Consider the following 144,179-nt stretch of genomic DNA (forward strand, 5'->3'; position numbering starts at 1 on the left):
CCCTAACTAAGTGAAGGGTGTCCCCATAACTATGAGGCACCACATACCCATAGCATTATTCCCTTTGCAGCCTCAGCATTAACTCCTCTGGCAACCATCAACCCCACTTGTAGCCTTTGCAAGGGTGGTATCTTGGCTGCCCCCCTTGCAATCTTGTCTCCGTCTCTGCAGTGTTAGCGGGCCACCCGCGGCCACGATTGGAGCTGCTGCACATGTGCATTAGCTTCTCAGGCAGAGGGCTCTGATCAGAAAAGCTCTCTGCACTAGATACAGACAGCCGAGGGAGCTGATGCGCATGCAACTGTTATGAGACCCTAGCTGCGGCAGTGAGCCTCCTCCTCCTCAGCCCTTTGGGTACTATATGCTATGTGTGTATGCTCTGTGTGTCTCTACGCACGTACGTACGTACCTAGGCTATGTGTGTGTATGCTAAGTGTGTATGCTGTGTGTGTATACTGTATATATGTATAATGTGTGTGTGTGTGTGTGTGTGTACGCTGTGTGTGTATGCATGCTTGTGTGTGTCTATGTTGTGTTTTTGTGTGCGTATATGTATTGTGACAAGATCACTGGCATAGTGGTGGAAGGCCAGTACATTTTGCCTAGGTTCCTAACCTATATATTTTAAAAAACAGGAAAATGTATTTGTTAACAGCTTTGTGGGCTTTTGACAAAGCTGAAAAAGGGTTCCTGGGGTTAATGAATGAAAAGAGAAGGCAGGCTCCATTCATTAGGCCCAGATCGTGATTTTGGGCTTTTGGCCTCACAGGAGGCTAGTTAGGGCTTTCAGCTGTGTGGCTGTGTTTTACTTTTAACCACTTAACTGATAATTTGCTTTTTGAAAGAAAAAAAAAAAAATGTAAATAAGAGCAATTTAAACATGATTCAATATAATTTTTACGTATACTACCAAATATTACTCTGTATAGCAGGGGGCACTCTTATCAATTGAATGTAATGAAATTAATATAAAACATAACATTTATCAAATATGAACTTAAAAGTAAGACGAAAAATACTTTTACACACATAAAACTCAGACAAAATATAAACTGCGGTATTTATCAATGTTACCACAGAAAAACTGATATTTTGCTATAAATAAGAATTCAATATATATAAGATATTGCGTTAATTTCCCTTATTCATGTTTAATGGGAAAGAGGAGAAATATTAGATATGCTTGTTCAGATAGTAAATCACTTAATAATTCTTATAGCAAAAATTGCTCTCTATAGGTATTGCAGCCATATCTTAAACCGGCATCTGGCGGAGTAACCCTTTAATCATATGCTTATCCACAGAAATGGGTAAACCCTTAATCATGTAATTATGCACACTAATACCATTTATTAGTGTTAATTAGGGGTGTATAACATCCATGAGGTACATCAAATCACATTTTCCATTTGTATGTAGAAATTATCCATTCTAATGATGTATACTCTTATCCTCCTTTCAAAATGATCCCAACTGGCTCATAGATAATAATTATTGTGCCAGCAATGTTATTTTTGAGAACAGTCCCAACTTAACATATGCATATATCATTTGGTTGTAACATGGAAACAGCCTAGTATAGCGTGTATATGTGTTCCATAATGTCTACAAGCATACACATATTGTTAAATGCCTACAAGCATACACGTCTGGATCATCAAAAAACGTACAGTCCCCGATGTGAAAATAAAAAGTTGCACAAAAGGATGCTCGGCACTACTGAGTCACGCAGCTCTCATTCGTTGTGTAATGCGACTTGTAGCACACAGAGGATAGATGTATATAGACACATCTATAGAATACAAAGAGAAAGCCAGCCACTCTGTGTATGGGGTGGTGGAGGCTACAGCATACTTGCCTACATCCTTGGAATGTCTGGGAGACTCCTGAATTTGTAGAGTACTTCCAGGCTCCCAGGAGAGTAGACCAGCCTCCTGAATCCCAGGTACTTCCACAGTGAGGTTGGCATGAATGGCGATTTGCTTTGCCTCAACATCTCCCATAGGATATTCTGGAAGGGGCAATTAAAAAATATGAGTTACAGGTCCAAAGCTGAAAAACGCTCAGTCTCGTCTCAATGCATCTAGATTGTGGGGGCAGGCAATCTATAAGATTGGGACCCCTTAAGTGGCAACTTTTTCACCCCAGTGGTCCTAGTAAGATGGACAGGAGTGAAACACTACATTCTGGGCCCAATAACATATTTTAAGGGTGGCTCTAGCTCTGGTCTACTGAGTGTCACACTCCGGACCTTAAAAACCACTTTCTTCCCTCTCCAGTGTCTGTCCAGGCTAGTGTTGAGGTCTGCTCACGCTGTGCATCACTCCCAGATAGCACAGAAGTCCACTCATGCTGCACATTGCTCCCGGCTGGCGTTGAGGTCTGTCTGTGCTGCTCCTGCCACGTCCACTCAGTGTCCTGTCATTGATGACAATGGAGATGGCTCTTTGCAGCCCCTTGCTCACAACGTGTATTCCCAGCATGGTGGCACACAAGCTGCACACCAGAGTTACTTCCTAAACCACAGTATGGGTACAGCCACGATGCACTCTGTTACCTGATGCTCTTCCTCCACTCAGAGCGCTGCTCCCAGACCAGTTGATCACTGCATCCAATCCCTGGGGATCCTCCCCTATAAATTAAATTTCCTGACTGGCCTCTGGTGTCAGTACAACATCACTTCTGCTGAAGTTACAGCTCTGTGCTGAGCTCCCAGGTACTCTATATATGAACAGTTCCAGTCCGTATGATTCCAGTTCCAAGTCTACTTATAAGTCTCTATTCCATCTAACACTCCAGTCTGGTTACAAGTCTTCATTCCATCTAACACTACAGTCTGGTAGTACCACAGAGACTTGTTTGTATATGCCTCCATCGGTCCTAGCCAATATCTCCAAACATCGGGCCCAATTGAATATATGCAAACATTGATTTCAAACCAAGCAAGTTCTCCAATTCCTCAGTTTCAAACCGATCAAGTTCTTCAATATCAACAACTGTCTTAAACTGGTTTGAGACCGATGTTGATGAAATGAAAAATTTGATAGGTTTGAGACAGATGTTGATGAATTGAAGAACTTGATCAATCAAGTTCTTCAATTCATCAATATCGGTCTCAAACCGACCCTGCTCTCAATACAGCATCATTGGTCCTAATCCGATTCTGCTCATCTCTTCAGTATCATATATTCAGTTCCCATTTTAACCTACTGTTCAATAAAGACATTTACTTTACTGTCCTCGCCTTCAGGTCCATCATCCTCTACAGTTCATATAACTCCTCACATCATACATGAGGAAGTCCTGGTTCAAGCCATCTAGTTTCAACCATGCTTCCCAAGTCTCCTCTTCAGCCTCCTATGCCTGTTCCAACCAAATCCCAACCTCAGGCATGACACTGAGCTTGTCACTGCAGTGCAGTGAAGGCAGCTCTGTGGGTTACATAGATGTTTTCAATCCCAATACTTGTACTGCCATCGCTTGATGCATGACATTTTTATCAGTCATGAGAGGTTAATAAGAGCACCCCTAAGAAATGTAAAAAGGTGTCTCCTGTGCTTGCATTAAGATGATAGAGGGTACGGGTAGTTGCCAAACTATCACTGATGAATGGAGTGTGAAGGCTATGGGCCCCAATTCATCAGGTTGACAGTTCCACCAATGATTTAAACTGACCATACACTAAAATATTATCATTTGAACCATCCATCTAGTTGGCTGGTTGGTACCTTAATCTGCTGGTGTGTGGGAGCAAATGATAATTGGTCATTTGCTCCCACACTCTGGAAAATGGTCAAAAAAGGTTGCTCCAATGAGCAGGAAGATCTCAACTACTTGGGCAATATTTGTTTCAGTGTAGTTGGAAAATTGGACACTTTCCTCCCAACTGTACGGTTTTAACAGAAGTCCACCTACTTCTGCTCCCCCTGTAAAGCTGTCCTGCAATCTGCAGTACGAGGCAGGGGACCCACAGATCAGGTAAGCTTTATGGTTTTTTTTTCAAAGATGTCAATGTCAACTTGTGGACTCCTTCAGGTCAGTATGACCAGGTAAGTATAAAATAAAAGAAGGCTGAAAGTAAACTTTGTTTACTGTGTTTAATTTATATGTTTTTAACTCAAACTGCCTATGTGGTTTTATTTAAAAAGCCCAGGTACTATTGGTGTACCAGGGGGAAGGGGAAGGGGGGGACATGAGCACCTTTATAGTACCAAATTAACTCTATTGGTGGTATTCAATTGTTATAGCGTGCCCAATCTCCCGTCTAAAGTGACGCGAGATCGCGGGCACTATTCAATTGTTGCAGTTCTTTGTGCTGATCACACCCAAAGTGGTCGGGTTTAGCCGCGTAAAGCAGCTACCCCCGACCAAAGTGCTGGGCTGCGAGCTGAAATGGTGTGCCGGCAGCTGATCACACCCGACAGGAGGAACAATTGAATAGCTCATGTTGGGCGCGTACAAGGGCACAACAATTGTATTCCACCCTAAGTACCAGGTTGCCTTGCTGAAACCTGTAGTTTAACATAATAAATTGGAAAAAAATCCCCATTTTGTTAAAAAAAAAAAGAGTCAAATAAGGTTTTTAAAATTGTATTATTTCTTTGAAACATATAGAATTAGGTAGACAATGTCCGACTACTTCTGTGACATCACAAGTTGGCTGGTCTGATGAAAAAGTTGGCTGGTTGGTCTGATGAAAATGTTGGTTAGGTCTATGGAGTATTTTTTATTGAAAATGTTTTTCCAATTAAACAATACAATATAACAATAAATACAAAAAAATACACACAATAATTATCACACATCAAAATCGTAAAACATATCCATCACAAATATATAATAATACATTGGCAAACTGCAGAAAAAGAGAATAATAGACTCAGTGCAGAAAAGTATCAAAATAATCTAGTACAGAATATACAATATATATCGCGGTAGAGCATTAACACTTAAATGCTAGGGCACAGAATGTCCATTCCCAATATGCATTAGATAATCATATATGCTCAGCATCAAGCAAAATTCAACTATAGTCTGACTCCCAATCAATAAACATAACATCAAATTTAGAATCTAGGTAAAGTATGCTGATCCGGTGGCAACTTAGCATATGTAGATTGTAACCATCTCTGCCAAATTTGATCAAACTTGGATTCAGCTTTACGAGTAGAATATAAATACCTCTCATGAGATATTGTGGTATTAACTAGAGCAACCCACGTTTGAAACTCAGGACCTGTACTAGCCATCCACGCTCTCGCTATACAAACTTTGGCCAAGGTACAGAAATTAAGAATGTATTGTCTAGTGTACCCATCAAAAACCTCCTCAGCCAAAGTACCAAGAGTACAAACTGCCGGAGTCAAAGCAGATTGGGGTATATTTGATGATGCAATCACTCCAATTACCTGGCCCCAGAAACTTGGGCAGGACCAAAGGAGATGCCAAAAGGTCCCTTGGGAACAGTGACGGTTCTAGGTGCGGGCTAACAGGGCCGACACCTAGAGGGCGCCACTGAGAAAAAAAACCTAGAAGGGAAAAAAAATACGCCGGTCCCAAAGCCGCCGCCGGGAGGCTGCATTTGCCGGGCGCCCGCTGATATTTGTTATCAGCAGGCACCCGGCTCCCTCCCTGCAGCGGCAGCCAAAAGCCGGAGCTCACTCCTGAGCTCCGGCTTCCGGCAGAGAGAGCACTATGGGAGGGACGTCATGATGTCATGACATTTCTCCCATAGATCCGAGGAGCCGCGGTCGGACCGGACTGCAGCGGAAGCAGTAGCGGGAGCGGGGCTAAAGGTAAGTATTGTGGGTTTTTTTTCAGTCGGAAGCACTGGGGGCACGATTATAGGGGCATTACTACTGGGGGGCATTACTACTGGGGGACGACTATAGGGGGCATTACTACAAGTGGGCACAACTACAGGTGGGCACAACTACAGGGGGCATTATTTCTGGGGGCATTACTAATGGGGGCAGTACTACTGGGGACATTACTATAGGGGGCATTACTAATGGGGGCAGTACTACTGGGGAGCATTACTAATGGGGGCACTACTATAGGGGGCATTACTAATGGGGGCATTACTACTGGGGGCATTACTACTGTGGCCACTACTAATGGGGGCATTACTACTGGGGAGCATTACTAATGGGGGCATTACTACTGTGGGCACTACCATAGGGGGCATTACTAATTGGGAGATTACTACTGTGGAGCTTTACTACTGGGGGAACTACTATAGGGGGCATTACTACTGGGGGCATTACCACTGGGGGTACTACTAATGGGGGCACCGCTACTGGGGCCATTGTGTAAGGGGCACCACTGCTGTGGGCATTGTATAAGGGGCACTACTACTGTGGGCATTGTATTAGGGGCACTACTACTGTGGGCCTTGTGTATAAGGTACACTAATTTTGGCATTATGTAAAAGGGGCACCACTTTGTGTCATAACATAAGGGACTACTGTATGGTGTAATTTGAATTGGGGATAATGTATTATAAAGGTAATTACTGTGTGTGGCACAATGTATTATACAGGTCATGACTGCATGTGGCATAATGTTTTATACAGGTCATTACTGCGTGTGGCATAATGTGTTATAAAGGGCATTACTGCGTGTGGCATAATGTGTTATAAAGGGCATTACTGCGTGTGGTATAATGTGTTATAAAGGGCATTACTGCGTGTGGCATAATGTGTTATAAAGGGCATTACTGCGTGTGGTATAATGTGTTATAAAGGGCATTACTGCGTGTGGCATAATGTGTTATAAAGGGCATTACTGCGTGTGGCATAATGTGTTATAAAGGGCATTACTGCGTGTGGTATAATGTGTTATAAAGGGCATTACTGCGTGTGGCATAGTGTATTATAAAGGGCATTACTGCGTGTGGCATAGTGTGTTATAAAGGGCATTACTGCATGTGGCATAATGTGTTATAAAGGCCATTACTGCATGTGGCATAATGTGTTATAAAGGCCATTACTGTGTGTGGCATAATGTTATGTTATCTACAAAACGTTCTTTTTTTTGGGGGGGGGGGGGGGGGGGCGCTACTGGGAACTTTCGCCCTGAGCTCCACAATGTCTAGAACCGCTTGGGAACACCCAAATTTAGGACAAATTTCATCAGCACGTCCCCCCAAATTGAAGGAGATGTACAGGGGTGAGGTAAGTCCTGTTTAGTATAAATAATTGAATTTACTGGAGTCAAATAGCTGCCGTGGATTCTCTTGGACTACCAAGGGCCAGAGACCAGTATTCATCACACATTGGGCCTAAATCCACTTCCCACTTTTGTTTAAGACTTGGAAGGTTAGATGAATGGTGAGCATTCATAATAAAGGAGCAAAGACATGAGAGAGCTCTATGAGCGTTTAGGGACAATAGGAACAACTTGAGCACAGAATCCTGTAACATCAGAGGGGCGCCCGCAAATTGTGAATTTAAAGCGTGTCTAAGCTTGTAAATATCTGAAGAATAGTGTATGGGGAGGATTGAATTCACTACATAATAGGGTAAATGATTTTAGAACATTATCGCCATAGACCTGTCTCAACACAGTTATTCCTCTGCTACCCCATACTGCTTCCGCCTCTAAGGATGACAGTTCTGGCAATGCTTTAGCATTCCATAAGGGAGTATCAGGGTCGATATCTGTGAAATCCAGGAGTTTATTAACCAGCACCCATATTTTAACAGCTTGTAGAAGTAGATGGGGACCCAGTCTATATTCCTTATTGGCCAATAGGGCCTGCAAGGGTGTATGTCTCGGTGTTGCCTGAGCTACCAGGAAAGCGTGAAGGGCATTTACTGAGGTATCTTGAAGCCAAAGCCTCAAGTGTGATAGTTGAGCTGTATAGTAGTAAAACTGAAAATACGGCACTGCCAGACCTCCATCAGATTTGGCTCTAGTAATATTTGTAACTAATTCGAGCTTGTTTATCCACCCAGACCAGAGAGGAAACCAAGCCCTCCACCTTGCGGAATAATGATATTGGAAGGTTAATAGGGGACTGGAGGAAAATATATAGAAACTTAGGCTGGATCACCATCTTAACCAGGTTGACTCTACCAGTTAATGTAAGTGGAACATTTAGGGCAATATAATCCGATGAAGAGTTGCTAATCCAAACTCCTAAATACTTAAATGTATCCACCCAACGAAGAGGCAGAGTTATTAAAGGGCTATCTGGGCAGGACCCTCGAAGGGGAAGGAAATGTGATTTCTCCCAGTTTGTGGTCAGGCCAGAAAACATAGCAAATGTGGACATCAGTTGAAGGACAACCGGCATAGATGTAGAATAATCAGACAAAAAAAGCAACAGGTCGTCAGCATATAAAGCCACTTTATCTTCTCTACCCCCAAGCCGAAGTCCACTAATGTCTGGAAGGGCGCGTAACAGACATGCCAGAGGTTCTATAGCAAGTGTGAATAAGGCTGGAGACAAAGGGCATCCATGTCTCGTGCCTCTGGCTAGGGCAAAAGAAGGAGAGATATATCCATTAATAGATATTCTGTCACAAGTAGCATAATACAGTAACTTCACCCATTTTATGAACACCGGACCTATTCCAAAACTTTTCATGACCTCCCACAGAAAAGGCCACTCCACGGAGTCAAAAGCTTTAGCTGCATCTAAGGACACAATAGCTGAGGAGGACTCTGCTCCATGGGAGACCTGAATATGGGTATAAAGACGTCTAATGTTCACTGCTGTGGATTGTCCAGGCATAAATCCAGTCTGGACTGGGTGGACTATATTAGTAATTACTTTGTTAAATCTGATAGACAATATCTTTGCCAGTATTTTGGCATCATTAGGAATCAATGATATAGGGCGGTAAGTCTGGTAACCTAGAATCCTTCCCAGGTTTGAGCAGTAATATTATTCATGCTTCTGACATAGAGGGGGTGAAAATGTCTTCTTCAACCAATTTATTATATATTTCCAACAATTGTGGAATAAATAAAGGAGCATGTTTTTTATAGAGTTCTACTGGAATGCCGTCTAGCCCCGAAGCTTTGCCCCCTGGGAAAGATCCTATAGCCGTCCCCAGGGCCGGTTCTAGACCTTGTGGAGCTCAGGGCGAAAGTCTCCTTGGGCACCCCCATACCTGAAAGAGTAACAGTGCGCGCTGAAGGCGTCGCCAAATAAAATAGCGGCGTGGCTTAATGGGAAAGGGGTGTGACCACAGAATAGTACTGATTCACATTACGGTACACAGTAGTGTCAGTTATTCAAATTACACCACACAGTACAACATTTTATACATGTTACACCACAGTAGAGCCCCTTATACACATTATGCCATGGTGGAGAGACTGCAGAAGACTAAGAGGGGGCTCAAGGCAGGTAGCTACAGCACTGTCCGTTGTAATGTATATTATCAGTGGTGCGTCTGGCAGAGAAGGAGCCGGGCACACCGCTACTTTTATACATACATTGCAGCGCCCAGTGGGTGGTAGACGGTCAGTGGCGGCGGTGCATACTGCATACACAGGTGGATTGGGACTTCCCCAGAACACTTTATATGCTAGGAAATGTTGATCTCCATGTTAACTGAAAACTCTGACAAACACATATTACCCTCATACTAACAAATATAACACACAAAAACAGCCTCCCCCACTGACAACTCTCACACACATTTCTCCTACACACACTGACAGCACAAATACACAAATCCCTCCACCACAAATCCCCTCGCTCACCATGGTGTCTCAGCGGACAGCGGGATATGGCTCGCAGCACAGAAGATCAACAGGCAGCCCAGGGACTGTCACACAGCAGCAGCCATGTTTTCTCTTCTCAGGGGCTCAGTCAGGGAGGCAGGCTGCTAATGATTCTCCTCCGTGACCCTCCTCTCTACCACGTAGCCTCTCCCAAAATGCCAGCACTGCGATCCCCTACCCCTATCCAAATCACATACACTGCACTCCCCTTCCCCTATCCACAGACCATACTCTGCTCCCTTTCCTCTGTCCACATCCCACACTAAGCTCCCCTTCCCCTATCCACATCCCACACACTGCTGTCCCCTTCCCCATCCCTCACACTGTGCTCCCCTTCTTCTATCCACATCCCACACATGGCTCCTCTACCCCATCCACATCCCACACATGGCTCCCCATCCACATCCCACACATGGCTACCCTTCCCCCATCCACATCCCACACATGGCTACCCTACCCCATCCACATCCCACACATGGCTACCCTTCCCCCATCCACATCCCACACATGGTTACCCTTCCCCCATCCACATCCCACACATGGCTCCCCATCCACATCCAACACATGGCCTTCCCCATCTACATCCCATACATGGCTCCCCTCACCCCATCCACATCCCACACATGGCTCCACATCCCCCATCCACATCCCACACATTACTCCCCATTCCCCATCCACATCCCACATATGGCTCCCCTTCCCCCATCCACATCCCACATATGGCTCCTCTTCCCCCATCCACATCCCACACATGGCTCCCCTTCCCCCATCCACATCCCACACATGGCTCCCCTTCCCCCATCCACATCCCACACATGGCTCCCCATCCCCCGTCCACATCCCACACATGGCTCCCCTTCCTCCATCTACATCCCACACATGGCTCCCCTTGTGTTCCCATTCCTCTCCTCCTCCTAATACCACGGCATAAAATGTCCTAATCCCACCTCCTCCGGCAGCCGCGGCTCCTTCACTTAACGTCTTCTCCCCCTCCTGGCTACAACTAGTGACTCACTTACTTCCCTTTTCTTTATTCCTACTTATGGCTGCAGGCTCCTCACTGACAGCGTCTTCTTTCTCCAGCACGCTCGTGACATCACGCGTGCAGTGCAGGGTAGGGGGAAAAAAAAAACCTTGATTGTGCCAGGTCATGTGATCCCTGGCCCTCCGTGCCTAATTACTGCAGCAAAGCAACGCAAGCGCAGGGGAGCCCGGCCATAATCCGTGCAGTCTGCGCACTGCTCCTGTCAGGGAGGAGGGGAGGGAGCAGCACATCTGGGTCGGAGGTAGGGGGGCCTGGTACTGGTGGGCAGCGGTTGCAGCTAGGACCTGCTACCGCCACCAAGACTGATTAAAAAAAACACATGGGGACTCAGCGGCGCCCTACAGGGACCGGCGCTCCGGGTGATGGCCCTGTTAGCCCGGCCCTAGAACGTCCCTGGCCATCCCCACCTTCTCTTCTGAAAAAGGAGCATCCAAGAAGGCTGCATCTTCCGGAGAGAGGGAAGGCAATCCTATATCTGCAACTATGGAGTACCGTTTTAGTTGGACAGTTGGTTTAAGATGGAAACACAAAGATTATCTTTCCGTCCAGCCAGTGGTGGAACTAGAGAGTGGTGGGCCCAGGTGCAAGAATATGCTTTGGGCCCCCCTATGCAGTGCCCCACGTAGTGGTACCCCTATGCAGTGCCCCCAGTAGTAGTCCCCCCTAGGTGCAGTGCCCCCAGTAGTAGTCCCCCCTAGGTGCAGTGCCCCCAGTAGTAGTTCCCCCTAGGTGCAGTGCCCCCAGTAGTAGTTCCCCCTAGGTGCAGTGCCCCAAGTAGCATTCCCTCCTATGTGCAGTGCCCCTAGTTGTAGTCCCCGCTATGTGCACTGCCCCCAGTAGTATGCCCCTATGTGCAGTGCCCCCAATAGTAGTCCGCCTATAGAACAAACACACACACAAAAAAAACTCTTACCTGAATCCCCGCTCCTGCGCCCGCTGCTGTCTGCTCCTCTGTCCTCCTGACCCGCTCTCGTTCTGCACTATGGGAGCCGGAAAGCAGAGCTCGTGAGTGAGCTCCTGCCCGGCTTTTTCCATGGACGAAGCAGCCAATGAGAGTCTGTCTGACTCTCATTGTCTGCCAAAACAAACACACCGCCACTGGGTAGTATGAGTGTACTACACGGGGCCAGCAGCGGTGTTTGTTGTGTAGTGCAGACCGCACTCATTGCGGCCTGCACTACACGGTGGGGCCCTGCGTACACTGATGGCAGGTGTAGCGGCACTGTTGACTGCAGGGGCTATGGGTCCCTGCACCACAGTGGGCCCCGGTACAAGCCACCAGCTGCACCGCAGCTAGTTACGCCACTGCATCCAGCTAACTAGTTGGCTGGTTGGAATGAAAGCCTGGTAATGAATGGGAGCAAATTACAATCGTCGTTTGCTCCCAAGTGCAGTAAAACAGACCTGGTTCAGACCTGGTCGCAAGTGGGGATTTGGCCGCTATTGACCATTGTTTTGGTTATTGCACATACACTACAGTGCGCATGTGCACCGATGCTGCTGCGGCTCCAGTGGCAGTGTAGGGAAAGCCGATAAGGGGCGGCGATGAGAAGCATCTTTAACGCAGGCAGGTCACCGGTATTTTAAAGGCGTGCCAATGCCAGCGCCTTCCATTGCAGATTCACTGGCCTTGGCAGCTTATTTGATGTGAACATTGTGAGTAACCTTAGGGTTACTCAGATGCCTGATGCATAGGCAAACATAGGGGGGGGAGCGGGTTTCCGGTTGTCTGGAAACCCCCCTCCCCAGCCCACGCCAGGACCACAATAGAGAGAGTAATATAATAGAATTTTACTTGCGCTGCATGTTCTTCTCAGTATCACTAATTAAATCATTAGTACCACCTGTGGATCTTTTAACATGTGTCAGACAGCAATAAATACAGCTATGCACAAACTAGGAAATCTGGAAAACATGCACTGTTAGGGGTGCACTGCTATAGACCATATATAGGCTTAATTATTAATACTGGATAATAATACACTATACAGTGCATAACGAGACCAATGTGTACATATATATCCAGTGCAGTGCTATGTTTTTCTGCTGCTCCCCCAGACTCCTGTACTTGCTCCTATACTCTGGAATGATGCTCACATCTGAAACAAAAACATACAGTTAAGGCAGGATGGCCCTACTGCCACATTTAATGGCTTACTGTGATAGCTGGTCCTGTGTACTGTATGCTGGAATTATGACACACAATACACTTTGTATGACGCAAAGATGGATAAGTGCTAATTATACCCTCTTCATGGACTGGTCACACTCACTCTAAAATCAAGCATTTGGAAACCCCCCTCAAGAAATCCTGCATTTGCCACTGGGTCCACCAATATTCTCAATGGTGATCCGATGCTGCATCTGCAGACGCATGCAGCGGATCTGAGAAAGCACAGGTGGGCGTCTCAATTCAAAAGACGACACCTGCATCATTTACATACCTTCTCAGATCTGCTGCTACCGATATATTTATTTATATGCAGGGAAGCCGGCACTCCTTTGCTACTCTGAGACAACTGCGTTCGGTGCCCTCCTCATTGCCTCCCCAGTGGAGAAAGCAAGTAAATATGTGGCAGACTGGCGGCACTCTGAACGGCTTGAACAAAATGAAACTGACCCCACTTAGTGCAATCGACGTTTCAATGCCAACGCATTTTCATCAGGATACAAAAGATACATAAAAAATGGTCTTACCTTTATACACACTAACCAGTGCACCGGACATTCGAATCCCGCTGGAGGCGCGGGTCCTATGACGTCACACGTGAGACACCAACCACCACAGAACTACAAGTACGGAAGCCTGTATGGTTCAAAAATAATTAGCAAATGTAAAAATATGAAATATTATAACAAGAATGAGTTATCAAGATCGTAATTGTTAAATATATGACTAATAAAGACAATATAATGGCACAAAAACAAATGGACCTAAAAATGGAAAAGGAAAAGAAACCAAATATGAAAATGTTAAGTCTGTGGATGTTAGGCTGAAATGCTAATCCAAACACCAGCATAATTGTCAAGAATAATTAAGAAATTTATATGTTTCACAAAAACAATGCAACCCAAGCTGCTCATTTAACCCTTTGGGGGCCAAAGTATCTAACCTGTAGATCCAACGCGATTCTGTTTGTAGGAGACGGAGAGATCTATCTCTGCCTCTGATTAATGGAGGTATGAAATCAATGATTCTATATTTCAAGGAAGCTAGGTTATGTCTAGCCTCTAAGAAATGTTTAGCCACAGGTTGTTCAGCATGACCCTTCTCAAGTGCTAACCTAATGGCACTTCTATGAAGGGCCATGCGTTCCTTGAACATTCTCTCTGTTTTGCCAATGTAGCATTTGCTACATGGGCAAACGATCATATATACGACAAATTTAGTTGTACAAGTAACAAAATGATGTATTAAATATTTCTTGCCTGTTTGGGGATGATTAAAACTCTCCCCACTTATCATGTACCTGCATGTCATGCAATTGGCACATTTATAACATCCTGGTTTGGGGGGTCGAAAAAAATGTCCTGATTTAGCTGGATCAAGTTACGTGACATCTGATTTGACCAGCATGTCTCTAAGGTTTCTTCCTCGAGTGTGACAATGAAGAATTGAACTATGAGCTAATGCTGGAAGCTCTGTGTCTGAGGAAATTATTGGCCATAATGATCGTGTTTGTTGTTTAACCAAGGTACTACCAGTATTGTATTGTGTAGTCCATGGTAATACTTGAGATTTTACAGTTGTCTTTTGTGGTTCCAATAAAGAAGTGCATGTGGCAGCGAGAACTTTTTGTTTATGTTTGAGTAATAATTTGAGATCATAACCTCTCTGAACAAATTTAGATATCATAGTATCAATATTCTCTTCTGCTTTTGTTTTATCATTGTTAATTCTACAACTACGGATGAATTGAGAATAGGGCAAACTATTAATGAGACTTGGAGGATGATAACTTTGCTTTTGTAGGAAGTTATTTCGGTCTGTTGGTTTCGAATACACCGTGGTGTTTAGACCCGTATCAGATTTAGTAATTAATACGTCCAGAAAGTGGATAGATTCTGTACTGAATTCATAAGTGAATTTAATTGGATGTGACATATTATTATGGGTCTCAAGAATGGATGTTAAAGATTCTGGAGAACCAGTCCATAAAATTAATATGTCATCTATATATCGTACATATAGAGATATATTTTGCATGACTTCTCTGTTGGAAAAGAAAACATAATTTTCAACCATGAACATGTAACTGTTAGCTAGTGAGGGTGCCACGGCAGAATCCATGGCACACCCCGCTAGCTGCAGAAAGAAACCACCATTAAAACAAAAGTAATTTTTCTTCAATGTCAATTCTAAAAGAGTAACAAACAAATTAATGTCTGGTCCTTGATATCTTGGATTGTTGGTAAGAAGCAAATGGACAGCAGAGAGACCGGCATGATGAGGGATGCAAGTATATACATTTTTCACGTCTATTGTACATAACAATGTGTCGGTCGGAATAGTTGGAATCATCTGTAGTCTGTTTAATAGATCCGTTGTGTCTTTGAGGTATGTTTTTTCATTTTGTACACATTGTTGCAAAAAGTGATCCAAATATATTGCTATTGGTTGGTATAAAGAACCCCGGGCGGAGATGATTGGTCTACCCGGTGGCTTTAATAGTGACTTGTGCACTTTAGGGACTGTGTACAGCAAGGGTATTATCAGAAATTCTGTTGTAAGTGCTGATCTTATTTCTGATGTAATTAAACCTTGGTCGGTAGCTTGTGTCAATAATTGATCCAGCTCCTTCTTAAAAAGCACTGTAGGGTCGCTATTAAGCCGGCAATAAGTTTGAGAATCTGCAAGTTGGAGGTTAATTTCTGAAATGTAATCACTTTTATTCTGGATGGTAATAGAACCTCCTTTGTCTGAAGGACGAATCACTATGTCTTCGTATGTACTCAGATCTTTTAAGGCAATTTTCTCTCCAGCTGATAGGTTGGAGTATCTTTTTTTTATTAGTGTTTTTATTTTTCATAGCTGTATTTACATTTCCCTTTACAAGCCTTGAAAATGTTTGAATAGAATGGTTCGTTGAAGGTGGATGGAATTTAGACCCTTTTTGTATGGCACGCATCTTCTCTGGAATAGGTGATGCGATATAAGGATAATGAGTGGGGGGTTTTTGAAAAAACTCTAAGTTTTAATGATCTATTAAGCCTAAAAGTTTCTAATTCCCACTGGAAAGAATCAAAATGAACTGTTGGTACAAACGAGAGGCCACGGTTAAGAACTTTCACTTCATCTGGTTTCAATTGTCTGGAAGATAAATTGAATATTATGTTCTCCTCTGAAGCGGAGGTTTTTTGTATATATTTATTTCTTTATATATATATATATATATATATATTGTGATAAGAACACTGGTAAAGTGGTCAGTGGTAGATACATTTATCCTAGGTTTTTAACCAATGTGTTCTAAAAACCCCCAGGAGAAAAGTCTGCAGTGAAGCAGATTTGCGTGTCGGCTTTTTGAAAAGTCGGTTTGGGTCTTGGGGGTGTGGATGTGAAGAGAGGGAGGGCTCCATCCACAGGCCACTCCAGGTTTTGGCCTTTTTGGCCTGTTAGCTGGCTCATTAGGGTCTGCACCTGGGACTGGCTGATATAGGCTGTGTGTGATTGTAAGCTGGTGTCTCATACCTGGGAGAGCAAGCAGACTGGCTGGCACAGAGACACTTGTAGGGGTATTCAATATGGGAGCAATAACATTGTTTTTGCGTTAATATCGCACTTATGACGTCATTATCGCAGGTTTTAGTTTTACACCGTATTCAATTTCAAAGACTTATCGCAGTTTTGAAAAGTCTTTGATAAAAAACGGTGATAACTTTTCACCATTGAATAGGTGTCGAAAAAAAGTGCAGAATTGGGGTTTAGGGGTGCAGGCTTAAAAAAAAGTAGCCTGCACCCCTGGGAATGACATTTAAAAAAGAACTGTGTCAAAAAAAGTTTAAAAAAAAATAGGGACACCCCAAAAAATGTATTTAAAAATTGGGGTGAAAAAAAAAATGGGAAAAAAATTATTAACAATAGGGAAATAGGTTCAGGGCTATTCTGCAAGTATGCGGCAGATGTTTTCTAGAATAGATTTATAGCGGCAGGTGTACAAATGCAGAACTTTTAAAAACTTACTTTAGGGACATCAAAATATGATAGTACCCATTTTCATGTACCCCAAATTTGATGGGACCACTTAAAAAAATGAAAAAAAAAAAACCTAAGTGCTCTTCTGCATCACTTCTTCAATGTCGGGAAAAAACACCTGTTGCGGCTATTTAAATCCCCGACTTTCATTTAAAGGCTAAAACGGGGGTACCCATAGTGATCCCCCATGTTTTTACAACTTTAGGGGGGTCTTACAATTTTTTTAAGGAAAAATTTGTAACTTTACGCAAATCCAACTTCGGAGGCTCCCGTTTTCGTTAATTTTATATTGAATACGGGGATAAGCGGGCGCGCGCCCTATACTTTAACGCAGGTAAAAACTCAGATATGAAACGTTAACTTCGACAGTGAAGTTAACGTTTCATATTGAATACCCCTCTTGGTGTGTTGATGGTGGAAGCAGTAGGCCCCACTATTTCTTTAGAGAGGGAACCTCTTGTCCAGTTAGCGCCCAAACGGGCTAGCGTTTATTTTTATGTTTTATTTTCCTTTTACGTTGCACAATAAAGACTGGTACCGACCAGCTAGTAGGAGACCCCAGATTGGTGTACTATTTTTCTGGCTGCTGTGTGTGTGAAGAGGGAGTCCATCTGCCCCAGGAGAAGGACCCCTAATCTGGTCGTGTTAAAAAAAAATATATATATATATATATATATATATATATATATATATATATAATATATATATAATGTAAAGGTGCGGCACTCAAGGCATAAATAACAGGCTATGGGCCTGATTCAGAGCCGCTCATAAGCTGCCGCTCGTTCGCTCCGAGCGATGTTCGCACATCTGCGCATGCGTATGGGTTGTAAATGCGCATGCGCCAACCAGTCAGTGCGGTCGGAAATCGTGTGCTCGCAAAATAGCGAGTGCCTGCTAATTTGAGTGACAGAATGAGGCGTTTGTGGGTGGTAACAGGGGAAGGTGCTTGAAAACGGGGAGTGGAGATCCGAACGCAGGCGTGCCAAACGGTCAAAACGGGTGTTTTAAGGGTGTGCATAATTAACAAAGCAGCGTCATCGACCACATCACTTGGTTATCTTTTCGCCTGAACTGCTCGCATGATTGCGGTAGGAAAATGCTACCACAAGAATAGCGAGCAGTTCATACGCCTTTCGATGTACTCGATTAATCTAATAAATAGCGGAGATGATGTATGATGCGAGCGGCCAAGGGGCGTCTTTACAAAATAGAGATCGCATGTTTCGTTCGCTCGTTCAGACATAGAGGCGTCAACAGACCGCAAAGAGCGAGCGCTCAATTTAAATAGCCAGCCCCTTTTTCTGAACGAGGGTCCACAAATAGCGTCCGGCTCTGAATCAGGCCCTTAGCTTTTCGTTTTAACGTTTCAGTTACTCCAACTGTCGAAATACAGAAAATAAAATAAACACATACCTTATAAATGCTGCACCACGTGAAGCCGGATACCTGGGAACCGGGACTGCTCGCACCCGCCTGGCGGCCGTTTTGGATGACGCCATCACGCTGACAGCGTGCTCTGACTCCCCCATAATGTGTCACCATCACCATAGCTACAAAGTAAATACATCATTGCAAACAATGAACAGCGCAATGGAAGTAATACAAGTTAAGTCATCATATCTATCCAGAGCCTACTATTAAACAGAGTATTGGGAAAGAATAAAGCTTATTATATCAGAAAGTAACCACTGGTTATAATGAAAAAAATAAACTCTATTACAAAAAGCTGGCAAATTAAATTTTTTAATTTAACCCTTTGGGATGCAGAACATTGACGGGCTATTCAACGTGTTTCACATTGAAGTAGTTTTCTAGCTCGGTCACCTCCACGTAACTGCGAAAGGACGTGATCAATCATTCTATAGCGAAGGCTAGAAAGTGGATGATTAAATTCAACAAAATGTCGAGCTACGGGCTGTTCGTTTATACAAGTACTGAGCGCGTTACGTATTGCCGATCTATGAGCTGTCATTCGCTCTTTGAATTTTCTCTCAGTTTTTCCTATGTAGCTTAAACCACATGGGCAGATGATTTGGTAGACTACATAACAAGAATTACAATTTAGTTGGAATCTAATGCAAAATGATTTACCACTATGAGGATGACAGAAAAAGTCACCAGGATTAAATACTGCCATGTTACACATGAGCATTTTATACATCCTAATTTTTTAGGGCAAAAGCTAGCACCTTTTCAACACTTTTGTAGTTTAGAAATATCTGTCTTTACTAAAACAATCACGTAAATTGCAGCCACTTGAATAACAAGGCATTAAGCAGGTATTTAAGAAATGTAAATTTTCATCTGATTCAATCAGAGGCCAGTAATGTTTGATATTTTATTAATCACTGGAGAGGCAACATTATATCTGTTAACCCAAGGGAACAAGTGCTGTGTGTACTCTTGTTTAGGTACCTGTCACTTTATCTGCTATACTGTAAGCACTTTATTCCCCATGTGGATTGGAGGATTGATATTAAATCACTATTTATTTATTCTATTTATTGCACAAGGCACTATAGTACTTTGGGAGGTGTTTTTTTCATGTCAAGTGCAAGAAGGAAGTTTTTTGAATGGTCTTTTCCTTTAACCAATATGACTAATGAGTCATAGGATTCCTTTACACATATGCACTTTCCTATTGGGGATACAGTATCATACTTTTCGGAAACAGAAGCAGAAGGTATCCTTTATGATAAAGGGCTTAAGGATGAAACTGAGGAGCTTATTCAGACCCGGTCGTTAGCTCTACGAGCTCGCAACCGGGTTGATGTTGCTCCAGTGCGCATGCGCACGACGGAGCCGGCTCCGTCGTGCGGATGCACGAGACCCGGCTAACGAAGGGGGTCTTGTAGCAGACGGGGCGAGCTGTCGATGTTGAGTGACAGCTCACTCCGTTTGCTGGGCGGGCCGGGGGCGTGCCCGGCCAAACGGAGGCGTTCCTGTCGGAACGCTTGCCGTTTGGGGGTGGCCCCACTGACATCATCAGTGTTGTCAGTGGGAAGCTTCCTGGGGCTTAAGGTTGATGAGACCCTACCTTAGGGTCTCGTCGTAAGCCCCGATGGTCGCGTTGGTCTTGACCATCACGACCATCACCCTTAGCGGTCATTAGAGCTGTGGGTGTTTTGAAGACATAAAGGTTGTTAAAAACACAATATGTTCCTGGGTCAAACACCAACCACTGGAATTTTTCCAAAATGGATTCACAGCTTGGGTTGAGAGGTGGAGAAAATGTTTGAGGGCAGATGGTGAATTTTGAGTCATTCTGTTACTAAGACTTCAAAGTATTTTACTGCAAATTTTCAAATCTGTATCTATAATAAAATTTGGTACTTCCGTATCTTTGTGGCCCCCTGCTGGATGTGTGTTGAAGATACGGAAGTAGCGTAAACTTCAGGAAATACTATTCGGACCCTTGCGGGCTCGCTACGCTCGCCACACTGTGGGCACGGTGGCTCGCTTCGCTCGCCACATGGATTTATTCCCCCCTCCTTGCCCACTTGGATGGTAGGGAATGACGTTGGATGGTAGGGAATGACAAGTTTATAAGCCAGTGTCCAACGTCATTCCCTACCATCTAACGTCATTCCCTACCATCTAAGTGGGCATGGAGGGGGAATAAATCCATGTGGCGAGCAAAGCGAGCCGTGCCCACAGCGTGGCGAGCGCAGCGAGCCCGCAAGGGTCCAAATAGTATTTCCTGAACTTTACGCTACTTACGTATCTTCACTGAATAGTAGCGTAACCAGGGGCAGCAAAGATACGGAAGTACCTAAAATTTGAGTTGTGAGCATTTACGCATTACTTTTTGAACAACCCTCGTATTTACTACATATCAGGTCCTAGACCAAATAATTATAATGTATTATTTCTGCTATTCGCGTCAATAAGGATTTTCGTTTCGCCAGGATGTATGATAGATAACATCTGGGAACAAAAGCTCCGCTAGGATGGAGAGTTTGCACCTTAATGGTGAGACCTATGGTGCGTCTAAAGACACACTGAGACAGATTAGCAATGCTGCAAGAGGGTGTCTCAGTAGGAACAGAATCGGTCGCGGCATTAGCATAAAGACGTATACGCGGCGGCGGCGGCAAAAGACGCAGCCGCATCTATCTCAGAATCAAATCAAACACATCCTGTAAAGTGTCAGCTAGGAGCTGATTGGTTGTACTTTATCTCTCTCCAAGCTCTGATAAATATCCCCAATAGTGTCATTTATCACAGGAGAATCGGCGAGACTGACAAGCTCATACAAGCAGGCAATGTATCCACTAGAAGGGGCTGGGTTTGTTGTGTGTGACGTCAGGCGGGGCGGAGTTACAATCAGACCCAGCAGCACAGCGGGTGTGTGAGGTCTCGCTGGAGGAAATGAAAGCACCCGGGGAAGCGGATAGGAGGCTGGGTGAGCCCGGACCGCACTGTACCAGGGAGGTAAGCAGCTACTGTAGGAAGGAGAACGCGGTCGTTGACGAAGAGCAAAGTGACTGAATAATAAAAAAAGAGCACGGGAGGGCCCGCTACCTCATTCACTTGTTTGTCTGTTGTAATCCTATAAGCCGGTGCGTCACCCGCTGCTATATTTGCCGCATTTATTTTATACTCTCTGCCCTCACAGTACCCAATGCCAGTAGCCCGGCGCTGCGCCCTCCCCTGTGCTGTCCCGGCACATGTGCTTGTCCTGGCTGCCACCGCCACCCACAGCTCAGATGTTCCGCTGTCACTGTGCTGCTGGGAGTATCATGTATTCTATACACTTCCAGTATTGTCCGTGTCACTCCGTGGACGGGAGTATGTGTGTGTGTCTTGGGTGGCAGGTGGGGAAATAGCACGACCAGCTCATCTATGAGTAATGATTCTCTGCATATTAGTCATATGGCATGGGGTAAGGCTTTCACAGGACAGCTGCCTGTAATGGTCTGTGCTCATTTCCCTTATTACCGACACCAAATAAAACTGTTTGCCCTATTTGGGACGTCATGGAAGTGCATTATACAGGTAAAATTAACTATCGTGCAAACCTTTAAATTAAATTAACCTCAAAAGTTATATTTACCCAAAGTTTAGAGACTTCAAATGAGTAAGATATGATGAAGTTATCTTACTTCCACATAAAGGTATATATTATAACTCTTTATGTGATTTTAATAGAGACCTTCATGGATGCAGGTGACCCTGTTTTTCACTTAAAAAATGGGAGCTTTAGGCTTGGGTGTTCCTGGCCATAGAGTAAAGCTGCATGGAAACACTGTGTTCAGCATTATTGGGCAAGCTTGGCCTTGAACCTTAGTATTATGTAATGGAACATGAATAAACAGCACTATGTACTATAGCACTTTGAGTTACTGACACCTGTTCCTGGAAACTGTATACGTGTGATTGAAGAAGTATCTGTTTGACATATGGAGACCTATTCTAGACACATGGGAAACAAAAAAATAATCCTATTAAAACAAAATATACTGAGGTGGAGCTAACATCCCTGTATGTAGTGTGTTTCATCATTCGTATACCTATGGTTCTGCACTTGTTGTGGAACTAGAAGACCTAGCATGACTTTCCAGCCAGAAGATTGCAGCAAGGAGAAGCAAGCAGGATATAATGGAGCAAGTAATTACATATTATCTGGAGTATCACATAATGCCTATGACGGTTATAATAGAATATATGGCAGATGTGTGCATAAGTGATTTTTTTTTTTTTTTTTTTTTATGTGGTTAAAAAAGTAGTATGCATTCAAAGCAACTGAAAGAAACGCGTGTGTACATTTAAAGCTTTAATTGACATATGCAAAAAGAATTGTAATGTTGTAATCCGTGCTCACCAAGTCTTGTATTTCTCCTCCTGGCAGTCATTCCCAGCTGCAAATGATGTCTCAGAACACCAGTATCAAGATGGTGGTGACAGGAGATGATTTCGGATACTGCCCTCGCAGAGATGTTGGCATTGTAGAATGTTTCAATGCCGGGGCTATTTCTAATGTGTCTCTGCTGGTAAATGGCAGCTCTGCAGCATCTGCTGCAGGCCTAGCACGCAGGTATAATGATGGATGTTTGTTTTTACGATTGAAGTAAACACCCTAACCAACTAATGCTTTCCTTTGCACATATGCTGGATATTTTATGCAAACAGCAAGCATTTACTTGCTTCAGTGACAATACATGTATTATCCCCCTAATGTTTACACTACCTACAGTGACACCACACCCTATTAATAATATTTGTCAATTCACTTTAATGGCCAATGACAAAGAAGCCCTTCGGCGAAACACGCATCAGTGTTTCTGATAACCGCTGGTCACTAAAACATTACTTTGTTAAATATGTTTGTGTAAAATAAATTGTAACTAAAAAGCACTCTATTGTGAACGAGGGGTTGTGTACCGGATCCTGACGTTCAGTATGCCAACAGTCAGAATCCCGACAAATAAATATTGTAACCCTAACTCTCCCCTCCCGCAGCCTAACCCCAAGTCTCCCCCTGACCCTAATGCATACCTCCGCAATCTGTGAGCATCTGCATCCTGACTGTCGGGATGCTGACTACATCCCACGAACGAGAACTACCAGCGGTAATTTAAAAGAGAGCTGCATATCGCTAATTAGATGGCGAACGCGATTCAGAGAAATCGTATAACGGAGCATTTAGCTGCAAATACTATCGGATACATGTGACTAATGCATTAATTTAGCTAAAAAGTTACAGCTTCAAAGATACTGCCACAATTGTAACAAAATTCACTCTCCTGAAGAACTTCACCTGCAATAGCGTAAAACTTCACAATATTCTACAAATAAATAAATTGACTGCAAACTGCCTTATACTAATACAAAACAGGGGGATAGATAAGAATCATTTATTTACTGGGTAATTATACTGCCCTGTATAAAATACAAACACGTTATATCTTGTGCAAATAGACAGCAGGAGTCTTTAATCATTGGAGAGTAGAATACTGATTCTGATTCAGCAGCGGACTCATTGCCGATGTTAGAGCGATTATTTGCCATTGCACATGCGTGTAAGTCACACTGCGCACACGTTACGTAAGAACAGAGGATCCATTCGCAAAGTGAGTCATGTGGTCATCATTTGGGGGTGGTAATGGGGGAGGGGGGGTGTTAAGTAAACTTATCTGACCATTTCAATGCCGTTTCATGGGCATACATAAATTGGCCATGGCGATTGCATTTGCAGCACAAGTGCTCTCTGCGTGTGAGGAGAGCTGCAGTGTTTGCGGCTGGTCTGACCTGCCATACATGTTGCGTGACTGATGTGCGTCAATGGTACCAATGTTTATGCAGGCGTGCGACATTGGACGGATATGAGAAGGCAGCAGTGGGCGTCTTTATGTTGGCTGTGCTTTGGTAAGCATTAGCATATTTTAACAACTGCGATCCGTAAGCGATTGCAGTTGCGATTGCATTTGCGTCTACTGCTGAATCAGGCCCACTGTCTGAAATCTTTGTAAAGGATATTTTTTATTAATCCTGACAGAACATAATGAGAGAGTAAAATCAGACTTTGGATTGCCGGTTCAATAATTTCACACAAAACGAGTGAATATAATATTAGACCAGCGGTAAAAAGGAAAACAATTTTTATTATGCACCTTTTTTACTTTATTGTCCTCACATTATATTCTATCTAATTTTTTTAATTACAAAAATTATTTTGCCTCATCCTTTAACTTCTGAACACATTTCAATAAAAAAATCAAATAAAGATTTATTATATTTTAATTATATTTTCCTGTAATTATGTAATTTAACTAAGAAGCTATAGAGCACCACAAATTACACTGTTCTTGTCCTTTTTGTTTACTTGTAAATTTACAGATGTTGTTTTCTTAAGATTGATGTAAAGTGAACACTATAACTAATGCACTCATGCTTTCCTTTGCACATATGCTGGTTATTCTATGAAAACAGTTAGCATTTCCTAGCTTCAGTGACAATACATGTATTATCCCCCTACTGTTTACGATGCCTACAGTGACACCACACCCTGTTAGCCTTAAAAGTGAATTGAAAAATATTGCTATTTTAACACCTTCATAACTAGATGTACTTCATATATTTGTGATGACCACATCTCACAATTTGGCTAATAGTTGGCAATAAAAAAAAGTGTTTCTTAATGATCACATGTGCATTCTTTTGATATCATAGTGAGTACAATATTTTTTATCTGAAATGTGTTATACAGGGGCTTTGCATGTATGTGCCAGCAAAAGCCTGCTGACACTGTCAGAAATGGTATGAACATTCTGACATCACAACGTTTCCTGTGCTCAGTGGGCAAACCCAGACCCTATTGATATGTAGTTGGCATTCACTTTAAATGCTATCTAATGACTGCAATCAGGTGGCCAAGCACAGTGCTAGTAACTGTCCCAGGAACTCATATCTGACATTGGGCTTGATTCAAAACCTAATGGTTTTTGTACAACTCCAGTGGTAGTGCACGTGCCAATCAGTGTCTCCGAGATCGCTCGCAGTGCCCCTAAGCATTTTGGGGCGGGGAAGGAGCGGCGACAGCCAGTGTCCCAGAAAATGGGGGCTCATTCACTTTGTTTTCTTCCGACACAGCTTCACTGTCCATCTAGAGTAACCTGAGGGGAAATCAGTTGGACAATGTTCATGCAAGTGATTCAATGGCTGCATCCTCGGACACTGCAGCAGCTCACAGAAGCCAGCAGGAGTTGTCTATTTACACAAGACGCCTTAAGCGGCATTAGCATATTTTAGCATCACCAATGTTGCTAAAAACGTACAACTCTGAATCAGGCCTGTTGACATCCAGTTTCACAGTATAGAGCTGCCAGGTGGAGCACATGGTGCTTTAACTGAGGTTCCATTCAGGCAATGGAGCCTCAGCTCAGAGCCGACATTAAATTTTAATATGGGAACGAGTTAAAGGAAGTTTATCATAAACATTGTAATTGGCAGCATTATGTTTCTTTAAGGCAGAGCAAAACATCTTATATATAAAAATCATTGGTACTTCAGCTAGTACAACATAAAAACATCAAGGCCATGGTTAATGTAGATAGCCACTTTCGTAATCTCCTTAGATCACCTTACTAGGATGGACTGTCTGTCTTCCATAAATTTAACATGCAGGGTATCAACCTGTTTTGCTAATCCACACTGCCCTGATATCACCCACACCACCAATATGTTGGCATATAAAATGCAATTATGTCCACTGTTTCTGTTTGAAAACTGTAATTGGCTGATAATTTCATTGTTACCAGAGGGCTACACAGTTTTCCTGTTTGTATTGCCACGACTACATCCAGGTGTGGGCAGGTTCCTGAGGAACCTCTAAAACACAATATTTCGGCACATTGTAATTGTACAAGTATGGAGATAGGTTGCAATTTCCAGCATGTCTAATCATCAGTTTTCTGGCGTTGTGGCAAAGTATTTAATTGAGGTAGGAAAGACAAATGTATTCCGTGTACTCTAGGAATAAAATAGTAATATATAAGTGATAACATTCATAGGTACTTGAATTTTTGTGGACAAAAGACAGACAGACAGACCAGACAGTAGGGATCTGTACTATCTGATCCATTCTCTCTCAATAGCAATAATTGGCACCTGTCTATTTTATGTACCATGTGGTCACCTAGCGTGATACAGAAACCTGTGGCAAATGGGAGATTATGTTGTGATGAGCACACGTTGTTATTATTATAGGCACATTAATACTCGTTTAAGCTCACTAGGGGGATAGTAAAAACAAAAGGACAAAATGCCTCACGTACAGATTATTTTTCTTTAAGCAAAACAAATGTTGACATATAGCATATGCTTTCTGATTGCTTACCAATGAGCACATCTGTGGCTGTATGTATCCAGACAATGTTTTCTACTTTGTGTTGTAGATATAATATTCCCATTGGCCTGCACGCCAATCTCTCAGAAGGTGTCCCAGTATGTGGAGAACTTTGTCAAAACTCTTCTCTTATCAATGCTCATGGGGTCTTTCATGGGAAGATGGGTATCCGAAAAGCACTAGCACAGGGACAGCTCCGCATGTCAGAGGTGGGTTCTTGGTGTAATATCTGGTCCATGCTAAATTTGTAGATGAAGCTAAAATTTACGTTTTAAAAATTTTTAAATTATCACAGTTCATGTTCTGTAAACAAGTATATTTAAGATAGCAAAAATTAAATTTTGTGATTTAACAGACAGTAACTGATACCCCTTTCACACAGGATTTCCCGGCATTTGAGTGCTGGGTCTTTCTGCCAGTTCTAGCCTGACACCCCCCCCCCTCCTCCCCCCTTTCAGACAGAATAGCAAATTACTGGGTAAAGCACTTTTACCCAGTAATTTGCTGATCAACATGGGTATTTTTTTATGTGTGAAAGTGTCAACCTGGGCCAAAATTGCTGGAACTCCGATCCTGGTAAAAAGCAGTTTGTACAATCACTGTGAGCCAAGATGTGGTTAGATTTAAGAAACTTGATCTCTTTACTGCTTTGATACCAGTCTATATTGCAAGGTGTCATCCCTTGTTTGGGACCATTATATTTAGCAGATTCTGTGCCGGATTAACCTATAGGCTAGACCAGGGGTTCACAACCACGGTCCTCAAGGCACACTAACAGTCCAGGTTTTAAGGATAGCCATAGCTCCCCAACAATTCAGGTTTTAGAAATGGTTGAGCACATGGTTGAGCACAGGTGTCTTAATTACTTTGATTCAACCATCTGTGCTCAGTCATGGATATCACTAAAATCTGGACTGTTATGGCCCCCATACATCAGCAATCGTGCAATTTGCAATCGATTGTGTATAAAAATCTTTCCCTCCTTCAATTGATTGCAAATTGCACGATTGCTGCAATCAATGTACGGGGTAGTGTGCCTTGAGGACCGAGGTTGGGAAACACTGGGCTAGACTGTGCATATAGCAGAGGTTCCCAAACACTGTCCTCAGGGCTCCCCAACAATTCAGGTTTTAGAAATGTCCATGGTTGAGCACAGGTGACTTAATTAGTACCTAAATCAAGTTGATTTAACCACCTGTGCTCAACCATGGATATCTCTAAAACCTGACCTGTTGGGGAGCCTTGAGGACCGCGTTTGGGAACCTCTGGCATATAGCATTTCAGAGCTGGAAGAATGGCACTGTCCAGAGTATTCGCACTGCTTAGGTTCACCATGTTAGTGGTTGTGCCATCTGATTGGATAGAAGCCAAAGCCAATGTTACAAAATGAAAATGTCCTTCAACTACAAATAATACAGCTTTCACTTCTCGGCAGCCCAGTTGACACGTATCAAAGGGAATGTCATTGTGTGATCTAGTTTGTTTGTGTAATACTTAGATTCTGCCTTGCTACTTCAACATTTATAAACTTGTTTCTTGCTTTGTATTTGTTCCAAGACTGACTTATGCAGGTATAAGATGAAGGCTTTGTTCAGATGAATGCATTGGAAGACTTGTGTGACATGTGCAAACTGCTCTATAAATCATACAGAAGCATGCAGAACCTCATCTGTGTGGATGAGTAGCTGTGAAACCACAGGTCAATTCTTCCATCATTTTGCTGTGATCAGTGGTTTCCACTACTGATTGTCTGAACAGTGACAAACAATGATCTTGATGCGTTCACGATTTTCAGAGCGCTATTGAAAACTAACTAAGTTTATTCATAAAAGAGCGTCACAATGTATTCAATTACCCTGGTATAGACCTGACATTTTGTATGAAACTTATCTCTACAAAATAACGGTATCCTACTCCGAGGGTACCTACTCATGAGCTTCTAAGATATCAATAAATCAGTGCGAGAAATTGGATTTAAAATACACAGTTGTTTTAATAATCATCAAATTAAACAAAAATAAACATGCAATGTTAGAAGTTACTCATTTTGTAATATTTGTATTGGGCTATAGTCTATCCAAATGTACCACAATATAACTCTGTGACTTCCCACTTGCCTTCACTACCCACCTCACATTATGACGCTGCCCCTGTTACATACTGCCCACCCTACACAATCGAATGCATGGCATTCCACAAGATCAGCACACTTATCTCTTGCTGCTCTGTACAAGCTGATGATCTGATTGGCTAAAGAGTCTATGCAGACCCTCAAAACTGAGGGCATCCTGGACTAGCAACAGATAAAAACTGAAGAAGGGGTTTCATCCTAGTCAACACACTTTAAAAAATAACTAAATATATGAATAATTTTACAGAAAACATCTCTACATTTTTATTTTGTTTTATGATTTATTGTTACTTAAGATGCCAGTATCCTCATATTTGGAAGTTGTGAGTGATTGCAAGTGGTATACTCTTTGGGGGTGAGTTAATTGTTTTGTGTGCGGCGATACTTAATGGGTGTCCGGTGTTACCACTCAATGGTCTTGGGCATCCATTAATTATCGCTGTCTTCAGGCCAAATTAGACTGGGTTTAGCCGTGCAAAACTGCTAAATCTGTCTAAAGTCCTGGTTGGGGTGCCCTAATCACGGGTTTATCGCACATTTTTGCTCGCATCCTGCTGAGGGTATGAGCAGAAATGCCGACACTGGAGGCTATCGCTCCTGGGAGTGTGGCCTAATCACAGGTGGCGTGGGCACGCCTCCATAGGGAAAAGCTTTTGCTGCGCACTGGGACCGGGGGTGCAGTGATCTCAGCAGGGTGCAATTCCAGGGTGGGGGGGAGCATCACTGTGATCGCTCCTCCCCCAAAGGCAGAGGAGACTGCTGCTCAACAGTGTGTGCCGGGCTGCTTACAGGTAAGGAGGAGGGGGGGCCGTAGCTGTGCGGGCCCCTCCAGCAAGCCCGTGTAATTAGTGCCTGATCACCCCCCCCCCCCCTCTCTGTGCCCCTGTATATGTATATAGTTTTTGTGATTCACCCACCTGTGTTGAAGCATGCATGACCCTAATGTCTGAACTGTGAGTGGGCCATGAGAACCTGGTTTGGGAAATACTGGATGAGAGCAAGAAATAATTGTCTGTATCAGAAAAAAAGTACAGTACAGTTCTTAGCGACATAGGAATATTCTTGTACTGCAGTTTAGGTAATTCAGGTATTTACCTAGTTTTAGGTAATTCGGTATTTACTTTGGGGTCGGGCTAATACTAACGTTTATCAAAGGCAAACTTTTTTTTTTTGTATGTTTAGTGATTTACATGGCGATTTGCAATTTGCCTAACTTCCACGTTATCAAACCTCCCCAAAAATCTGGTATAACTCTTAAAATCGCAGATATCATTAATTTCTGCGTTATGAAGTGTAGTGCAATGGGAAACTATCAAAAGAGTGTTGTGCAAAATTGCCATGGAAATCACTCAAAATTATTTCAGTGGTTTCAGACATACACATTCAGTCACTAAATTATTTAAGCAATTGTCAAATGTACTATTCGAAACTCAGCGGCTAGCTGGAGTTAATTGCTGTCTACTCAATCACAAACTGAAAAATGGATGCAGTGCTCAAATTTGGTTACGTATAATACCGCTTTTACTCGGCATTTGAGTTCCAGGTGGGCTTGCCGGTTCTAGCCTTATAACCCTTTCACACAGAAAATCAAATTACCGGGTAAAGCACTTTTACCCGGTAATTTGCAGATCGGTATAGGTACCGTATAGTTGTAATTCAGTTGACAAAGTTCTTCAAGGAATGTAATAGTTTTGATGGAATAGTGAAGATGATGGATTCTTCAATAAACACAGTTCATGTATGGATTCTCTGGATTAAAATCAATCTTGGAATGAACCCCTTGTACCAGAAGCACCCAAAAATGGCCAAAGGCATCTTAATTTATAATCAAATTTTGTTTATTATGAAATATTTTTATAATTAAAAATAGTTCATAATAAGATTTGAAGTACAGTGTTATATTCAAATTTTATATCCAGACATGATAACAAAGAAAGTCAGTGCACTAGTACAAAATAGTTAATGAAATAGAACAGGATACCACAGTCCTGAAGTGATTTCACAGACACATACTAAACTGTGTCTTTTTAGGTCTCAATTGAAATCTTAATAGTGCACAGGCCAGCAGCCACAGCAAATCAGCCGGCGTCTTCCCCTCACACAGACCCAGATCCGGATGGGTACAAATCTGAAATATTAGAGCACAGAAAGGGTCACGAAAGGGACACTTTAAGTCCAAGGACGAAACATGTTGGGTCGTGGCTGGATTAGATCCTGGAGACGTTCGGGTGAAACACAAGCCTTATTGTTATTTACATCACTGTTTATGCTTGCGGTGGTTTTAGACCGCCCAATTTGGTACGCACGCTGACCTGGAGTCTGTTTTTTATGTAATAAAACTTTTGTCTATATTGGATGCATGATGTGGCGCCCCTTTTTGTGCTCTCTAATATTTATATATATATATATATTTATTAGTGTGTGAATTTTGATTTCCTACGTGTAGCCATATTTGAGCATTGTCTCAAATCCGCCCCCCCCCCCCTTTTTTTCTTTTTTTTCTAACAAGTAAATCAGTTTTTATTTTTTTTGTTTTTTTTTCTTACAAAATCAAATCTAAAAATGAACTGCTGTGGAATTATAAGCTACTGACACAACATTTGCTTGTTTGGCAGGTTAGGCAAGAGCTGTGTGCCCAGGTCAGACTATTTCGCGAGCTGACTGGACAGAATCCCCAACACATGGACGGACATCAGCATGTTCATGTGTTACCAAGTAAGATGTCACATTAACACTGAACAGACATGTATGAAAATGGGGGTGGGTTTGTTTCTTGGATAATAATGACAGTAGTACTGTATATCCACACTAGTGCTCTCGTCACATGACTGCAACAAGAACACTCAGTACTTTCATATTGGTCTATGGAAAGCCCCTTGCAAACTGAGCCAGCGGGTAGCAACAATTACCCTGTAGCATAATTGTCAAAGTGCAGCTACAAAGGTTAAAGGACCACTATATTCATAAGGCGTTTACATTCAAGGGCGTTTGTGAAAGCACAAAAACAGGTGGGCCTGAAACATAAATGATCAATTACAGCCAAACCTAAAATATAGGCATACATAGCTCTCCCCTATTTATTCCATTATAGTATCCTCCTACTGTATATAGTACAATCCTTACCCAGGTTTGTGTTTCCCCAGTTGTTTTTATGTTGTGTCTGTAATAAGAGAAAATGCCTGCAAGACTAGTTGTGGTATATTTTATTGTGACCGCAATACATTGCAGTACACGGGTATGCAGAGAGTACTTCTTATGGGACACTGTGTATGCATGGTTGTGCATAGTATGCACGCATTAATTACTAGGCTCATGTGCACGCTGAGAGATGCACTACGTGAGCTGTTCTGTATTTCTCATTTAGTCATTGTGGCCTACAGAGGAGAGTGTTGGAGCATAAAAATTAGGGAAACACTTGTAGCTCACAAAACATATAGGGCATAAAAAAGGGCAGTATAAAATGCAGAACCCATTCTACTATAGTTAATGGGTGCAGATAGTTGAGCCCATTTTGGTGACTGTTATATTAGATGTTCTGGTGACTATATTTCTGCTAACCATTAAATAGAGGGCTGTAAACAATTAGTTGTGGAAGCGACAGTAGTTGGGACCTCAGTCTCCTTTAACATAGCAAAACACTTTGCATAAGACACACACCAGACATGTAACATATACAGACCTATATGCGGCCATGACCAGTTTAGTTATACAACATATAAGTGAAGTAGCAGACATGCTGTACACTATGTGAGAAGTATTCACTTCGTCCAGTAAAATAAAATTGTTTTTACACAGAATATTAAGCACATTAGTTGCCTGTAGGGCTCACTGAGCAGTAAGCTAACACAGGGCCTGATTCAGAGCCGGATGCTCTGACCAGAGCACTCGCTCTGAATCAGGGCCCTCCTACATGAAAATGGAGCGGCCTTATGGACTCTCGCATAGCTGTGGGTTACCACCCACAGCTTATGCGAGCATCCATGATGATGGTCAAGACCATCGCGACCATCGGGCTTGCGACGGAGACACTGCGGTAGGGTCTCGCTGCAGCAAGCCCTGGAGTGATTTTGGCTCTATCAGAGCCAAAATCACTCCCACTGACATCACTAGTGATGTCAGTGGGGCCGGCTTCAGACGGTAGGCGTTCCCATGGGAACGCCTCCGTCTGGCAGCCACGCCCCCGGCACGCCCACCAAAGGGGACGTGCTGTCAATCAACATCGACAGCAAGCCCCCTTTGGTGCGAGACCCAGAGCGACGGAGAGCCCATCGCTATCCGGGTCTCGCGCATGCGCACGACGGAGCTCCCTCCGTCGTGCGCATGCGCAGTGGGGCAACATCGACCCGCTTGCGAGCGGGTCTGAATGACCCCCACAGTTCCCAAAAGTGCTGTGAAAAACTTCAAAGTATTTGGAAGGAATGCACTATGTGGCACTACAGTGTCCCTAATCTCGTGTTTATCATTCAACAGGAATCAGAGAGGAGTTTGCACAAGTCCTGCAGGAGCATAGTGTTCCTTACACCCGTGTACCAGTGGAGGTAGGACTGATCAGGTGTGACTGGATCCAGGAGGAACTAATGACGTTTTATAGAGGGGTGGAGGAAGATGCATTAAATACAGTGGAAGTGTTCAAGAGCCATGGAATCCGGTGAGTGTTCATAACTAAGAAGCACGTGTGTGTAATAGGGACATTGCAGGCTTATGGCGTTTAATAATGGTACATACTCACTTGAGGTTATAGGGCTGACTGTGGCATGCTGGCCAGCCCTGTATTTCCTGTGTACGCAGTGTATTTATTATGCAGAGCACAATGTTGGTGCTCCCAGGTTTGACATCATAATCTGGACACAGCAGGCTGCAGAGCAGTATAACATGACTGCATTACAACTTCCCATGTAAGTCCCAAGGCAAGAAATATTGTTGAAAAGATGCTAAGATCACTCAAAGCTTTGACAAATAAGCAGCACCACACCTGACTATCCTTTTTGACTGTATATTTCTTTAACTATACCAAGGCAGGTTGCATATTTACCATATTTGTACATATATTAGTGATTCACTTGACAAGAAATAAAGCCGGCTACACACTTGCCCAATATCGGCACGATTCGCTGTATCGGCACGACAAATCGTGCATATTGGCTAGTGTGTACGCACTATTGCGTGCGCCCGTGGATCGTATGTAACATCTTCTGGTTGGCCATGCTGCCCGGCCAACCGGAAGATATTTCATGCGATTAGGTGGCAATTGTGTAGTGTGTACAGGCAACCGGATGGCCAGAAGGTATGTCTGTCCAATTTGCCCATTTTTTTATGTCATATGTTGCCAGTGATCGTTGTAGTGTGTATGGGAGCAGCGATAAATCGTATATATTATCAAACGATACAATATATCATTCAGTCGTATGCGATATTGGACAGTGTGTACATCATACTTGCCGACTATCTGGCTGCTCCTTCTGGGAGGGAGCAGCCAGATTGGCAGAACAGGGGGTGTGGCTGGCAAAGGGGGCGTGGCCGGGTGGGCTGGCCCCGCCTCCGCTACACAATACCGAAAAAACTGCCATTGTGAAGCAGGGGGCGGGGCCAAAATGACACAAATCGTGTCAGAGTCCCCCCCCACCCCCCCTGCTGCGGGGGTTTAACAGGTACAGGCGGGGGGGGGAGACGGGGGAATCGGCGGCAGGCGGGAGGCTTGCCTGCCTTTCCGGGGGAGCAGGAGCTGCACCCATTTATCGGGAAGCTCCCGCCCGAATCGGAAGGGTAGGCAACCCTGGTGTACATTCAGTATCGTATGTTCTGGCCTCAAGGGAAATTGGATGCAAAATCGTTCCAATTACAAGTCATTCAGGTGTGTACCCACCCTAAGAGTGGAATACAATTATGAAAAGCCCCTGGGCTGGATTAGCCTGGGCTAATCTCCACTCTACTGCACCTTTTTTATTTGTAATACTCCCTCGGATATAGTGCTAGCTACTGAGAAGAGAGTATACCCCAGGATGATACAAAGAAGAGCTGGCATTTCGGGATCAATTTATCTATTGCTAATGCTGCTCCTCACCTCTATGGGGGGAATTCATTTGTTGCTTCGTTCAGGAGCGCACAGCCACAGACGTTGACATTCCTACTTGCAGCCCCCAGAGCTGGCGAGCAAAAATGACAGAAGCGTGACCCGTTTGAGTGCTCAATGTCTCGTCATTTTGATGGGCTGCTAACTAGTGGAAAAAGTTGCAATATTATACCAACAATAACAAATTTACATTAATCCGTCATGTAACCAACTTTCATCTGTGTGAATAAACTACAAACAAACCTCTTACCACAATAAATAGTCATGAAATCACCTGACCAGGATGCATGAAACACGAGCTGCTAAAAGCTGATACCTGTATGTGAAAAGATCCCGTTAGGAAATAAGTTGTACAACTTCATTGGTTTGATCTCCAGTTACATGAATACGGTAGTTCAAGTTAAATTCTTTTGCATCCGCTCAGATATCAGTAATTGTATTAAAAAGCTGTTCCCAATTTTCCATGGTAATAACGAACGCATTTTGTCTTGTAATTTTTTTTTAAGTATACCAGCAGGGATCACAAGTCTATTATAGGGGCCTCTTCTCAAAATACTAGATTGTGATCCATGCTGGTATGCTTTGATAAAGTTGCCAAAGTCCAGTTGACTGATGCAATGCGTTGGAATTACACCCTACAACTTGCTCCTGTTCAGGATCTATACACAGGAAGTTAGTTTGCTTTTCACAATGCGGTTCAGTGGTCCCGATGGTGTCGCCTGAAACACCAGGAAGACTCATTCATACAGCAGTGGGGCTGTGACATTACCTCTGCGAGTGATCCTAGTAGAGCATAAACATTACAAGTATTATCTTCTCCCCTCCCTGCACCTACCCCTATCCTCACTACCTTTCTCTCTTCCCTACTTTAACATTTATCTTTTTTTTTTTTTTTTAAATATTGTTTTTTCACTCTCCTTCCTGTTTATGCATACTGATATTTTATTACTAATTTGATGCCATATCTATCTGACATTAGTGTTTGTGACATATAACGCTTGTGTAAATTATATCGGAATGGATCGATGACAATGGAAAGGTATAACCAGGCAGCGTGCTAAAAACTCACAATATTCATGAGCATGTACAGATGAGTCCACATACACCTATCCTCAAATTCTGCTAAATGTCCCCATTTGGAGTCACGGACTTTGCGATTTAGACCCGTCATGTGATTTTCTCTTTAAATCTGCTACTGTATACCATTTCTTTTATGACCAAAATACTGATCCTAAGGGCTAAAAGGCAAAAGACATAGGTCCTGTACAAGTGACTCGTGCCACACATTGGGGGAGATGTAAGAAGCGGTATCAGCGCACGTTATATGCGCTGATACCGCTTCTCCCCGATGTAGAATTGTAGGGCTGCGCGGTAAATGACAGGGGCTCTATGCACCCCTGTCATTATCAGCGCTGCTATTTACAAGATAGCAGCGCCGATCGGCAGGGCATGTATGGACGGACAGATCGCCTGACCGTTCTGCCCGCTGTAGCTGTCGCTATCGACAGCTACAGCCTGGCGATGCCCTATCCCCACAGCAGGGACAGTGCTGACCCTGCTGCGGCGGCTGCTGGCTCCAGGGCTGCACGCGGGATCTGGCGATACTTGCGAGATCCCACGCAATGCTCAGTGGAGCCGGCTGGGACCAAGAGACAGCGCATCAGCACTAGGATGGTGCACTATGTCCTCAGGCAGGGATCGCCGGAGGGGGGAGTTAATGCTCCCCCTCTCCGGTCGATGAGATGTTCATACATCTCATCATTAGTACTTCCTGCTTGGCCTTGGTAAAGAGGCGAAGCAGGAAGCGTTATAGCGGCACGCTAAGTGCCGTTATAATACATCCCCCCACTATGCTTAATCTGCTACCTTCTGACAATTCCTTTGAGACAAAAAAATACTAATCCTAAGTGTTTAGTGCACGCTTAGCGAATTAAGATGCAAGATTCGGTTAAAAGTACTCAAGCATGGTAATTGCTACCCGTGGCAGAACATCGAAGTCACACCAGGTGTCATGCGCCATATGTATGAGGACAGTAGTAGTCAATGACACACTGAGACAGAACATGATTAGTAGTGAGGCATTGGTTCCTAGAGAAAGGATACTCAGGAATCCTGTATTATACCTTCACCTGGTAGAAAATGGCTTTTTCCATCATTGACTCTGCACAGTTAATGAATAATATTGCTGGATACAGATTATAAATGTGTCCCGCCTCAGACAATAATATCTTATTGCAATTTTATAAATGGTTCTTCTACCCTGGGCAACAGCAGTACATTCTGTATGCCATTAGCAATCTAACATTTTATTATGTTATTGGTGTTTTATTTATTTGTGTATTTGGTGTAATAAGTTGCTAATTCATGATTATCTGGGACCCATCTTACTGTTTTTATTATGTTTTATTGATTTTAATTGGTTTATTTGGGATTGATTAGATCATTGATAGTGTTGTACTTCCCCCTTTGTCTAGTGTATAATTTCTAATATCTTTTCATGTCTTTAACTCACTGCTCCAACATCCGTGGTATAGTTTTAGTTCTGCCAGTGTTAATATCTACTTTATTTGCTGCTTATTTTCAGGTGGCCTGATATATACATTGGTCTAAGTACAATGGGAAAGAACATGACCATAAAGAATATTCAGCAAGCCCTGGACTACAGCACTCTGTCCCTTCACAGCGGCCTTTCCTCCCAGAGTTCAATGTACAGTCCAACATCTCGCACCAGCCTGAGCATTGAACTAATGACACACCCTGGCTACCCCAGTGTACCTGCAGAAGGGGGCTGTGGGGAAGGACCAGATGACTTTTCTCAGTCATGGGAACGACTACACGAAATGAATGTTCTCAAAGACCCCTTGTTACACAGTTATTTCAGTGAGAGACGAGTACATTTGTGCCCATTTAGAGACCTTTAATTTCTTTGAGAGAGACATCGGGAGGTGGATGAAATACAACTTTATGGTGATCACTACAAACAATGGCATAAAGAATCACACATTTTACTTGACCTGTAATTTGTTTTTTTTTATTCTAGATTGTCTGGATCTAACAAGATATGTATGAAGTGTACATAATATCTGTTGTTTAAAAAATTGTGTAGCTCCTCTGCTGCTAGGTAAGGTGAGGTTGAACTGGTCAAGGCAATCTTACATTGTGTTTGGAAGAGTCAATTGTAGTCAGTGGCGGCTCAAGCGGTGGGCTGGCCGGACTACTGCCCAGGGTGCAGTGGCCTGGGGGTGCAGCCGCAGTCATCCTGCCAGCGCCGTCTACTCTGGAGACCGGGGGCAAAGCTGCACTCACTAGGTCACAAGTCCCCCTTGAGGCACAGAGACAGGGTACTGGGGATTTCCTCCTCCTCCTCCTCCGTGCCACCCCCTCCCCAGCAATGACAGTGGGGGGGTGTAACACACTGCAGTTCAAGCTCCTGGGCAGTGTGTGGCAGTTGGAGGGAGACGTGGCTATAAACAGTGGGTGGTGCCAAAGGATACTTTCACCCTGAGTTCCACATGGTCTAGAACCAGCCCTGTTTGTAATTACCAATTTTAATCTACCCAATGGGACAGAAGAAAAAACATCAATTGCTGAATGAATTCAATCATTGGATATAGCATATTCTATTCTACATTTTAGAGAACAAAAAAAGTAAAGAGTATGCCAGCTTACTAGCAGGAACCGATGTAGATTTCTGAAAATGCTGCACAGCTTGGGCTAAATTACACATGTGACAGTCTGCCACTTGTATAACCATGAAACATTTTTTTTAACCTGTGTCTGCTAACTAAAAAAAAAAAAAAAAAACGGTGATGTTTTGGAGTTATGGTGATGGGAGAAGTATATGGGGCAGCAAAAGGTAAATTTACTAACCTCCCCCTTTTTTTTTTTTAACCTTCCATATTCATCATTTTGGATAGTCTTTCTCAAGCTGCCGGGATGTCCAGTCAAAACTGCTGCCTCCATCTGGCCAATCAGACAAATATGTATGTACTAAGCCTTGGAGAGAGAGAGAGCGAACCAATCGGCTCTTAACTGTCATTTTGCAAACGGAGCCTGTAATGCGACAGGAGGTGATTGTTAACTTTTATTAATCTCCACTTTATCACTCTCTAAGGCTTAGTACATCTACCCGTCAAGACAGTTGTATAGGAAGTACTCTCACAAGAATTAGTTGATGCAGTTTCAGCTATTAAGGCAGAGGGTAAAAAGATGGCAACACAATTTCCTTGTTAATAGTAAATGTTGGTACAACTTTAGGTAGGAAATCCAAATAGGCTCTCAAAGCTACGTAACCTTATGGCAGAGATTATAGGCACAAGAAAAACGGGATATGTTCAGAATCCTGGCATCGGGCTTCCCGACTGCAGGTATCCCGAAGGTAAGTAGGGGGAGGGTTAGGGGTTCGAACTAGCGAGATGGTTAGGCACTAAGGGGGGAGGGATAGTTCAGGGTTGAGGCATCGGGGAGGGAGGGTTAGGATACCTACCAACAGGTGTCTGGATCCCTTACCCATTCCAAGAGAAACTACTTTCAGAGACATCCATCTTAGGACTTCACGAATAGGTTTGAATGGTACACCCATTGATGCTTCAAGTAGTTACCCTTTCACTGCTGAGAGTTTTCTCTCTAACTTGTGCTGAGGCCATTTTCTGACACTATTGCTCGTCACATTCCACCATCAATGATTTTTATTTATGGTACCCATACAAATTACACCTTGTTTTTTTCGTAAGATATAATTCGTCTTTTTATACATTCTAACAATCAGAAAAGACAGCGCTCAAAGATATTCAGTAAAAATATGATAAACTTTAAATAATGTGAAGGGCTTGTGAAGAATATATCATATTTAATTATCAAAACCGCAATATATACATAAGATTCATAAAATATTAAGAATGTAGGTTTTGAAAAAAAAAAAAAAAACACATACTTATTTCAATTATATATATTTGCTCCAACCAGGTCAGCGGCACTCACAGGACTTCAATAGTTGTAAAAAAGAAACTATAGACACATAAGTGCTTTCCAACGTTTCAATTCATAATGCGAATTTTCGTCAGGGAATAAAGAAGTTGGAAAACTGACATGGTTGGAGCATATGTTTGGTGTATGTTGTTACACACGGAAGGCACAGCTGATTCTTGGATAGATAGATATATACACACACACACACTGTATGTATAATCTATGTGTGTGTGTGTGTGTGTGTATATATATATATATATATATATATATATATATATATATATTTTGTGTGTGTGTGTGTTGTTTTTTTTTTTTACATTTTCACTTTTTTTTAGTTGACACAAGGTGAGGAGACATGAGCTGTAGATTTTCCATCTCTGGGATATTTTCACCCTAGACAATAACTACTAAGGGAGTACATTATATGAAAGAGGAGAAGCCCTTCTTTCAAGAGAGGTTGTCTCCATGTGTGAATTCCAGTATGATGGAGATAGGGCACAATGTACCCTTCTCCATCTATGGAAAACTATTTTTTTTTTTTTTCCATAACGCTGAGTGATATTGCCTGGGTGTGATAGGCTCCCACCCATTTACAGAAAAGTCTCTTTTCTCTAGCACAGGATAATATTGTCTGGTGATTACCAGACCATAGCTACTGGTGGGCCTCATCATATGAAAGAACGGACACCCCTCTTTCAAATATTGGTGCCTATGAAGTTGCCATTGTCATGTGGGTGAGAGGCATATTTTCATATACATAAAACATGCGTTTTCAAGTGATCACCAATCAATAGGTACTAAGGGGACCCATCTTTTGGAAGAGGAGACCTTCCGCCATCTTTGGACTCATGATATTTCTGTAGTGCAGGGTGTTTTGCCTGATGTTTACTAAGCAATAATCTGTACGGGGAGCACAACGGGGACTCCTCTTTCAAATGAGGGTGGAGGTGTTGGGGACAGAGTAACTTACAGATTGTTCCTTCATACTTTTAATTCTTTCATTTTACAAATTGACGTTGGCGTGCATATGTTCAGCAATGGCACTTCCCGATCTGCTATGGAAACGGCTAGGAGGTTTTTTTTTTTTTTTTCAATTCAGCTCCTCGCTGCATGCTAGCTGTGTATGAGCCCCACTTCTCCTATGCCGCAAAGGAGTTATTTTTTTTGGCTCTGTGGAACCACAGTTTATCTGAAAGACGGGCAAATAAAATTTTACTGTCTGAAAAAAAGCAATGATCCATTCTTCTGAAGCCAATCTTTTCCCCAAATAAACACTCAATGCTGATACTTGTGCCTTGAGCATTGCTCCTTATGTTTATCAGCAAATGCAGTAAATCTTGCAGTAAAATAGAATAATACAAAACATAGTGTAGATTTTTTTTTTTTTTTAACACACCCCAACGCTAATGAGGGGGGGTGATGAATGAATGTGAGGGAAAGTCCTAAATCCAATAATTGGGGAACACCAGCACTGTGGACACCCCTTTTAGGGGTATACTTTCTGAACAGAAAAGTAAAAAGTGGTGCTATATAAGTAACTGGTAATAAATACAGTTTAATTCAACCAGAATACACAGGATGACGACGACTCCGTTCATGATTCCTTAGGAAGCTCCAGGTGCTGCCCGCTGTGTACCCGGCAGCTGTCGAAGCTGACAACCTGCTGGGCAGAGGTGGGCTGGGCCGAGGGGCAGGGTGCCATGTGCCCCCCAGGCCACGGGCAGTCTGTGTCTCTGTGACACAGCTGCACTACACAGTGACAAACGCACAGCCGCCGGAGCCGGGCTGGAGCTCACTCATGTGCTCCACCTTCCGGCTCACGCAGTGGGTAATGGGAGAGACGTCATGACGTCCCTCCCATAATGCAGAGCGGGACAGACGGAGGAGCGGATGACGGTGGCAGGAGCGGGGATTCAGGTAAGTGGGCCTTTTTTTTTTATTGCATGTGTGTCTACTGGGGTGGGGGGGAACCACTACTGGGGGCACTACAAGGAGGGGACCACTAATGGGAGGACTACCACTGGGGTCACTGCATCAGGGAATCACTTCCTCGGGCTCTATATAAAGGGCAATACTGGGGGTACTGCATAGGGTGGGACTACAACTGGGGCCACTATTTAAAGGGCACTGCATAAGGGTTACCACTATTGGGGGCACTGCATGGGGGGGACTACTGCTGGGTGCACTATATAAGGGGCACTGCATAGGGGGTACCACTACTGTGGTCACTGCATAGGGGGAATCACTACTGGGGACACTACTGGAGGCCTGCATAAGGGGGACCTCTCCTGGGGCAGAAGGTGCACTGCATATGGGCACCACTATAGGGGGCATTGCATAAGGGCTCAACTACATGGGGCACAGCATATGGGCACCTCAACAGAGAGCATTGCATATGGGCACCACTACAGATGGCACTGCATATAGGCACTACTACAGAAGGCACTGCATATGGGCACCACTAAAGGGGGCTGCCCCTAATCTTTATTTTTACTTCTCTTTACTTTAGTCCCATATGGACCTGCCTCCTCCCTGGAACACTTGAGGGGGGCGCCGTAACACACATGTGCTCCGGCCGCCCTGACTACACGCAACTCCTCTGTTTTATGATTACTGTTAATCCCATAAAATGACATAATCATTTGCATACAAAATACCATTTGGACAACAGAATTTAGCAAAGTTATGCTGCATACACATGGAACAACTTGAACAACCATAGATATCGTTGATAGATTTCCCACCAACTTTCTGTAGTGCAGGTCAAACGATTTTGGTTGTACACACTGATAGCTTCACTGAAATATCTATCATAGATATCTATCTTTTTACAGGCAAATCTTTACAAATTTTCCAAGTTGGCATGCATGAAAGACCATAGATATCGTTATCGTTCATGCGGGAACGCGCATCGTTGGTTGTTGTCAGGTTGGTGACTGCAAAAAAGTGACCGATATGAACGATAACGTTCAAATCGTTCATAAAAGTCGTACCATGTGTACGCACCATTAGTCCTGGACATCCGTCTGATCAAAGTTCCCTCCTGGCAACCGCTCAGTCCTTCCATCACAAGCATGGCACCTCCATGCTGAGGCATTTCCATCTGGGATCATGTTCAAAGATATGTGTATGATGTCGTCCTCCCTTATTACACATAATTGCCAATATCAAAAGGTTTAAAAAAAAAAAAAACACAATTCCCTGCATCACGTCACATTCGGAAGCCTTGTTATGCATTCCATTAGGCGGAAATACTGTTTTAGCAGTTAAATTATCATTATTGAGCGACTTCCAATTACCAAAGGCATACAAATTGCCTTCCACCACGACAGCGGTGTGTCATTATGTTTTGAATAAATACATAAAAACAGATAAGTAGTCCGCATATGATGTGCTATAGGGAGTCACGTTTCAACAACAATAATAAAATAGTTTTCTACACTGCTGAAAAACATAATGCCTGGGTTAGCAAAGCCTTCACTATGCCAAACTTTAGTCAGTCATCTTGCTCCACAACCCCTTGGACCTTTATAGGAATCCAGGTTCACTTCGAAGCAGCCAAAGTAAACAGAATCGGTATGTAATGCCGGCGGCTGTTTAGCTGCTGGATCAAATACCGACAGCGGCAGCCCAACGGGTCGAAATCCCAACAGCTGAAGGTAAGTACCCTAACCCTCTCTTAGGGGTGCCTAACCCTAACCTCCCCCTGTTAGTGCCTAAACCAGACCCCCCCCTTCCCCTACCCTAACCCTCCCCCACCCTCGCGCGGCTAGATGCTAAGACACCCGGTATACCTTCGTTCGGTATGCCGGGTGTCGGGGTTCCATAGCGGGGCTAATAATAGGCGTTGGAATTTCGACACCCATCTTTAGTCCCATGTCGGGATGTAAGTTCCGAGATATCGGCGGGCGGGATAGCACCTGCCGGTATCCTGACTGCATCCCAAGTAAACATAGGATACTAGACAAGGAACTTCCAGGAACAAGCATTGACCAGTACAGACGATGTTATACCCGTACAAATGTTGTAAATTACAACTTATGATTTAGAAGAAACTAATGTTCCTATATGGATGAATTCTCGTTAGAAAATAATCCCAAAGAATTAAATATTTATGCTCCCTGTCTCTATACTCTGTAATGCTAAGATCATCCTGGAATTCTGTTTGTAAATAAATATTCAACATATTTTATTAAACAATTGTCAAGATACAAATGTTTAAAGCCACATAGCAATATAGCAACACCAAATCTCTTACTATAGTTTGCGTTTAGCTGGAGATGTTATTCATTCTAGACTGGCACCATTCAGCAATCATCAAATGTGGAAATTACCACAGCTATTATGTTGGTTATCTATTTCTACTGCTAACATTACATAAACTAGACAGTAACAGGAAATTGTCACTGATTCTAAGTAAGTAGGTCATTTTACACGTTGTATCTAGCACTCTAGTATGAATCACCAGAGTTACTGGAAACGGATGCAGGGCCAGCCAGAATGGTTTTTGAACGGGCATTATAATTGTGCCTTTATTGCTCATTATATATTCCTCTACCTGATTATTACTCAGGAAACTAACTCCGTTGCAAAACTTCATCTTGCCAGATATTTTGACCTAGTCTCACTTGCAATACTGAGGCAGCAATCAATTGGGGCAATTCTGTGTTTTGCAGATGATTGTAGAAAAGATATCAGCAATGTATGTGGTTCAGCGATCACCGATTCCATCCAAAAAGTGATTGGAATCTGTGAATCAGGTTATCCAACATGTTGGATTTCGCAGATCAGTCAGGGCTGTGATTTCTAGTGTATGGTACCAAGCAGCCATTTTGGTGACCATATCATTGACAGAACAATCCATAGATGTCTGCCTATTACTGATGATGTGGGCGGGGCCTATTGTGTGTCTCTTATACATGCTGCATGCAATTTGACAAGATTCCCTGCTGTGTTTGCTTGTTAAAACATGAATGTTTATGTATGGGTGTATGGTTTCATTGTTACAAGACCAATAATACTGCTATAGTAAGCAAATGTTATATTTTTAGCTGACTATAGGCATGCCATTACTACCATCGTTGCGTGTTTTTTCTTATATCCTGCCATCAGAGGTGGCTTGTTATTCACATACATTTTGTTTTATTAAAATTACCTTTACCACTACTCCAAAATGCTGCCACCTGGCTGTACGTCCACGAAGTGCGGTTAGGGCACCCAAATCATGCTTAATTTTGGTTACATTTATTTATGTTCAATGAAATCCACAGCAGGTATAAGGTTAAAGTAAAACCTCTTAAAGTGTTTTTGTGTTCACCAAAGAGTTTATTGACAAGTTTAGGGAACATCCGTGTCTTTGGAAGTGCACTTTGGCTGAATATTGCAACAGACATAAAAGGGCACAGGCTATTCTTTTCCTTGTGGATTCTTTGTAAAACGAAAACATACCCTGAGGCCAATACAGAGTTTGTCCAGAAGAAAATATCTAATATGAGGACAGTCTATAAAAGCGAGCTCAATAAAATTGAGGCGTCTAAAAAATCCAGCGGTGGCACAGATTAGGTGTACACACCAAAACCATAATGCATGGCACCATGAAGTGGCAAAAACCTGAAGGTGCTCCCACATCGAGGGGGTGAATGCAAAAACATCATGTGTGACTGTGGCAACACAAGAAAGTGAGGATCTCACGGCCAGGGTAAATGATAAATCTTACAAATTACTATGGTTGTGAAATAAATGTATTTAAACAACAACTACAAATGACAGTTAAATAAATAGTAATTTTAATAGAGAGCAACCACAGAGTTGGGGACATTTACACCATGTCATTCTGCCAAGCTACAGCACCAACACCATTAAAAAATGGCAAATATTTATCCCTGTTTAATTTCGTATGTTTAATTACATCTCCATGCTTCTTCAGCTTGCTCCATATTGCCCATCACTTGGTTAGAGGAGCCATGCCATTACTACTGAGTCACTATTTGCAAATTGTAAATTGATGGTAGTATGGAATAACCCTAAACCGAATGCTCAAAATCCCAAAGGTTTTCTCCCCTACCCAGGGCAGGCGCTACCATTAGGCAGCTTTAGGAAGGATGTATCTCAAAGACACATCCTTCTTTTACCTGGTGTTGGCAGTGACCACGGCCCGCTGCACTTAGCAACCACCGAGCACTACACTACATGCCAGCCGAGGTCATAGTACCACCCGGTGGCTACATCAGCATTATTAAAACTCCAGTCCAGGCACATGTATAGGGCACTGTGATGTAGGCAGCCAGCGTGGCGCCCGCTCCCGGCTCTCTGGTCCCAGACTCTAGTAGTCCTTCCCTTCAGGGTCAGTGATGGAGCCTCCTACTCCCTTTCAATTTGGTGCTACATTTTTTTTCTTACAAACTGCTGGCAGGTACTCAATGTCAGCATGGTGCTCTCCTCTCCTATACCCAACCTGTTACAACAGTTACTGTAGCCAGTGCGGCTGCTGCTCATCATGTTATGTGAGCCTGTAATACTGCATGTAACTGATGGGACCATGCCTGTCCGGTAGGGGGGGCACAAAGTAGCACAGGCCGCAGACACTGCCTCCAGCTGGGCATCGGGCACCATCCCAATACAGTCCGCAGAAAAGGGCTATGGACAGAGCACTGCACCTTGAAATCAACATCCAGAAGTGAGCAGGCTGGGGATCTGCAAGCATGAGGTGTCAACTACCTGCCTGTCTATCTATCTATCTATCTATCTATCTATCTATCTATCTATCTAATCTACTTAGTGTACTAGGTTGCTGTCTGCACAGTATGGGATGCTGTATGGCGGGAACTGCGATGATGTCTGTATTTTATGGTTGTCACTTATCTAAAGAGTCCCTATCTAAGGAAGGCAACATTAGGTGTAAGTACCAGGGGCTGATTCAGAGTTGTACGCGAATGCTCCCACAGCTGCATAGCTTTGGATGTGCAAAAATATGCTAATGCAGAAGGGTCTTGTACAGAGGCACCCACCAGAGTCATTGCAACGGTCCTCAAATGCGTACACATACACAACATTGGATGTAGATCAGACAAACATCAACTTCCGGAGTAAGCCTATGGTCACTAAGAATGGCTGCCGTAACCGAGATGCCGGAGCCATGATAACGGCATTTGGGATCATAGACAAAGGATGTGACGCCCCTGAAATGGTCAAGACGTCTACGTTTTTATAATAAAAAAAAAAAAAAAATTCTCACAGACATTTATAATAGAGAAATATTTATACCAAACAGTCAGCACTTAGTCGGTTTCATAAGTGCAAAATAAACACAAGTCCTTTAGTTTATGGTCGCTGTGGCTCCAAAGATGGTCCATATGAACATAAATACAAACAGGAAACAAAATATTGGTATCGTGTTGGATAAATAAGGGGGGTAAAACACCCTTATTATTTATTTAACAATAAGTATCAAAAGATACTTCTAATGAAACGTTTACCGCCTTTCTACTGCGATTGGCGTCTTTCTCAAGGTATAGTAGCGGGGGTTTAGTGAGCGTCTTATGTTCGTGTTTCCGAAGTGCAGAATTCTGGTGATAGTGTCCATAGTCAATAAAGTACATTCAATTTGTGGTCCAAAGCCAAGATCTTGCGTTCCAGAATAGGATCAACACTAGGTAATATATAGTCCTTTGGATGTTAGTAAACAAAATAAATATTCTTATCACTGATGTATCATTTTTTTTATATATATATATATATATATATACACACATATGCAATTATATATATATATATATATATATATATATATATATCAAATATACTGTACATACAAAACCAGATAATAAATGATAAATAATAAAATTAGAGGAAACTGGATATTTCTGATATTTAACTCCACCATCAATGTTAACATCAAAACTTCAAATGGAGGTCATCGTTTAATCTCAATGGTTATAAATAGCAAGTGTAACGGATATTATAATAAACTCGATAAAACAGATTCTTCTACAGAAAGGCAGAATAAAGTGACCAATTTTATATGTCAGTAAGTAAAAAAATCATAAAAATATATACCTAAAACACCAAATATAATGTTTAAAGTTGAAAAACAGGATAAAATATCAAAATAATAGGAAGGTTTTATTCTAAAAAGAACATCATAAAAGGGGTCATATTAACCATTTAAGCTCAAAGTCACGATTAATCTCTTGTGGTCCCAGGGTGCCCAAACCATCTCATCTCACTTTTGGCTAAAGAGATTCCCTATAATTTGTTCTCCAATTTTCACGGATGGTGGTTATACCCCAAAAATCAATGATGTGTGAAGGGGAACATTCATGGGTTCCTTTAAAGTGCAGTGGATGATTCTCCAAACCTTTTTTTTATATTTTTAATGTGTTCTGACAATCGTACCTTCAGTTGTCTGGTGGTGTGACCAATGCTTAAAGTGGTCCTAGAAAAGTGGTGGAACCCATCCCACACCCACCTTGTCGCTTTCTTTTTATTTAAAGGGGCATGGTCACATAATAGTGTTCCCAATTCAAATTACGTCACACGGTAGCACAATTTAGTCACATTACACTACACATAGTGCCCGATTCACATTACACCACATAGTAGTGTCCCTTATTCATGTTATGAACCCCTTTTATACAATGCCCACATTTGTGCCCCTTATACACAATGCCTACAGTAGTGCCCCTACACATAATGCCCATAGCAGTAGTGCCCCCGGTAGTGGTGCCCCTTATGCAGTGCCCCAGGAGTGATGCAGTGCCCCCTATGTAATGCCCCCAGTGGTAATGCCCTCTGCAGTAATGTCCTTAATAGTAATGCCCCCAATAGAAATGTACCCTATATTAGTACCCCCTGCAGTAATGCCCCCTGTAGCAATGCACCCTACAGTAAAGCCCCAAATAGTAATGCCCCCTGTAATAGTGCCGCGCTCACACACACACTCAAACAAAACAAAAATCCACAATACTTACCTTACGACCCACTACTGCTGTTCAGTGTAGGCACTGCAGGGGATGGGGAACGATGGTTCGATTACGATGTCGTAATCGTACTGTCGTTGCCTCATCTGCTAGTGGCTGTGCGGCATCAAAGTGTACACAGAGTGGACTGGCAGACAAAAAGCTGGGCGCAAGGCCCGTGGTAATAAACTGCTACTGGATGCTTGAGTGGAACGGAGAGTGGGCAGACTTACTCAGACCCACAGATGAGCAACAGTGTATGAAATAACAGATAATCTGAATCAGGAACCAATTCAGATTGCCTTGAAACGAACACTACGCTGCACATTACATTGTATGGGCCACATAAGCAGAAGGCCTGTCCGTATACCATTGCTAACTGTTGCAAACAAGATTAAACTCCCTCAGTTTGCTCAGGAACTGTACAGTAAATGATTGGAAATGGTTCCTACAAATCACATTTTCAATCAAACCATACATATGGTATGGCTGGAATATAAACAACACAAAATCATGGATCCTAACTGCATTGTCACTACTTGTCAGGCTGGCAGCGACAATGTTATGGAAATGCAGTTCATTGCATTTGGGAGAATATTCCCCACGAATCCATGCCTAGATCTCAAGCTGTAATTAAGGGCAAAAAAAAAGTACTAACCCAGTGGTTATTTGGCCAAGTGTACGCCATTGTATGCATTTTATTTGATCAGAGTAGAAATGCAGTTGGAAGCCTCAATTTCCCTGATGGCTTGGATTTTCACATACAACTTATCACACAAGTAGGGAAATGTTGATGTATCTGGCACAACTATAAAGGACTTTACCCTCCTTGTGAATAACACTAATTTGAGCTTCCAATGATTATTTGGGAGGAATTCAATGATTCTCAAGGATGGAATTAAAATGGGTGTGGAGCCAGGAGACCAGGACATCTAGTCACCCACAAGAGTGAAGTCTAGGGAGCCCGGCAGCCTCCAGAAATTCCTCAAAAGCCCTAGTCAGCTTCTGTTTAGCCGATGCCTCCGTGGTTTGGAGCTAATACATTTTATTTAAAAAATTCTTGGCAAGCAGAACAATTCTTTTGGTGATCATAAGTTAAACCTCCCTGTACGTGCAATCTTATTTGTATACTGTTGGAGCATTCTTAGCAATATAATACAATGACTCCTAACTTTGCAAAGATCTCCATCCATCCTTCCTTCCAAATTCTCTAAGTTTACCATCTGCTACACTGATGTGTATTAACTGGCCTTCATTGGATCCTTAGGTATTTTTTTTTTTACTAATGGCCAGTTTGTCAAAGTGACCAAGGAGTGCCAGTTTTGACGGATAGTTTTAAAAACGGTAAAAGGAATCAATGCTGATAACCCATAGCGATTTTCTTGCTCAAAAAATGTAAATTGATAGGATTTACCTTATTTCTCATCTTAAACTTCATAACCACTGGGGTCATATACATATAGTAAAAATTTCTGTTAGTACCATGCAGACATTGGAACTCACAGTTTCCTAGGTCATCATTCACTGAAGTTCATACTTGGGTTTAGAAGAGGTTGCTCCAATTTTAAGATTAATGTAGTATCAACTACTGATCTCCCCGAAAATTACTACAAGCACTTGTTAAAGCTTATAGACTGGCATTTGTTCAAACGCCAGTTAATAAGGTCTTAATGCTTAGCAAGGAAGGCAATAGAATAATGGCGGGGTTGTCGAATATCAACATGCCTTGCACTGACATGTAGCCATCACATTTAAATCATTGAACCATCAATGGTTGCTAGTGTACATGTATAAAGGAGTTCTTACTGTCCTTTCCCCTTTCCTGTATCACCTATTAGAGCAGCCATCAGAAACAAACATGCAATAGTGCTAAACCATTACAATCCCAACATCGAATGCAGAAAGAATCTCCATCGGATCCGAAAGATCAATGGTTGCCAACCGGGTCTCCGATGGCCATCCCTAATGCAATCCAGCACACACCATCTCAAATTCTGTGAAGACTTAAAAAGTTTCCATCCCATGTACACAGCTACTATTTCCTATAAGAATTAGGTCTTCAAACACTGCAGTGTCACTTAAGCCTTTTCAGTAGTCTTTAAAAAATATACCTGGTAAATATACGAAATTACATCTAACTAAAATGTTGGGACATATTTAAGGAAAAAGAAGTTTAAGGCAGCCAAGACGACTGCACCAGCATTTCAGAATGTATGATAAAATAAAGTGAAATAAAACAATTTAATCAGATGACAAAATAGTGAATTGTTTTGAAACAAGGTCAACAAAACATCCATTAGTTTAATTAGGTGATAAACACACCTAAGTAGCATCAGTACAAGTATATAAGCAAGTTGGCTACATTCCACAGCATGCATTGAACATAGATATGCAGTATATGGAATACTATATTATCACTAATATTATTACCACTTAGGTGCCCTGAGTTAGGGTAATGGAACAAAATATTTTATATAAACAGGTTCAACTGCTGTGCAAGGTTTGTGTAAAGACCCATTCAACTTACACACAGTGATTTCATATTAAATCAGGAAACTAAATTATTTTTGAAACATTTAAAAATGTTGCCATGATCATGCCCCTAAAGTTGTCTGTTAGAGAATTAGGTGTAGCAACCAATCTGATAAGAATAAGAAAGAAAATGGGAGCGCTGGCAGTGGCTGCTGATTTAAAAAATCATTATTTATTTTAATTGCACAAAATACAATCTCAAACACTTTTGTTTAAAATATCAATACAAATGAAGAATACAGATGGATTCAATCAATTAGGCCAATAGTGCCTTACTGTTAAAATGTGAAACCGGTTCCACCCTACAATATTAGTACATATCAATATATAAATCACTCCAGAGACTAGTATAGAGATCACTTATATAGACATATATATAATGGAGCATCAATCGAAAAAATCATTGGTCACAATTTTCCAGCATGGATTTAATAGTTGTCAATATTTATGTCCACTTATACCCAATTGATAGAGGGTTAAATGTATAAAAAAGAAGCAGCACAGCTCATTCAGCACAGATTAGAGTGTTAGTATTGCAGTGTTAGTAGATAGGTAGTTCTTAATATAGGTACATTATCATCCAACCATGTAGGTAGAGAAGCAAAGTGTATTTTGGCAGTTAACCTCTACCCCAATCCCAGGGGGAGGATGCTTATATACTGATCGCCTGCTCACAAGTAAAGAACAATATCAGCCAAAGATTTTTACCACTTTGTGCACCATGTGGTCCAGAGGCGCTTCTTATCCTCAGGCAGAGGGACCTCTTATTCCTGGATCCTGGCACTTGTAACCGTTCACGGTGAACCAATTGGCTGAGTAGTATTCTGTTGTCTGCCGCTGCTACACGCTGGCTGCTACACGCTGGCTGGTGACCGCTCCGTCACTTCCGGTGGTGAACTTCCGGCTTGCGGTATGCATACTACCTACGTTCCACGAGTCAGCTGACGCGTTTCTCCGCCCAATGATGCAGCGGTTTCATCAGAGGATCCTCTGATGAAACCGCCGCATCATTGGGCGGAGAAACGAGTCAGGTGACTCGTGGAACGCAGGTGGTACGCATACCGGAAGTTCACCACCGGAAGTGACAGAGCGGTCACCAGCCAGCGTGTAGCAGCCAGCGTGTAGCAGCGGCGGACAACAGAATACTACTCAGCCAATTGGTTCACGGTTACAAGTGCCAGGATCCAGGAATAAGAGGTCCCTCTGCCTGAGGATAAGAAGCGCCTCTGGACCACATGGTGCACAAAGTGGTAAAAATCTTTGGCTGATATTGTTCTTTACTTGTGAACAGGCGATCAGTATATAAGCATCCTCCCCCTGGGATTGGGGTAGAGGTTAACTGCCAAAATACACTTTGCTTCTCTACCTACATGGTTGGATGATAATGTACCTATATTAGGAACTACCTATCTACTAACACTGCAATACTAACACTCTAATCTGTGCTGAATGAGCTGTGCTGCTTCTTTTTTATACATTTAACCCTCTATCAATTGGGTATAAGTGGACATAAATATTGACAACTATTAAATCCATGCTGGAAAATTGTGACCAATGATTTTTTCGATTGATGCTCCATTATATATATGTCTATATAAGTGATCTCTATACTAGTCTCTGGAGTGATTTATATATTGATATGTACTAATATTGTAGGGTGGAACCGGTTTCACATTTTAACAGTAAGGCACTATTAGCCTAATTGATTGAATCCATCTGTATTCTTCATTTGTATTGATATTTTAAACAAAAGTGTTTGAGATTGTATTTTGTGCAATTAAAATAATGATTTTTTAAATCAGCAGCCACTGCCAGCGCTCCCATTTTCTTTCTTATTGTGTTCCCATTGTGATTAGGTGGACTTCCAGATCCACTGTGTGGGGGCAGCAGGAGTGGTTTAGATTTTGACCTAATTGGTGATTTATATTGGGAGCGCCCACTTTTTTCTCCTATTGCAATCTGATAAGACCATCAGAGAGGATTTAATCAAGAGCGGAATGATACTCTGGATCCAAGAGATGTAGGGGGTGTAGGAATAGGAAGAACATGCTTTAAAAGTCTTATACACAAGCAAATTCAGATTACTCGTTATAAACAAGAAGGTATTTTGCAAGTTATACACAATTAGGTCTTTTTTTTTTTTGCATGTTGTTCAGTGTAAATTTAAAGGTGCATACAAACGTAACGATTTTTTGAACGATTTAACTATAACGACGTCGTTATCATTGAAAAAATTGTTCCGTTTCTGAGTTATAATGATGAACGATTATCGTTCATGCACATTCCCGTTTGTAGTTCATTCTGACTGACCAACAGAACGATTTTCATTAAGGGAAGTTAAAAAAAAATAGTTTGCAATTCATAAAATCATTCATAAAGCTGCATACACACGTAAAGATTTTCTGTCCAACCATCCAACTAGTTGAAATGAAAATCTGGTAACATATGGGAGCAAATGATGATCAGTAATTTGCTCCCAAACACCAGAAAATTGACAAAATTGTTAAATGTTTGATCTAAACAATTTGTTCAAACATCAAACTTGTCTGAACATCCATTTTCATCTGTTTTCTGGCATTTAGGAGCAAATTGCTGATTGTCATTTGCTTTCATACCTTACCAGATTTTCATTCCAACCAATCAACTAGTTGGATGGTTGGACAGAATCTTTACGTGTGTATGCAGCTTTACACTTTAAAAAAAGTGATAGAAAATCGTTCATAAAATCGTTGGTAACAAAATCGTTATGTTTATGCAGCTTTATTATTCATGAAGAACACGCAGAAATGGAACCTGTTTCTTTCCTCAAGATTGAATGAAGCTAAATTAAATACCACCTTATTACTAACTTATGTTTATACCCATTCGTCAACATAAAAGATTTACCACTTTGTACACTGCATTTATCAATACCCAAAGTCTAATGCATCCCTCTCAGACGTAAAAATATCAGGGCACGGCAATAGGATATTCAGGTGACAACCTACAAATAATATCATATATAATCGTTCCCACTTTATTTTACAAAACATAGGATTCCAAAATAGAGCTTTATGGCAACTTTTACATGTGTTCCCCATAGACTTTTTATTTTAGTTAAATTTGAAATCTATATTTATTGCATATTTAATTCCATACATTTACCTTTTAGGTCACTAATACTATAAAACACTCAGAAAAACTGTGTTTATGGAATTTAAAGGAAGAGAGAAACCAAAAAACACACAAGCTGTGTCAGTGTATGCTTTTATTTTCTTCCAGCATTCAGAGTAGTGAAGCATGAAGGAGTTCTTACCTGCTCCATCTACTTCCAAGCCATCATCATCAAAGTAAACGACGTTCAATACCATTAAAAGCAGCAGTAACTGCATTGTAAAAAATTAGCAGGAAGCATCAATAAGTTCTACTACTTTAATTCTATAGGTTCTTTTACTCTATTACTATTAACCCATATCTATATATGTACACTAAACACACTATCATAGATCATTTGTATCATGTAAAATAGTACTCTGATTGTATTGAGAAGTACAACATTTTATTCTAAATATATCATAGTAAAGTCAACAGGTCCTGCATTACCATTACTTGATCCCAAGAACAATTTTGGACTCCGTGGAAATCCTATTAGTTTTACCTCCTTGCCAATTGGAAGTTTCTATTTTTCTGACCATCTGGGAAATCAGTGCTTCGCCATAACATGTGCTACAGCTAGTGTATTTTGTTCTCTGCATACAAAACTAAATACTAATTTTTGGAGGCAGAACATTAAGAATGAAAACTGACCTGACAAAGGGTGTAAGTATTTTTAGCACTTTTCACTGGCACGAAGCCAAAGGTCTTAATACACAAGCTATATGATATTCAATACATAGAGTATGAGCTGCTGTAACAGAGCTCCTAATAGGAATTAAAAATAGACTTTGTTTTACAGTTCTTGACATATAACAGTCCAACAATAACAACAAAATAAAAATGTTTAGTTGCCACAGATATTGACGAACTTAGGGTTTTTTGGGAATGTCAATTAAAAAAAAATTAGTTGTTTTTTTTTTTAATTGGCTCTAGTTCTTGAGATAATGGATACCCTCAAGTAGCTTAGCTATAATGTGCACATATGGGAATCTATCGGAATATTCTAGGTGTTCACTCTACAATCGTTCTAGAAATGTTCTCCCTCTGTATATACGTGATCGGCCACCCAACCAGCAATCAGTTGACAGTGGTCTAGTTATTTTTTTTCTTTCCTGTTTGTGTATTTCAAAAATTAGAGCCAATCTAGCAACACCGCTATTCAGAATCAGCACCACAAAGTTACCCCAAAATCACTCTAAAATGATTGGCAATCAAATGAGTATTAATCAGTTTAATGAATGTCAAACAATGCATCAGCCATGACTCAGAAACCATTTTCTGTAATTTTGTGTGCAATAAAGTTTTAGTTTGCACCTTGATCAACGTTCCCCATACATGGCTCCATTCACCAAGAGTCCTTTACTCGTAGAAAACCTTTGCGTGGATTTTTGAAATCAACATGCAATCCAATCCTACAGAGTAGTATAGACAGACACAAGAGCATGACCAGTTTTGGTCTCCCAACTTTATAAACCATGCTCATCAGGGGGCAATGCTATCGGGTTTGCCAACTTTATCAACCATACTAGTCACAGGGCAATGCTATCGGGTTTGCCAACTTTATCAACCATACTAGTCACAGGGCAATGCTATCGGGTTTGCCAACTTTATCAACCATGTTCACCACAGAGCGAGTCTATATATTTCCCAAATTAGCATATAACACTGCATGACCATTTCTCCAATTTGCAGTTCTTGCATATTGATAGTTAGAAATATCGAAATATTTTTTAGAATAAACAGATACAATGAATGTTTTGAGAAATATTTCCATATGTTGCCATTATTTGCTGCATTATGTAAACAGTATACTAATAAGAGTGGCGTCACTCTGTTGTTTTCAATATTACCTTTTTCCAGCTAGAAATGCGCTAAAACCATTCTATACTGACAAACTGAAGTGAATGGGAAACACACTTCCCGTCACTCTAGTGAATAAGCTCTAGGGACGGTATATGCAATGCTTTCAGTGTGCAATAGTAACTGAGCATTCGCCCCTTACTTCAAGGTCATGACAGGAGTCACATTTGTAAAATGAGGAAAGATATTTTATGGTTATAAAATAATGAACACCGAAAAAGAGATATATAGATATATCTATGAATGAGAGAGAGAAATCTCTATATATAAAACCTCTGCGCTAATAGAAACCAACCACAAGATGTGAAATGGCAGATAAAGCACAGCAACCATTAATTATGTAAAGATTGTTCAGGACTCGATCAATAAAACATAGTATATTTAATCGTACACATAATAAATAGAAAGTAAAAATTACACATATATCACATAATACATATAGTAAAATACATGTTGAGATAACCTAAAGATTAATTGCAGTTGCTTAAATTACTATAATGCACAGCACCTCATACAATAATTATATTAAATATATCTCAATATGTTGAATGCCACTATCCCTTAATTGAAATGTCCTAATACTGTCCGTATTCTAGCATATAATAGAAATGTCAATGAGGATTTATCCTGCTATTCAAACAGGTGATTGATCATCCTCATATATGCATGATGGGTTGAAAACTGCAAATGTTTAGTAATGATTCTCAGTTTGTGAACTGGCCAGTTCTAAACAGCAGCTAGATTTATGCTCACCCCGCTGGTGTGCTCAATATCCACAGGGCTTCCTGTTTGAGCTCTGGCTGAAACAAGCCTTGAGTTGAGTGTCGGCAACAGCCTGCCTTCAACTAAGGAGATGTCCTGCAATGTAGCAGCGGCCGCGCTGTGAAGATACACTGTAGCGATAGCGTTGATCACATGATCGGCACACCAGCGTCCTGGGCGGTCGAGTCATTAGCTGCTGGATGTCCTGGACTACAACAATGTGGCTGGGGATCCCACTGACGCGTTTTGCCCATATATACAGCGGGGGTTTTCTCAAAGAAACGCGTCAGAGGGATCTCCATCCAGCAGCTAATGACTCGACTGCCCAGGATGCTGGTGTGCCAATCATGTGATCAACGCTATTGCTACAGTGTATCTTCACAGCACAGCCGCTGCTACATTGCAGGACATCTCCTTAGTGGAAGGCAGGCTGTTGCCGACACTGAGCTCCGGCTGAAACAAGCCTTGAATTGAAACAGGAAGCCCTGTGGATATTGAGCACACCAGCGGGGTGAGCATAAATCTAGCTGCTGTTTAGAACTGTCCAGTTCACAAACTGAGAATCATTACGGGACATTTGCAGTTTTCAACCCATCATGCATATAATATGAGGATGATCAATCACCTGTTTGAATAGCAGGATAAATCCTCATTGACATTTCTATTATATGCTAGAATACGGACAGTATTAGGACATTTCAATTAAGGGATAGTGGCATTCAACATATTGAGATATATTTAATATAATTATTGTATGAGGTGCTGTGCATTATAGTAATTTAAGCAACTGCAATTAATCTTTAGGTTATCTCAACATGTATTTTACTATATGTATTATGTGATATATGTGTAATTTTTACTTTCTATTTATTATGTGTACGATTAAATATACTATGTTTTATTGATCGAGTCCTGAACAATCTTTACATAATTAATGGTTGCTGTGCTTTAACTGCCATTTCACATCTTGTGGTTGGTTTCTATTAGCGCAGAGGTTTTATATATAGATCGATCTCTCTCTCTCTCTCTCTCTATATATATATATAATCTCAATCTCTTTTTCTGTGTTTCTAATCAGGGTGAGTTTTTTCACCGTCCCATCCAAACTCTCTGCAGCTGAGATCTATTTAAATTTAAGTCCATATATCTATTTTTTATTAAGCTCCAGAGTAATTTTCTGTTTATAAAATAATGAATCAAACACAATATGGGGTCTATTTATTAAACAGCATTTTTTTAAATTGTGGATTTTCTGTGATTGTACTGAGAGATTAAAACAAATACATTTCTGCTTTTAATCCGCCACTGAAAATCAGCTGTTTGTAAATATGCTGTTTATTAAATTTCCCAAGTGCAGATTAATTTGTAAGCAGAATGTAGCAGTATCACAGGACATGATCATTTCACATATTACTATTTTAGACTAACTCACTTCGAATCACAATGTCAATTACAAAAAAAAAATGAGTTTTTAAAATGTAAATATTGTAACCATGCACTCTTGTTAGTTGTTTGCCACACACACCTAAAAATATATTTAACAATGTACGATCGACTACTTATTTTCTAGGCTATGAATAATTAAAGATTTATAGAGACAACAGTCAAACAAAACAATTGTTAGAAACAAAACATTTAGTGAAAAGTCATTTTTTTTTTTTTTGCACAGTCTAAAACAGGGGTTCCCAACCACGGTCCTCAAGGCACATTAACAGTCTAGGTTTTAAGGATAGCCATACTTGAGAACAGGTGTCTTAATTAGTACCTCAGTTATTTTGATTTAACCATCTGTGCTTAGGCGTGGATATCACCAAAACCTGGACTATTAGTGTGCTTTGAGAACCGAGGTTGGGAAACACTGGTCTAAAACATACCAACAGATCCTCAACTTAATGTTGACGTATGAAAAGTGTTGGTAAAACAGGACATCAATTTCGATAAGTCACCTGAAAATTAATTTGCAAGGCTTTTTTTTTTTTTTTAAATATATGATCAGTTCCAAACTATTCTTCACTGGCATACAGCCCTGGCCAAAAGAGGAAAGGGAAACAAACTATATAAAAATATATATAAAACTGGGTACAGAAGTTGTGCACGTTATGTGTGTATATAGGTATATTCTATACATATTATATACATATACAGATATGTCCTTATACATCTTTGTTGCAGTCTTGCTAAAAAGCCCCTCTCGGTGCATCAGGTCCCATGAGATTCTGCTAGCACCGGGCGATGCAACTAGGACGCACCAACAGACTGTGTTGATTAAATTGGTATGCAGCGATTGAGTCTCTGAACCTATATACGAAGTGCTACACTATAGCGGCCGCAGCTTTTTCATTGTAAGTTCCGTTGTGGTTAAAATACAGACTCAGGGGCACAGATATACAAGTGTTGCAATAAGTAAAATAAAAAAACAGCGCTAATGAAAATGAGTATTTGTTAATAAAAATATCAATTAATATGGACAGATTTCAATAAAAAAAAACAGTGTATTTTATTCCACTATCACAATTCCAAGTGTATAAAAGTTCAAAACATCAGTGGCTGCAAGTAAATCATTAAAAAATGGGGACTGTTAGCCTCTAGACTCCAGCATGGTCCAGTACTGGGTATAGTGCACAGTACAAGTGTTGCATATCAAATTAATCAGCAGAGTCTACTGGTGCGTCCTATTCACATCACATATTGCGACTTCAACACATTTTCGGCAAGAAGAGACGCCCAACGATCTAAGAGTAGCATGGGACCTGGTAGCTCACTCATGCTAGGCAAGTCGTGCTGCTTGGCGTATTGAGGCTAGATGTATGAGGACACGCTGGGTCACCCAAGAATGCCTCCCTCGATCCATTTGGCCCAGCTTGATGCAGACCCCACACTTATCCCATTGCCGGCACATATTTATCCTCTACTAGGTCTGTCCCATCTCCTGGTTATGAACAAATTGCTTCATTGTATACTGCTATGTAGGTACCAGGACTTTCCCTTATGCGGAACCCACTCTTTGCTACCCATCTGCCTGCAATTCCTCTACAGGTCTATAATTGTTTTCTAGTATCATCCTCCTCTCCATGTGCCTCTTTTCCCCATCATTTTACCAATTATACCGTAAATGGATTCTCTTTGCTGCTCTTCACAATCTGCAAATAGTAAATAAATGAAATAAAAGCACTGATAGCCCATATTCTCATACCCCTCCATTCCCTCTACTACACTATGACATACTATTCTTCCTTCTGCAGACTGGCTACTTTCACCCAAGTCAGCATTAGCAATGGCCTGGCAGGAAGAGGGAGTTCTAGCACAAAACAGCATTCTACATTTCAAACTATAAACAGTTCAACATACAGGATGGAATTTAATTAGGCGAGGGATCTGCCCCGCGGGAATAAACTCCGGGTTTTACGCCCGGAGCTATTCGATTATTCTGCATTTTCCGCATAGGGATTTATGGGTTTCCCTGCGTGTTGAATGCAGAGTCTGCGTTTTAACGTAAAAATTTTTAGTACCCGCCGCTATTGAAACGGAGGAAAACTCCACCCTTTGGGGCTTAGCGCTCGGGATTCCTTCAGCTAAATGAATTGGGCAGCACGGTCAATTAGCTGCAGGATAAACTCTGTGCATAATTTAAATCCCCCCCCCCAGAAAGCAGCCTAGTTATTTCAGAACCTTTATAAAATCTATTATAGTTTTAACTTCTAAAGCGACAAGTATCTGATATATGAATCCTTAGTTTACAGGTGCTTCCATTTTTGCTGCATAATGCAGCTTGTGGCATGATACTCCACCAATTAACGCCACAAAGAATCCTCTCTCTAAAGGGGAGACGCATCAAGCCTTGGGGGCAATTCAATTGTTGGTAGCTCCTATCTAAAAAGCCCAGGAGCTATTTAATTGTTTTGGGCAACCAGCTGAAAGCGGCACTAATTGCAGATTTCTGCTTGCACCCTCCTGAGATGTGAACAGAAATCCACCTCAAGTAGGGCTTTGGGGCTGCTCGAGAGTACTGGACCTTAACTGCAGCGTGCCCAACACTTAGCAAGGGAGAAGCTGCTTAATATGGCTAATCCTGTGCATTAGGGTGCGGGAGAATGCGGCCGTCATGGTCATCGCGAGGCTGGTAGCACAAACAATTGAAAATTGCCCAGGGTGTTTAAATGGGAGCTACCAAGAAATGAATCGCCCCCTTGGTAACAGATAAAGTATAGTCACCCTAAGCAATCAATCATCTTCTATCATTTCAACGGCTGTGCTAGTTAAATGACAAAAGCGGATTGTTTGCTTTGGGCAACTTCTACAATTTATCTCTCTCTCCAAAGGCTTTATGAACCTCCACCTAAGCATTGCCACCTTTACAATAAATGATCTGGCATAGATCAGTGCACAGCACCATTTATATGTGCCTTTTTTCCCTAATGTACAAGTGAGGGCATTATAAAATTGAATGTATTTAATATATATCATGAGACCAGTTGCATAAACCTATAGAACTAAAATGGAGTGCCCGGCGCATACTTTATTCTCGAATACCAATATAGAGTGAGAGCTAGCACATCCAATAACACATAATAAAGTGTATATGCATTGATGAATGGACATACACTAAGTGTAATGTTAAGGAGACGTGACCATATATTAGAACAAATGAACAGAACTGTGCTGTGAGTACAGGAGGAAAACTGGCTTTCACCCTGACACTATGCAGAGAAGTACTCGGTTTTCCTAATGTGCTGCTGATTTATACTGATATGGAGTCTCATTAACATTGCTCTTGAATGGACACACACTTTATCAATGGACATGAACTTTTATTACGTAGAGTAAATTTTGGGATATTTTTGATGACTGATAAATAAGCTTTTTTTCTTGATATATATATATATATATATATATATATATATATATATATATATATATATTCACTGTATATGTGTGTGTCTTGGAATAGGTTTTCCCTCTAGGTGCATTAAAAAAACAGGTACCAATTCATAATTTAGCATCCAAATCCAATCCTAAAGACAATTTTATTAAACAGACTCTAGAACATTCAAAAACCTTCATGATTCCTCAAAGACTGAGTCACAACAGGGCAGCTTGGTTTACCCCTTTAATAAACATTATCTTAACATCCGGCAGAATTACAGAAGAACGGGCTCATTTCCAACAGTTTAAAGGTTTTGTGTTTTTTTTTTCCTTTTCTTATATTTTATTTTCTTTGTGTTATAAACTGAAGGAGAACTTACCGAGTCCCACAAAGCACAGTGCAACATTGAAAGGAAAACTAAGAGCCGAATGTTCGACGATCCCCTCCCTTTTGGTAGGTCTGTATGGGCCAAAGTTATGTGATACCTTCCACGTCAGAAGTTCAGGAGACAAGTCTGACACTGAGAGGGTTTCTAATGGGAGGGGTGAAGACTAAAACCTAACACATAAGGGACCTTTACCAGGGAGTGTCCAAAGTGAATTGATGGGAACATCATTAGTAAAATAATAAAAAACAAAACAAACAAAACCCTGTGCAATGCTACACTTAAACTCTAAGGGGAAAGCAATTATGGTTTTGTGTGTTATTTATTTTTTAATACGGTAAACAAAAAGAATGAAACATTTCCTGTGATTAAGAATGGCAAAAATAGTGATTTTTGTTTTTACACAGAGAGCAGAACTGTACTCCCATTTTCACACTTTTTTTTTTAATCCTCCTCTAACAGTTTTAAGTAGAGTTTAGCAAAAGCTGCGGGTTGACGCTGCGCCTCTGTTCCGTGTTCCCGCGGAGTCCTGCCTCATGTGTGTATTTTCAGGGTAAGGAGAAGGAAGGGATTCTGAACTCACTGACTCCAATTCTTCAGTTGCGCTTTTTGAATTTGTGTTTGTTTTTTTGTGTGTTTTCCGTTGGCGCTTGGCCTCAAATTCTAGTCCACAGGTCGCTTCTCTCCGTATTTCTTTGTAAACTCTTCAGCATTCTTACAGAATTTTTTACGGTCCTTTGAGTATTCTTCAGCTAGGTCCGCACGCAAGGGGTGCTCGGGTTGGGGATCGTTGACCAGGGCAATGAGAGACTGGATTACTGGGTGGGAAAAGAAAAAATAGCGTAAACCGATTGAATATTAATAGTAGCAGAGGAGTCTTCTAGCATTACACTTGCTTAAAGCTTCCCTTTTTGCTAATCATCTAGTTATATCAGACTAGTGTTCACTCTAGCTCCGGCGCGAGGCAGGGCACCGGAGCTAGAGAGGGCATGTTCGTGCGCGCGCCGCAGGCGTCCGAGAAGGGGGCGTGGTCATCGAAAAGGGGGCGTGTCTATAAGACACGTCCCCTTGTCGTCACTCTTGGGGGCGTGCCCGGCACTTACGGACATGCCGGGCAGCCCCCAAGCCCTGCAGACAGGGAGAATAGATGCCGGGCGCATGCGCCCGGCGTCTATTCTCCGGCGGTGACCGGGTCACCGCACATTTCTTCACCCTCGGGACACTGCGACCCGCGAGTGAAGACAGTTCCCGCAGGCTGTTAGGGCAGGGCGCTTTTTGCCCTCCTTCTGGAGAGCAGGGCGCTTTTTGCCTTCCAGAAAGAGGGCAGGGAGCCGCGCCCCGCTAAAACAGCCTAGCGGGAACGCTATCAGACAATCTTTATAGTTACACTCTTAAATATAGAATTTCCACTTCATGTAACTAGTCAATTTTAAAAACACTGCATCCTTCCCATGTACATCTTAGATGATATTACTAAGAATTATTCAAAGTGGTTCAGTACTTCTATTTTTTTTTAACCCATCATTATGAATAAGTACCTAGGGGGTGGAATTAAATTAGACGCGAATAAGCGAAAATTTTATGTTGGAGAAGTTTTCACACAATTCACGTGTTTTGGTGCGATATTTTCACATCTGCTCTATGCGCACTCACGTTTTTCACACTATCCAATAACAAAAGTGACCCGAAAACGCATTCTCAAGAAAACGGTTAATGGAGTAACAAAGTGAAAAGTATAGGTGAATTTGGGGAAATCTGTCTGTACAGCTTAAATTAGATAACCGACATAGGAAATCATAAAAATGTATAGGAGGTAAAAAACTACCGCAATCACACCAGAAGGCAGCCTAAAAAAACAATTACAGGTCTACCCCAGACCTAGAGGTATAATAATATAAAGAAAAACTTGTGGATAAAAAGGTTTTTACGGCGCTATCTGAGATCTAGTGCAGGAAAATATCGAACATATAAGGTGAGGTAACTCCACTGATAACGTGTCTCCTTATGAAAGTGTGGAGAAATATCAAGTTTGGTCTGTTATGTGTTCAGTTGAGCATGAATCAATCAATATAACCTCCAAGTCAATATTGAAAAAACATGCTAATTTATTACAACACAGAACAACATATAGACAATCAAAATTTCATAAATGATAAAATAAATGTCTGCCGGGGGCTATTTTACCAGATGGTAGAAGTAAATGGGGGTTGGTAATAATTGCAGATAGGTAGTCCAGATCTCCTAAAGTCTGCGCACCCTTCCTTCTAGCAAACTGGTGTGAATAGCCCCTCTTTCCTCCTTCCTGCCGGGCATTTACTACTACCATCAGGTAAAATAGCCACTCGGCAGACATTTGATCATTTATGAAATTTTGATTGTCTATATCTTATTCTGTGTTGTAATAAATTAGGATGTTTTTTCAATATTGACTTGGAGGTTATATTGATTCATGCACAAATGAACACATAACAGACCAAACATTTTGATATTTCTCCACACTTTCATAAGTAGACACGTTATCAGTGGAGTTACCTCACCTTATTTTTCTTGACATAGGAAATCAATTTAGAAGTGTATTAGTGGCCCTAATAAAATTATTTGGTGTTCTTAAATTGTGTCAAATGGCTGCTTAGTTGTATAAGTGTGGAAAAAATGATAAAAAGTTAGTAAAAAAAAGGGCACTTTTTATTTTTTTTTTTAAAATACACCTGGTGCAGCAACCTGTAATGTTTAAAAGATATGTCCCATCGATAGAGCCTCCCAAAATACCAGACCCACTACTTTAAACCCATTTTCCAACACTTTTTTCACCCCAAAATTCATGTAATTATTGGCCAAATTAAGGTAATTAATAATTTCTTTTTGCCTAATGTATCATTAGGGAGGAGTGTCCAAGGGTTTCTGAACCAAGTCCCAACTTTTTTAGACAAAAATGGGGAATTTGCACAACGTTTCACCGGCTCGGAGATGGTGAAAACAGTTTGCTGTTTTTTTGTTTATGGAGTTTTCACACATGCGAAAACTTCAGCAATAGGATTGCACGATACGCATTTTTGTGCAAAAAGGTTCACACCTGCGAAAAGTTTTCGCGGCTAACTGAATCCGGCCCCTAATGTGATAAACACTTAACATTCAAAAACATTACACATGCATGTGTGAATACAGATTCTGGAGACAAAGATCATATGTTAGTACAAACCACAGTGGTAAGATTACTTACTAGAATAAGAATACACAAACCTACTTGGGATATAAAGTATCACCACTGTAAATGATAAGATTAGAGTAGGCCTGGCCAACCTCTGGCTCTCCAGATGTTGTGAAACTTCAAGTTCCAGCATACCCTCTCACCGATCAGCTGGTTAAGCATACTGGGACTTGTAGTTTCACAACAGCGGAAGAGCCACAAATTGGCCAGTACTGGATAGGAGGGTAGCCAGGAATTCCATCACCATATAAAATTGCCGACATCTGTACGCAGTATGCTCACATACATGTATCCAAAGTATATTTACAACAAAGGAGCAGAAAAATATGTTATTCTTTACAAGAATTGTTCCTAGTGATAATCAATACATTCGGTTGTCATTACAGATCGTTAACCACACGCACTTCCAGTTATTTATCCCAATTTATAACTAGCTGTTTCCCATCTATATAAGGATTACAAACAGGCCATAGCACTCAAACAAAAAGAAGTACACATTTTATTTTGGGGGTTACTGGACAGGACAAGCAGCAGCTGAGGCACTGGAGGGGGCGGAGAAGTGTATAGATGGTGGCTGGGCTGGCAGTATTGGATCCAATATACTACAGTTGATATATCTCTATACAAAAACGTACATATTGTGGGAGGTAACTGGATTGAACATACAAACCTCACTCAGACCTCGGCTGCAAAAAGATCTAATCCGCTATTAATACTTTACATCAGTATTGCATTTATAAAAGTGAATGCTAGTTAGCAAAAGATCGTTATCATCGATTTACTAATGTAGAGATTGAAAAGTTACTTGGATAGTGTCTCCTCACTTACGAAAATGGAGGGACTTCCCAGTTATATTGTGTAACAAGCCCAACACAGGATTCACAATGGGTTACAGAGTATTCACATTGTATTCAGAGACTGGTTTTTCTGAGGACACAAGACTCCCGTGCAAAGGTTTGGAAATAGTGGCTTCTATAGAAGTATTGATGTACTTTTTTGGTTGAAGAGAAAACATATTTTCTGTTATACCTCCTTAATGTTCAGATTAAAGTACCTTACAAAAGCACCATATGCAGACACACAGTCAGTCAATCTTACCTTGGTCAGTTTTGGTTGCTGGTTTCCAGTTTTCAGCGCTGATCACTGGCAAGCATACCTGGCCTTTCTCATCAATATTCGGGTGATAGATTTTGGTTTTAAATGTTATCTTGGGTGGTTTGAATGGGTATTCAGCAGGGAAGTTAATTTCAATCCGAAATGCTCCTTTGTCATATGGAGGATTGTCCTTGTACAATAGAGAGGATGAGAGGATTACCATGGGAACAGTGTATGCATTACAATACAGATAGTTTTGTGGGACAGAAATTTGAAATATCAAAACTATCTACTGCTTAACTGCGAGGATAACCAAAAAGTAAAAAAAAAAAGTACAGTGTCCATTTAAAATGTTATAAAAAGGTTTTAGAAGCCATTGTGTTCTCCAACATATGGACGTACACAGAATCCATGAGATCTCAGCACCCAGACCCATGTAAAAACTATGTAAGCAGTACTATTTGTAATATCACATGCAAGGACACAACAACTTTAAGGTACACAGTGGATACATTTAGAAATCAAGAACATCACATCTTGAAGCCAACTGGACCATTGAATAAACCAAGTACAAGATATACCCAACACTAGGGTTTTCAATTATATAAAAATGTTTGGAAATGTATGTATTTTTGGAATGTGCCTCAAAGATTTCCAGAATCACTACCTGCAGCATTATGTTCATAATATTCTGCTGTTAGCCAGGATATGCATTGCCAGGCATTGGATGTTAATTTACAAAGCTGGATGGGCTTGGTTAATTCCACATTTGCTGATTCACATACAGCCATGGCCAAAAGTTGAGAATGACACAAGTATTGGTTTTCACAAAGTCTGCTGCTTCAGTTTTTATGATGGCAATTTGTATATACTCCAGAATGTCATGAAGAGTGATCAGATGAATTGCAATTAATTGCAAAGACCCTCTTTGCCATGACAATAAACTTAATCCCAAAAACAAAATTTCCACTGCATTTCAGCCCTGCCATAAAAGGACCAGCTGACATCATGTCAGTGATTCTCTGGTTAACACAGGTGAGAGTGTTGATGAGGACAAGGCTGGAGATCAGTCATGCAGATTGAGTTAGAATAACAGACTGGAAGCTTTCAAAGGAGGGGTGGAGCTTGAAATCACTGTTCTTCCTCTGTTAACCATGGTTACCTACAAGGAAACATGTGCAGTCATCATTGATTTGCACAAAAAGGGCTTCACAGGCAAGGATATTGCACCTCAATCAACCATTTATCGGATCAACAAGAACTTCAAGGAGAGAGGTTCAAATAGTTGTGAAGAAGGCATCAGGGCGCCCAAGAACGTCCAGCAAGCGCCAAAACGGTCTCCTAGTTGATTCAGCTGCAGGATCGGGGCACCACCAGTGCAGAGCTTGCTCAGGAATGGCAGAAGCCAGGTGTGAGTGCATCTTCACGCACAGTGAGGCGAACACTTTTGGAGGATGGCCTGGTGTCAAGAAGGGCAGCTAAGAAGCCACTTCTCTCCAGGAAAAACATCAGGGACAGACTGATATTCTGCAAAAGGTACAGGGATTGGACTGCTGAGTACTGGGTAAAGTTATTTTCTCTGATGAAGCTCCTTTCAGATTGTTTGGGGAATCTGGAAAAACGCTTGTCCGGAGAAAGAAAGGTGAATGCTACCATCAGTCCTGTGTCACGCCAACAGTAAAGCATCCTGACACCATTCATGCGTGGGGTTGCTTCTCAGTCAACGGAGTGGGCTCACTCACAATTTTGTTTAAGTACACAGCCATTAATAAAGAATGGTACAAAAACATCCTCCAAGAGCAACTTCTCTCAACCATCCAAGAACAGTTTGATGACAAACAATGCCTTTTCCAGCATGATGGAGCACCTTGCCATAAGGCAAAGGTGATAACGAAGTGGCTCTGGGAACAAAACATCAAAATTTTGGGTCCATGGCCAGGAAACTCCCCAGACCTTAATCCCATTGAGAACTTGTGGTCAATCCTCAAGAGGCGGGTGGACAAACAAAAACCCACAAATTCTGACAAACTCCAACCATTAATTAGGCAAGAATTTGATTGACAGCATGCCAGGGCAAATTGCAGAGGTCTTGAAAAAGTAAGGTCAACACTGCAAATATTGTCAATAAAAGACTTTGACACTTATGAAATGCTTCTAATTTTACTTCAGTATACCATAGTAACATCTGACAAAAAGGTCTAAAAACATTGAAGCAGCAAACTTTGTGAAAACCAATTTTGTGTCACTCTCAAAACTTTTGGCCATGGCTGTATACCAGCAGACAGTGTCTACTTAATTTTTAATGGTCTGGAGTCTCTGGCAAAATTCTAGCTACGTCTTGGAGTGAGAAACTTCTATTGCATTGTCTGTGTCCCACGGGTGCTCATAACAATTTCCAGACTTCCATCCCTGTGCTCCTACCACATTTCTTGTTGCAAATGAATAAGCTATAGGCAGAAACGTAGGCGTTTTTATTTTATCTAGGTGTACCTTATGTGCTGGGCTATTATGTTTGAGGATCTCAGCAGACCGCTATTCCAATTTTTACGTCTAGTGTTTGCTTTTGCTTTTTAGTGTATGTCTATTTGAATAGATTTACCATAATATTTTAATAAAAATACCCCCCAAAAAATTATTTTTGGAAACAATGAATTGGCATTTGGCGAGCACTATTAAGGAATTAGAAATATGTTATTTGCTAGGTTGTGAGTAATGTGTATACTATTATGAGCAAACTCAGAGCGGCCCTCTTTGACTGCTCTCATATTTTCAACACATGGTTCACACCCAAATTATGTCAATCCCCTTTCCTTTAAGACATCTCCTATCCCGTTCCACCAGACCATAACCCAATATATCTTATGGAGACTGACAAGAGAGTTCTGGGAGAAGACGGGATTGTGAAGGAAGAGGTGAGAAACTATGGGATAGCTACTGAACTAGGAGCTCTTTAGGCAGATTTGCCATTTTTGAAACTAGATATTATGGAAAAGATTTGTCTCCAACCATTTTACCTTCCATTACAGTCTATTTATTTATAGATTGTTCCATACACTATAATGCAAACTGTGGAGAGACACAAGGACAGTTATGAAAGCGGATGTGTAAAACAATCCTGCAATCGAGAGCAACCAAACGTTTATATGTTCATCTGAAAACTGTAGAATTATATGCACATTACAGGACCTTTTCGCACCATAACTTGAGCACTGGTATTCACAGATGTTATGTATGTTGCAAAATGTCCAGATGGTACACTTATATAATTTATGTCTCTGTAAAAAATAAGAGTTACGGTATAACATACTTTTCTTAACTCTCTTTCTTCGAGGTTCACAGGGTCCACAGGAACTACCTTTGGGTATGTAGTTGGAGTAATCCATTGCACCAAACAGCTACAGCTGTCAAGCTCCCAGATTGCACAGGACCTCCTCCCTATATACCCCGCCCCCAGCCACAGTCATTCAGTTTGTAAACAAGCCTAACGGTAAGAGACGGAAAGTGGAGAAGGAAGTACAACGTACACAAGAAACACTCTCACAACGAAGAGGGAATCAGTGACACAAAAAGAAAGGAACAGATCCCAACTGAGGCCAGGTGCATCAGGGTGGGTGTCCTGTGGACCCTATGAACCTCGAAGAAAAAAAAAAAAAAAGAGTTAACTAAAGGTATGTTATACCATAACTCATTTTCCTGGACCCGTACCTGGGGACCTTGTGGTTGTGACGTGATGCCATGAGGTCTACGATGGTAGTCCCCACTTGTCCACGAGGAGCTGAAAGACGTCCGGATGAAAAGCCCATTCTCCGGCATGTATGTTGTGACTACTTAGAAAGTCCGCTTCCCAGTTGAGGATTCCTGGGATGAATATTGCAGAGATTGCTGGAAGATGGCATTCTGCCTAAATCAGAAAGTTCGCCACTTCCCTCATGGCTGCCGAACTTCGTGTGCCTCCCTGATGGTTGATGTAGGCCACTGCGGTTGCGTTGTCGGACTGAATCTGTACAGGTCTGCCCTGAAGGAGGCCCTGCATCAGAATGAACGCCCTGTGCACAGCACGAAACTCCAAAATATTTATGGGCAGGTGACTTTCCTGACCTGAAAGGTGTGATGACCTGTCAACGCACCCCATCCTCGCAGACATGCATCCATGGTGAGGAGTACCCAATCTGGGATCCATAGTGGGCGACCCTTGTCTAAATGAGTCATCTGCAGTGACCATGCAAGGGAGAGGCGGACCTCTGGCGAGCCTTTATCAGATGATACTGACCATCCCAATGAGACAGAATCCATCGTTGCAGGGATCTGGAATGGAACTGGGCATAAGCCACCATGTCGAAGGTGGATACCATGGACCCCACTACCTGCATTGCTAAGTGAACTCTCTCTGATTGCGGAGCAGTTTATGTACCGTAATTGCAGGGCAGCAATCTCCACTGGTAGAAGAATCCTTTGCCCCAAGGAATCCAGCAGCGCCCTCAAATGTATCATCTGCTAAGTTGGAGAAAGAGAAAACTTTTTCCAATTGGTTATCCAGCTGTGCTCTTGTAGACCAGCAATGGTCATTTGGAGATGGTGTTGTAAAACCTCCGGAGATTGCACCAATATCAAAAGGTCATCCAAGTATGGTAGTATCCTGACTCCTTGTCATCTGAGATGAGCCGCTATGACTGCCATTATCTTGGTGAACACTCGAGAGGCTGTGTTGTAAAACTTCCGGTGGACAGCCAGAATCGCAGAGCTTGAAATTGTTACTGTTGCTGACCCCTAGCAAACCTCAGAAACCTATGGTGGAATAGTGCAATAGGTACATGCCGATATGCATCCTGTATGTCCAGGGAACCCTGAAAACCCCAGATTCTATTGCCAGTCTGATTGCCCGCATGGTCACCATAGGAAACTCTGGTCATAGATAGAACCTGATGAGGGAGTTTTACCAACAACCTTCTGGGGATTGCACTCCTAATGCACTCTCCTTGCAGGAGAGGGAAAAAAGACATTAGTCCTTCTTGGACTCTGGAACAGCTTGTCCAGAGTGTTCCCCCATAAGCTCAGTGAGTTATTCAAATTGAGGTAATCCAGCCTAAATCACCTTCTGGCATCTGAACACCAGGGTTTATTAGGCTTTAGGAGCCGGTACTTCATGTTCTATAATGAGGACTGAATTAACCGCCCCTGCTAGAGAGGAACATCCACTGATGAATTACCCTCCTCCTCTCCGAGATAGGTCCAGAAGGAGAAAACCTGTGTATCCTCTGCCCCCTCAGATGAGATGTCAGAATCTGAAAGCAGGGTGACCGAGACGACATAACTCTTCATCCAAGAAGGATGTATGGGAAGAAGAAACCTAGCAGGCTGTAACCACTGTGGGAATCCCAATGGCAGGCAGTGAGGGGGGCTGACAAGCGGTCCACTAACCGTCATAACCTGAGACCAGGAGGACATACAAGGTGACCCCTGAACAGGTGCTGGCGAGGTGGACTGTTGTGGTGGATAACAAATACACAGTCCCTCCTGTATGAAATCCTGAGCGCCTTACTGCACAGGATTTACATGAAACCTGCACAGAGACACAGTCTCCTGTTTACCTTTGCAAGTAACTTACAACAAGTATAGTGTTAACAATGCAATGTGACCGCCTTCACAGATAAAAATAAATGTGAAGTGCTCTCTAACCCCTATACACCAGGTAGTTGGGGATTAGGAAAAAATTTTTTATATTTTATTCCTGCCCCTCCTCCACAGCAGAGTTAGCATAAGTCACATAAAATGCATATAATATATTTGCAAAAGGCCATTAAAATCCACTACCTAAATATCTAAGTTTGGTAGGATCTACATGCATATAAACACATTTGCAAGAGGGCACTATCACATTGGTAGGATATAAGTACAATGCACACAAATATACTTACAAATTTGCACTGAATCAGCTTATACAAACCAAACAGTTGGTAGGATTCTAGTGCTATATACCTTGATCCTAGAAGAAAAGGTATACCATATATACTCGAGTATAAGACGACCTTTTCAGCACATTTTTTGTGCTGAAAAAGTACCCCCTCGGCTTATACTCGAGTGAAGTGTAGCGCTGACCGGACGGAGTTCGGTCAGCGCTACATAGCACAAACACACAGCCGCCGGAGCCGCTGAGTCAGACTGGGGGGACGGGGGGGGGGGGGGGGGGGGGGGGACTACAGGGGGCACTACCAGGGGCACTAAAAGGGGGGGATTACCACTGGGGGAACTACCAGGGGAGGATTACTACAGGGGGCACTACCAGGGGGGGATTACTACAGGGGGCACTACCAGGGGGGGGATTACTACAGGGGGCACTGACAGGGGGAATTACCACTGGGTGCACTACCAGGAGGGATTACTACTGGGGGCACTAACAGCTGCTGCCATTTCCCACACTAGGCTTATACTCGAGTCAATAAGTTTTCCCAGTTTTTGGGGGTAAAAGTAGGTACCTCGGCTTATATTCGGGCCTGCTTATACTCGAGTATATACGGTATACAGAGAGAGATCAAATTTCCCCCGCCAGTAAACACTCCACTGCAGCTGAGCTTCTCCCACTAGTTATACCCCTTTCAGACATACGAACCGGGAAATTTTCTGCTCAGACCCGGGAATTTCTCCTGTGCAAAATCCTGGGTATTTGGTCGAGACCCCCCTTTCCCACTACAGCTTCTATCTGGGAAATTCCCGGGTAGACCCCTTTCAGATATAAGCAGAATTTTACTGCTTACCTGCCACTCCTCTGCCGTCTACTCCTCCTAGCCTATCCCCTCTCCGACTGTCGCTGATGATGATGTCATCAAAGTGCTGCCGGCAAATCAAAATGCAGCATTTTTTTTTTATTTTATTAAATTAATCGTTGTATTTCTCTAATTGCCCTGGTGGTCCAGCAGGAGTGCGGGTGGCCCGCTATGGCTGAGACGAGTCGGAGGTCTCCAGCGCAGGCGGGTGTCCCCGAGGTCCGGCTGGGGTCCTGTGTCGCTGACTCGATCTACAGCGACACAGCCACCGGTGCGGGGGGTGGTGAGTGGCAGCGCTGAGCGTCCCATCTGCTGAGCAGTGGTAAACGGTTAACCATACTCTGCGCATGGGAGGCATATACAGTACATAGCAGGACGTAACTGCTGCGGGAACTCCATTGTGCAGGAGCTGGTGTACTGGGTTGGTGCGGTAGCTGTCTCCTATAACAGGTTGTACCAAACCATCCTGCACGAAATCCTGAGCCAACAGGCCAGATGAACAGGATTTATATGATACCAGCACATGGGCTCAGCCTCCTGGTTATCCTTAACCTTAGACATACAAGGTATAAATGCAATGTGACAGTCTTCACAAGCAAATGTGAAAAGACAATGAAAGGCCCCACACACCTGAACAGAGGGATGAGGAAAAACACAGTGAGAGATATATCTAACAGTAACAAATACAGCAGCTAGCATTTAAGTCACATACAATGCATATATAAATTCAAAGGCAAATGGGTTCCTACACCGGAAGCCAGGACTGCAGCCAGGACTGCAACAAGCGAGGAACCTCCTTACCTGGTCATCTCCTTGGATCAGATTGCAGTCCGGGCCCCAGCGTCGCTGCTAGCTAAGCTTCGCTGAGAACCGCCGAAATCCCCAAGGCCCGTTCAGGAGCTGGCATTTTGGAATCAGTGGAAGTAGTAGGAGTCAGTACTACGCATCCAAAAGGATACTCAACCGAGTATATAAAAAACTAAGGTAAATAAAAAAAAAAAAAAAAGCCGAGGACTGCCTAAGCAGTCCCGCTGTTATAACAGGTGCGCGTGAATACTTGCCGAGCACCAAACAAAAAAACTGAATGCCTGCGGCTGGGGGCAGGGTATATAGGGAGGAGGTCCTGTGCATGCTGGGAGCTTGAAAGCTGTAGCTGTTTGGTGCAATGAATTACTCCAACTACATACCCTAAGGTAGTTCCTGTGAACCCTATGAAACCCGAAGAAGAAAATATAAAATAACTCTTAGTGGCCTATTTAATAAAGCTCTATGGCACCTCTCATGATACCACAATCCCCATAAATGCCAATGGGGGCTGCAGTCTCTTTCAATTAAGCTTTTCAGAGATTAATCCCCAAATAGTTACAACCATCTTGATATGGTATAAGCCACTGTAACATATAAGCTGCAATATCGCATTTTCCTTACTGGAGAGGGATCTTTGATAGCTTACACTTGCATGTAAATGTTTGGGGCTATATTGTGATTCTTAATAAATAAGCCTTTTAATATTTTACTCGCCTTTTACAGCATATTATCTAGGAACATAACAGTGACATACAGTAAGTGTCAGAATCTAGTTATAATACTTATAGTACTCACGCAGTGACAGTTTTTACCAATGGAAAACTCTACCTTGTATGTATGTTACCCGAGGATGCAGATTAATGGTGGTATTAGATTAACAGCAAGTAATAGCAGGAATATGATGCTTTCAATGTTTTATTTAATTTGGCTCCCAAGATCAAGCAAACGTTTAGTCTACTATATAAGACACAAACATTACCACAGAACGCATAGCTGATTGGCAGTTTCCTAAACATATTAAGACAACAGGGGTTTCCATACTCAGGAAACGTTATTGTTCAAGCATATTCAATTATATTTTCGGCTCTTGGTCAGATCTGCGGTGTAAAGACAACGGAATCAAACGCACAAACCTGCACTTCATTGTTGTCATTGTAAAGGGTAAGGAAATACATAAGCCAGGGCTAGAACACTCTCTCAAGATGGAGCTTCCCCTTTAACACACAGAGGATTAAGTAGTGGGTTGGTTACGGGATGCTGGCACTGAGAATCCAGACGCCGGCATCCGGCCTGGGTGAAAATACAGACACCGGCCGGTAAGTACCCGAACCCTACCCTTAAACCTAAAGCAGCAGCCTAACCCTTCCCCTAACCCCAATACTTACATGGGGATGCGGGCGGTCTGGATGCTGGGGCCGGGATGCCAACTGCATCCCTAAGTAGTGTGAGAATATATACAATGCTTTACACATTGTTGCTGCCTGTTTATTAACACTTCTGAGTTTCAATTTTCATTACAACAAAGAGAAACTTTCACCGAGGGTTTTAGTATACAATATATATATTTCTAGTATTTATCTGTAAAAAGCAATATTATCTCCCCAAATTTATTGGAATAAGCTACATTACCCTCTACCTAAGGGCATAGATGTCACAATGAGATCAAGAGAGACAGGGGCTCTGGCCTACTGACTGAAATGCCTCTGTTTCATATGCTACGGCTATACATAGGCAGTGATTATCGCTATATCCCGGGGGGCATTTCGGCACCTACACAAGGTTGCCCTGCTTCACTCACATAAACAAATGTCCAACACTGTATTCAGATAAAATAAAGTCTTCCACATTTTAGGGGATGCCCCTTAGTGTTTCCATGACATTCCTGGTTCACTACGACAAGCTACATGGGAACATTAAAGTGCATGACTATGTAATGCGTGATTTTAGCAAGGGAGACATGGGGATATCCAGAGCACAGAAATCAGAATCAGTGAACAGGTAAGTACAACAGACGATCTGTAGAACTACGGTGATGACAGTCTGGGCAATACGCAACAACTTAAGAGCTGTATTCAATTTGAGCCGAGCAGTGATACTTTTTCGTGTCCTGGCCTACTTTGCCTGTTTTGTAGGCGGAACAGTATTGCGGGTGTGCCCGCTTTACACCGTATTCAATTTGAAAGTACGCGAAAACGGGACCCAGCGAAGCTTGAACAGGTGTAATTGTCAGATTTAGGGGAAATAAGCCTGAAACCCCCCAAAAGATGCTCTGACATGGGGGTTCCCAATGGTACCCCCCGATTTTGCTTGGTGAAGGTATTTGGTCTTTTTAAACGGCCTTAATAGCTGCTAAATAGTGTTTTTCTATACGTGGTGCAGAATAGTATTCAGGAATATTTTTTCCAGAAAGTAACTTATCCCAGCAAATTTGGGGTACTTGAAAATGTGGGTCAGCATATTTAAAAGTTGCTAAAGTGAAGTTGAAATCATCGTGAAAAATTCACCTGCCGCAAGCACCTGCAATCAAAAAAACACTTGGGGCATACTTGGGGGGCCCCCCCAGAGTCAAGTTCGCTAGTTTTTAACTTTGTACCCAAACATTTTTTTTCACCCCCTTTTTTAAAGTCATTTTTTGGGGTGTCCTTAAGTGTTTTTTAAAAAAAATTTGACACAGTTTACCTTTGGGGGGTTCCCGCAACGTTGCACCCCAAAACCCCAATTCTGCACTTTTTTTCGCCTAGTACATTGCATTGACTATCCGCCTAGGCGGAAAGTCTTTCATATTGAATACGGGGTAAAAGCAAAACAGGCGAAAATTACGTCATCGTCGAAAAAGTATCGCGGATCCGGACTTTTTGCCTCAAATTGAATACGGGCCTAAGTTGGAAAAACTCTTAAGAATTTATGTTTGCAAATGTGAATAGACTATGACTCAAATACTTTTTTTTTTTAATCAAGCATAAAAGGTCCGCACTACAAAGACTGCACACCATATACAGTGACTAGTCAGAGCACATCATAAACAAGAGAAAGCTGCTCGTGTCCAACCAACAGATTTGAGAAGCACTTGTGGGACCATCTACCTCCATTTTGAAAGGAAAAAAAAGAAATAAAAAAAAAAAGAAGAGGTTTGTAAGATGACTGTCACAAACAGAAATGTAACTGTAGTGATTTCTTTTGCAATTCCCTCACCATAGCACAATGGAGGTGAGACAATTCTTACTTAATAGGCCCCAGACATTAGGCACGAAATGTCAATATGAAGCCATAGGCAGATTAAAAATAACTAAAGTAAGCGTATATGGGAAAAAATATTGATATAGGCAGTTTTAAATACTATTGAAACTTTTATATTTTATCTGATATTTATATTGACACTTCTGCATACTCACTGGAACGATGAGCCCCTGCCAGGTCAGTAGATTAGCTTCATCAACCTGGATATTACGAAAATTTTTCATCCCAGATTTGCGGATCTCTTCAAGCTCCTGAAAAAGAGTGGATGTGAAGTCAGCTATGGCCCAAATTACATGTGATAGGCCTCATGTACTAAAACTAGTCCTTTATATAAGTGTCCACCATGTGCAATTTCATCACAGTATTCTCTATAACCACCATAAAAAACAATGCTTAGCACGGTTGCAGCACTCAGAAAACATTAACATCTTAAAGAATTATATTACGCCAAATATATATGTCAATAAAGTTGTTCTATTCAAATTTAAAGCAACATTTTGCCTAAAATATATTTTCTTGGTATAATAAATGAAGCTATACTAATACATGCACCAAATGCTACATCCACTTACAGGGATGAAGTGTTGCAGCAGTGATAATACAGGACTATGCCCATCATATGATGGGGCTCAAAAAGAATCATGTTCAAAAAACATCCCCCGCAGCTGCAGCAGTACCTCAAATATGTGCATATTAGGCTATGCTACTGTGAGCATCACAACCTGAATTTTAACGGAAATTAGCAGCAATATACTAAACCAAAGGATAGTGCACAATAGTGGAATGATGGTATAAAGCTGGCCACACACACAGCGATATTTTACCCGATCTGGCCGATTCCGACGCATTGGAACGACAGACCGGGTAAAATATGGCCAAATCGTGAGTCCCCACTCACTATCACGATGCACGTCCCCGCAGGTCGCACGTCGCATCTTCAGATCTGCCGTGCTGTAGGGCAGATCTGACAATCTCAAGTCAGGATGCACTGGAGTAGTTAGGAGGCACATGTGATCGTGTGTCACATTGGCAGCTTTTTCATACCAAATCGTGTGCAGGACTGCCAGGGAGCTCCCGAGGACAGTTCAGGGGGAAATCGTGTACATCGGCTGATCGGTAACACATCGCTATGTGTGGGAACCTTTAAGGTGAGAATTGAGGAAAACCATAAGTTTACATTGAAGTGATAAGGTTCTGGATTTGGATGTAATACCAGTTAGAGAGGGATCAGTGATATACAAGCTTTGTATAATACCAGAGTCAGTCTTCTTACACTAACCACATTCTGACCAGAGCTCCTAGCAGCAGCCGCTTCTGGTCACAAGTCATCATAATCTTGTCTTCACTTCCGCACTTTGTGACAGTAAAAGCTAAGGGCTGATTAGCCACCAGAAATTAAGAATCATGGAACAGATTAACCCCTATGTTTTCTGTCAGTGCACTTCATCAGTGGTGATAATCTGTCTCACAGCAAAACATTAACCATTAATGTGAAGATGCCAATTATTTAATTCAGCTTGGACTACCTAAAAGGGAAGTATAGTCTATGAAGTATATTACATTGTCATATTATACTATGGTTAGGTGCACACCGTCTATGCAAAAAGCATAAAAATACAAAAAATAACATTTATAGTATTCTCATAAGAGGGTATCACCATGTTTGAACATAACATGAATTTTACTATAAAAATTTACAATAAGAATATACTGAAAACAGACATTGGTATAAGAAAAAGCATGTGTCATGATTAGATCACAGTATAAAAAAAAAAAAACTATTGTATACAATTTGTAAGCTAATTAGGCTACCACAATTATTTACAGGTCTCTCAGTACGGTTTCCCTTCTTACCACCCGGGTAACTTCAAGCCAGCTTTCCAACATCAGTAATGCCCATCACAATCTTTGAAACACAGCTGGATGTGTTTCTTCACATTAAATGCTGATTTCATCAGAGGCCACTGCTACTTATCATGACTGGCAGAATATTAGTAACGATGAGAATTAGTACATACAGATATACAAGGATTGCATATCAAATTAATCAGTGCAGTCTCCTGAAGAGTTTTTTGCATCCCATTGCAACTAAGGCCCGTATTCAATTAGACGAAAAAAGCCGTTTTCCGCGAAAAAGTATCGCGGATGACGTCATTTCGCCAGCTGGCAACTTATCTCCATATTCAATTCAAAAAGACTTTTCGTGTACGTGGAAAGTCAATGCAATGTAATAGGCGGAAAAGTTGTGCCTCTGAAAGCAGGCGGAAAAAAGAACAGAATTGCAGATTTGGGGTGCAAACATCGGGAACTCAGCACCCTTGGGACAGCCCCCAAAGGATAACTGTGTCAAAAAAATGCCAATAAAAAAAATGAACACCCCAAAAAAGCTCTTTGAAAAAGGAGGCGAAAAAGTACAAAGGTGGGGTAAAACATAAAAAGTAGTGAAAGACTTTTGGGGATCTGCAAGTATGTGGGAGGTGTTTTTTTGATTGCAGGTGCTTGCTGAAGGTGCGTTTTTCAAATTTTTTTTTAAAACTTCACTTTAGCAATTTTAAACCATGCTAGCACCCATTTTCAAGTACCACAAATTTGACAGGACTACTTATTTCCCCCCCAAAAAAACAGCTTTATGCTATTCTTCACCACATGTGCAAAGACGCTATTTAGAAGCAATTTACAACACTGAAGTACCGAAAATACATTTATTAGGGCTATTCGGGGGTATCTATATTGATCTCCAATGTTTGTGCTTCTTTTGGGGGGTGTCAGGTGGATTTCCCCAATTTTTGGACAGCACTTTCCACTTGTTCAAGTATCGCCAGGATGTGTTTTCGCGTCCTTTGGAATTGAATGTGGACGAATAGCGGGGGAGTGCCCGATAAGTTTTCGATTATGAAACACGCAATGTAGGCGGAAAGTCGTACAGGCGAAACTTGTCCGACTATTCGCGGCTAATTGAACACGGGCCTACGCTGCATTTTCGGGTGAAAAAGTCACTTAGCGAAAGCCTGGCAGCTCACTAGCTCTAGGCATCTCGTGGCATATTGAGGCTAGGTGTGGGAGGACAAATCTGTATAAAGTGCACCGATTAGGACTTTTAATAAGTACATACTTTGCCTCTACTACATGGCACTTAAGTTTACATTTGCAAGGCACTTTGGGGGGAATTCAATTGTTTTTTTGGGCGTCTTAAGTAATGGGTATCTCTCAATTGTTTGTCTGATAGATGCCCATTAGCTGCGGCAGACATTTTTTCTGAGTCTCCTGAGATGCAAAAAATGTGTGCAAAGTCCGCAGTTTGGACACCCAAACCATGAGTTTAGTCGGTTTAGCAGTTTTAAGCATCTAAACCAGGTTCTTCTGGGTATGTTAAACACCAATGGGTAATATAGTTAGGGGAAATGGGAACTGGAAAAATTTACGCACTGACTATTAGTAGTAGAACATAATGTAATAGTGCCAATAGTGAGACATGCCGGGCAGTGGAGGTGCTCACTAGAGTAAATAGCTGTATTTGACGAAAAAGGAAAAGAAAAACTCTATTTTGTGAGCACTCGTAATAAAGATGAAATATTTTAAAACATATATATTTTATTCTGACTAGATTAAAAGTGAAGTCTCTGTATAAAAGGACAAAAGACAAAAGATATAACATATTACATAAGACAACCCAAATGGGAAAAAAACTTACGGATATGTTTATTACAATCTATACATACATAGCGCAAACACAGACACCCTCCCAAGGACGCGCGTTTCGCAGAGCTGCTTCCTCCGTGAACAAGCCTTACTGGCGAAACACGCGTCGGCGGGAGGGTGTGTTTGCGCTACACAGGACACCCGGACTATCAGTTTGTATACATCTATTTTACCTACATGTTCATTTGGGTGATTGCTTCCTTGATGTATTGGGGACATGATTAATCGCTGTGCGGCGATTATCCCCGTTATATGTATGGGATATTGCTGTATCACCTTGCTGGGCATTATGTATTAAACACTGCACGGTAAGATAGATATTTGACACTTGCTATAGTTTTTTTTGCTCTGACATCTTATTCCCACTTATTATAAGACAGATAGATATTGGGGATTCCTCTCATATTTTATACTATATCTGTTATTTATAGGTGGGATTATTTTTGCATGTCCTTATTTATTGATTAATTTTTAGCCATGCTATTCATGTATCTAGGTTTTTATATTACATATGTGCCTCTATATACCATAAGCCTATGGCATGGATACTCTATCATATAGAATTGATCTATATCCCACATGTACTATCAGTCCAGGATTATGTTTTCTGTTATTAGGCAAGAGATGCCCTTTGTGGTAATATCATGCTTTTTGGACTACTGATAGATTCACATATATAGGATGATGAAACAGTAGGTTTATATTAGTCTATGCTAATTCTATTCTTCTCTATCCATTCTATTAGCTGATGACAATCTCATTTAAAGTAACTCTCTCATTGGGGGTCCAATGCTATATGCAAGACCCTCAACAGCAGAAGCGAAATATTGAGTAACGTTGCGGTTACACTGTTGTTTCTAGGGGTTCACTACTGCTCCTGGATGATCTCTCACTCTTCATTGATGGCTAATAGCTAAGTGAGGAGAAGTAAAATTATAGGTGGCAGTACTTTTTCCCGACCGTCCTGATATTTCATTCTTATGAGGAGTTAAATCATACAAACTGGAATTTATTCAATTGTGCCATTGTAGCAATATATGGTTTATATCATTGCTTTAAATTTTCGGCGCTTGTATAACTAATTGATTTAAACTATGCCTACATAGGTTACATGTGGAGGTGACAAATCTTCCTGCTACCCTGATGGGATATATATATATATATATATATATATATTTTTTTTTTTTAGATGGGTTATTGAACTCAACTACTTATGTATGTATAGATTGTAATAAACATATCCGTCAGATTTTTTCCCATTTGGGTTGTCTTATGTTATATGTTTCCCATTTGGGTTGTCTTATGTTATATGTTTTGTCTTTTGTCCTTTTATACAGAGACTTATATTTTATTCTGAATAGATTAAAAGTTATGTTTTAAAATATTTCATCTTTATTACGAGTGCTCACAAAATAGAGTTTTTCTTTTCCTTTTTCTCCAAACACCAATGGGTGTCTATCGGAGAAACAATTGAATTGCTCCGATAGACGCCCATTAGATAAGATGCCCCAAAAAAACAATTGAATTCCCCAGTGTGTCTAAAAAAAACTAAAATAAATAAATATCTGCCTAGTTAACTGACTAGGCTTCTTTGCCAGTTACAGTTGTCAATAGTTTACAAGTTATGTTCAACAGGTTTTATAATGTGATTTAATCAGGACACATGCATTTTCGTATATACAGAATTTGTTTTAAATGCCTTCATGTAATATTTTTATTATAATTGGGAAATGATGTATTAAACTTGTTGCAATTACTAACAGTGTTGCACTATATGGAGCATATTTAATTAGGTGCAAGTCCACCAAAAGTCTCAGAACTGCTGTGTTTTCCCCACAGATTTGAGATTTTTGGTGTTCAATTGGGTGAGAGAATTTTTTTTTTCTTCTCGCAGCTTCAGAGCGCTGTCCTCCTCCTCCGCTTCCCCAAAATGCTGGTCTTCTGCAGCTGTGCTCGAGAGATTATGAGAGTATTTTAAGTGTGTGTGAGACTCCGTCAGTGTGTGTGCGTGATCCCAGTTTCTGTGTGTCTTTGTTAGCAGCAGGAACTACATCTCCCATAAGCCCCCTTCTCCTACGAGCATCCTTCCTCCGCAACGGGACTGACAAATTAGCCTGGCACCAACAGAAGGGGGGCAAACAGGGAGGGTGAAAGACCATAGTAGTGGCCGGAAAACATCGGGAAGTGGCCGGTGTTCTGTGCCCCATCTTTTTTTTTTCTCCCACGTTGGATATTGCCCAGAAATAATTTTGCGTTCATTTTTTTAAATTGAATTCTGCAGGTATCAGGAGCGAGCATACCCACGGTAATTTAAAATTGGGCATGAGGTCACTTTGATTTTTTGCAGGCAAAATCCAGCACCTAATTGAATATGCCCCTATATGTCCAACTTTCTCCTTTTAATCACAACCATATGTGACCTTGTTGGGTGAGATAAAAACAGAAGAAGATCTCAATGAACTTGTTGATAAGCCTTGAAAACATATACCTAAAGTAATCTAAAGTGATCTATTCTGCCTGAAGACTCCTTCTGAATCTGGAAAAAGGATACACTTTTCATAATTGTAAACATACAGGGTGTATATATTTTAGCGTTATAAACTATTGACTGTATAAATTTTTTACAGATCCCAAAATTTTAATTTCTTATCACCGCTATTTTCGGCAATAAGAAATTAAATACCTTCCAAATGTACCAATACACACGCAGACAGGGGCTCTGAAAAAAAACTGTTACTTGCGATGTATTCGGAGTGAAGAGACTGCATCAGGACTCCTGCACATGCGCGGTCTACTGAATACGCATGTGCGATGGCCACTGCCGGGGAGGGTTTAAAGAGGAACCCTCTTCTGGTAATGTTTGCGAAATGTAGCAAATAGGCTACTATAAAATAATGCCATCTGGAGATGGAGTTACCTAATCAGAGCCAAGCTCTGGAATAGCTTGGTTAATCTGTCATTGCAGCCCCCATAAAAACCTATGGGGGCTGCGACTGCTCTCGGAAATGGAGGGACCATAGCAGATGTCTCTGACCTCCATGGTACATTCAGGAGATACTTAACATTTGCAGGTACCACTCGAAAAAGTCTGTCTTTGGGCTATATCCTGCAAATTTTATTTGATAAATAGCCTCGTAAAACAGGGAAAATGGGTTAAGTAGATATGAAGTAAACAATAAATAAATACATTTATATACAGTATGTATATATATATATATATATATATATATATATATACACACACACACACACACTATATAATATATATATATATGCAGCACAGATGGTGTCATGGTTAGCATGAATGCCTAATGCCTCACAGCACTGAGGTCGTGGGTTTGATTCCTGCCATGGCCCTAACTGTGTGGAGTTTGTATATTCTCCCTGTGTTTGCGTGGGTTTCCTCCCACACTCCAAAAATATACTGCTAGGCTAATTGGTTCCTGATAAATGAACCCTAGTTTGTGTGTGTGTATGTATGTGATAGGGGGCAGGGACTGATGTGAATGACCAAATATTCTCTGTAAAGCGCTGCGGAATATGTGTGCGCTATATAAATAACTGGTAATAAATATATACACATACATATAAAATAGTGAAATTACTTCATACAATATTTACATCTAGTGTATGTAGAAAATTGGGATAATTTTGGATACATTCTTCATATTTACATTAATAAAAAATAAAAAAAATCAGCCTTAATTATGAAGGTGACAAATAATTACTCTAACATGAAACAATTAGTTTGGTGTGAAGTTCTCAATAATAAACAGGCCCATAATCTAAAATCTGTACATACCTTTAATTAAATAAAGGTTCATCATCACTTAGTGGGAGGTATCATATCCTAAAACCAATTACAGATAAAACAATCATCCATGTTTACACTGTAACATGCAATGATATGGAAAATTATTTCCTCTTCAATAATGAATTTTTTTTTTATTTTTTTTTACAGAAAAAAGGGCTGTGCGATGGGGTCACCTGTAGCCCCCTCGCTTACAAACATTTTAATTTTTAAGCTGGAAGAGACATTGTTTTTGTCCAAGGAGAGTTTTTGTCCATATGTGGTCTATTATACAAGATATATAAACGACATTTTGATTTTATGGTCCGGCTCTGAAGTGGCATTTCATGAAGCTATGACCAAAGTTAATACTGCACATGAGCAGATTAAATTCACGTATGAGATCAGTAGTTCTTCTGTTCACTATCTGGATGTGGTACTTGAATGGACTGGAGACCACTTGAACACACAAATTTTTCATAAACCAACCGATTGCAAAACGGCTTGGCATGCAGGGAGTCATCATCCGATATCCCTAAAAAGAGGATTGCCTTATTCTGAATTCTTACGAATCAGAAGGATCACCAAAGATGAGCATATAGCTAAAGAAGAAATAGAGAAGATGAAAATTAAATACATGGAGAGGGGATACAATCCGAGAGACCTGGATAAAGCCATACATAAAGTGATGGTGAAATCCAGAGAAGATTTGAAAATTGCCAAAGTAAAAACTAATAAACTAGCTGGGTCTATGCTTTTCAAAGACTTTAATACATCTAGTCATGTCATTGACAAAGCAGCCAAGCAACTATGGCAATTAATCAATACAGATCCAGCAATCAAACCCTTGAAAAATTCCAAACTAACGATGGGGTACAAACCAGGCAAAAACCTTAAAGAGTGCATTGTACATAACGATATAGGAGATATGAAAAGTAATCTGACCCATCAGCATTTTCTGAGGAAGAAGCCTGGCTGCTATAAATGCACAGGCTGCACAACATGCAGTTACTTGGAAACTGGCTATTTCTTTACCCATCCTCGTTCAGACAAAAAGTTCCCGATGAGGCATGTATTGACCTGCACCAGCCGTTTCGTAGTGTATATGATCACGTGCCCATGTGGCTTAGCCTATGACGGCAAGACAACACGCACCTTTCCGAGAAAGAATGGCGCAACATAGATCGGCAATTCGCCAGGCACTAGAAGGCAAAATAATTGGCCAACCGGTTCCCCGACATTTCACCCAGTTTAAACATCCCCTTGCTACATTGAAATAATATATGAGATATGGTAAGAACTTACCTTTGTTATCTCTATTTCTAATAAGTTCATAGGGTTCCACAGGATACCTTGGGGTATAGGTGATGACGTCAGGCATCAGGCACCATAGAGTTAAGTTTTCAGCCTCCCAGGATGCACTAGGGTCCCCCTCCAATACCCCGCCCCCGAGCCAAGGCATCTCAGTTACGGACCAAGCCATAGGCCGGAGGAGGAGAAGGAAGAGAGAAGAAAGATCTGGACACACACAAGAATCACATTCTCACTAGAGGGAGATGGAAAAACCGGTGACCAGAGTAAAGGCCATCTGCAGCACAGGTGCGACAGGGCGGGAGTCCTGTGGAACCCTATGGACTTCGTAGAAATAGAGATAAAGGTAAGTTCTTACCATATCTCATATTTTCTACATCAGGGTCCATAGGGTATCCACAGGATACCTTGGGGATGTCCCAAAGCAGTATACTTCAAGGGTGGGGACGCTCCTGTGCTGAAAGGTGTCAAAAGCGTAATACGTCACAAAGGTATGGACAGAAGATCACGTGGCAGCCTTGCAGATCTGGACTGCAGAGGCACCACGTCGAGCTGCCCACGAAGGACCCACAGACCTAGTGGAATGTGCCCTCACAGAGGATGGAACCGGAAGGGCTTCATGAAGATAAGCTTTTGAAATAGCCATACGAATCCAACCTGCCAAAGATTGCTTTGAAGCAGGCCAACCCTTTTTACGGAAGCCATATAGAGGACAAACAAGGTGTCCGATTTCCGAAAAGAAGAAGTGCGGTCAACATAAATCCTTAAGGCCCGCACAACGTCCAAAGTAGCCTCACCCACTGAAAGATCAGGTGAGTTAAAAGCCGGAACAACGATTTCCTCGATGTGGTAACTTGAAACCACTTTAAGAAGGAATCCAGGACGAGTGCGCAGCACCACCCTGTTCCTATGAAAAATCAGAACAGGGGGTCTACAGGAAAGAGCCCCTAAGTCAGAAACACGTCTGGCCGAAGCAATGGCAAGAAGGAATATTGTTTTAGCTGTAAGCCATTTAAGGTCCACTGAGCCCAGTGGTTCAAACGGCGGTCCCTGGAGAGCTCTCAGGACCACAGCCAAATCCCAAGGAGCCACCGGTGGAACAAAAGGTGGCTGAATTCGAAGAACACCTTGCATAAAGGTGCGCACATCAGGGAGCGCAGCAATCCTACGATGGAACCAGACTGACAGGGCAGACACCAGCACTTTCAGAGAAGCAAGGCGAAGCCCATGGTCTAGGCCCGCCTGTAGGAAAGCCAACACTCTAGAGAGGCGGAACTCCCGAGGGGCATAACCTCTAGGTCGACACCACTGGAAGAACGTATGCCACACACGATGGTATATTCTTGCAGAGGATGGCTTCCGAGCTCTTAGCATGGTTTGCACCATAGAGTCGGAAAACCCTCTGGACCTCAACATGGCCGTCTCAACAGCCACGCCGTCAAATACAGCCGAGCCAGGTCCGGGTGAAGACAAGGATCCTGTGATAGCAGGTCCGGTCGCAGTGGCAACCGCAGAGGAATGTCCACGGACAGACTCTGGAGGTCCGAGAACCAGTGCCGCATGGGCCACGCGGGAGCTATCAACAGGAGTGTACCCCCTTCCTGTTTGAATTTCCGGATTACCCGCGGAAGAAGGGAAAATGGAGGAAAGAGATAGGCAAACTGGAACGTCCACTGGACAGACAGAGCATCCACCAGAGACGCCTTTTCATCTCTTGTTCGAGACCCGTACACCGGCAACTTGTTGTTGTCCCGGGACGCCATGAGGTCTATCTCTAGAAGACCCCACCGATCCACCAGAAGTTGAAAGACGTACTGATGCAAAGACCATTCTCCCGGATGTACGTACTGCCGACTGAGAAAATCCGCTTCCCAGTTGAGGACTCCCGGGATGAATACTGCTGATATAGCCGGGAGATTGCGCTCCGCCCAGACCAGGATGTGGGACACCTCTGCGAGTGCCGCCCGACTTCGGGTTCCTCCTTGTCGATTTATGTAGGCCACGGTGGTGGCGTTGTCCAACTGGACCTGCACGGGGTGACCTTGGAGAAACCGATTTGCCTGCTGGAGAGCATTGAAAACCGCGCAGAGTTCCAAGATGTTTATTGGAAGTTCCTTTTCTGCCTGAGTCCACCTGCCCTGGAACAAGTGTGGACCCGTGACAGCTCCCCAGCCCCTGAGACTGGCGTCCGTTGTCAACAGGACCCAGTTCGCCACCCAAAATGGGCGACCCTTGTTGAGGTGAGTAATCTGCAACCACCAGGCTAGAGAGGGGCGAACCTTCGGAGTGAGCACCATCGTCTGGGACCTTAAGACTCTGAGGCAGTCCATTCCATTTGGACAGGATCAATTTCTGCAGAGGTCTGGAGTGAAACTGGGCATATTCCACCATGTCGAATACTGACACCATGGAGCCCAGCAACCTCATCGCCGAGTGCAGAGACACTCGGCGACACTGTAGACAACTGCGCACCCTCAACAGCAAAGCAGAGATCTTTTCCACCATCACAAAGATCCGCTGCTGCCTGGAGACCAACAAGGCCCCGAGGTGCAGGATCCTCTGAGACGGGATCAGGGTGGACTTCTGCCAGTTTATCAACCAGCCGTGACGGTGCACTAAGCACTGCAATCGTCAGCTCCAGATGGCGTAGTTGCAGCTCTGGAGACCCTGCCAACAACAGAAGGTCGTCCAGATACGGTAACAATTGGACTCCCTGCATCTGCAGGTGAACCGCCATGACCTTGGTGAACACATGGTGCTGGCGCCAGGCCAAAAGCGTCCGGAATTGGAAGTGATCTGCGGATTGCAAACCTGAGGAATTGCCGATGGTGCAAAAGAATAGGGACATGCAGGTAGGCGTCCTGGATGTCCAATGACACCATGTAATCCCCAGGTTCCAGCGCCAGAATGATGGACAGTAGGGTCTCAATCCGAAACAGAGGCACCCTCAAGGACTTGTTGAGTGCCTTGAGGTTGAGTATTGGACAGTACGACCCATTGGGTTTCTGCACTAAAAATAGATTCTAATAGAAACACTGGCCCCTCTGGGAGAATGGAACAGGCACTATAACTTCAGCGTGGAGCATAGTGTGCAAAACCTTCCGCAGTTCCAAGGCTTTGTTCCGGTCTAATGGAAGGCCTGTGGTGAAGAACCGGGATGGGGGCCTGTGTCGAAAGGAGAGGGCATACCTGTGAGAAACCACCTCGTGAACCCAATTGTCTGTCGTCGTTATCGACCAACACTGGGCGAATTGAAGCAGGCGGCCTCCCACTTTGGAATCCCCCAAAGGGAGGCCCAGACCGTCAGGCAGCAGGTTTGTCATCTGACTCTGGTACTCCAGGCCTGTTTCCTGGGCTTGGCCGAAAGGACGACATACCAGAACTTGAAGGGACCGCAGCAGACGGGAGACATGCAGATTTGGCTGCTGCCAGCGTAGCTACAATTTTGTCCAGATCCAGACCAAATAGGAGTTCTCCATTAAAAGGCAAACCTTCTAAGCCCTTTTTGGAATCAGCGTCCGCTTTCCAAGATCGCAACCATAAGGTGCGACGAGCAGCAACAGCTGCAGAAGAAATCCTAGAGGTGAGGATACTGATATCCAAGGCCGCTTCTTTGATGTAAGTGGCCGAATCCTGGAGATTGCCCACCAACTCGGCCTGTTCAGCCGAACAGTCAGAGTCCAAAGACGCCTCCAAACTATCAGCCCAGCGCTCCATAGCTCTGGCTACCCAACACACAGCCATAGCCGGTCTGGACGTCCCCCCGCAAGGGAATAAATGGACTTTAGGCAGATTTCCACCTTGCGGCCCGTAGCATCCTTCAAGATGGACATGGAAGGCATGGGCAAAGTGGCACTGCTGACTAGGTGTGTCACATGAGAATCCACCTGTGGAGGGGATTCCCACTTAGAAAAATAATTGTCAGCAAACGGATAAGCGCCTCTGAGGCTGATACCGTTTTCCGGGGTGTTTCCACGCCTCCTCTAAATGGTCTACTAACTGACCAGAAAGAGGAAACACTGTGGAGTCACCCTTAATATCCTTGAAAAAGGCATATTTGGATTTGGCCACCGAAGGATCATCATCCTCAATAACTAAAGCCGTGCAGACTGCCCGAATAAGGCCAGGAATATAAACCTTTGACTTAGCATCCGACTCTTTAGTACGAAGAGGTTCCTGGTCAGATAGATCCAGAATCTCCCTATCATCGGACGTCACGTCGTCATCCTCATAAGGAGCAGACAGACGCCACAGGCCGCAACACAGGCTCCCCTCGTAACACCTCCTACAAATGCTGTACTGAATTTGTCAGAGAATTAACCCACGCAGGCTCCTGTGAAACCTGGGAGGGGAAATAGGGAGACCATCAGTTGTCTTGGGAAACTCTGCATGGGTGACGACACCACTGACTGCTGGGACAATCCCATCTGGGAAAACGCAGGTGGTGGAGCTAACTGGCCCACTAAGGTTGTAAGCGCCTTAGTGAAACAAGCCCAGGGAGGTTCCTGTACCGAAGCCGTGACAGTAATTGGCCGCGCCAATAAACACTGCCGACATAGCCCCTCCGCGTTACCCTCCCCCTCCGCTATTGGTACATTGCACTTAGTACACATAAGCTGGAGAGGAAATTCACTCTCAGACATGATGGGAAGTATGTGACCCCTCTCACTGATACCCGTTAGTATAGTGGGAGAAACACCCTGCAATCACCGCACCGCAAGGGCTTTAGCAGAGTAAGAGCAGGGACAGTAAAATGGCTGACAGTAGAAAGTGAAAGTACAGGCAGCAGCGCTAGCAGAAGTCACATACAATGCAGAAGAATCAATTCCCTGCACTATCAGTGCTGTTTCTCAACTACACAGACACAGAGCCTGGTAGGAAACAGTGCTGCATACACTGACCTTAAGCCAACGGAGGAGAGGTATGCCGGGGGACCCAGACCGCGATGCCACCGATCACAGCTTCCACCAGCGTTCACCATGCAAAGATGGCCACCGAGGAGCAGAGAGGAGGCCGGCCTGGGGGAGGAGCGCTGCCACAGGAACCAATCGGCAGCGCAGAGAGGGCTGTGTGCAGCGGGGGAGGCGCCGGCTGTATACAGGGAAGGCGCGCTCACCTGGCATGGGGACAGTGGAAGCGCAGGTTAGTACCTGGCTCCACGCTGGTGTTAAGCCAGTACTGAATATTGGCAATGCATGTCATTACACTAGGGGTTATTTCTGATACCCAATGATTGGATAGCACCATAGATGCAATATTTATTGCTTTTATTTGTATTGTTCATGTGTTTATGTAGGTTGCTGGGGTGTTTGACTGTCGCCCGGGTGTCTGGGCTTCTATGCTGATGAGCGTTGCCATGGAGACAGGGAAGCGGATGAGGTCATCACGTCGCGACTGATGACGTGGCGGATTTCCTGTCTTGAGTGATGACTTCTGCGGGGATGCGCGTGGAGGGTGGCGTGCACTTGGCCAACTGGTCTATAAAGGTATGTTATGTATGTATGTCTTGTGTGTTCTTGATAAGAGTCCTGGAGGACTGAAACGTTGGACCAGACTTCGTGTCTCTGACACTTGTTTGTTAAAAACCCACGAGTGCTGCCTTACGTTCTGCTATACATTTAGGACACGTGAGGGCACCAGGGTATTGAAAGTTATTTTGGTGGAGTGTCAGCTCTGGCACAAAACATAATTATATATATATATATATACACACACATACACACACACACACACACACACACATATACACTGTTCAAAAAAAATAAAGGGGAGACTAAAATAACTCATCCTAGATCTGAATTAACCCATGGAGGTCTGGTTTTGAAGCCACACTCAAAATTAAAGTGGAAAAACACACTACAGGCTGCTCCAACTTTGATGTAATGTCCTTAATTTAAAACAAGTCAAACTGAGGCTCAGTAGTGTGTGTGGCCTCCACGTGCCTGTATGACCTCCCTACAATGCCTGGGCATGCTCCTGATGAGGTGGCAGATGGACTCCTGAGGCATCTCCTCCCAGACCTGGACTAAAGCATCTGCCAACTCCTGGACAGTCTGTGGTACAACGTGGCGTTGGTGGATGGAGCGAGACATGACGTCCCAGATGTGCTCAATTGGATTCAGGTCTGGGGAACGGGCGGGCCAGTCCATAGCATCAATGCCTTCGTCTTGCAGGAACTGCTCACACACTCGAGCCACATGAGGTCTAGCATTGTCTTGCATTAGGAGGAACCCAGGGCCAACCGCAACAGCATATGGACTCACAAGGGGTCTGAAGATCTCATCTCGGTACCTAATGGCAGTCAGGCTACCTCTAGCGAGCACATGGAGGGCTGTGCGGTCCCCCAAAGAAATGCCACCCCACACCATTACTGACCCACTGCCAAACCGGTCAGGCTGGAGGATGTTGCATGCAGCAGAACGTTCTCCTTGACGTCTCCAGACTCTGTCACGTCTGTCACATGTGCTCAGTGTGAACCTGCTTTCATCTGTGAATAGCACAGGGCGCCAGTGGCGAATTTTCCAATCTTGGTGTTCTCTGGCAAATGCCAAACGTCCTGCACGGTGTTGGGCTGTAAGCACAACCCCCACCTGTGGACGTCGGGCCCTCATACCACCCTCATGGAGTCTGTTTCTGACTGTTTGAGCAGACATGCACATTTGTGGCCTGCTCGAGGTCATTTTGCAGGGCTCTGGCAGTGCTCCTCCTGTTCCTCCTTGCACAAAGACGGAGGTAGCGGTCCTGCTGCTGGGTTGTTGCCCTCCTACGGCCTCCTCCACGTCTCCTGATGTACTGGCCTGTCTCTTGGTAGCGCCTCCATGCTCTGGACACTACGCTGACAGACACAGCAAACCTTCTTGCCACAGCTCCCATTGATGTGCCATCCTGGATGAGTTGCACTACCTGAGCCACTTGTGTGGGTTGTAGACTCCGTCTCATGCTACCACTAGAGTGAAAGCACCGCCAGCATTCAAAAGTGACCAAAACATCAGCCAAAAAGCATAGGAACTGAGAAGTGGTCTGTGGTCACCACCTGCAGAACTACTCCTTTATTGGGGGTTTCTTGCTAATTGCCTATAATTTCCACCTATGTGGAAATGTCTATTTCATTTGCACAACAGCATGTGAAATTGATTGTCAATCAATGTTGCTTCCTAAGTGGACAGTTTGATTTCACAGAAGTGTGAATGACTTGGAGTTACATTGTGTTGTTTAAGTGTGTGTGTATATATATATATATATATATATATATATACACACACACACACATATATAAATAAAATAGTGAAATTACTTCATACAATATTTACATCTAGTGTATGTAGAAAATTGGGATAATTTTGGATACATTCTTCATGTTTACATTAATGAAAAAAAAAAATAATCAGCCTTAATTATGAAGGTGACATATAATTACTCTAACATGAAACAGTTAGTTTGGTGTGAAGTTCTCAACAATAAACAGGCCCATAATCTAAAATCTGTACATACCTTTAATCAAATAAAGGTTCATTATCACTTAGTGGGAGGTATCATATCCTAAAACCAATTACAGATAAAACAATCATCCATGTTTACACTGTAACATGCAATGATATGGAAAATCATTTTTAAATCTAGTACTGGGTATTCCTTTTCAATAAACCATTTGTAATACAACTTTTGCCATATCCATTACACAAGTTGGGTATGATAAGTCGACATTCATCATGTCAACCTGGTCAATGTTGCTCATGTCGACAATTCATTATGTAGACAGTGATGAATGTTGACATATTGTCCCTGGTGGCTCACCTGTCATTTAGCTGTTCCTAATGGCTGCAACGACTCCAGTGGTGTCCAGCCATATGACTAACTTCCGTGTCAGACCTCCGATCCGCCGGTAATCCCTACCCCTAACCCTCCCTCTAGGGTCTAACCCTTACCTCATCCGCAGCGCAACCCTAACCCTCCCACACACAGCCTAACCCTAGTGTCGGCATTTCAACTGATGACATTCTGACAACATAACTTTCAACATTGTGGTGTCGACATTATGGGGGCAATTACATTTTTGCGCGGACCCTCCTGGGGTGGCAAGCAGAAATGTGCGATAAGTCCATGGTTGGGGCAACCAAACTACTGTTTGGGTGCTTTAACAAGAACTTTAGACAGGTTTAGCCATTTGATGCAGCTAGACCCAGTCTAATTGAACATGACAAGCACGATAATTAACGGGCGCACAAAACAACTGAATGGCTACATTGGGCGTCGATTAATTAACGCACCGGAAAGAACAATTGAATCGCTCCCTATGAATGTTAACATTGTCGTTGTTGACCTAGATTGAACACTAGATTAGCTACACACTGTTTAGGAATACATTTCCAAAAGGAATGGTAGCACCTATTAAGCATGTATTTTTCTCCTACATTCACCCGATAGTCATTACTCCCTTTCAAAGTCTGGAGGGGATACAAACACAGAAAACAAGATTGTGGTACTTACCAATCAATCCCTTTCACCGATTCCATAGGAGACACTGGAGGATTCTAGACAGTGGGGTATAGACGGTGCTAAGTGGGAACTGGCACTTTAAATTTTAAGAAGTGACTAGCTCCTCCCCCTCTATACCCCCATACAAGTCCAGTCTTAGGAAACTGCCCGAGGGGAGCTGAGAAAAAGACAAACGGAAGAGGAGGAGGCGGCGAAGCAAGTACACAGAACATTTTAGAAGATTAAAATAACAGTAACACAACAAGAGAAGAGACATCAAAACAGTTCTCTAACAGTCATAACATAAAATGACTACAAGCCTTGCAGGTTGGAACAGCGCAGGGTGGACTTCCATTGTTTCCTATGGAATCGAAGAAAGGGATTTATTGGTAAGTACCAAAATCCTGTTTTCTCCTTTATCCACTAGGGTACACTGGAGGATTCTAGACAGTGGGGATGTCCCAGAGCTCCCAAAACGGGCGGGAGAAAGCTCAGAACCCAGTAAAATAGACTGCCCATACCGTAGTGCAGAGGCCGCAATGTTAAATCTATAAAAAAAAATAAAAAAAAAGTAAAAAAAAAGTTATGCCGGCCAGGCCAAGTAGCCGCCTGGCAAAGTAACTCCATGGAAACCCTGCAAGTCGCCGCCTACGAGGAACCCACTGAGCAAGTGGAATGTGCAGTAATAGAAGGCGGAGGCTCCCTAGATGAGGACATATTCGCCTCTCTGAAGGTCAGACAATTCCAGCAGGAAGCTGACTAACCAGGACAAGCAGCATTATACAAAACAAACAGTGTGTCTGTTTTACGTATGGCTGTAGTCCTCTCCACATAGCAACGAAGAGCCCTAATAACATCCAAGGATCTTGACGAAGGTGAATCCTGTTGAAGAACCGGTACCACAATAGGTTTGCAAAACCACCTTAGGAAGAAAAATCATTCTTGTACGGAGTTCCGCTCTATCTTCATGAAATACCAAGTATGGAGGATGACAGGATTGAGCTCCTAGTTCCGACACCCTCCTAGCTGATGCCAGCACGAGAAGAAGTGATACCTTCCATGAAAGGTATTTTAACTCCACAGACTCCAAAGGCTCGAACAGAGAAGACTGTAAGAAGGAAAGGACGAGATCCAAATCCCATGGAGCTGTAGGAGGAACAAATGGTGGCTGGAACCGGATCACACCTTGCAGATAAGTCTGCAGCTCCGGTAACAAGGAAAGCATCTTTTCGGAAGAAAACCGACGGAGCTGAAATTTTAACTATCAGAGAACCCAACCGTAGACCTGCTGAGAAACCTGCTTGCAAAAAAAAAAAAAAAAAAAAAAAACTGGCTAGTTTTGAATTCAGTAGGAGGAGCCCATCTACGTTTAGATCATGAAACATAAGCCTTCCAAATATGTAATGTTTAGAAGTAACTTCCTTCCGGGTGGTAAGCATAGTGGGAAATACCATGGATGGGATTCCTTTACGTTTTAAGATGGCCCTTTCAACAGCCATCAAACGTAGCCACTTTAAGTCTGGGTAGACTAAAGGACAGTGCAGTAAAAGATCTTCTTTCAGAGGAAGGAGCCACGGATCGTCGATCAGCAAAAGTTGAAGGTTGGAATAACAAACTCCTCGAGGCCAATCCGGAACTACCCATAAAACCTTGGCCTTCTCCCCTTCTGATGCTTTGCAGAATCCGTGGGAATCCCAGAATTTCTTCTCCCAACCAAAATCCTACGGATGGATAATCCTCAGAGAGGGATGAGAAGAAAAAAGGGAAAGGGGACCATTTCCAACAGTTAGGGTTTTTTTTTATCCCCAAAAGGGTTATATCTCAAAAAGTGAGGCGTACCATACTCACTGTTTAACAGAGATCTACTCCTATAAAAAGGTATCTCTTATGTTGAAAACACCTTCTCCTAATAGTGGTATTCAGGGTAGCTACTGGATCACCAGTGTGTCAAATGAACAAAAAGAGGGACATACCCCACTTACAGTAAAGCATATATTGACTTTTTCATAAAGGTTTCTTTAAAGTTTTTCATATATTTTCTCCTTCTGATTACTTCTCCTTCCCATGTGCCCTCAGAATCAGTAGTGCATGTAAATGAATTGTTATAAAACAATAGCGTGTGGATAAACAAACAAGGAAAGATGAAAAAGGATGGTTTCACCTGAAGTGGAAACAAGGGGCCTGATTCAGACCCGCTCGCTAGAAAGCAGCCGCTCGTTGCAGACGAAGTTCACTAAAGTGCGCATGCGTGTAGTTCGCAGTGCGCAAACTAGTGCGAGTGATCGGATTTTGCTTGTTCGTCCTGCAAAGACAGCCCAGTGGAACAAGTGACAGGAGAGGCTGTTTGTGGGTGGTAACAGGGGCAGAGCAGTAGTAATGGGGGAATGGAGTTGCAGGCGTGCCAGAGTGTTTCCACGCCGTTTCTGGGGCGTGCATAATTAACAGGCAGTGTCACAGTACACGTCACCTGGTTGAAAAATACATTGAAATGCAAGTGCTGCGGTCAGATCCGATGTACCGATGGTTGAATATACTTCCTGGAGATGACGTACGCTAGTGGGCGGCTAAAGTTGGCTGCTGGGCGTCTGTAAACACAAAGTGATCGCTAGCCAAGACATAGTAGGCGTGCTTATGTCTTGCTGCGCAAGCTGCTGCCTTGATGTCACTTTGCAGAATTTCTATACGCTGGGAGCGAGCGGTCGCATCTAGCGAGTGGGTCTGAATCAGGCCCAAGGTCAGGACTGTTCCACAGCAGGGAATCAATCCCCTGTGAGTCACCGTTTAGCTCAGACCCTTCCACCAACGCGTTTCAACTTGTAATCTTTATCAAGGTCAAAAACACAAGATCGTACCTCCAATTCCACATCAGAAATTAAGGAACTCCCAGCTGCATGATCTGACTGCTCCAATCAGCGCACTTCCTCGCACTCTTCCTCCTGGCTCCCAGTGCAGTGTACAAGCTGCTATCAGTGCAGCCCAACTTCGGTGCAGGTGTCATAGCCCGGCCACTGAACAGAATGAGCCGCCTCATTTTTATGTATGTCTTTACAACTTAACTGTGGCCCCTTCCACCCATAAAACCTTGGCCTTCTCCCCTTTTGATGCTTTGCAGAATCCGTGGGAGAAGAGGAAACGGAGAGAATAGATAGCCAAAGCGGAATTTCCACGTCGTTGACAGTGCGTCCACTGCCTCCGGGTCTCTCGGCCGAGATCAATAGGGAGGCAGTTGATGATTTTGCCTGTATGCTATGAGGTCGACCTGTGGAAGACCCCACGTTTGGACAACCTGTGGCCCATTCCTGCTGAGATTGCTTTTGCAAACTTTTCCTCCCAGGTTAGAAACCAGCTTACTTGTTTCATAGCCGCCCAACTACTGGTACCGCCTTGTCTGTTTATGTATGCCACTGTCATGGCATTGTCCGACTGGACCCTGACTGCTCAGCCCCGCAACAGGTGATCTGCTGACTGAATAGCGTAGAACACTGCCCTTAATTCCAATATGTTTATCGGCAGACTCTCTTCCTGTGATGTCCAGTGGCCTTGGAAGTGATGTTCCTGAATCACAGCCCCCAGCCTCTCAGACTCACGTCTGTGGTGAGAAGAGTCCAATCCCACACTCCGAATCTCTTTCCCTCTGTTAGGTGTACCGAGTTCAACCACTAGAGGAGGGATATCCAGGTTTTTGGAATTAACCTTACCTGTTGGTGAAGGAAAAAATGGGACCCTCCCATTGTGAGAGGAGGTCTAGCTGAAACGTCCTGGAGTGAAAACGTCCGTAAGGAATGGTCTTGAATACCGCCCATTGAAGTGTTAACCTGGCTACCACGCTAGTCAGGGAGCCAGGTAGTACTCACGGTGCTGCCCGCTGCGGTATTGACTGATGGGGGTCCGCTATGCGCGCTGCAAGCAGCGGCATGCGGGACCCCCTAAGTGGACACTGAGGTCTCTGTAGTCTGGGACCCCAGGCGAAGTGTGTGCACTTGCGAGCGGGGCCCCACCGGCAGCTCCATTGACGCAGACAGGCAGTGCAGCCACTGCCTGTCTGCCCTCTTGAATTTCTTACTTCAGCGCTTCTAACTAATTACAAAACCCTAAGGAGAAGTGTGAAACACAACCGGCTCCCCTCGGGCAGAAACTAAAGGTGCCCACACACATACCGATGTCCTCACGATACGATTTTATGGCCAATTTCCTCATGAACTTTCACGGGAGCTCCCTTGCCGTCATGATCACGATTTGGAGTTAAAAATGTCCAATCTGACTAAAGATCTATCTTGCAGCCAATGCATTGTATCCCAGATTGGCTAATCTGCCCTACAGCACGGCAGATCAGAAGATGCGATGTACGACGAGCGGGGACGCGCATCGGCATCGTGCTCATGAGTATAAGCTCACGATTTGTACTTTTTTTACCCGATTCGTCGAAATTGGCCAAATGTCGCTATGTGTGTGGGCACCTTTAGACTGGGCTTGTAGGGGGGGTATAGAAGGGGAGGAGCTAGTCACACTTCTTAAAATTTAAAGTGCCAGCTCTCAGTTAGCACAGTCTATAGCCCACTGTCTAGAATCCTCCAGTGTCCCCTAGTGAATGAAGGAGAAATAAGGATATTCCATTAGCAATACAGAGTTGCGCAAGAAATTCTGCACTGTTGGACTATCGTATTAAGCAGTGATGTGCGTAGCCCACATCACTGCTAAAAGAATACAGTCCATGGGAGGATGTCACAGTAAAAACAGAGCTGAGAGAAGCATTCCAAAGCCTCATCATGCGCATTGTTTGTCATGGTGTCACACCACTTATACATCTGCAGAATTACATTACATAGCAGTCTAAAGAAACAAAACCTGGAAATAAAGGTAATTACCAGGCTACTGCTTATAGCCTGCCTAGTGGTTTTTAATAAAAAACACACCTAAAGTTTTTAATAAGATTGTTGATTTAACTGAAGACAGCAACATAGTTTTGATTGTAAGTACGGTGATATCAGAGTGACATAAGTCTAAACGCCTCAGTATGGTGGATAATTTCTATTAAATCAGGCTATAAATATTATTATCAATAAATCTTATCCAATTCAGTCTGAGAAGCTCCGTATTGTTCATATAGTAATGACTTTACTGTTTTTAAGTAGTCTACAATTAGGGCATACAATCATTCCCTTTTCTGAGTGTTAGATTGTGCTATCCTATTAGAAGTTTTTCTGCATCTCATTTTAATAGTTTGCATTAATATAAAAGTTTCAAGGTAGCTTTATGTAGTTTCTGTACAGGGAAGACAATCTCATTCTGAAATGTACTAGCACAAAATGTGTATAAGGTTGATCTGTTCTGTGATGCACACTAGTGCTTAACCTGGCTCTTTGCTCTGCGACTGTAAGGTAGAAATAAGGAGACGGCATCCTGTGATCAGGGGCGGCCACTATTAGGAGATATGGTAAAAACGTGGTAAGTGTCAAAGAAGTAACTGTATAGTATTATCCAAAGTATGTGCATAAATGACTGTTTGGGGGTGATTCAATTGTTTGCGCCGGAGTGTGATGGGCACCTGAGGGAGAAATTCAATTGTTGCTCCATTCGGGCACGAGCCGTTGGCGCCAATAATTCTGCTTGCCCCTTCCTGAGGAGGCGAACAGAAATGTGCGAAAAGTCCGTGGTTTGGGCACCCTAACGAGAACTTTAGACAGGTTTAGACGCTATACAGGCTTAAACCATGTGTAATTGGGCGCGACAAGTGCAATAATGAACAGGCGCCCAAAACAATTGAATTGCCCCCTGTAACTGGAATTAGAGTCAACTTAAGATCTGAAATCAGGTTAGCCTGCCACAATTGTGCACAGCAATGGTTTTAAGAACGTATCACTTCTCCCATTTTAGATAATAGAACTATGTTCTTGCACTTCAATCAGTGTGCATCTTATACAGCGGCAGTACAAACAGATTTTTGTTTTGGACACTTCATTGGGAATGCTTATTAGAATAAATTTATACTTAATTTAAAATTATAGAGAAAGGTTGAGCTCAAAATAACGCCATCTAATCTGCCAAAGTTACTTATCTGAACTATCCCATAAACTCTCTGATTCGAGCTACAAAATAAAATGTAATCTTTAATAACAAGTTGGACCTATAACCTCCACTTACAAACCACAGATATATCAAAACATCAAAGACTAAATTTACTATTCAGCACTTCACAAAGCCACCGGAACTTGAGTGGTTTTGGCCACTGGATATAAATGGGCAATTATTCATTACAAACACACCTGGTTTAGTACTGAAGATAACTGCCGCTTTAACTTTAGCGTCTGAAACCGCTGAAGAAGCAATGGTTTTGAAAATGCTGCATAGTAAATTTAGCTTTGAGTCCTTTTTAGAATTTCTAATGTTAAAATATTAACTTTTCATGTAACTTCTATAATGTTGCTAAAACTGTAACATATATGCAAGTAATGGAGCGTACACACGGTCAGATTTGTCAGACTTGTCAGATTTGTCAGATGAACGATTGAACGATTTAACGATCTGAACGATTTGAACGATTTTACCAAAGTTTTGAACGATTTGAACGATTTGAACGATTGAACGATTTTTGACTGCATTAAAATGAATGGAATCGTCCAAGTCTGACTGCAAACCCATCAGATGTCAGATATCGTTATCTGACAAACGGGAACGCGCATCGTTGATCGTCCATCGTTCAGGCATGTCAGATATGAACGATTTTCCTTCAGATATGAACGACTGAACGATTTTTAAATCGTTATCGTCCATATCTGAAGAAAAAATCTGATCGTGTGTATGCACCATTAAGCAACTCAATTTCCACTAAATAAAAAATAACTCAATATCTGTAACAAACATTGGGTGGAATTCAATTCTTTCTAGCCCCTATCGCGCCCGACGGAGCTATTCAAATCTTGCTCCTGTCGGGCATGATCAGCTGCCAGCGCTACATTTCAGCTCGCAGCCCCTGGGGAATGAGAGCTGAAATGTGCGAAAAGTGACATGTTTGGGTGCCCAAACATCACTTTTCGCGATCGCGCCCAGCACTTTGGTCGGGTTTAGCTGCTTTACGCGTCTAAACCTGACCTCTATGAGCGCGATCAGCACGAAAATCTTGGAAAATTGCATAGTGGCCCGCGATCTCCTGTCACTTTAGATGGGAGATGCGGGCCGCGAATACAATTGAATTCCGCCCATTGAGCGAAACAACTAACCACATCACATGTTACGCTACACGAGTGTCTAGCTTTGACTCAAGAATATTTTGGTTATCATATTGTTCAATTTTAGTTCATTAAAAAAAGGAAAAAATAAACTAAGAAAAAACGATAATTTATGTATATTATGTATGTGTGTTTTATAGCCGATTCTGAAGAAATAGAGCACTGCCACCTACTGCGCAGATAATATACTGTAGCTGTAACAGTACACACAAGGGCAAACATGATGAGAAAGTATTTTGCACACAGATCATGTCCATATTTTACGGACTCTAAATTTAGGGTTTAGTTTTTTCCAGAACCTTCATGTTCGTCACATTATAAATGTAATGGAAAGCAACTAATGTCACTGTTCTCCAGGCTGAAGAAACTACAAGTACTTGTTGAGGCTGCTAAAGGTCTTAAAAACTTGTGGTTCTTAACTTTTGGAAGTTATTTCTATTGATGTTAATGGATACACATAGTTCCTGGCTTCTAGATGTGACTTCCATCATTCTGCTTCAAAATAGACAAATACCAAATGCAAATATGCCTGGCAAACTAAACCTTTTCATTTGAGTAAGATACAGTTAATAGTTTTAAATCTCCACAAGAATGGACAATATTTGTAAACCATTCAAATAATAGAATGTACTACAAAAAACTAATAGAATCTGGCAATTACAATTATCCAAAACTGTAGCCCTATTGATGTTATCTGACCCAGTGCTTGACGAATCCCAGTTGCTATGGTGACCAAGAAATGAATCTTTGTGACAGGAGCACGTTCTCCTTTCTGAGGACTCCAATATGCCCTCAGTCTAGAATGATTCCCCACCCTCGCACCTGCAGGTGTACGTTCGGGGTATCAGCCAGGAACGAATTACCATAGTGTTGTTAATACCTATAGAATGCTTTTATTCACCAAGATCATGTAAAAATAAATTTTTCCACTCACGCTACTCTAATAGCAAGGCCTTATAGAAGGCTATGCAGTATTATTGTCTTTAATCAAGTCATCAAGAATCCAATTGAAATTAATCACTCTTACCACCACCCCTTCATTCATCTCCGATCTGATCCTAAAAATCCCCCCCCCCCAGATCTACCCGATCCGTGCCTCAGGTATGGTAGCCACCTCTCAGCCTCACCTACAACACATGCCCTGTGCTGCTACCATAGTCAACAATACCTACAATACGTCTCGGGTTACTGCCATTGTTGTCAATTCAGTTTATAACCAGCAAAATGAAAACTTGCTTTTTCTGAGATTTGCAGAGTTTTGGCCTGCTACTGGATGCTGTTTTATTAGGCTTTTCTTTTTTCTTTTGGGCATGCACAGAGATTGCCATGTGACTTCATGACATGTTCCAGATACTTCTGGGTAAGTTTTCTAGTCTATGGATTGGTTAACGTAAGCGTGAATGCTTATTGTTACTTGTTTCTACTCCCCTTCAACGCCCAACAAGAGTTATATAATTGTTGCTCCTGTTGGGCGCAATCAGCTGCCGGCGCACCGCGTAAAACAACTACCCCCGACCAAAGTGCAGGGCGCGATTGCGAAAAGTGCAGTTTTCGCTCCCAAATGATTCACACTTCGCCCATTTCGCGCCCTGCACTTTGGTCGGGAGTAGTTGTTTTACGCAGCTAAACCAGACCTCTAAGGGCTAGATCTAGCGTTCCCGCTAGGCTGTTTTAGCGGGGCGCGGCGCCCTGCCCTCCTTCTGGAGGGCAAAAAGCACCCTGCCCTCCGGGAGGAGGGCAAAAAGCACCCTGCCCTAACAGCCTGCAGGAGCCGTTCTCACCCGCGGGACGCAGTGTCCCGCGGGTGGACAAACATGCGGTGACCCGGTCACCGCCGGAGAATAGACGCCGGGCGCATGCGCCCGGCATCTATTCTCCCTTTCCGCAGCGCTTGGGGGCTGCCTGGCAAGTCCGTAAGCGCCGGGCACGCCCCCAAGTATGACGAAAAGGGGACGCGTCTTATAGACACGCCCTTTTCATAACCACGCCCCCTTTTCGGGCGCGCGCGCCTTCAGCACGCGCACAAGATTGTCCTCTCTAGCTCCGGCGCCCTGCCTGTCGCCGGAGCTAGAGGGAACACTATAGATCAGCATGATAATCAGCATCAATTGAATAGCATCCCGCGATCTGTCACTTTACATGGGAGATCGGGCATGCTAAAACAATTGAATACAGCCCATAGTGTGGAACTAAGGGAGGAAAAGTAAAAGGTGAGAACAGAGGATTTCTAAATCTTGGTGGTAATAAGATGTGTAAATTCACCTGCGTAATCATGCCAGGTGTGTATGTCCATTGTACGTGGTGCTGCATACTGTGGCTAGTGGTGAGCAGTAGGGAAGACAATTCAGTCTAAATTTTTCAATCCAGGGATTAGAGATTGAAGAAATCTAAATCCGGGACTAATCAATGAAGATATTATTCTGTACTTTTTCTAAGTACCAATGGCCAACACTAACAAAAACCAGGCTGTGTGAGACAGACATTCACTTGACTCACCCTGTACAACTGTACTGTAGTTTTATATTGTCTGGCAGGCAGCAGCAGGCTCCCAACTACTCCCACACCAGGCAGCCAGTCAGTCCTCTCCTCTAGCCCATCTCCCCATCTCAGGCCACACTGGATCCGGCGCTGCTCACCTCAGGCGCAGAGTCAGACAGGGACTAGATTCAGGGAGTAGTTATCCAGGCCTCCACTTAACATAGCCGCCGGTCATCAACAGCAGAGCCCTCAAGGGGCGGGCTGGCGTGCAGCGTGACCCCCTATGACGTCACATGCAGCGCTCAGCGCTGATCCTGGGCTGAAGTGAAGATGTGCTGTGCGCGCATCTTAATCCCAAAAATCCCGGGTTTTGGAGGCACCAATCTCAAGATTCAAATCCGGGAGGATTTCACGGTAAATCCTGGGATCCCGACGATCCCGGGATTGGCTTCCTTAGTCATCAGTTGACAAGCTTAAGTATCTTTAACAAATGCGCTTAGACGTTTTCAATGTGTAAATGGGATATATAGGATATAGCAAATCTTTCTTTTTCTCAAATCCCAATTGAGCATGGGGTTTGTTTTGGAATTCACAGTTGCTTCATTTCCATTTCAGAGTTGGCAACACTGGCCGCTACTCACTTTTTTTTGTAATTTCTCTACCATGCTTGATCAGACCATTCTACAGAATTCCCTTTTAGGAGGGAATTCAATTCTATGAGATGTGCCGTTCTGGAACAACACATTGCACATGTTCTCTCGAACCTCTAAGTCTTGCTGCTGTAAAAAGCAGATGCATGCGATGCCCGGCTGCACATCACTTTAAATTAAATCTGCCATTTTATCAGAGCTTACCCTACTCCCACAAATTCATCCTCACTACTGTCTCAATCTCCACTCTGAGCTAGACTTTCCCCTCATTTCAGCTGTGCCCTCTAATTATAATGTAAACGCTCATGAGCAGAGCCCTCCCTACACTTTTTATTCAGGTCTGCATGTATTTTGTCTATCATGTATGTCCTGTTTTATGCATGTCCTGTTTCCTGTTTTACCCCATTGTCCAGCACTGTAGAGTACTGTGGCACTTTACAATTACAAATATAGCCCCACCATATTATGAAGTGGTTATATAATTTACATCAGTCCCTGTCCTATTGCAGCTAACAGTAGAACATTTCCTACCACATAAATGCACATACTAGGGTACACTTTTTGACAGTAGGCAATTAATTCACCAATATGTTTTAGGAGTGTGGGAGGAAACAAGAGCACCTGGAAGAAAACCCACACAAATGCTAGGGGAACAGGAAAACTCAACACTGATAGGTGCCCCAGCAAGATTCAATAATGCTAACCACTGCGCATCAGAAATATTAATGCTGGAAACCATTTGTAAATAGACTACAGATGTGTCAGTGGTGATGGTGTGGGGGTATGTTTTAATGGACCTGCACTGTCTAGTACAAATATCTGTGCACACATTTTGTAACAGTGAGAAACACAGTGGTACTGGTAAAATGTATGGACAGATTACTGATCAGTGTAGAAGCAAAGGTCGGCACAATAATCTAATTATGACTGTGTGGGACTAATGACTAGAATACTGTGTGGGACTAAAATAGTCTTGTATGTGTTTGGGATATAGCTGCTATATTCATGCATTTTCCAGTTTTTATATATTAAGTATGGGCATACATGTAGAACACTGTGTGGTGCCACAGTACAATAAATCATTGTGAGGGGCTACAGCTGGTATATGCTGATCACCTTAGCCCAACTAAATGTGCACAGACCCTAACCTTGCTTTTATCAGATGTTACATTAGAAATGGAGTCTAACATTTAGGGGGTGCCTCAATTCTTTTATCAGACACCTTAACTAATGGGCGCCTGATAAAGCAATCAAATGGTTGCTCCGTTCGGGCACCCGTGCTGCGGGCAGACACCTTTCTGCTCGCAGCCTGCTGAGGTGGCGAGCAGAAATGTGCGAGAAGGCTGCACTTTGGACGCCTAAATGGGAGATTGGGTGTCCCAAGCAGTACTTGAAACGCACGGCTAAACCCAGTGCTGTCAGGCATGCACACATGGTAATTGAATCTCCCCCCCCCCCCCCCTTTAAAATACCCTGTCCAGGCCTTGTTTGAGCCAACACAACTTTAACTTCACAAACGCTAATTTAATGTCGGATTTGGTCAATTGCCACGCAAAACAAATAGAATTCAAGCTCTTATTAAGCATGGCACATAGAAGTGAGGGCTGTGAGCAACAAAATATTGCCTGAATGCAAGTCCCTGTCCGGTGTCTGTGAGCACTACAGACTCATTAGTGGCTCACAAGAGATAAATCAAGCTACATGTGTCTGTAAAGGGTTGGCCACGGGATGCTGGCGCTTAGGATCCCTGAGGTCAGAAACCTGACAGGGTTAGGATACCGACACTTGTCTGTCAGTATCCTAACCCTCCCCTCCCCACCCTGCACCCTAAACCTTCCACCTTAGTGTTTAACGCTAACCCTCCACCTAACCCCAGTACTTCTCGTCTGGATTTTAACCAGATCCCTCTGCAAAACTGTTTATAATTCACTCTTCTTTCAGGTATCTATTATACTTTAGAAACTCTCAACTACTTTCCAAATATCTTTTGTTATCCAACAAGCAATGCTAAGTGATTCAGAGCCAGATACCATTAACAGCCTATCAATTTCAAAGTGAGTGGCCCAATAAAGTGGAATGAAAAGTGAAAGTTCGGGACAGAAGAGGACAACAGATTACTGGATATTAACTACGGTTAGTAATTACGTGCCATCTTTTTAAAAAAAATGCCCAATTGTATACTGCCCTCTCCAGCACTAAAAACTTACAAGGCATATCCCTTGGTAAACACTGAAAAATAAAATAATTAGCTGTCTATTTAGTGTTCACTCTAGGATATTTTTTTGGACAGGGTCCCGATTACCGAGGAGTGCACATTTTAATGGGCAAAATTTTGGACATGACACTAAAGCCGATATACAGTTAAAAAAAACATTAATATAAGAAATTTTAGATGTATATAAAGCTCCCAATTCACATTATGCCACATACTAGGGCTCACAGATCACTTTGTGTCACATAATAGTGCCGACAATTCACATTATACCACAGTAGTGCCCCTAATTATGGCACACAATAGTACCTTCATTTCATGTTAAGCAAAATAGTAGTGGCAACGATTTACATTATACCACACAGTACTGCCCACAATTCACATTATGCTACCTCTATCTACATTGTATCTCCATCCGTCTCAAAACTATCTATCTTATATATGGCTATCTATCGTGTGCAATTCTCTCTCATTAGGAAAGAATTGTTTCTCTGTTGAAGTAATATTTGCAGCACATGCCAATTATGGTGATAAGCATCATGGTGTTTGGGCTAAAATGTTCAACTGCCGATTTCACACAGAAATATCATGAGATTGCCAAACAGTTTGTAGTATACTCTTAAGCTGGGCATCCACGTATAAAATGTCTGTCAGACCAATGGACATTTTATCTGACAAGCTGAAACCCAGCAAATATTGTGGCCATACACAAATATGTCACAGTGTATGGCCACGATGTTTGCATTATTCTCATCCGCTGTCAGATGTGGCCGACCAATTATCAGATCTATTGGACACGCTGGAAGATTTCTGTATGTCTGAAAGACCGACAATTGCTGATCGGTCACAGCAATACACTGTTCAATTAGCGGCTGACCAGGCCAATAATTGGACAGTGTATGCCTAGCATTACCCGGTTCCCCTGGGTTTGGGTCTCTACTGCTTTTCAATGCATGCCTTTTAATTTTAAGGCAAAATCAATGCTGTGGAGTAGTTGTGGCAGATGGGAAGGGGACACTTCTGGGATTTTTGTAGGTTCAAAACGAAGCGATAGCAATGCAGCATCAGTGACGGCTCAGGATTTCACTCTCCTGTTTAATAGGTATTCTCTCCTGTTTAATAGGTATTTGTGGCTTCACTGCTGGATCAAAGCCCCTATATATATTTGAAGTGCCTAGATAGAAGTAATACAGCTTTACAGTCACATCTGTAACGGACATCAGGCTACTAATTTCATAAGAATAATTATCTATTACTGACCTGTCCCTCAGAATGGAAGGAAATTGTGTGCGAGTGACAGCTGCAAAATAAACTGACTCAGTGTGGCTGCTTGTGAGCGGCGGCGGGCTGCCACCGACATTCAACAGCATTACTGAAGTCCTCCCTCTTGTTCTTTGAATGGTGCGACACGTGTTTCCTGGGGGCTGGGTTGTAGCCATGCGGCCCGTCCCTTTGCTCCCAGACTATCGGCCTGCTCTAGGGTAGTGCGAGCGCAAGTCAAAACTTAGAAAACAGTGCCCTGCCAAAAAAGCCTAACTAGAACACGATATATAACACTTTAAAAAGGGTGCTATATTTAAAATGGAAAGGAACAAACCTCCACCTCTCTGCAGAGTCTAGGAAGAATAAAACTAAAGAGACTTCTTCTAGAGTATAAAAGGAAGCCTCCTGGTTAAGGGGTGATGTAATCAATGTATGTAGGGCAGAAGGAGGTATCAACAGCACTGCTGCCTACCAGCCCCTAGAATGACTAAAGGTGGCCATACACTGTTCAATTATAAGCCCGATGAGCCGAATAAGGCTGATCAAGACAATAGTTGCACAGTGTATGTCGAGACCGAGCACCAGTTATCACTCTGCTGTGCATGAGATATCTTTCAGCATGCCTGAAGAGATAATTGAGGCTCAAATCTGATAGTGGAAATAATCATCATCAGACAATTATCTGACAGTGTATGGCAACATCAGAAAATTAAGGGGTCGATTCAGACCCGGACGCTAAGCTGCGCTCTCTCGCTGTCAAAAGGGGCCAGGTATGCAAATTCTGCGATCGCACTGTCTGGTGTAAGGACGCCCTCTGTGTCTTAGAGAGCGACGGCAGAGTGAGCGCACGCCGGTATAAAGACGCCCACTTTTCTTTCTTAACACGTCATCTCCAGGAAGTGTATGATTAATCAGAACCATCGAAGCTGCACGCAGCGCTTGAGGTAGACCCTACCCTGCGATCACTGCAGGCTGAAATATAACCAAGTCTGACATTTTTACTAATATAGGGAGTAGCCAGAATAAAGATGTTGGGAGATTAGTTGTACAGCCTAACTCATGTATTTCAAAGTTTTCAATAAAGAACAGAAAAATCCCTACTTGTTTAAAGCACACATCCACTAAAATATTAGGGAAAGCCAGTATGATTACATACTGTCAATCCCCATCCTTTGCAGTAACTACACTGAACGATCAGTCATTCAGTGTAGGCACCATCCATCATCCCCGAACACGGTCAATCTGTCGTTATCGGCAGATTGACCGGCATGTTCGGGCGATGATTGATGTCGGAAACGACCAGCGGGAGCACGCATCGCTGGTTGCTTCCGACATTTTGATGCCTGATTAGTGAGCGATTGCACGATTATGATGTCGTAATCGTGCAATCGGGTAGTGGATACCCGCCATTACAGATACAGTATGAAATGTTTAACATGTATACAAAAGTAACTCTTTTTACACTAGTTTCAAACAAGCCAGCGCTTGTGATACAGTAAAGTTACAGGTACTTGTGTAGTTTACGGATTAATTGCAGAGAGAACGCAATGAATGTTTTAAATGGTTCTTGTGTACTTTACGTTATGCCCACCTAATGAAGAAAGTTGTCCGCTCGCCACGCTTCGGGCTCGGTGGCTCATTACAAGGTTATATTCCCCCTCTATGCCCACTTGGATGGTAGGGAATGACGCTGGACACTGGCTGATGACGTCAGGGTCCTCTCCGTGAAGGGGATTTAAACATTACTATGATTGATAATAATGAGTGTAGGACACTTGGGTTCTCTCTGCAATGAGTCCGTAAAGTACACAAGTACCAAGTTACATATTGTTTTAAAAACACATTTAGGAGGAGAAAATAGTATTATAAAGCAACAGTATACAGGGATAACTGTATTTATCATAGACCTGCTAAAAGAAAAGGTTTGACAGTTATAACACTATTACAGTAAAATACAGCAATATGACAATGTAGTGGGCTTTTTCAATTAAGAAAGCAGTCCAGATACATTGTGGTACAAAAAAAAATACAGTTTTTAAATATCATCCCTGGTGGGGTATATGCCCATGTAACAATAGAGCTGTATGCCCACACTACCTTGTGCCCAGTCACCCAGGGCATGGAATGCAGATGTTAGGTCCAAGTCACGGATTATACACGGTGTACATATTAAAACACTGGCTATTTAAATACACTGCACCACCTTCAGCGGATATTACACAAATGACTGTCTACTCCTCTATTACCTTGGGGGAATTCAGCTGCAACACCCAGGGGTAGAAGGTTCCCCTCTCCCGGGGCCCCAATGCGGCACCCCGAGACTCCGCTTACATTACAGTTTATCAGATTGACCGAATTGTGCGGCTTTCTAAACAAATTTATTATTTCCAGCCGCTTCCGCATTAACCTCCAAGGAACGCGGAACAGGGAGTGCCGGGCTCGGCGGGCGGCGCGGGGTGAGGCCGGGGATTCTAGGCCTAGCCCCAGGAAAACTACCAGTACTAGTGGGTGATTATGGTTCCCAGATGGGGGCTGGAAGATAACCAAGGCACACTAACCGCCCGTAAAATCCCTTCTTCCGAATGAAAGAGCCGCCCCATACCCCCATTACCTTCATCAGCCTCCTGCTGGCCGCCATCTTGGATCTGAGGGGAGTTCCCACAGTGCATCGCGGCTAAAGGGCCGGCACTTCCTGGTGCGCTCAGACCGGGTCACTGAGCAACGGAGGGGAGAGTTGCAAACATTCTTTCGCTGTTACCTGGGCCCGGGCATAGCTGCGGGTATCCCCTTTCCCCAGATTTGATCAAATGCAGGAAGATGTTTCAGATGTATTATAGTTCCAAGTAGCCAGAAGAGAATTTCTCATATACCTGTATATTGCACTTACCTACACATGTCATAATACGTATTATGATTTTATTACCATAAATAGTATCGTTTTCCAAATATACTGATGCTGCAAGTGGAAAATAAATTCAGTTAAAGTTAATAGTAAACCAGTAATAAAACATAGTTCCTCACTGCTAATGTATAGGAATTTACTTATGGTTTATGTATTAGCCATCTGTGTTTTTTACTAAATAAGTCCCAAAACCTTGATTCTGGTCTATAGTAGTAGGAAGCATTGTATCCAACATTATGCACAAAGGATCCTAATATCTCTCCTGCTGGGTACCCCATATGTTTATGAATGTGTATTAAGTACCTCTTACTTTTCTGTATAATTTTAGTGTTTGTTTTGTATCTTTTAAGGTGGCCACAATAGGCACGATTCAAATAGGTGCAGACTGCAGTCATTGTGAACCATGGCCCTCATTCAGAGCCGGACGCTCTGAGCAGAGCGCTCGCTCTGAATGAGGGCCGTCCTCCATAAAAATGGACCGTCCTCCTGGACGCTCGTATAGCTGTAGGTCACCACCCACAGCACATACGAGCGTGCAGGATGATGGTCGCGATGGTCTTGACCATCGCCAGTGCGACCAGAAGCCTGTGGTCGGGTTTTTCGACCACAAGCCCTGGAGTGATTTTGGCTCTATCAGAGCCAAAATCACTCCCACTGACATCACTAGTGATGTCAGTGGGCCGGCTTCTGACGGTAGGCGTTCCCTTGGGAACGCCCCCGTCTGGGAGGCACGCCCACCAAAGGGGGCGTGCTGTCAATCAACATCGGCAGCACGCCCCCTTTGATCAGACACAACGAGCGAAGGAAAGTCCTTCGCTCGTCGCGTCTCGCGCATGCGCACGACGGAGCTCCCTCCGTCGTGCGCATGCTCAGTGCACACCATCGACCCACTTGCGAGCGGACAGCTGCTCGCGAGTGGGTCTGAATCAGGCCCCATGTGTCTACTGTATAATTTGTAAGTGGTCGATTCAATTCATTTGTAGGAATTTATTCAATTACTTCCAATGATTATCCCCGAGGTTGCACTTATCACAGATTTCTGCTCTCACCCTCCTGAGGTGCAAGCAGAAATCCACATTAAGTAGGGCTTTGGGGCGGTGATGTCACAACGGGGGTGCGGTCCGCACCCGGGTGTCACCCGCCGAGGGGTAACACCAAGGTGCAGACTCCCCCTCACTGACAGGAGCCGGTTGCTGCACTGTAGTATTAAGTGCAGCTTTTGGCTCTTGACACTGAGGGAGCTGGCCAGCACTCCACCACAGGTACCTCCTGCACCCCCGCTCGGAATTGGTATGATTTACCGCCGGACCCATGCCCGGTAGTTGGAATCCCGACAGCGGCATCCCGGGAGAGGAGGAAATCCCGATCGTCCAAGGTAAGTATTGTCTAACCTAATTCTACCCCCTAACCCTTCCTTAGGGGTGCCTAACCTTCCCCCCCAGTGCCTAACCCTAATCCCCCCTTACCCGCTGCCTAAACCTAAGTCCCCGGGGGGTTGCCTAACCCTAACTTCCCCCCTTCCCCTAGCCTAAACCTAACCTCCCGGGGGGTACCTAACCCTAAGTCCCCCCAGAACCCTAAACAACCCTCCCCCCCCCTCCCCGCAGCTAACCGCGCTCGCCGCCCTGCGTATTTTCGATTGGGATGCCGGGCGCCGGTCTCCCAGCGTTGGTAAAATGACAGGCGTCTAGATTTAGGCGCCTGTCATTTAACCCTCGCCGGGATTGAGCAGTCAGGAAGCCGGCTGTCGGGATTAGGTCCGCTGGGTTCCGGACTGCATACCCCCCTCTCTCCCCCCAAGTGGAGATGGCTACTGAGTGAGTGTCTCAACACAATGACTTGAATCATGCAGATGTTCAAATGATTCGAGTCATTCAACGATTGGTGTGTCGAGACACCCACCTCTCTAGCCTCTGAGCTGCTGGCAGCTTCGCCCCCTATACTTCTGATCTGGCCTGATCATACTTCTGCACTGAGTCAGTGTAGGGAGCTGAGCTGCCAGCAACTCACTCTGAGTCGTGCTGCTATTGCCAGGGCTCGGGGCTGTGCTGTGCACTGACTCAGGAGAGCCAGTGCAGAAGCAGGGCCGGCGCTAGGTTTTGCTGCGCCCAGTTCCATCCTGTGTTGCCGCCCCTTCCCTCCTCCACTCCCTCCCCCTGAGCGTATATAGTGAAATTAGCGACGGGTGGGAGGTAGGGCTTTTCCTGCGCCCACCAGATACAATGGCGCTCCGGGCAACGGACCGGCTTGCCCCTGCCTGGAGGTGGGGAGTTTGACTGGGGCGGTACACCTGTCAAACCGTAACGCAGGTGTCCTAAGCCGAGCTCAGGGAGGACAGAAACCTCCCGTGGAGCAGAAGGGCAAAGCATGATCTGCACTGTGGGGGCAGAGCTGTCAGCGACTCACTCAGAGTCGCCGGCACCTCAGCTGCCTACAGCTCTAAAGAGCCGTGTCTTGAGACCTTCCACTGAGTTGAGCCATGTGGCTCAACTCAGTACGGGGAATCGATCTGCCCATCCCTACCCCCAAGTAATGGCAGGGGGATTCGGGCCACGAGGCCATGCCCCCTTTTTGGCAGTGACGTGCATACAGCGTCCCTCCCCGCGCCAGGTGACACCTCGGGAAGGGACGCCACTGCTGTCAGTCATGGCCTGACAGCTACATTGTTCCCTTATACCGGGGCCGCTTACCACAGGCATTATTGCAGGAAATAATGTGTCTGTCGCGGGAAGCAATTGAGTAGCTCCCCTGTACTTAGGGCCTGGTCCAGAGTTGTACGCTCTGCCAATGTTTTCGCAGTTGAACGATTATCGACCCTCTGCGCATGCATCAAAGCTGCACTGTGCATACGTCATGGTACATTACTGTCGTCGCTTGCAGCAACATTTTGCTTGCAGTGTGATTGACAGGGAGCATTTGGAGGCGGTAACGGGGAGTGGTGGCAAAGCACGCAGACGTGTTGCAAACGTTTTCGGGGAGTGTCACAGCCTGCATCTGTAATCCCATACACAGTGAAAGTGGCTCCAGGCCTCTCAGTAAATGCAGCCATTCTGCGCGGCCATAGGGCTACTCAGAACCGTGATAATCAAATGATTTGTGCCCGCTGCTGCATCTTAGAACCAGGGGCGGGCTGGGCTGGGTGCCATCTGCCCCCCAGTCTGGCATAATGATGCTGCTAGGGGCCGCAGGTGCAGTGTGCATGCGCGTAGACTGTGGCCGAGAGACATGCAGAGTATGCTCCCTTCCGGGCCCGAACTCTCTTAAGACACACACTGAAGGGGGTGGCGTTTTGGGGGGCGGAGCCATCCAGGTTACAGCAAGTCAAACTGCTGCTGTCCTCCAGGTCACCAGCCATCACTGACTCTGAGCTGAGTTGCTTTCCAGGCTGCCCTCTACACTAGACCACCGGGGACAGAGGCTGGCAAGGTGCAAGGAGACACTATAGGAGCCCAGCGTCCCAGCGGTTAAACGTTGGCCAGGGTAGGCAGCCTTCCCTGTTCAACAGCCAGCTTCCCCGCTGCACAGTGCGCCTTTCCACCGCGGTCTGGCTGGGCTCTGGTGGCCATTTTCTCTTGGCTGAGGTCGCAGATCTCACAGGTATTACGGAGCCTGGGTCCCCCTACATACCTCTCCTCCTGGTCGTGGTCAGTGTATGTAACACTATATCCTACCAGTGTAGTCTGTGTAGTTGATTGGTAGTGCCATTAAGCGCAGGTGTTGATTACTCTGCATTGTATGTGACTGTATGCTAGCACTGTCTGTCTGAGTTTCACTTTCTCCTGTCAGCCATTTTACTGTCCCTGTACCTTTTCTCACTGAGCTCTTATAACAAGTGTTGTCAGGGTGCCTCCTCACAGTATAGTTTTCTTTCTGTGTGTTGGGTCACATACTGTTACTGGTATTCTCTCCGCTATGTCTGGTAGTGAGAATGATATGCCAAGTCTGGCTCCTGCCCGGCTGTTCTGTAAAAAGTGTTCAGCGGAGTTAGGGGTGGGAGACATAGTTCTTGAGGAATTATGTTTCAGGTGCTATGCCCCTCCAGGTCCCTCTGCGCTATCTGCCACTCCACAGGAGCCCCCTTGGGTGTGCTATGCACAAGCACTGATGGCCATTGCGTGGCGTTTAGCAGGTCCTCCTGTGTTTTCCCCGCTAGGGTTTACACAGCAGCAACTTATGCACTCTCCAACGATGCTTCAACCGGCTTCACCCATGCAGGTGTTGTCCCCTCAGTGGGTTAATGCGATTCCCACTTAGTCACAGAGTGTGGCTGTGGTGCGGCAGGAGGAGGTACCCCTCAGTAGACCGGCTAAAAGAGTTTTGCCGTCATCGCAATATACTCTGTATGATGACGACGATATGTCATCTGATGATGGGTTGCTCCCGGATGAATCTGACTCCGAGTCTCCTACACAGGAGTTAGAGGCCAAGTCAAAGATATATATTCTAGGTCTGATACAGGCTATGCAGGCAGCCTTAATCACAGAGGCGGACGAACCTCCAGCACCTAAGTCCAAACATGCCTTTTTCAAGGATGTTAAGGTAACCGCTGCTATATTTTCTTTGTCTGACCAGCTGGTGGACCACCTGGAAGTGGCATGGAAAACACCTGGAAACCGCTACCAGCTGCAAAAGCGTCTGTCCTATGCTTACCCTTTTGCTGAGGATTATTTTACTAAATGGGAGACTTCACCGGCGGTGGATTCCCATGTTACGCGCTTGGTGAAAAGCGCGACCCTCGATATGCTTTCCATGTCATCCCTGAAGGATACTACTGATAGGAAGGTGGACGTTTGCCTGAAATCCATTTATTCCCTTTCAGGCGCTGCGTGCAGACCAGCTATGGCTATCTGCTGGGTGGCTAGGGCTATGGAATGTTGGACTAACACCCTGGAAAAGTCATTGGCTCTGAATGCTACCAGGGAACAGTTGAATCTTGTGGGCAACCTCCGAGATTCAGCTACCTATGTTAACGAGGCAGCTTTAGATGTCAGCTTATTAAATGCTAGGATCTCCACTGCCGCCATTGCGGCTTCACTCTTGGAGGGCAGATATGGACTCCAAGAAGGGTTTGGAGTGTTTGCCTTATGACTGTAAAGTCATGTTTGGTCCTGATTCAGATAAAATCGTGGATACGATTGTCTGCTCCTGCTCTTTCACGGTCTCGGACTCTTATCGGGCCCCAAGTAAGGCTAGAGCTCAGTCCTTCCCTAGGCCATCAACCACCAAGAAAGCTCACAAGCCTAAGAAGCATTTGAAACAGGCTTGGAGTGCAAGACGTCTGGCTACCAAGCCTGACGACAAGCCCTCAGGCTGATGAGACGGGCCTCCTCCTGGGGGACCCCATGGTGGGAGGCCAACTTCTTCAGTTCGCCCATTGCTGGTGTGAGACTACCACAGACACCTGGGTGAGAGAAGTGGTCTCTCAGGGGTACGCCCTCTCCTTCTGCAGTAGGCCTCCCCATCAGTTCTTTTGCACAGGACTTCTGTCCAACACGGACAAGGCCTTGGCTATTCAAGAGGCAGTACAATCCATGCTTAAGGCAGAGGTCATTGTACCGATCCCGTTGTCCCAGAGGAGAAGGGGTTATTATTCCAGCCTTTTTCTGGTTCAAAAACCAAATGGATCACACCGGCCTATCCTCAATCTCAAGTCCCTGAACAAATTTCTCAGGGTACCTCGGTTCAGGATGGAAACCCTGCGCTCAATCATATTGGCTATGGACCTCTGGATTTTATGGTGTCACTGGATATTCAGGATGCATACCTGCATATTCCGATTGCGTCAACTCACCAGCATTTCCTCAGGTTTGCTGTGTCACAACATTTCCAGTTTCGGGCTCTGTCGTTTGGCCTCTCTACTGCACCTCGTGTGTTTACAAAAATGGCGGTAATAGCAGCTCATCTGTGGCTGTTACCATACCTGGACGACCTCTTACTGTTGGCAGGGTCTCCAGAGGTACTTCTCCACCACCTACAGCTGATGATATCTGTACTACAGGTGCACAGGTGGTTGATCAATTGGAATAAATCCTCCCTGATTCCATCTCAAAGGATGCTCCATCTGGGAGCTCTATTGGACTCCCATCAGAAGAGGATCTTTCTGACAGGGGACAAAATCTCCACTTTGCAGATGCCGAGTGTCCATACACTCAGCCATGCAGTTACTGGGATCCATGGTGTCGACGTTCGACATGGTTGAATACGCCCAGTTTCATTCCCGGCTTCTGCAGACATTGATCCTCTCCAAGTGAGATGGATTACCCAATTGGATAAGGACACAAATGATGGTGCTCTCTCCGGAGGTGCGTCTATTTCTGGCTTGGTGGCTGAGACGGTTCACCTCACCAGGGGGCGCCCCTTTTGGATCTTGGACTGGGTCCTTCTGACGACGGACGCCAGTCTCAGGGGTTGGGGCACAGTGACAGGTCCACACTCCTTTCAGGGACGGTAAACAGCAGAGGAGTCTGCTCTGCCAATCAACATATTGGAACTTCGGGCAGTCTTCAGGGCCCTACAACAAGCAAGACTCATATTTCACGGAAAACCCGTGCAAGTTCAGTCAGACAACACCACAACCGTAGCTTACATAAACCATCAAGGAGGAACTCGAAGTCAGGCGGCAATGACAGAGGTGTCCCGCATTCTGACATGGGCGGAAGGCCATCTCCCAGCCATATCGGCAGTGTTCATTCCAGGAGTGCTAAATTGGGAAGCAGACTTCCTCAGCCGTCACGACTTGCATCCCGGGGAATGGTCTCTTCACCAAGAAGTGTTTCAGCTCCTAGTGGACAAGTGGGGCCTTCCGTGGACCTCATGGCTTCTTGACAAAATTACAAACTGCCACTGTACGGGTCCAGGACAAGAGACCTTCTAGTTTGTGTACCTGTTCCCTCCAATCTTCCTTCTTCCTCGGGTACTTCGGGAAGTTCAAGCAAGAAGGGGGCACTGTCCTGCTGGTGGCTCCAGCGTGACCCAGATGTCACTGGTACTCAGATCTTTGGAGTCTATCCATCGACACTCCATTGCTGTTGTCTCAACATCCGGACCTGTTGTCTCAAGGTCCTTGCCTTTACTCAGACCTGTGTTGTCTGTCTTTGATGGTGTGCCGCTTGAGACATCCCTCCTAAGGTCCAAGGGTTTTTCTGGCTCTGTGGTTAACACCATGCTCAGAGCAAGAAAACTTGCCTATGCCAGGATTCACCATAGGGTGCTGCATACCAACTTTGAATGGTGTCGTCCCAGAGGTTACGACCCCCAAGTGTTTAGGATACATGTCTTTGTCCTTTCAATGTGGTTCCAGCGACGGATTGCCCCTCTTTCTGATGTCCGCACTTTCCTTCAGGGGGTCCTTTGCATACAGCCTCCCTTTGTTCCTCCTGTCGCGCTTTGGGATTTGGCTGTTGTCCTTTGGGCCCTCCATTTGAACCCCTGGGGTCCGTGGATCTAAAATGGCTTACTGCTAAAACAGTGTTTCTCCTGGCTATTGCTTCTCCCAGACGAGTGTCAGATTTGGGGGCTCTCTCTTGCCATTCCCCATTTCTGTTTTTTCACCAGGACAGGGCGGTGCTTCGGACTCGCCCTGGTTTCCTTCCTAAGGTGGTTTCTAGTTTCCACATGAGGAAATTATTGTGCCGGCCTTTAATCCCCTTGACCTCTCGGCGGGTGAGGCCTCATTGGATGTGGTACATGCTCTCAGGATTTATGTGGACCGTACCAGTTCCCTTCGGAAGTCAGACTCCTTGTTTGTACTTTATGGTTTCCACAAGAAAGGTTGGCCTGCCAATAAACAAACTTTGGCTAGATGGCTTTGCATATTGATCTCTGAAGCTTACGCTCATGAGGGCCTTCCAATTCCGCCCTCTGTTACTGCTCATTCTATTCGGTCTGTGGGTCCTTTGTGGGCAGCTTGCCGTGGCGCCTCGGCTGTTCAGCTTTGTAAGGCGGCCACGTGGTCTTCTGTCCAGGCTTTTTTGAGGTATTATGCTTTTGATAACATTGACACTCAGAATGCTTCCTTCGGGCGGCGGATTCTCCTCTCTGCACAGGAGCGTCCCCACCCTTGAAGGTACTGCTTCGGGACATCCTCAAGGTCACCCTGTGGACCCCTATGGACTCTGAAGTAGAAAATGAGAGATATGGTAAGAACTTACCTTTATCTCTCTTTCTACAAAGTACATAGGGTCCACAAGGCACCCACCCTGAAGCACCTGTGCTTCAGCTGGGCTTTGCTCTGGTCACTGGTTTTCCGTCTCCTATGTGAGAATGTGATTCTTGTGTGTTCCAGACTTCTCTCACTTTTCTCATCCTCCGGCCTTTGGCTTGTTACGAACTGAGGTGCCTCAGGCCTGGGGGCGGGGTATAGGAGAGGACCCAATGCATCCTGGGAGGAAAAGTTTAACTGCACGGTGCCCGGATGACTCTACCATACCTATACCCAAGGTCACCCTGTGGACTTTGTAGAAAGAGAGATAACAAAGGTAAGTTCTCACTCATGGATCCCTTACTAATAAGCGTTCACGGTGACATAGCTTGCTTCAACATTTTAGTGTCTGTATTCACACTATCATCAGGAGTACTACTATTAAGGGATCCATGAGTGGTGCACCTCCACATATGTTTTATTGACTTATCTGCAGGCACAGTTTCTGCTGGTACTGTGATTGCAGGACTATATTGTTTTTTGTATATATTGGTGTGTGTGCGTGTGTACAAATTATATCAATTATGACAGTCTGTCATAAATTATGTGTGTGGGGTGTTTATAATACATGTGTGTGTATATATATTGACACCAATTTACACATTAGGCGACACTCAAAGTAGGGACAATTAGGGCTAGATTCTGGGTCGGACATAGCTGCGATTGTGGATGCAGTGGAGAGATGTTTTTTGTCTGTGCATGCATTTTATTTGTTCAGAGTCGAAGTACAGATTTAGACGCACGGTAGCAGAATTGTATTGGAAATTTATGGGGCGTTCCCGGGCGGCGAGGGGGGGTGGCTAATCAGACGCACAGTGATGTTGCATCTTATGGGAGTGTCGCAGGCATGTGTGGCTGATAGTGGCTGCGTACTGAGATGCAGAATCATTCACATAGGCCATATGCAGATGGAGAAACTGCACCTGCCATAGGACTGAATCTCAGTGAAGACTCAGCAAGCAGTATATGAGCATCTAAAGACACTAAAAGTGGGTGTCTTAGTCCTTGCACATGTAGACGCACGGATGTACACCAGGGACGGGCTTTGTAGCACCATTAGCAGAAAGTAGCAAACGCGACTGCAGCTAAAAAAAGCAAAGGATGGTCGCGACTGGCTCAGAAATAGGCTCATAATAGGGAAAACATAGCAAGAAGAGCAACATTTCAGTGTATTGAACACTTTTGTCAAGGTGCACATGTGTTACTGTGTTTATTTCTAGTGCCGCCTACAAATCTGTTGCAAGTGCGGGTAGAAAGCTTGCTTGCGTCTTCCCCCCATGGAGAAAGTTGCCAGCCAGTACCTGCTTAGAACGCATATGCTTGGATTTGCAAATCCCGACAGCTGCTACATATGATCATTTTTCGACAGCAGCTGCGTAAGGTATCGCAGCTGCAATGGCATTAGCTTACAACTCTGAATCAGGCCCTTAACCTGAGAGTTAAATTAATGTGAATACTGGAAATTTCATATTTTATTATATCATAAAAAATATTTTATATTATATAAATTCAATGGGACCGATGCAGAGTCAGACCTATGTTAGTTTGCATAGTATAAAATCCATACATAGGCTCTGTGCATTGCAAGAAAACTGGCCGTACGTATGTGTGGCTATGCAGATTTTCCACCTGTAGAAGCCATAAAATTGGATGTATTTTTGTATATTGTGCTACACCGTGACAGTATATTGCAAGCTTTTTAAATCAAAAATACATTGTGAGTGTCATGTTGAAGGTGTCAGTGCCACAATACATATTCTGGAACTGTTAGATATACAGTCAGGTCCATAAATATTGGCACATTGACAGAATTTTCAGATTTTGGCCTCTATTCACCACCACAATGGTTTTGAAATGAAACAAACAAGATATGCTTTAACTGCAGACTTTCAGATTTGATTTGAGGGTAATTACATCCAAATCGGGTGAACGGTATAGGAATTACAACAGTTTCAATATGTGCCTCACACTTTTTAAGGGGCCAAAAGTAATGGGACTATCAACTCAAAAGCTATTTCATGGACAGGTGTGGGCTATTCCCTCGTTATTTCATTATCAATTAAGCAGGTAAAAGGTCTGGAGTTGATTCTAGGTGTGACATTTGCATTTGGAATCAGTTGCTGTCAACTCTCAATATGAGATCCAAAGAGCTGTCACTATCACTGAAGCAAGCCATCATTAGGCTGAAAAGTCAAAACAAACCCATCAGAGAGATAGCAAAAACATTAGGTGTGGCCAAATCAACTGTTTGGAACATTCTTAAAAAGAAAGAACGCACCGGAGAGCTCAGCAACACCAAAAGACCCGGAAGATCGTGGAAAACAACTGTGGTGGATGACAGAAGAATTATTTTCCTGGTGAAGAAAAACCCCTTCACAATAGTTGGCCAAATCAAGAACACTCTCCAGGAGGTAGATGTATATGTGTCAAAGTCAACAATCAAGAGAAGACTTCACAAGAGTGAATATAGAGGGTTCACCACAAGATGCAAACCATTGGTGAGCCACAAAAACAGGAAGACCAGATTAGAGTTTGCCAAACAACATCTAAAAAGCCATTACAGTTCTGGTACAACATCCTATTGACAGATGAGACAAAGATCAACTTGTACCAGAGTGATGAGAAGAGAAGGAAAGGAACTGCTCATGATCCAAAACATACCACCTCATCAGTGAAGCATGGTGGTGGTAGTGTCATGGTGTGGGCATGTATGGCTGCCAATGGAACTGGTTCCCTTGTATTTATTGATGATGTGACTGCTGACAAAAGCAGCAGAATGAATTCTGAAGTGTTTCGGGCAATATTATATACTCATATTCAGTCAAATGCTTCAGAACTTATTGGACGGCGCTTTACAGTGCAGATGGACAATGACCCGAAGCATACTACAAAAGCAACCAAAGAGTTTTTTAAGGCTAAAAAGTGGAATGTTATGCAATGGCCAAATCAATCCCCAGACCTGAATCCGATTGAGCATGCATTTCACTTGATGAAGACAAAACTGAAGGGAAAAAGCCCCAAGAACAAGCAGGAACTGAAGACATTTGCAGTAGAGGCCTGGCAGAGCATCACCAGGGATGAAACCCAGCGTCTGGTGATGTCTATGCATTCCAGACTTCAGGCTGTAATTGCCTGCAAAGGATTTGCAACAAAGTATTAAAAAGTGAAAGTTAGATTTAGGATTGTTTAGTTTGTCCCATTACTTTTGGCCCCTTAAAAAGTGGGTGGCACATATAGAAACCGTTGTAATTCCTACACCGTTCACCTGATTTGGATGTAATTACCCTCAAATTAAATCTGAAAGTCTGCAGTTAAAGCACATCTTGTTTGTTTTATTTCAAAGCCAATGTGGTGATGAATAGAGGCCAAAATATGAAAATTCTGTCAATGTCCCAATATTTATGGACCTGACTGTATGTAATGACAATTGTCCATTTGCTCACAAACACTGGAAAATAGCCAAAAATGGTTGTTCAGACATATTGGCTAAAACACACAAATGTAACCAATTTGAAAATTTTTTTGTCCTTTTTTCAGTGTTTAAAACCATATGATCAACTGTCATTTGCTCCCATACATTACTAGATTTTTATTCCAACAAACCAGATTGGACAGATATCTGACAGAAAATTGTATAGTGGATGGCCAGCTTTAGATATATGTAATGCTGGGCATACACTATACAATTGTCTGTCAGATATCTGTCCAATCTGGCTGGTTGGAATGAAAATCTGGTAAAGTATGGGAGCAAATGACATTCAACCATTTGCTCACAAACACTGGAAAACAGACAAAAATTGTTGTTCAGACAAACTGGTTATATCAGATGAATTTAACCTATTTGAACAATCGATTTTGACCATTTTCCAGTGTTTGAGAACATATGTTCGAATCTCAATTGCTCCCTTACATTACCAGGTTTTCATCCCAACCAGCCAGATTGGATAGATATCTGACAGATAATTGTATGGTGTATGCCCAGCATAACAGACTGTGGATACAGACTAGATAAGGGAAACAAAAGACACCTAATCAGCAAGTTTGAGGGGTAGGGTTTATTTTCATATTGTCAACAGGTATAGAGATATCAGACAGGCAGCGAAGAGAAGATGGATCCAGGGAAACAAATTCTAATGCTGGGCATAGACTCTACAATGATCTGTTAGATATCTGTCCAATCTGGCTGGTTGGAATGAAAATCTGGTAATGTATGGGAGCTAATAACAATAGAAATTTGCTCCCAAACACTAGAAAAGGGACCAGATTTTCCTTCCCACCAGACAATTTGGACAGATATCTAACAGATAATTGATAGGCCAGTGGGCCTGATTTACAGGGGGAAGTCTTCTTAGCTGCTATCCCGTATCAATCAACCATCTCAGCACCACTATGGTCACACAGAAGCAGTGGGAACTGAGACAACTGAGCCATTTTTAGTGCATATGGAGTCACAATAGCAGTCTGCAACACTCTCCCAAAAAGAATGTGACATGCCTGCGTTTGAGCCACTAATACCCCGTTACCTCGCACAAATGCTCCCTGACTGTCAATCATACAGCGTCCAAATCCTTGCTGCAATTGCCATCAGAAATTAAACATGACACACGCTCAACTACAAAAACATCAGCATTGCGTCCTCTGAATCAGACCTAGGGGAAAATTTACTAAGATGGGAGTTCTATTAAAAACTGATGTTGCCCATAGCAACCAATCATATTCCAGGTATTATCTTCTAGAAGGTGCTAGATGAAAGAGAAGTAGAATCTGATTGGTTGCTATGGGCAACATAATTTCTTAAATCGAGTACATCGAAAGGCATCTGAACTGCTCGCAGTGCTTGTGGTAGCATTTTCCTACCGCAATCATGCGAGCAGTTCAGGCTAAAAGACAACCAAGTGACGTGGTCGATGACGCTGCTTTGTTAATTATGCTCACCCATAAAACGCCCATTTTGACCGTTTGGCACGCCTGCGTTCGGATCTCCACTCCCTGTTTTCAAGCACCTTCACCTGTTACCACCCACAAACGCCTCATTCTGTCACTCAAATTAGCAGGCATTCGCTATTTTGCGAGCACACAATTTCCGACCGCAATGACTGGTTCGCGCATGCGTATTACAACCTATACGCATGCGCAGTTGTGCGAACATCGCTCGGAGCAAACGCTTACAAGCGGCTCTGAATCAGGCCCTTAGGCCCTTTCAGAGCTGGATGCTCTTTCAGAGCGCTCACTCTGAATCAGGGCAGCTTTTTTTGTGTGTGTGTCAGCCTCCTGGCCGCTCGCTAAGCTGTGGGTGACCACCCACAGCTTTTGCGAGCAGCCAGGTGATGGCTGCCAGGACGCTGGGCGATTAGGTCACAGCTGTCAAATGTTTTTCTAAATGTGGCTCCGAGCCCAGTGTGGGGGAAGCCGCAAGCTGATTGACAGGCTGCAGCCATTTGGGGGAGGAGAAGGGAACTGTGCACAAAATGGAGGCGTCGCTTCATTTTTGTGGGAGTTCCGAGGCCAGTGGCTTGTCTTCCTAAGCAGATTTACTGGCCTCAGCGATGGAGATGTGGCTGCCAGTCTGAGTAACCTTAGGGTTACTCAGCTTGCAGTGCCTGCCCGATTGATCCAATGTTGCATCTTCAGACCCATCAGAGGATGACAGAAACCTGCAGTGGGCATCTTTTTACACATGACGCTTCCTGTGGTTTTTGCATTTATCACCCGATCGCTGTGTACAAAGATTCAGCGGCAGTCCCAATAGTCTGCATCTCTGAATCAAGCCCAGGGAGAGAGATTACTGATGTTAAAGTTGGAATAAGCATAGAAACAGCAATCAAATGATTTGTGAACTGATTGGGTCTGGTGGACTGGTAGTCATGGGCATAGCCTTTATTGTAGGAGTGGGCAATAAGCATCCCTCCAGCTGTTGTAGACCTACAAATCCCATCATGCCTTGCTACAGTTTTGCTATTTGGCAATGCTAAAACTGATAGATAGATAGATAGGCGGAGCTATAGTAGGTAAAGGTAGTGCCATTGAAATAGGGGCATAGAGCCTTAGGGGGCCCCGGTCCCAGGTTATATACTGTAGTTGCATACCAACTGCCTGATTTGCTTGCTAAGCAATTGAGTTTGATCTGTTGCCCAGTCTGAATGGGGTGACATTCCATTTCAGTATACTGACAATGTAACTTCATAAACATCATAAACAGCCTTTGTGATGTCACTCAGCTTTTGTAGAAAAGCATTAAAAAGTCACTAAATATGAATTTGGGTGACTCTCTAAAAACATTGGGAAAGTGTCCCCTTCAAATTGTTGCTATGGGTCCTCAAAGAGGGAGGGAGGGTTTTCAACCTTATTAGGCTGATCATGTGACTTGCTATAGAACTGTCAGTTGTCAACTGTATCTGTAAGTATGTGCTTATTTTAACCTAGATAGATAGATAGATAGATAGATAGATAGATAGATAGATAGATAGATAGATAGATATATTATAAATAGACAACAGTAGCAAAATGCATGCAGGAGGGGATTTTTCACCTCAGGATACTGCCGATTGGACTTGCTACATCACAAACAGTCTTTGTGATGTCACTCAGCTTTGGTAGAATAGTCACCATTTTGTAGAGAACTGTCAGTTATTAACGGTATCTGCTGATATGAAATGTCACAATATAAGTTATGCTTATTTTAACCCAAATGTTATATATTAAATTAATTATAGATAGATAACATTGGTGAAATGCAGGTAGGATGATTCAGAACTTCAATATGATGATCTTCAATATGATGGTGACTTGCAATAAAACTGTTAGTAATAAACTCAGCCCAAACCCCTGGTATTAGAAACATTAAAATCGTGGAGTATGGCCCTCATTCAGAGCCGCTCGTTAGCGGCAGTACGCTCGTTCCGAGCGATGTTTGCACATCTGCGCATGCGTACGCTTTTTAGTACGCATGCGCGAACCAGTCAGTGCGGCCGAAAATCCTTTGTACGCTATATAGCGAGTGCCTGCTATTTTGAGTGACAGAATGAGGCGTATGTGGGTGGTAACAGGGGAAGGTGCTTGAAAATGGGGAGTGGAGATCCGAACGCAGGCGTGCTTAAAGGTCAAAACGGGCGTTTTATGGGTGTGTATATTTAAAACAGCAGCGTCATTGACCACGTCACTGGGTTATTTTATAGCCAGAACTGCACGCAAATTTGTGGTAGCAAACACCAACCACAAGAATAGCGAGCAGTTCATACGCTGGTCGATGTACTCGATTAATCTAATAAATAGCGGACATGACGTAGGATGCGTGCGGCCAGGGGGCGTTTTTAACAAATAAACGAGCGTATGTTTTGCTCGTTCGTTCAGACTTAGAGGTGTGAACACACTGCAATGTGCGTACGGATCATTTAAATAGCCACCCCTTGTTTTTAAACGAACGACCGCAAATAGCGTCCGGCTCTGAATGAGGGCCTATATTCCTTCTATGACGTAGGTGCCCACTAAGAAGGGATTTTTCGAAATTCAAATCCTAATGGGGTGAGAATGGCTAAAATGTTTCCTCCCCCTGTGCAATGTCCTCCATGACTGTCTCATCGTGGCTGCAGAACAGTTCAGAATTCAAACACCAACTGTCACCCCAAGTGCTGCCAAACATCACTGGCAGTTGGTGTTGCTCCCTTATTTAAATAGTGAGGGAATGAAATGTGTTACTACAGAGGACCATGTGACTTGTTACATCATAAACAGCCTTTGGGATGTCACTCAGCTTTGGTAGAAAGTTCACCATTTTGTAGAGAACTTTCAGTTATCAACTGTATCTGCTGATATGACATGTCACAATGTAAGTTATGCTTATTTTAGCTGTCCTCATTCATTAGCATCACTTTTCTTTTACGTGTATTTTTGAATATTTAACTACATTTATCCACACTGTCTCTATATCACATAGTCTCCACTCCAGTTTTCATCTCACATATTACCTCGTCCACAGCATAAACACCTCTTCAACTACCCCCCTTATTCAGTGCCCACATAATCTTTTACTCTACATACTTTCTCCTTCATCCACTAGGGGACACTGGAGGACTTCAAGACAGTGGGTATAGACGGTGCTGAGTGGAGCTGGCTTTAAATTTAAATGAAGTGTGACTAGCTCCTCCCTCTATATCCCCCTATAGGCCAGTATTACTTTGTGCCCGAGTGGGAGCAGGTCATAAAAACATCTCCCCTGCTCTTAGGGCAAGGAAAGAAGAAGATCTACACTGAGGACAGACAGGCAGCTCCTGCATACTGCCTGTCTGCTACGCGGGACGCTGCCGGAGGGGACCCACTCGCAAGTGCATGCAGTTAGCCTGGGGTCCCGACACCTGAGATCTCAGTCTTCAGGGGGGGGGCACATGCCGCTGCGTGCAGTGCGCATCGCGGACCCCCCACAGTCAGAGCTGCACCGGCAGCAGCACAGAGTGAGTACAGCTGGCTACCTGATAGCAGGGCAGCCAGCTGATTGCTACATACTGTAGGTGGCCCCACAGTCAGAACTGCGCCGGCAGCACAGGCACCAGCGCGTCTCTCTGTAAGTACAGCTGGCTCCCTGATTAGCAGGGAACCCAGCTTATGGCTACATTCTGTGTGTGCTACGGCTCCCTGACTAGCAGGGTAGCCGGTGTTGTCCCTACATTAGGCAGCTCAGCATATTACAGCACAAAGGCAGTATATACATATATAAAGAATGTAGTGGGTACACGCGCCCGTTTACTAAATGGCGCTAGAGTGCAGGAGACGGAGCTTAGCTCTGACTTCTCCTGCCTCCCATCAGCCACAGCGTTTTACTGCAGTGTGCTGATGGCCATTACAGGGAGAGGCAGGGCTGGACAGCCTACACAGACCTGTATGTATCACAGCAGGGGTTTAGGCTGAAGTAGACAGAGAGCATATTAATAATTAATCCTTTGCCTGGTGTTCTGGCACTGCTAAGAGCGCTGTTGTGGGCAAGTGTGACTGTCTCCAAACTCTCTGTACCCCAGTATATTCTGTTTTTTCTTACCCTATCACTTAACCTCTTCTGGTTTGTGTGGGGTCTGTATGTAGCATGACTGGCAGGTCTAAGGCTTCGCAAAAGTTATTTACCTGCAAAAAGTGTGGAAATAATGTTACACAGGGACAGTCATCTACCTCCAGATTGTGTGACGGTTGTTATACGGATAGTGTTCACTCTAGCTCCGGAGCTAGGCAGGGAGCCAGAGCTAGAGAGGGCACCCTTGTGCACTCCCGAAAAGGGGGCATGGCCATTGAAAAGGGGGAGTGTCTATAAGACGCGTCCCCTTTTCATCACACTTGGGGGCATGCCCGGCACTTACGGACACGCCGGGCAGCCCCCAAGTGCTGCAGACAGGGAGCATAGATGCCGGGCGCATGCGCCCGGCATCTATTCTCCGGTGGTGACCGGGTCACCGCACATTTCTCCATCCGCGGGACACTGCGACCCGCGGGTGAAGACGGCACCCACAGGCTGTGAGGGCAGGGTGCTTTTTGCCCTCCTTCTGTAGGGCAGGGTGCTTTTTGCTCGCCATAAGGAGGGCAGGGCACCGCACCCTGCTAAAACAGCCTAGCGGGAACGCTATGATCAACAATCTGCAGAGATGTCAGAACTACCGTCTTGGACGCAGGTTACATCTGTAATGTCCTCTATCTCGGCTGAACTGGAGGCTTCTCGCAGAGAAAGAGAGGCTTACAGGTCAGCTGCTACAGAGGAACCCTGCTTGGGTGAGATCCCTAGCTTTTTCTATGGAGGGGATTTCCAAAGCCATGACAATGGCGTCTGCTCCGCAGGTCTCTAAAAAGAGATTGTTACCCTCAGTCCTCCATTGGGATGACTCAAAGGAGGAGGAGGATATGCCGGAATTAGAAGAGGGTGAGTATGCCCCAGAGTCGCCTAAAGAGTCTCTGGAGTCTGATCCTGAACCGGTATCAATGGGCATATCCCTGATTGCTGCAATACAACAGGTATTGCAAATACAGGAAGAAGACTTGGGTCCTGCAAAACAGTCTTTCTTTCTTAAGAAACAAAGGCCCTCATTCAGAGCCGTTCGCTATTTGCGGTCGTTCGTTCAAAAACAAGGGGTGGCTATTCAAATGATCCGTTCGCACATTGCAGTCTGATCACACCTCTAAGTCTGAACGAGCGAGCAAAACATACGCTCGTTTATTTGATAAAAACGCCCCTTGGCCGTTCGCACCATACGTCATGTCCGCTATTTATTAGATTAATCGAGTACATCGTACAGCTTATGAACTGCTCGCTATTCTTGTGGTTGGTTTTTTCAACCGCTATTTTGCGAGCAGTTCTGAGTTTAAAAAAAACAAGTTACGTGGTCAATGACGCTGCTGTATTAATTATGCACTCCCTTAAAACGCCCGTTTTGACCTTTAAGCACGCCTGCGTTCGAATTCCACTCCCCCGTTTTCAAGCACCTTCCCCTGTTACCACCCACAGACGCCTCAGTCTGTCACTCAAAATAGCAGGCATTCGCTATACAGCGTACAAACGATTTTCGGCCGCACTGACTGGTTCGCGCATGCGTACTAAAAAACGTACGCATGCGCAGATGTGCGAACATCGCTCGGAACGAGCGTACTGCCGCTAGCGAGCGGCTCTGAATGAGGGCCAAAGACAAGCTACGGCTTTCCCTATATTGGAATTGCCTCCAGAACGTCAGCTCTGGCAATTTCAGCACGACGGCGCTGTGGCTCAAAACTTGGCAGGCTGATGCAGAATCCAAAAAGGCTGTGGAAGCACTCCCTGTCACTGGAAATGTTCTATTTGGGGCAGAACTACATAAGTGGTTATCTCATGCTACTGGAGGTAAATCCACTTTTCTACCTACTGCAGCTCCTCCACCTAGACGATCTTACTCGGGTCCTTTGTTTCGGTCCTTTAGGGCCCCGGGTTTTTCACATGGTCGTTTCAGAGGAGGATCAACAACATCCCGTGGTACCAGAGGTCAAGATAGAACCGCAGCCACCACAGGCTCGAGTCTACAGGAGGTTAAGTCCACTTCTAAACCCAGTGCATGACGGGCTTCCCTCTCACCTGGGGTACCCCAGAGTGGGAGTGCGTCTTCAGGACTTCAGTGAGGTCTGGACGGAAACCTGTGTGGATGCTTGGATCCGAGACCTAATAATTTGGGGCTACAAGCTCGATTTCCAACTTCAACCCCCAAATCGTTTTTTTACCACAGGTTTGCCAGTTTCCAACGACAGAGGTGTGGTCTTACAGAAAACAATAGACAGGCTTCTATCCATGAAAGTGGTAATCCAAGTCCCCAGTCATCAGAAGGGAAAAGGATTTTACTCCAGTCTTTTTGTCGTTCTGAAGCCGGATGGCTCGGTCAGACCCATTCTAAACTTAAAGGATCTCAATCCATATTTACAGATTTTCAGGTTCAAAATGGAGCCTCTTCAGTCGGCAATTGCAGGCTTGGAGGAGGGCGAGTTCATGGTATCTCTAGATATCAAGGACGCTTGCCTGCACATTCCCATTTGGCCACCTCACCAGGCTTTCCTGAGATTCGCAGTTCGGAATTCACATTTCCAGTTTCAGGCCTTGCTCTTCGGCTTATCTTCGGCCCCATGGGTATTCACAAAGGTTATGGCTGTGATGATGAGTCTCCTTCGGAAACAAGAGATCACTATTTTCTACTTCAGGGTCCATAGGGGTCCACAGGGTGACCTTGGGGTATAGCTGGATCCTGGATCCTCGGGCTCCACGGAGTTAAAGCTTTCAGCTGCTCCCAGGATGCACTTGGGTCCATCCTCCCCTATACTCCGAGCCACAGGCACCTCAGTTTAAGATGGAGCCCGACCGGAGTCGGGTCACCCTGCGGGGTGGCCTGCAGGAGCAGCCCCCTAAAGCTTTTAATTCTTATTTAACTTAGTTAAATTTATTTTTAATACAGTTTTTTTCTCCAGAGCGGCAGCGATGTGCTGTCTGTACAGACGCCCACGCTGCCGCTCCTTCTCCCTGCTGGCGCCGTGACGCCAGCACTGAACTGGGGATCACGGTGGGGGAAGCCAGAGTCTGTACTAGCCAGACTCTGGTTTCCCCCGAGACTGCTGCCGGAGACGCCGGGGAGATCCAGGTAAGCCGCGCGCCGCTGATTAGCGGCGGTGCACGGGTTCCTTTTAAAAAATGCAGTCCCATGCCCCCGGTTCTAGGGGACAGACCACCAGGGTAAATAAGGCAAGCGGGATGCCGGCAACCTTGGAGGTTAATATGCTAGCCAGGGGAGGAAGCCTTCCCTGTCTAGCGGCTCCTCCCCTCAGCTCAGCGCGCCTTTCAGCACGTAGTCTGGCGTCGCTGAGCTGCAGATACTCGGGCCACTCCTCCTCTGAGGTCTCCAGCAGCCATTTTCTCCAGTGGCAGTGCGGATACAGTCAGGGAGCACGCGGACCGGTCCCCCTGTGTACCTCTCCCCCGACAAGGACAGCGTACACAGTACTATAGCCCTCCCAGACACTGAATCTGGGCAGGTTGATTGTAGTGGAAAAGTGCAGTGAGTATATCTTCCTGCATGGTATGTGACTTTTGCTAGTGCTGCCTGTCTGTGCTAATTTCTACTTACTGTCAGCTTATTCCTATCCCTTTCCTTCTCCTACAAGCCCTAAAGGTGTGCGGGGGAAGGGTGTTTCTACTGACCTCACTTATATAGATCGCGTATTTGTGAGGTCCGTCACATAGGTTGTGTGCTACACAGTACCATATTGTGGGCTGTTGTCCAGCACACTGGTGAGTGCGCACGTTTTCTTCCTGTGTCATAACTGTATATATAGTCGGTCATGTCTGAGGAGGAGATTGAGCACTCAGTGGCTCCGGTATTGTTATCCTGCAGGCGCTGTTCTGCAGGAGTGGATAGGGAGGATTTGTCGCAGGACGGCCTGTGCGGATGGTGCCAGGCGATCCCTGGTACTTCTAAACCTCCTATGTCGCAGGAGCCACCATGGGCGATGTTTTCCCAGGTGCTGGTGTCCATCGCGGACCGTCTGTCGGTCCCGACTGCCGTCCCTACTAGGGCGTTGCCCCAGCCTACCATCCCCCTTTCCCCGGATGTCCCACAATTATTGCATACTCCCCCGGGGTCTCAGCCTGTTGGTCCCTATGTGGGGTTGCCAATGTATATACAGTCCACCCCGGTGGCGCAGCAGGCTGTAGTGCCGTTTCAGGCTCCTGTGGCAGCTCCTCCACCCTGGGTGGATGCACTTTCCCACACTGTCCAAGATTTGGCGGCAGCATCTTCGGCTTTTCAGTCGATGTTGCGCAGCGATGTGCCCTCCAGGACGTCTAAATGCACAGTTATGGCGCAGGCTGCGCATTTTTCGGACTCTGAGGGGTCCTCAGATGATGGTGAGGTTTCAGATGCCTCAGTCCAGGAGGTAGACACTAAGTCTTCCATCAATGTGCGGGCTCTGGTTAGGGCGGTGCGGGCCATTCTTCTGATTGAGGATGAGGCTCCCGCTCCCAAGTCGAGGTATCCTAGTTTTAAAAAAGCTAAGGTTACTTCTGCAGCGTTCCCTTTGTCTGATCAGTTGACGGATCACATGGCGGTGGCCTGGCAGACGCCCAGTAAGCGATTTCTGCCACAGAAGCGGTTGGCGTCCAACTATCCCTTTCTGGAGGCGCATTGTAAGAAATGGGAAACTCCGCCTGCGGTTGATTCCCATGTAACACGCCTCATCAGGAGTGCTACTTTGCCATTGCCGTCTATATCCTCGCTGAAGGATCCTACGGACAGGAAGGTGGAGACTTGTCTAAAGTCTATTTATTCTCTCTCAGGGGCTGTGGCCCGGCCGTCCATGGCCATCTCCTGGGTGGCCAAGGCCATTGAGGGTTGGGCCAACGCCTTGGAAGATACGTTTACGGATGAAGCTCCGGATGTCCAGAGGGCGTTGTTAGGACAGATGAGAGATGCCGCTTCCTACATTGGAGAAGCATCTTTGGATGCTAGCTTGCTGACCTCTAGGGTTTCGGCGGCAGCAGTGTCTGCTCGCAGATCCTTGTGGTTGAGGTCTTGGAGAGCAGACGCTGATTCAAAGAAAGGCTTGGAGTCCTTACCTTTTAATGGAGAATTACTATTTGGTCCGGACCTGGACAAAATAGTAGATACTCTGGCAAAGTCCAAGTCAGCCTTCCTCCCTTCAGCTACGACACCTGCTAAGGTCCGGAGCTCAGCCTTTCGCTCCTTTCGGGTTCAGGGAAAGGCAAAAGGTCAGTTCTTCCCGAGGCAGTCCGCAACCAAGACCGCCTCAAAGCCAAAGAAGCAAGCCTGGAGTGCTAGGCGCCCTTCTTCCAAGCAAGAAGATAAGCCTTCGGCATGATGGGGTGGGCCTCCCTCTGGGGGACCTCAGAGTGGGAGGCCGACTTCTTCAATTCACCCAGTGCTGGCACAATACCACCACGGATGCCTGGGTGCGAGAAGGGGTCTCCCAGGGGTACGCCCTGTCTTTTCGGCACAGGCCGCCTCGCCAGTTTTTTTGCACGAGTCCTCAGGACAAAACCAAGGCCTTGCAGGTTCAGGAAGCCATAGAGGCCTTGCAGACGGCGGGGGTCATTATACCCATGCCACAATCTCAACGTGGGATGGGGTATTACTCTACGCTGTTTCTGGTGCAGAAACCCAATGGCTCTCATCGCCCCATCCTCAATTTGAAGTCCCTGAACAGATTTCTCAGGGTTCCCAAATTCAGGATGGAAACTTTCCGTTCCATCATTCTGGCGATGGAACCGGGGGATTATATGGTCTCCCTGGATATCCAGGACGCCTACCTCCATGTGCCTATAGCAACTTCGCACCAACGGTTTCTGCGGTTTGCTATTCTCCACAACCACTACCAATTCAGGGCTCTACCCTTTGGCCTCTCCACGGCACCAAGGGTATTTACCAAGGTGATGGCGGTCATGGCGGCTCACCTTCAGAGCCAGGGGATACGGTTGCTACCGTATCTAGATGACCTCCTCTTGCTGGCAAGCTCCCCGGAGGTACTGATCCAGCATCTCCACCTGACGGGTGCTTGTCTACAGGCGCACGGGTGGTTGATCAACTGGAACAAGTCCTCCCTCATCCCATCTCAGCGGATGGTTCATTTGGGGGCCCTTCTGGACTCTCATCAACAACGGATTTTTCTGACTCCTCCTTACAGCTGCGGATTCACAGTTGTCTGAGCAGGGGCAGAGTGTCGGTGCACTCAGCGATGAGAGTTTTGGGGTCCATGGTGTCGGCATTCGACATGGTGGAGTTTGGCCAGTTCCATTCCAGGCCCCTGCAGAGGCTGATTCTTTCGGAATGGAACAGATTGCCACACAGGATCCGCTCTCAGATGCTGGTGTTGTCCTCGGAGGTGCGTCTGTCCCTGGCCTGGTGGCTACAGATGGCTCATCTCCTCGAGGGGCGCCCCTTTTGGATCCCGGAGTGGGTTCTGCTCACGACAGATGCCAGTCTCCGGGGTTGGGGGGCGGTGACAGGCTCCTTGTCACTTCAGGGTCATTGGTCGACAGAGGAAGCGATTCTTCCCATCAACATCCTGGAACTGCGGGCAGTGTACAGAGCCCTGCGGTCTTCCGGCACCGCTCTTCACGGAAGGTGCAGTCGGACAAAGCCACCACGGTGGCGTACATCAATCACCAGGGAGGGACTCGCAGTCGAGCTGCAATGTTGGAGGTTTCCCGTGTCCTGGCTTGGGCAGAGCGCTATCTTCCAGCTCTCTCGGCAGTCTTCATTCCGGGAGTCCTCAATTGGGAGGTGGACTTCCTCAGCCGTTACGTCGTGCATCCCGGGGAATGGTCGCTTCATCCAGAGGTATTCCAACTACTCGTGGACAAGTGGGGGCTGCCGGAACTGGACCTGATGGTGTCCCGTCACAGTCACAAGCTGCCCGTATACGGGTCAAGGACAAAGTACACAGGCGCAAGTCTAATAGACACGCTGTCGGTGAAATGGTTGTTTCGCCTGGCTTACTTGTTCCTTCCGATATCTCTGCTGCCTCGGGTCCTGCTCAAGTTCAAGCAGGACGGAGGCACACTGATCCTGTTGGCCCCAAGCGTGGCCCAGAAGGCTGTGGTACTCCGATCTGCGGAGCCTGTCCATCGACGCTCCGTACCTCCTACCTCAACGACAGGACCTGTTGTCTCAGGGGCCCTGTCTTCACCCGGATCTGGGTCGACTATCTTTGACGGCGTGGCTCTTGAGACAGCCGTCCTGAGGTCTCGGGGCTTTTCTAGCTCTGTTATTGCTACCATGCTGAGGGCGGGCAAGCCTGCTTCCGCGAGGATCTACCACAGAGTGTGGCACACTTACTTTCAGTGGTGCGAGGCCAGAAGATATGATCCCCAGGTGTTCCGGGTTTCGCGTATTCTGGCTTTCCTTCAGTCGGGTTTGGATTTAGGGTTACGTCTTTCCTCACTGAAGGTGCACGTGTCTGCTCTGTCGGTGTGGTTCCAGCGCAGGATTGCTACTATGCCAGATGTACACACCTTTTTCCAGGGTGTTTTAAGAATCCAGCCTCCCTTTGTGCCACCTGTGGCCCCGTGGGATTTGGCGGTGGTTCTTCGGGCCTTACAGGGTCCTCCCTTTGAGCCCTTGGAGTCAGTGGAGCTCAAGTGGCTAACTTTTAAGATGGTTTTCCTCTTGGCAATTGCTTCTGCCAGGAGGGTTTCGGATTTGGGGGCGCTTTCCTGTCGTCCCCCTTTTCTGGTTTTTCATCAGGACAGAGCGGTGCTTTGCACTCATCCTGATTTTCTGCCTAAGGTGGTTTCCAGGTTCCACATTAATCAGGAAATTGTTGTACCAGCCTTTCAGTCGCCTGATCTTTTGGCTGGGGAGGCTTCCTTAGACGTTGTCCGTGCACTCCAGGTTTATGTGGACCGGACTAGTTCGGTGAGGAAGTCGGATTCTTTGTTTATCCTCTTTGGTTTTCACAAGAGGGGTTGGCCTCCAACAAACAGACTCTGGCCCGTTGGCTTCATTCTGTTATTATTGAGGCTTATATGCAGGAGGGTTTACCTGTTCCAGCCTCTGTTAAGGCTCATTCCACTCGGTCTGTGGGCCCTTCTTAGGCTGCTAGCCGTGGCGCCTCTGCTGTTCAGCTGTGTAAGGCGGCCACCTGGTCTTCCATTCAGACCTTTTTGAGGTTCTATGCGTTTGACACCTTTGCTTCTCAGGATGCATCCTTTGGGCGCCGGGTTCTCCTATCAGCACAGGAGCATCCCCGCCCTTAGTTGGACTGCTTTGGGACATCCCCAAGGTCACCCTGTGGACCCCTATGGACCCTGAAGTAGAAAACAAGAGATATGGTAAGAACTTACCTTTGTTATCTCTGTTTCTACGAAGTCCATAGGGTCCACAGGGCACCCGCCCTGACGCACCTGGCTTCATATGGACTCTGTGACTGGTCACCGGTTTTCCGTCTCCATTTCTGTGAGTATGGTTCTTGTGTGTTCCAGTCTTCCTTCTCTCTGTTTCGTCTCCTCCACCGGCCTGGACTGCTTACCAACTGAGGTGCCTGTGGCTCGGGGGCGGGGTATAGGGGAGGATGGACCCAAGTGCATCCTGGGAGCAGCTGAAAGCTTTAACTCCATGGTGCCCGAGGATCCAGGATCCAGCTATACCCCAAGGTCACCCTGTGGACCCTATGGACTTCGTAGAAACAGAGATAACAAAGGTAAGTTCTTACCATATCTCTTGTTATTCCATACCTGGACGACCTACTGCTGAAGGTGAATTCCAAGGATCAACTAATACAGGACATCACCATGATGCACATCCTCCTCATTCGTCATGGATGGATCCTGAATTTTCCCAAGTCGCAACTGCAACCAACACAGAGATTGCAGTTTCTAGGAATGATCATGGACACAGTGTCTCAACGTGTGTTCCTTCCCCAGGACAAGATAACTTCCATTCAGGAGATGGTGAGGTTGGTCCTTCGACGTTGGCAGGTTTCAGTTCATGCATGTATCCGACTTCTGGGTAAGATGGTGGCAGCCTTCGAGGCTGTTCCATATGGTTGTTTTCGCTCCAGACCTTTTCAGCTAGATCTCCTATCACAATGGTCGGGATCCCACCTGTTTCTTCACAAAAGAGTCAGGTTACAACCCAAAACTCTGATATCCCTACTGTGGTGGTTAATCTCAGTTCACGTTACGGAGGGAACGAGATTCGGAGAGTGGGATATGATGCTTCTTACCACGGATGTGAGCCTAAGAGGCTGGGGGGGGCAGTAATTCTAGAGCATCACTTTCAGAGACGCTGGACTGCACAGGAATCGAGTCTTTCAATCAACATATTGAAATTAAGAGCAGTTTTCTATGCATTACAGACAGCAGGTCACCTTCTGAGGGGTCGAGCAGTCAGTCGAACTGCTGAGGGGTCGAACAGCAGTGGCATACATAAACAAGGAGGCACCAGAAATCGTTGGGCCATGAAGGAAGTCAGCTGGATTCTTATCTGGGCGGAAAGCTACGCAAGGTCGATTTCGGCAATCTTCATACCGGGCATCGAAAATTGGGAGGCAGATTACCTCAGTCATCAGGATGTACATCCAGGAGAATGGGCTCTACATCCACAGGTGTTTCAGCAGCTGGTCCAATGGTGGGGTCTTCCGTGGGTCGACCTCATGGCATCCAGACAGAACCATCAACTGCCCCTTTACTGCTCTCGAACAAGGGATTCACAAGCGGTGGCTGTTGGTGCACTGTCAACACCGTGGTGGTTCCAATTCATTTATCTGTTTCCTCCATCTCCCCTTCTCCCTCGAATCCTTCAACGCATCAAGAGGGAACAGGCCAAGGTTTTGCTGATAGCTCTGGACTGGCCTCACAGAGCTTGGTACTCCAACATTCAGCTCCTGTTGGTAGACAATCCGTGGCCCTTACCACTCAGAGAGGATCTACTCGTACAGGGTCCTTTAGTCTATCCAAACTTAAAGCAGCTACGTTTGACGGCGTGGTTGTTGAAAGGGCCATCTTAAGACGTAAAGGGATACCTTCCAAGGTGATTCCTACGATGCTTAGAGCCAGGAAGGAAGTTACTTCCAAGCATTACCATCGTATTTGGAAGGCATATGTATCTTGGTGCGAACGTAGAGTTTTGCCTCCTACGGTGTTCAGTCCTCCCAGATTTCTGCTTTTCCTGCAAGCAGGTCTCTCAGCGGGCCTTCGTTTGGGATCTCTGAAGGTACAAATTTCAGCGCTCTCGGTTTTCTTCCAAATGAAATTGGCCTTATTATCGGACATGCAGACTTTTCTGCAGGGTGTGGTTAGATTGCAACCACCCTTTGTTCCCCCTACAGCTCCATGGGACTTGGAGTTTGTCCTGTTTTTCTTGCAATCTTCACTGTTTGAGCCTTTGGAGTCAGTGGAATTGAAATATCTTTCATGGAAAGTGATACATCTGCTGGCTCTAGCTTCCGCCAGGAGGGTGTCGGAGCTGGGAGCTTTATCATGTCATCCACCATATTTGGTGTTTCATGAAGATAGAGCTGAGCTATGCACCAGAATGGATTTTCTGCCTAAGGTGGTTTCGGCCCTCCACATCAATCAACCTATTGTAGTTCTGGTACTGCCACAGGATTCTCCTTCTTCTAGATCCTTGAAGAGGTTAGAGCTCTTCACATATATGTAGACAGGACGGCAGCTGTTTGTAAGACGGAGACCCTCTATGTGACTTGTTACATTACAAACAGTCTTTGTGATGTCACTCAGCTTTTGTAGAAAGGTCACCATTTTGTAGAGAACTGACAGTTATCAACTGTATCTGCTGATATGTCATGTCACTATATAATTTATGATTATATTAACTTAAATGTTAGATATGAAAATAGGGGCATAGCGAGGACTTTGTGGGCCCCATAGCAACATTATAGAATTGTTAATTGTATTAATTTTAATGCCATAATAGTGCCTTAGTTTATTTTATGAACCATAGTAGTGCCCTAGTTAATGTTATGCCCCATAGAATTGCTCTGGTTTACATTATGTCACATTGTAGGGCTGCCAGTAAAAATTATACCCTGTCTGCATTTTACCATTTTTATCTATCATTTAGGTTAAAATAAGCTTACACTAAACTGTATGCATATTAACATATATGGGGCCTCATTTATCAAAGTGTTAAAAGTTATTGCGTATAATAATGGTGCTCCAGCCAATCAGCTCTTAACTGTCATCTGTTTGAAAAATAGCAGTTAGGAGCTAATTGGCTTGAGCACCATTTATCATACACGATGGGTTTTAACACATCATTGATAAATGAGCCCCATAGTTGATAACTAACACTTTTATAGAAAGTTACATGATCAGCCTATTCAGGTTATAAATCAAATCCCACCTGCATTTCTATCTATGATTTTGGTTATACTAAGCTCACACTACACAGTCAGTAGGCATATTAACAGTTATAGTTAATAACTAACAGTTTTATAGCAAGTCACATGACCAGCATATTGAGGTTATAAATTACATAATTCACCAATGTTATCTATCTATCTATCTATCTATCTATCTATCCGTCTATCTATCTAATCATTTCGGTTAAACTAAGCTAACACTACACAGTCAGTAGGCATATCAACAGATACAGTTAATAACAGTTTTTTAGCAAGTCACCAGCCTATTGAGGTTATAAATCACATTGTACCTGCATTTTACCAATTCTTTCTCTCTCTCTCTCTCTCTCTCTCTCTCTCTCTCTCTCTCTCTCGTGAGCTGGGCTTAAGGCTTTGCTGGAAGCAGAGCACAGTGCTCCTGATGCTGGACAAGCTGACCAGGCGATAGGATGGGGGTGGTGATTAGCATTATGGTGTAAGACCTGGAAGTTCCACAGATCTTATGCATACTGTCTGTAAGCCAGAGTTGCAAACCTTGTACTGTTACTGCTTCATCTTGTATTATGTTTGTAACCTGCAGTAATACCAGACTTGATGCTTGTTGTGCAGTGGTGGCTAAGTTGAAGTTAATAAACAATCCACTGTTTTATCATACTGCTGGACGTGATTCTTCCAGCCTTGTGACATTTGGCATCCTGTACGGGGAACACACTTGCCGGACGCATCCTACATGGTGAGGACCTGCCAATGAATACAGCACCAGAGACCCAGGGGAGCTGTAGTGGTCATCTGTTTTCTGGCGCTTAGTGTGGTGCTGGGTGAAAGCCCGAACCACACAGCAGATGGGTGGGTGAGTAGGGTGAACCGACCCTAGAAAAATCGGTTTGAAAATTTTTCATTTTGTGCTCTTTCCTGCAGTTGAACCAGCAGGGAGAGGATTAAGTTATTTGCTTGATGGAATAAAATCCTAATTGGTTTGTGTGCTTGGTTAAAGTTGGGAAGGACAGCAGAGCAAAAACTTAAGATTTTGTAAAGTGCAATTAAAGGGGAAGTTTTTTTTACCTGAAACACACACATAGAAGTGTTCCTGATAAAAGTGTATCAAAGCAGTGGTTCTCAAACTCGGTACTCAGGACCCCACACAGTTCACATTTTCCTGGTCACCTAGCAGGTGCACAGGTGTAGTCAATACTCACTGACACATTTTAAAGATCCACAGGTGGAGCTAATTATGTCACTTGTAATTATTTGAGGAGACCTGGAAAACATGCACTGTTTGGGATCCTGAGGACCAAGCTTGAGAACCTGTGTGTTAAAGTAACTTAAGAGAGGAGCTGTTTCCATATCTCTTTCCTCACTTTTACTTTTCGTTTTCCCATATTAGTTAGCATTAGCTAACAGTGGCTTATGATATGGAAAGCTAAGTTTAAATTTACTACAAAACCTGAAAACAGTACGGAAGAAATTCTCAGAGCTATCACAAATGTGGCCGCAAGCCAGCAAGCCCAAATACAATTGCTACAATCGCAAATGCAGACTAAGCTGAAAAATAATAAGCTGATGCATACGGAGTTAGTGCAGCTCAGGTGTTGCAGAAAATGATGGCAACTGATGATGTTGCCGCATATTTACACACCTTTGAAAGGACTGTAACTCGCCTGGGTTGGCAGTGGGAAGAATGGGTTAATAAGTTGGCCCCATATTTAACCGGGAAAGCTCAGAAAGCATATACTGAACTGCCTGAGCAGCAAGCCACTTCTTATATCCAGCTGAAGACCGCTATACTTGCTAGAATAGAGGTGACAGGAGCGAGCAATGCTCAAAGGTTCCATGACTGGCGATTTTCCCATTCAGAAGCACCCCAAATCCACCTAGCAGAATTGGCCAGGCTGGGTAAGGCATGGTTAAAGCCAGAGGTTAATGCAGTGAGTCGAGTGGTGGAAATAGTAGCCATAGACCACTGTATATGGGGTTTGGATCAAAGAGTACAGAGATTGGCTCTGCAGGCTGAGCCCCAGAACTTTGAGAATTGGCTACAGTTATTGAGCGGTACCTCACACTGGGGAAAAAATATGAGATATGGTAAGAACTTACCCTTGTTATCTCTATTTCTACGAAGTCCATAGGGTTCCACAGGATACCTTGGGGTATAGGTGATGACGTCAGGCATCGGGCACCATAGAGTTAAGTTTTCAGTCCTCCCAGGATGCACTAGGGTCCCCCTCCTATACTCCGCCCCCGAGCCAAGGCATCTCAGTTAGTTACCAAGCCATAGGCCGGAGGAGGAGAAGGAAGAGAGAGAAAAAAGATCTGGACACACACAAGAATCACATTCTCACCAGAGGGAGACGGAAAAACCGGTGACCAGAGCAAAGCCCATCTGCAGCACAGGTGCGACAGGGCAGGAGTCCTGTGGAACCCTATGGACTTCGTAGAAATAGAGATAACAAGGGTAAGTTCTTACCATATCTCATATTTTCTACTTCAGGGTCCATAGGGTATCCACAGGATACCTTGGGGATGTCCCAAAGCAGTATCCTTTAAGGGTGGGGACGCTCCTGTGCTGAAAGGAGAATCTGCCGCCCGATGGAAGCATCCTGAGAGGCGAAGGTGTGAAACCTGTAATACCTCACCAAGGTATGGACAGAGGACCACGTAGCAGCCTTGCAGATCTGGACTGCAGAGGCACCACTTCGAGCTGCCCACGAAGAACCCACAGACCTAGTGGAATGAGCCTTCACAGAAGGAGGAACCGGCAGGCCTTCATGAAGATAAGCTTCAGAAATTGCCATACGGATCCAGGCTGCCAAAGTTTGCTTTGAAGCAGGCCAACCCTTTTTATGGAAGCCATAGAGGACAAACAAGGCGTCCGACTTCCTAAACGAAGAAGTGCGGTCAACATAAGTCCTTAAGGCCCGCACAACATCCAAAGAGGCCTCACCCACGGAAAGGTCAGGTGAGTTAAAGGCCGGAACAACGATTTCCTCGTTAACATGAAACTGGGAAACAACTTTGGGAAGAAACCCAGGACGAGTGCGTAGCACTGCCCTATTCCCATGAAAAATCAAGAAAGGGGGTCTACAAGAGAGAGCCCCTAAATCAGAAACACGTCTGGCCGAAGCTATGGCCAGAAGGAAAACAGTCTTAGCTGTTAGCTATCTAAGATCCACTGAGCCCAGTGGTTCAAACGGCGGTCCCTGGAGAGCCCTCAGGACCACAGCCAAATCCCAAGGCGCCACAGGCGGAACAAATGGCGGCTGAATGCGCAGGACACCTTGCATAAAGGTGCGCACATCCGGGATTGTAGCAATCCTACGATGGAACCAGACAGACAGGGCCGAAACCTGCACCTTCAAAGAAGCAAGGCGAAGCCCATGGTCTAGTCCCGCTTGTAGAAAGGCAAGAACCCGAGACAGACGAAACTCCCGCGGTGCATAACCTCTCGGTCGACACCACTGGAAGAACGTATGCCACATGCGATGGTATATCCTCGCGGAAGACGGTTTCCGAGCTCTGAGCATGGTACGCACGACAGAGCTGGAAAACCCCCTGGACCTTAACATGGCCATCTCAACAGCCATGCCATCAAAGACAGCCGAGTCAGGTCCAGGTGAATACAAGGACCCTGTGACAGAAGGTCCGGTCGGAGCGGCAACCGCAGAGGAATGTCCACGGACAGACCCTGAAGATCTGAGAACCAGTGCCGTCTGGGCCATGCGGGAGCTATCAACAGGAGCGTCCCTCCTTCCTGTTTGAATTTCCGGATTACCCGTGGAAGAAGGGAAACCGGAGGAAAGAGATAAGCAAACCGGAACGTCCACCGGACGGACAGAGCATCCACCAGAGACGCCTCTTCATCTCTTGTGCGAGACCCGTACACCGGCAACTTGTTGTTGTGCCGTGACGCCATGAGGTCGATCTCTGGAAGACCCCACCTGTCCACCAGCAGTTGAAAAATGTCCGGGAGCAGGGACCATTCCCCCGGATGAACATCCTGGCGACTGAGAAAGT

The 144,179-nt window shown here is 44.0% G+C and overlaps 2 protein-coding genes across 4 annotated transcripts; one reads left to right on the plus strand and one right to left on the minus strand.

The window, feature by feature from the left end:
• Positions 1-21,289: 21,289 nt before the first annotated feature.
• YDJC (YdjC chitooligosaccharide deacetylase homolog) lies at positions 21,290-38,046 on the plus strand. 2 transcript variants are annotated; one of them, XM_088477943.1, is made up of 6 exons: positions 21,290-21,419; positions 22,837-23,022; positions 26,882-27,041; positions 31,579-31,678; positions 33,434-33,611; positions 37,618-38,046. In XM_088477943.1, the coding sequence occupies exons 2-6, from the start codon at positions 22,853-22,855 to the stop codon at positions 37,952-37,954; spliced, it is 945 nt and encodes a 314-aa protein (XP_088334069.1). In that variant the 5' UTR covers positions 21,290-21,419; positions 22,837-22,852; the 3' UTR covers positions 37,955-38,046. The 2 variants fall into 2 exon arrangements, with proteins under 2 accessions (XP_088334069.1, XP_088334070.1); XM_088477944.1 differs by lacking the exon at positions 21,290-21,419 and adding an exon at positions 21,475-21,547.
• Positions 38,047-62,341: 24,295 nt separating this feature from the next.
• Positions 62,342-111,442, minus strand: UBE2L3 (ubiquitin conjugating enzyme E2 L3). 2 transcript variants are annotated; one of them, XM_088477830.1, is made up of 4 exons: positions 111,320-111,442; positions 77,760-77,855; positions 66,803-66,989; positions 62,342-63,314 (listed from the first exon to the last, which is right to left on the minus strand). In XM_088477830.1, the coding sequence occupies exons 1-4, from the start codon at positions 111,344-111,346 to the stop codon at positions 63,160-63,162; spliced, it is 465 nt and encodes a 154-aa protein (XP_088333956.1). In that variant the 5' UTR covers positions 111,347-111,442; the 3' UTR covers positions 62,342-63,159. The 2 variants fall into 2 exon arrangements, with proteins under 2 accessions (XP_088333956.1, XP_088333957.1); XM_088477831.1 differs by lacking the exon at positions 111,320-111,442 and adding an exon at positions 110,955-111,292.
• Between the last annotated feature and the right edge of the window lie 32,737 nt (positions 111,443-144,179).

Source organism: Taudactylus pleione, unplaced genomic scaffold, assembly GCF_031769625.1.
Source record: "Taudactylus pleione unplaced genomic scaffold, aTauple2 ptg000205l, whole genome shotgun sequence".
NCBI lineage: Eukaryota > Metazoa > Chordata > Amphibia > Anura > Myobatrachidae > Taudactylus > Taudactylus pleione.

What these genes read in the sequence shown, in the direction of transcription:
- YDJC (XM_088477943.1), top strand. Translation starts at nt 22,853, where the DNA reads ATGATGTCTCAGAACACCAGTATCAAGATGGTGGTGACAGGAGATGAT. An exon ending in GCTGCAGGCCTAGCACGCAG is followed by an intron (nt 23,023 to 26,881) that starts GTATAATGATGG and finishes TTTGTGTTGTAG; the next exon opens with ATATAATATTCCCATTGGCC. An exon ending in TTCAAGAGCCATGGAATCCG is followed by an intron (nt 33,612 to 37,617) that starts GTGAGTGTTCAT and finishes GCTTATTTTCAG; the next exon opens with GTGGCCTGATATATACATTG.
- UBE2L3 (XM_088477830.1), bottom strand. Translation starts at nt 111,346, where the DNA reads ATGGCGGCCAGCAGGAGGCTGATGAAG. An exon ending in CCAGCAGGAGGCTGATGAAG is followed by an intron (nt 77,856 to 111,319) that starts GTAATGGGGGTA and finishes ACTCTTTTTCAG; the next exon opens with GAGCTTGAAGAGATCCGCAA. An exon ending in GGCAGGGGCTCATCGTTCCA is followed by an intron (nt 66,990 to 77,759) that starts GTGAGTATGCAG and finishes CTATTGTACAAG; the next exon opens with GACAATCCTCCATATGACAA.